The sequence below is a fragment of the Aythya ferina genome, assembly GCF_964211825.1.
Source record: "Aythya ferina genome assembly, contig: HAP1_SCAFFOLD_37, whole genome shotgun sequence".
Classification (NCBI taxonomy): Eukaryota; Metazoa; Chordata; class Aves; order Anseriformes; family Anatidae; genus Aythya; species Aythya ferina.
In genome coordinates, this window is record NW_028181461.1 from 1,159,110 (window position 1) to 1,301,987 (window position 142,878).

Consider the following 142,878-nt stretch of genomic DNA (forward strand, 5'->3'; position numbering starts at 1 on the left):
ACAACCTCGAGTGTCTCACCACGTCAATCCGTCTCCCGTCATCCTGATTAAGCGGTCACTCCAGTCCTGGCCCAAGCGTGTCACTGTCCTGCTTGCAGTTAGAGCCTGGTGGGTGTGGGTTGGGGCAATCTTGCCTGTTCTGAAGAGTGTTGGCAGCTCTTCCTTACAACTGACATCTCAAGGGGAGAGCAGCCAGGATTGTGCCGTGGTCTGGACCACACTCCATGTGATTTTGGCTGAAAGAGAAGAAGCACCAAACAGAGCAGCATCCCTCTGTCAACACGGGCAGCCCCTGCCTCTGTGCCCGAGGGTCTCCAGCAACTCACTGAGGCTGTCATTGTTCTGTCATCCTGATGCAGCGACCACTCCCGTCCTACCCCGCTCATGTCACCGTCCTCCTTGCAGTTAGAGCATGGTGGGTGTGGGTTGGGGCGAACTTACCTGTCTTAGAGAGCGTTGGCAGCTCTTCCTCAAAGATGACTTCTCAAGGGGAGAGCGGTCAAGATTGTGCCGTGGTCTGGTCCAATCGCTGTGTGATTCTGGCTGAAAGAGAAGCAGCACCAAACGGAGCAGCATCCCCCTGAGACCACAGGCCAACCCTACTTTAGTGCCCGAGGGTCTCCAGCGACTCACCGAGGCTGTCATTATCCCGTCGTCCTCATAGAGCGGCCATTCCCGTCCTACCCCGATAATGACACCGTCCTCCTTGCTGTTAGAACATGGTGGGTGTGGGTTGGGGGGATACTACCTGTTCTGCAGAGCATTGGCAGCTCTTATTCCAGCTCATTTCTCAAAGGGAGTGTGGCCTGGAGTGTGCTGTGTTTTGGTGCCAATGGCTGTGTGATTCTGCCTGCAAAAGAGAAGCACCAAAAGGAGCAGCATCCCTCTGTGTGCACGGGCAGTCCCTGCCTCTGTGATCAACGGTCTCTAGAGACTCACCGAGTCTGTCCATGTCCCGTCGTCCTCATGGAGCTCTCACTGCCATCTTAGCACGAGTGTGTCACCATCCTGCTTACTGTTACAGCCTGCTGGGCGTAGGTTGGGGAGATCTTACCGGTCCTGGAGCACGCTGGAAGATCCTTCCAGCTGACTTCTCAACGGCTGAGAGGCCAGGATTGTGCTGTGGTCTGGAGTCAATTCTGTGTGTGTCTGGCTTTAGTAAGAGAAGGAAAAAGAGGAGCAGCATCCCTCCATGACCATGGGCAGCCCCTGCCTCTCTGCCCGAGGCTCTACCACAACTCACCGAGACTGTCATTGCTCCATCATGCTGATCCCGTCCTACCCTGATCATGTCACCGTCCTGCTTGTGAATAGAACCTGGTGTGTGTGGCCTGGGACAATCTTGCCTGCCCTGGAGAGCATTGGCAGCTCTTATTCCAGCTGGCTTCTCAAGGGGAGAGCGGCCATGATTGTGCCGTGTTCTGGTCCACACTTTGTGTGATTTTGGCTGAAAGAGAAGAAGCACCAAACAGAGCAGAATCCCTCTGTGAGAACGGGCAGCCCCTGCCTCTGTGCCCGAGGGTCTCCAGCGAGTCACCGAGGCAGTCCGTGTCTCGTTGTCCTGACGGAGTGGTCACTCCCGTCCTAGCCTGATCGTGTCACCGTCCTGCTTGCTAATAGAACCCGGGGAGTGTGGGTTGGGGCAATCTTACCTGTCCTGGAGAGCGTTGGCAGCTCTTCCTTACAGCTGACTTCTCAAGGGGAGAGTGGCCAGGAGTGTGCTGTGGTTTGGTCCCATCGCTGTGTGAATCTGGCTGCAAAAGGAGAAGCAGCAAACGGAGCAGCATCCCTCTGTCAACACGGGCAGCCCCTGCCTCTCTGCCTGACGGTCTCCAGTGACTCACCGAGGCTGTCTGCGTCCCGTTTTCCTGATGCAGCATTCACTGCCATCCTGCCCCCATTCTGTCGGCTTCCTGCTTGCTGTGGACCACTGGGGGTGTAGTTTAGGGTAATCTTACCTGTCCTTGAGAGCGTTGGCAGGTCTTGGTAACAGCTGAATTCGCAAAGGGAGAGCAGCAAGTTGTGCCATGGTCTGGTTCCATTGCTGTATGTTTATGGCTGAAAGAGAAGCACCACGAGACAGAGCAGCATGGCTCTGTGAACATGAGCAGCCCATGCCTCTGTGCCGAGGGTCTCTAGCGACTCACCGAGGCTGTCCGTGTCCTGTAATCCTCATGCAGCGGTCACTCCTGTCCTGACCCGATCGTGTCACCGTCCTGCTTGGAGTTAGAGCCTGGTGGGTGTGGGCTGGGGTATTCTTACCTGTCCTGAAGAGCGTTGGCAGCTCTGATTCCAGCTGATTTCTCAAGGGGAGAGTGGCCAGGACTGTGCTGTGGTTTGGTCCCATCACTGTGTGAATCTGGCTGCAAAAAGAAGAAGCACCAAACGGAGCAGCACCTCCCTGTGACCACGGGCAGCCCCTGCCTCTCTGCTCAAGAGTATCTAGCGACTCACTGAGGCTGTCAGTGTCCTGTCGTCTTGATGGAGCTCTCACTCCCATCCTAGCCTGATCGTGTCACCGTCCTGCTTACTGTGGACAGTGGTGGGTGTGGATTTGTGCAATCTTACCTGTCCTGGAGTGCGCTGGCAGCTCTTATTCAAGCAGACTTCTCAAGGGGAGAGCGGCCAGGATTTTGACATGGTCTGGTCCAATCGCTGTGTGATTCTGGCTGAAAAAGAAGAACCAACAAATGGAGCAGCATCCCCCTGAGAGCACAGGCTACCCCTACTTCTGTGCCCGACGGTCTCCAGCGACTCACTGAGGCTGTCATTGTTCCATCGTCCTGATGCAGCGACCACTCCCGTCTTATCCTGATCATGTCACCGTCCTCCTTGCTGTTAGTACCTGGTGAGTGTGGGTTGGGGCAATCTTACCTGTCCTGGAGAGCGTTGGCAGCTCTTCCTTACAGCTGACTTCTCAAGGGGAGAGTGGCCAGGATTATACCGTTGTCTGGTTCCATCGCTGTGCATTTCAGGCTGAAAGAGAAGCACCACGACACAGAGCAGCATCCCTCTTAACATGGGCAGCCCCTGCCTCTGTGCCCGAGGGTCTCTAGCAACTCCCCAAAGCTGTCCCTGTCCCATCGTCCTCATGGAGCGGTCACTGCCCTCCTGGCCTGAGCGTGTCACCTTCCTGCTTGCTGTTAGTGTCTGGTGGGTGTGGGCTGGGGAGATCTTACCTGTCCTGGAGAGCACTGGAACTTCCTTTCACCTGACTTCTCAATGGGAGAGAGGACAGGATTGTGCCGTGGGCTCATCCAATTGTTGTGTGTGTCTGGCTTTAATAACAGACAGAAGAAACAGAGCAGCATCTCCCTGTGACCATAGGCAGTGACCTGCCTCTGTGCCCAAGGCTCTACCAGGACTCACCGAGGCTGTCCCTGTCCCATCGTCCTGATGGAGCAGTCACTGCTGTCCTACCCCGATCATGTCACCTTCCTGCTTGCAGTTAGAGCCTTGTGGGTGTGGGTTGGGGCGAACTTACCTGTCTTAGAGAGCATTGGCAGCTCTTCCTCCCAGCTGACTTCTCAAGGGGAGAGCAGCCAGGAGTGTGCCGTGGTCTGGTCTCATCGCTGTGTGATTCTGGCTGAAAGAGAAGAAGCACCAAACAGAGCAGCATCCCTCTGTCTACACGGGCAACCCTTGCCTCTGTAGCCGAGGGTCTCCAGCAACTTACCGAGGCTTTCCGTGTTTTGTCGTCTCCATGGAGTGGTCACTGCCGTCCTAGTCTGATCGTGTCACCTTCCTGATTTCTGTGGACAGTGGTGGATGAGGCTGGGAGCAATGTTACTTGTCCTGGAGAGTGCTGGAAGTTCCTTCCACATGTCTTCTCAAAGGGAGAGTCGCCACGATTGTGCCGTCGTCTGCTTCCCATCGCTGTGTGTCTGGCTTTAATAAGAGAAAGAACAAACGGAGCAGCATCCCTGTGTGACCAGGGGCTGACCCTGCCTCTGTGCCCAACAACCTCGAGTGTCTCACCATGTTAAGCCGTCTCCTGTCATCCTGACCGAGCGGTCCCTCCCATCCTGGCCCAAGTGTGTCACTGTCCTGCTTGCAAAGAGACCATGCTGGGGTTTGGGTTGAGGCGAAATTACCTGTCCTGGAGATCACTGACACCTTTTCCAGCTGACTTCTCAATGCGAGAGAGTCCAGGAGTCTGCCATGCCTTCTCAAGAGGAGAGCGGCCAGGTTGTGCCGTCGTTTTTTTCCATTGCTGTGTGACTCTGGCTGCAAAAGAGAAGCACCAACTGGAGAAGCATCCCTCTGTGAACACGGGCAGCCCCTGCCTCTCTGCTCAAGAGTATCTAGCGTCTCACCGAGGCTGTCCGTGTCCTCTCGTCCTCATGGAGCGCTCACTGCCATCCTGGTCCGAGTGTGTCACCGTCCTCCTTGCTCTTACAGCCTGCTGGGCGTAGGTTGGGGTGATCTTACCTGTCCTGGAGAGCGTTGGCATCTCTTCCTCCAGATGAGTGCTCAAGGTCAGAGAGGCCAGAAGTTTGCCATGGTCCGGTCTAATGGCTAGGTATGTTTCTGTCTGAAAGAGGAAAAGCACCAAACGGAGCAGCATCCCCCTGTAACCATGGGCAGCACTTGCCTGAGTGCCCAAGGGTCTCCAGCGACTCACCGAGGCTGTCCATGTCCCATCATGCTCATGCAGCAGTCACTCCCGTCCTAACCTGATCATTTCACTGTCCTGCTTGCAGTTAGTACCTGGTGGGTGTGCATTAGGGCTATCTTACCTGTCCTGGAGAGCATTGGCAGCTCTTTCGTCCAGCTGATTGCTCGAGGGCAGAGAGGCCAGGATTGTGCTGTTTCTAGCTGAAAGAGGAAAAACACCAAACAGAGCAGCAACCCCTGTGACCATGGGCAGCCCCTGCCTCTCTGCTCAAGAGTATCTAGCGTCTCACCGAGGCTGTCCGTGTCCTCTCGTCCTCATGGAGCGCTCACTGCCATCCTGGCGCGAGTGTGTCACCGTCCTCCTTGCTCTTACAGCCTGCTGGGCGTAGGTTGGGGCGATCTTACCTGTCCTGGAGAGCACTGGAAGTTCCTTCCAGATGACTTCTCAAGGGGAGAGAGGCCAGGACTGTGCCGTGCTCTCGTCCCATCGCTGTGTCTGGCTTTAATATCAGAAAGAACAAATGGAGCAGCACCCCCGTGTGACCACAGGATGACCCTGCCTCTGTGCCCGAGGTTCTCGAGCATCTTACCAAGTCTGACTGCCTCCCATCATCCTGTTGGAGTGCTCACTGCCGTCCTGGACCAATCGAATCACCTTCCTGTTTGCTGTGGACCTTGGTGAGTGTGGTTTGGGGTGATCTTACCTCTCCTGAAGAGCATGGCAAGTTCTTCCTTCCAGCTGACTTCTCAAGGGGAGAGAGGCCAGGAGTGTGCCATGGTCTGGAGTCAAGTCTGTGTGTGTCTGGCTTTAATAAGAGAAGGAAAAAGAGGAGCAGCATCCCTCCATGACCATGGGCAGCCCCTGCCTATCTGCCCAAGGCTCTACCACGACTCACGAAGACTGTCATTGCTCCATCATCCTGATCCAGTGGTCACTCCCGTCCTACCCCAAGCATGTCACCGTCCTGCTTGCTAATAGAACCTGGTGTGTGTGGCCTGGGAAAATCTTGCCTGTCCTGGAGAGCATTGGAAGCTCTTATTCCAGCTGATTTCTCAAGGGGAGAGTGGTCTGGATTGTGCTGTGGTTTGCTCCCATCGCTGTGTGAATCTGGCTGCAACAGAGAATCACCAAATGGAGCAGCATCCCCCTGAGAGCACAGACTGCCCCTACTTCTGTGCCCGAGGATCTCCAGTGACTCACGGAGGCTGTCATTGTTCTGTCGTCCTGCTGCAGCGACCACTCCTGTCCTAACTAGATCGTGTCACCGTCCTGCTTGCAAATAGAACCTGCTGGGTGTGGGTTGGGGCGATCTTACCTGTCCTGGAGAGTGTTGGCAGATCTTCCTTACAGCTGCCTTCTCAAGGGGAGAGCAGCCAGGATTGTGCCATGGTCTGGTTCCATCGCTGTGCGTTTCTGGCTGAAAGAGAAGCACCACGAGACAGAGCAGCATCCTCCTGAGAACACAGGCTGCCCTTGCCTCTGTGCCCGACAGTCTCCAGCGACTCACCAAGGCTGTCATTGTTCCGTCATCCTGATACAGCGGCCACTCCCGTCCTACCCCGATCATGTCACCATCCTCCTTGCTGTTAGACCCTGGTGGGTGTGGATTGGGGCAATCTTACCTGTCCTGGACAGCGTTGGCAGCTCTTCCTCAAAGATGACTTCTCAAGGGGAGAGCAGCCAGGATTGTGCCATGGTCTGGTCGAATCGCGGTGTGATTCTGGCTGAAAGAGAACAAGCACCAAACGGAGCAGCATCCCTCTGTCAAACAGGCAGCCCCTTCCTCCATGCCCTAGTCTGTCCAAAGCTGTCCCTGTCCCATCGTCCTCATGGAGTGGTCGCTGCCCTCCTAGCCCGAGCGTGTCACCTTCCTGCTTGCTGTTAGAGCCTGGTGGGTGCGGATTGGGGTGATCTTACCTGTCCTGGAGATTGTTGACACCTTTTCCAGCTGACTTCTCAATGCGAGACTGTCCAGGAGTGTGCCATGGCTTCATTCCAGCACTCTCAGTGTCTCCAGCTGTAATAGAGGAGGCGACGAACCGAGCAGCCACCCCCTCTCAGCACTGGAAGCCATTCCTTCCTCCTTGCATGAGGCTCTCCCAGCCTCACACCAAGGCTGTCCATCTCGCATCTTCCTCATGTCCAGGAGATGTTTCTTTGTTGTAGATTAAATGTGTCATATTCTCACTTAGCGTGGTGACACCGTGGTGGGGAATGGCTTGGGGCTGTCTTATCTGTCCTGGAGAGCGCTGGCATCTTTTCTGGCTGAGTTCCCAAAGCGAGAGAGACCAGCAGTGTGCCACGGTCCGGTCTCATTGCTAGGGATGTTTCTGTCAGAAAGAGGAAAAGCACCAAACAGAGCAGCATCCTCCTGTATCCATGGGCAGCGCTTGCCTCTGTGCCCGAGGGTCTCCAACGACTCACCGAGGCCGTCCCTGTCCCCTCATCCCCTCATGCAGTGGTCACTCCCTTCCTGACCCGATCGTGTCACCGTCCTGCTTGAAGAGAGAGGAAAAAGAAGCTGACTCCCTCTGGTTGAGGTTGTGTCTGGAGCGGACACTTGAGCGGGAGGAGCAGGCAGCCGAGCAGCCTCCCCGTCAGCACGGGCAGCCGGTACAGGCCTGCCCAACCGCCCAACCGCCCTTGGGGCCAGCATTCCGCAGCCATGGCCGTCCCCAACGCTTTGTGTTGTGCCAGCCTGGGCTTTGCTCTGCCCTTGCCCCTCAGGGTGCAGCAGCCTGGGGGTTGCCATGTTCTTCAGCTTGCTCTCTGGAAAAAGGCATGTGTGGCTAGAAACATGCCTGCTGTTGTAATCCAGTTACATTTAACTGCAGTTAAAGCCAGTTGGAGGCCGGTCACTAGTGGAGTCCCCCAGGGCTCAGGACTAGGGCCAGTCCTCTTTAATATCTTTATCGATGATCTGAATGAGGGGATCGAGTGCACCCTCAGTAAGTTCGCAGATGACACCAAGTTAGGTGCGTGTGTCGATCTGCTCGAGGGTAGGAAAGCTCTGCAGGAGGATCTGGATAGGCTGCACCGATGGGCTGAGGCCAACTGCATGAAGTTCAACAAGGCCAAGTGCCGGGTCCTGCACCTGGGGCACAACAACCCCAAGCAGAGCTACAAACTGGGAGAGGAGTGGTTGGAAAGCTGCCAGGCGGAGAAGGACCTGGAAGTATTGGTTGATAGTCGGCTGAATATGAGCCAGCAGTGTGCTCACATGGCCAAGAAGGCCAACAGCATCCTGGCTGGTATCAGAAGCAGTGTGGCCAGCAGGGCTAGGGAAGTGATTGTCCCCCTGTACTCGGCTCTCGAGATTCTTTTCTGAAGGGGAAGCCACAGTATCTCTTGTCAAGTGTTCAGAAATTGTACTGATACAGAACGGATCATTTCCATACCAACTCTTAGAAATTGGAAAAATCATGCAAATAAGCAATTGACATGATTATGCTTTTAGTGCTGCACAAGCTAACAGTAGTCAAGTAATCTTTGGCACTGATGCCATGGTAGTTTGCAAGTACTAAGTTAGGTAAATGCATGTTTTTAAACACAGTTTTCTTGGTGTAATCATGTTTTCACTCTCTATTACTTATCTTTTACGTCTATATTCTTAATCTATTTCTACAATCGTGTTGTGTAATTTTGTTTAGTTTCTTCTCCTACATGCATTCACTTGCATTCTGAATTACCTTTTTCCTCTCTTATGCTGTCATACACTTTTTCCTCTCTTGGACTGTTTCTTCATTGCTCTGCTGATCTAGACATAGTTCTTCCTATATCTCCATTTGTTCTTATTTCAGCCCACAAATAATTAGATTCCATTTACTTCTGAGCAAGATATATCTCACTGCAGAAAGAAAGGAGTTCTCCAAGTAGCAAACAGATTACACAAGAGCTAGCAAGGTCCACCCTATCTATCAGTCACTTCTGAACTAACTAGTGATGCACTCCTTCCCATGCTCGCTATCCCATGATAAAGCAAAATAGAACCACTTCCACTCATCAAAGGCTCATCTCCTACAAACAGGGATCAGTGTTAATTACTTTTCATGTGTTCATTCATGTGTCTAACACGAACATCTAGATTCCAAGATCTGTGTCCACGCTGATGGGTTCACACGGCACTCTTAGTCTTACCATCTGTTCCATAAATCCTTAGAGCTCTTTGAAATATGAGGCCCTCACCCTCAGACTTCGAAGTATATTCCAATCTGGATAAACACATATTGCCTAAATCAATCTCCCTGCACTGTGTAGTTTTACTGTAATATAATATGGTGGATTTATTTTATTATTATTTTTCTTAATGGAAGGCTTAGAAACAGGTGTTTTACTGACAGAAAGAATGAAAAGACGTCCCAGTTTTTCATTCCCTCTACAGCAGGTCAATCTTCATCAGCTGGCAGAATCATAAGAGCTCATGCAGCTCACAGAACTGCAGTGAAATATGTCTCAGGTTAGCTAGACAAGAGAAGGTTGGTGTGCAGATGTAGACATGGGTTATAGATAAATATATCAAAAGAAGTGGGAAGCAATAGCTGTAAAATAAGGCAGCTGGAGAGGAACAGCTGACAATAGGACATAGTGAAAGTGAGAAAGGAGGAAAGGAAGAGCGAAGCTATAAATCTGAGTTACGGAAGAATCACTTTTTCTTCAGGCTTTATTCAACTAAGAAACACATAGTTTTGAACTGCTCTTTTCACAGATTAGGAAAAGTGGTAAACCTATCATTTAATCAGCCATTTGGATAGTTAAGGTGCTGCCCTGTGTTTAGGCAGAAGCAGCTGGAGTGAAGATTAGACTGGTGCAAAACAGAACAGGGTGTAATTATTTCAGCCCTCTGAGCCCAGATTTCTGCTTTCCAAGGGCAGCTGCAAGATAGCTAGAGAGCAGCTCTCTGCCATTTACACGTAGATAAGTGATTGTTTTCCATTTCCAAAATTCGATTTATTTTTGATTAATAAGCATCCAAACTCTTCTGTATCACCCTATCTCTATCAGAAAAGGAGAACAATGAAGAAAATAAAAGGTGGGGGGGGGGAACGACGACACGTGGTATAAGCAACCCAGACAAGTAAATCAATATTCCAATTCTCAACTACACAAAAGTTCAAAATACTGAAGGGGCGTCAGAAAGCTTCCAGGAATTTTAGTCCACACTGAAGGTATTGGCACCCAGAGAGGACTGACAGCATGAGTGTCTGCTTGACAAAGAAAGAACTAGTCATGTGGGTCTACCATTTAAGTAACTTTCAAAGGGCAATCTGAATAAAGGAGGCAAAGGATTGATCTTATAGGCTAACTACTGGTATGCTGGTTCAAAATCCTCTGTGAATAGAAGTTTGAGGTCTCTTCCCTAAAGAGAAGGGTTAACGACCCTTCAAAATCAAAAGAGATTGACTTTACAGAACCACTTTCAGACTGAGATTAGAAAACTAATTTAAAGAGTCTTAATTTTCTTTTATTGCTCAGAAGCCAGAGTTCACATAGACAAAAAAGATAAGGACTTTAACGCTTAGAGAAAGGGGCACTGAATTTGTAAATTGAGTCAATGTGGAAACCCTTTCTTTCTACACATTCCAAAAAAAAAAAAAAGGAACATAAAGGGCGAAGAACAGGATGAATGTGTTTTACAAATGCTAGAAACATATGTAACAAGATTGCTGTGTTAGAAACATGTGTTGAGGGAAAATTATGATTACATTGGAATGACAGAGACTTGTTTAAATCAAGCTATCAACTGGGAGATAAAGTTACCAAGGTATGAAGTTTGTGGACGGGTGAAGTAAAACAAAAGTAATGAGGGAGGGAGTAATTTGCGTACAGGGAGAATACTGAATAAACAGAAATAAATGACACTAGGATTTTGGCTGATACAACAGGGACTGTTTGAAGTAAACAGAAGAATGAGATATGGAAAAAGTTAGTCCTTGGACCTTGCCAGAGATTTTCAGGAGAGGATGAGAAAGCATATCAGGAAACGTTTTTACAGATGAAGGAAGTCTGTATCGAATCCAGCGTAATGATCCAGTGGAGGAGTTCAATTACCTAGACATTTTCTAGGAAAATATTAGTGGGAAAAACTACCAAGCAAGCATGATAATAAGAGTAATACGGGACTGCTTCCTTACGGAATATGCTGAAAAGCCACTCAGGCCACAGGAGAAGGGTAATGTGGATATAGAGACTAGAAATAAACTAGACACGATGAATACAGTGAAAGCTGGGAGGAGTATTACAATAAATGTATAGTGCAGTGCATGTGGTTGCAATGCCATTAAGACTGGGGGGGGTAAGTTGCACTTGCATGTTAAATAAAATCAGACCCTTACTGAACATTAAATAAATTAAAGATAGCCCAAAAGAATCAAGCTTCACCAAAGGAAATGCAGGTATTTTCAAAATACAAGTAATTCATCGGGGATGAAGCCAGAAAAAAAAACTGCAATTTTATCAGGGAAGTGTAGTGTTTTATCTAGTCCCATTCACTGAACAATAGGAAAAGAAGCATCTTGCGGCCAGTAACACATGTTTGAAACAGCATAAATTCCCCATGACCTGTGAGCCCATCTGTTTTGTTACTGGTACTGGAAGAAAAATGTGAGTAGATGAGAAGGGACTGCAGATGAAAAGTAGAGACTAGGTGTGAAGAGAGAAACGATACATGTTTCAATAGTTTCTCTGACATTTCCCTGCTTCCAGTGAAAGAGGTTCACAAATGACCTTGCTGCCACGCACAAAGCCTAATAGCCAACCTCCACAGCACATTACAGGCAGACACTCACGCCAATGTGAGGAACCTAGATTCAAGACCATATTTTGACTAACAGAGATTGGACTCAGTTCTCTGAGGAAGCTATTTCTTAAAAAAATACAAATAAATAAATAAAATAAAATAACATAAAATAAAAAAATAAAAGTTCATTTTATAAAAAGTAATTGCATTTATTAATTGGAAGTTTAGCCACACAAAAATATTCACACATGCAGTAGTTGCAGTAGTCAAGTCAGGTTAAACATTTAAGTAGCAATCTTAGTCATCATTCTGGGAACTAAGACCATGTATCTCAAAACTCTTCATCATATATTGAATTAATTTACTCTTATTAACTTCCTTGTATGGCTCAGTTTTAGCTGCTCTCCAGTTTTCTACAATTGACAGTTGACAATTTGTACAATTGGCCATTGCATGGACTTTTAATAATAACAACAACAAAGTATCTGTGAGTTTTATTGATCTAAAAGTCAGTTTCCACACAGTTTTATCCCTGCATCTGCCTTTGGATCTGTAGATTTTGCATGTCCAACTTTTAAGTCAAAGTTTGATATAAAAGTTTGGTTCTCTAAGTAGCTTCTCAAGGTCTCAAGCTCATCACCAAATTGATGATTAAAGAGAAAAAGCAGTTTGCAATCCTTTCCCTGAAAGGAACAGTATTTTAGGGGAAAAATAGCAAGGAGTAGATACATGCATAAACATCACAGGTCACAGTATGGCCACCTGGATTGCTATGTCACCTGAAGTGTGGGTATGTGTACTCTGCCTTGCTTTTCTCCTTACACAGTGTGGTGGTTTTACTCGGGTGGTAGCCGAGCTCCACCACAACCGCTCTCTCACTCCCCCTCCTCAAAGAGGAACAGGGAGAAAATACAATCAAAAGGGCTCAAGGGTTGAGATAAGGACAGGGAGGACGCGCAGTAATTATTGTGACTGGCAAAACAGACTCAGCAGTAAGATTGATTGCCTATTCCTAAGCAGCCAGAAAAGCAAGAAGCAAAGGAAAGAAACCAAAAGCACCTATCCCCCCCATCCACCCTCTTCCACCTCCTCCCCCCGAGTAGCGCAGGGAAGTGGGGGAATGGGGGTTATGGTCAGTCTATAGCGCTTCTCCACCGCTCCTTCTCAATCCCTCTTGTCCCCTGTGCTGTGGGGTCCCTCCCACAGGATGCAGGCCTTGCTGAACTGACCTGGCGTGGGCTTCCCACAGGCAGCAGCTCTTCCAGAACTGCTCCCACATGGCTTCATACCATGGGCTCCATCCCTCAGGAGCAGACTGCTCCAGCACAGGTCCCCCACGGGCAGCAGCTCCTACCAGGTCACCTGCTCCTGCATGGTCTCCTCTCCACGGACTACAGGTCCGGCCTGGAATCTTCTCCAGCAGGGGTCTTCCACAGGCAGCAGCCTCCGTCGGTGCAGGGCCACCTGCTCCACCGTGGTCTCCTCCACAGGCTGCAGCGTGGAACCCTGCTCCACCGTGGTACTCCATGGGCTGCAGGGGGACAGCCTGCTTCACCATGGGCCTCACCACAGGCCACAGGGGACTTCTGCTCCATGCCTGGAGCACCTCTCCCGTTCCTTCCTCACTGACCTTGGCGCCTGCAAGGCTGTTCCTCACTCCTCTCACTCTCCCAGCTGCTGTGTTGTGTCTTTTTTTCTTAAATATGCTCTCACAGAGGCGCAAAACAACATCACTTACTGGCTCAGCTCTGGCCAGCAGTGGGGCCCTTGCCAAACATGGGGCAGCTTCTAGATCCTTCTCACAGAAGCCACGCCTGTGGCCCCCTAACACCAAAACCTTGCCACGTAAACCCATGACACAGCAAGAGGCTCAGACTTTAAATTCCTGGAACTACTCAAAAATGAGAGTATCAGTAGCTTTCTAGCACCAAGACAATTAGAAAAAATGTTGAGGTTTGAAAGCCTATGGCTCTAAGGATTGAAGCTATTTTTAACATTTTAGATGTTGCTTGGCATTCATAGAGCAGTGTTCAATGGTAGGCCTCACAGCTGGTTTCCTCTGGATTTCCGATAATCCAACAAATTTCTCCTTCCGTTGATAGTAGTCTCACCCTAGTATACAACAGCCTCATAGTAGCAAGTCCTGGTCCCTGCCAAATAATTATCAGTACAGGAAAGATCTGAGAAACGTTCTAAATGGATACTGTCCGTAGATGTTTGCAATGAGTTTAAAAAATCTGAACAGAAACATTGAAGATCATACCCATGCAGGGAATGTGATTAGACCCTGTTTCAAGTATCTTAGCACTGAGACAAAACATCAAGGAAAAAACAAAAACAAACAAGCAAAAAAAACCTTTCAGATTTGTTTTTGAGAGTCTGAATAACGCATTATCTCTTCTCATTTTATTGCTTATTAGACCGTATTGCCATTCACACATTCTTCTCCAACAACGAGTAAGTCAAATGGCAAAAAGGTTGGAAAATATTTCTGAAAAACACCAGTTTAATCAGGGATAGTTCGCCAGTCGTGAGCCTGAAAAATGCCACGTTTCTAAATCCAGTCTTTTTTTAAACTCTGCTCCTTATCCCCAAAAAATGATGAAATGGAGACAAAGGCAGTCCTAAACGTCTGAACACCAGTGCATTTGAAGGCCTTAGACATGAGCACTACAGTCTGCCTGGGCAGACCTATTCTCCCATGTGGAGCCTAGGGTTCAGTTAACAGGACTCCAACCATCTGCAAGAAAGTACATGAGAACATCAAGCCCTTAATTATTCTCCACTACCGCAGTATATTTATATTCTGAAATCAAACTTAGAACTTCATTTTCTGCTTACATTTAAGTGTGGAAATTAATCACTTGGCATTGTAATTCTACATATGATGCTAGGGGAAATTATAATAACATCCAAAGTACCACATCTTTAGTCTGCATTTTGGTTTAGACATGTTAGATAATGCTTAATGAAGCATTTTACATCCTATTAAAGCTTTACAGCACGCACTCTTCCTACTAAAAAATTCTTAGAGTGAGTGCCTAAGTGCCGCTTAAAATCAGATACACTTCTAAAATAGAAAATATAATATATAATTTTCCTGTATGATAGAGTTCATGCAACTCTTTTGTATTTTTGGTGCAGTATTCATGGCAATAACTGCTAGTGGTAAAATATAGTAGGTGGAGATCAAGTAGCATGTGTGCATTGTAACATTATAGGTTCCAGAATTTTGATATATGACTCAAATAAATACAATAAACACAATATTTATTTATTATAATGCACCTGGATGCTGTTTCCATTAATGAATGATAATGTGCTATCGAGCTTTCTAATATTCTAAAATAAAAACATTATTCAAGACACATAGGCTGAAGCATTCTGGAAGTCCTTAGACACAGTGGAGTACCATTTGTCAATAAATAAGTCTTTTCATAAACATCAACAACAGTATTTCAAAACAAGTGGGTATTGATCACAGAAAAATGGGACAGATAGAAAATTGGAATCAACTTTTAAGCAAATAATCAAATCTTGCTAATGCTAGTAGGGCAACGTAACTCACCCTGGTAAATATTCAGGCAACTATAAAAATAAAAACAGAGAAGGCAGGAAGAAAGCCGTAGAGAAGTCATAAAGATTGGACAAGATTCCATGGCATTAAAAACATTACTTTTTGGCGTAATTCTAGGGGTTGTAAAGCCTTCTCTTTAGGTAAGAGACCTCAAACTTCTATTCACAGAGGATTTTGACCCAGTATACCAGTAGTTAGCCTATAAGATCAATCCTTTGCCTCCTTTATTCAGATTGCCCTTTGAAAGTTACTTAAATGGTAGACCCACGTGATTAGTAATTTCTTTGTCCAGCAGACACTCATGCTGTCAGTCCTCTCTGGCTGCCAATACCTTCAGTGTGGACTAAGATTCCTGGAAGCTTTCTGACACCCTTTCAGTATTTTGAACTTTTGTCTGGTTGAGAATTGGAATATTGATTTACTTGTCTGGTTTGCTTATACCACGTGTTGTCCCCTCAACCCCCCCCTCCCCTTTTTTTTTCTTCATTGTTCTCCTTTTCTGATAGAGATAGGGTGATACAGAAGAGTTTGGATGCTTATTAATCAAAAATAAATCGAATTTTGGAAATGGAAAACAATCACTTATCTACCTGTAAATGGCAGAGAGCTGCTCTCTCGCTATGTTGCAGCTGCCCATGGAAAGTACAAATCTGGGCTCAGAGGGCTGAAATAACTCCACCCTGTTCTGTTTTGAACCAGTCTAATCTTCACTCCAGCTGCTTCTGCCTAAACACAGGGCAGCACCTTAACTATCCAAATGGCTGATTAAATTATAGATATACCACTTTTCCTAATCTGTGAAAAGCGCAGTACAAAACTATGTGTTTCTTAGTTGAATAAAGCCAGAGGAAAAAGTGATTCTTCCGTAACTCAAATTTATAGCTTCGCTCTTCCTTTCCTCCTTTCTCACTTTCACTATGTCCTATTGTCAGCTGTTCCTCTCCAGTTGCCCTATTTTACAGCTATTGCTTCCCACTTCTTTTGATATACATGTATTTACCTATAACCCATGTCTACATCTGCACACCAACCTTCTCTTGTCTAGCTAACCTGAGACATATTTCACTGCAGTTCTGTGAGCTGCATGAGCTCTTATGATTCTGCCAGCTGATGAAGATTGACCTGCTGTAGAGGGAATGAAAAACTGGGACGTCTTTTCATTCTTCCTGTCAGTAAAACACCTGTTTCTAAGCCTTCCATTAAGAAAAATAATAATAAAATAAATCCACCATATTATATTACAGTAAAACTACACAGTGCAGGGAGATTGATTTAGGCAATATGTGTTTATCCAGATGGGAATACTTCGAAGTCTGAGAGTGAGGGCCTCATACTTCAAAGAGCTCTAAGGATTTATGGAAAAGTCTGAGATTGCCGTGTGAATCCATCAGCGTGGACACAGATCTTGGAATCTAGATGTTCGTGTTTGACACATGACTGAACACATGAACCATAAATAACACTGATCCCTGTTTGTAGGAGATGAGCCTTTGATGAGTGGAAGTGGTTCTATTTTGCTGTATCATGTGATAGAGAGCATGGGAAGCAGTGCATCACTAGTTAGTTCAGAAGTGACTGATAGATAGGGTGGACCTTGCTAGCTCTTGTGCAATCTGTTTGCTAATTGGAGAACTCCTTTCTGCAGTGAGATATATCTTGCTCAGAAGTAAATGGAATCTAATTATTTGTGGGCTGAAATAAGAACAAATGGAGATATAGGAAGAACTATGTCTAGATCAGCAGAGCAATGAAGAAACAGTCCAAGAGAGGAAAAAGTGTATGACAGCATAAGAGAGGAAAAAGGTAATTCAGAATGCAAGTGAATGCATGTAGGAGAAGAAACTAAACAAAATTACACAACACGATTGTAGAAATAGATTAAGAATATAGACGTAAAAGATAAGTAATAGAGAGTGAAAACATGATTACACCAAGAAAACTGTGTTTAAAAACATGCATTTACCTAACTTAGTACTTGCAAACTACCATGGCATCAGTGCCAAAGATTACTTGACTACTGTTAGCTTGTGCAGCACTAAAAGCATAATCATGTCAATTGCTTATTTGCATGATTTTTCCAATTTCTAAGAGTTGGTATGGAAATGATCCGTTCTGTATCAGTACAATTTCTGAACACTTGACAAGAGATACTGTGGCTTCCCCTTCAGAAAAGAATCTCGAGAGCCGAGTACAGGGGGACAATCACTTCCCTAGCCCTGCTGGCCACACTGCTTCTGATACCAGCCAGGATGCTGTTGGCCTTCTTGGCCATGTGAGCACACTGCTGGCTCATATTCAGCCGACTATCAACCAATACTTCCAGGTCCTTCTCCGCCTGGCAGCTTTCCAACCACTCCTCTCCCAGTTTGTAGCTCTGCTTGGGGTTGTTGTGCCCCAGGTGCAGGACCCGGCACTTGGCCTTGTTGAACTTCATGCAGTTGGCCTCAGCCCATCGGTGCAGCCTATCCAGATCCTCCTGCAGAGCTTTCCTACCCTCGAGCAGATCGACACACGCACCTAACTTGGTGTCATCTGCGAACTTACTGAGGGTGCACTCGATCCCCTCATTCAGATCATCGATAAAGATATTAAAGAGGACTGGCCCTAGTCCTGAGCCCTGGGGGACTCCACTAGTGACCGGCCTCCAACTGGCTTTAACTGCAGTTAAATGTAACTGGATTACAACAGCAGGCATGTTTCTAGCCACACATGCCTTTTTCCAGAGAGCAAGCTGAAGAACATGGCAACCCCCAGGCTGCTGCACCCTGAGGGGCAAGGGCAGAGCAAAGCCCAGGCTGGCACAACACAAAGCGTTGGGGACGGCCATGGCTGCGGAATGCTGGCCCCAAGGGCGGTTGGGCGGTTGGGCAGGCCTGTACCGGCTGCCCGTGCTGACGGGGAGGCTGCTCGGCTGCCTGCTCCTCCCGCTCAAGTGTCCGCTCCAGACACAACCTCAACCAGAGGGAGTCAGCTTCTTTTTCCTCTCTCTTCAAGCAGGACGGTGACACGATCGGGTCAGGAAGGGAGTGACCACTGCATGAGGGGATGAGGGGACAGGGACGGCCTCGGTGAGTCGTTGGAGACCCTCGGGCACAGAGGCAAGCGCTGCCCATGGATACAGGAGGATGCTGCTCTGTTTGGTGCTTTTCCTCTTTCTGACAGAAACATCCCTAGCAATGAGACCGGACCGTGGCACACTGCTGGTCTCTCTCGCTTTGGGAACTCAGCCAGAAAAGATGCCAGCGCTCTCCAGGACAGATAAGACAGCCCCAAGCCATTCCCCACCACGGTGTCACCACGCTAAGTGAGAATATGACACATTTAATCTACAACAAAGAAACATCTCCTGGACATGAGGAAGATGCGAGATGGACAGCCTTGGTGTGAGGCTGGGAGAGCCTCATGCAAGGAGGAAGGAATGGCTTCCAGTGCTGAGAGGGGGTGGCTGCTCGGTTCGTCGCCTCCTCTATTACAGCTGGAGACACTGAGAGTGCTGGAATGAAGCCATGGCACACTCCTGGACAGTCTCGCATTGAGAAGTCAGCTGGAAAAGGTGTCAACAATCTCCAGGACAGGTAAGATCACCCCAATCCGCACCCACCAGGCTCTAACAGCAAGCAGGAAGGTGACACGCTCGGGCTAGGAGGGCAGCGACCACTCCATGAGGACGATGGGACAGGGACAGCTTTGGACAGACTAGGGCATGGAGGAAGGGGCTGCCTGTTTGACAGAGGGATGCTGCTCCGTTTGGTGCTTGTTCTCTTTCAGCCAGAATCACACCGCGATTCGACCAGACCATGGCACAATCCTGGCTGCTCTCCCCTTGAGAAGTCATCTTTGAGGAAGAGCTGCCAACGCTGTCCAGGACAGGTAAGATTGCCCCAATCCACACCCACCAGGGTCTAACAGCAAGGAGGATGGTGACATGATCGGGGTAGGACGGGAGTGGCCGCTGTATCAGGATGACGGAACAATGACAGCCTTGGTGAGTCGCTGGAGACTGTCGGGCACAGAGGCAAGGGCAGCCTGTGTTCTCAGGAGGATGCTGCTCTGTCTCGTGGTGCTTCTCTTTCAGCCAGAAACGCACAGCGATGGAACCAGACCATGGCACAATCCTGGCTGCTCTCCCCTTGAGAAGGCAGCTGTAAGGAAGATCTGCCAACACTCTCCAGGACAGGTAAGATCGCCCCAACCCACACCCAGCAGGTTCTATTTGCAAGCAGGACGGTGACACGATCTAGTTAGGACAGGAGTGGTCGCTGCAGCAGGACGACAGAACAATGACAGCCTCCGTGAGTCACTGGAGATCCTCGGGCACAGAAGTAGGGGCAGTCTGTGCTCTCAGGGGGATGCTGCTCCATTTGGTGATTCTCTGTTGCAGCCAGATTCACACAGCGATGGGAGCAAACCACAGCACAATCCAGACCACTCTCCCCTTGAGAAATCAGCTGGAATAAGAGCTTCCAATGCTCTCCAGGACAGGCAAGATTTTCCCAGGCCACACACACCAGGTTCTATTAGCAAGCAGGACGGTGACATGCTTGGGGTAGGACGGGAGTGACCACTGGATCAGGATGATGGAGCAATGACAGTCTTCGTGAGTCGTGGTAGAGCCTTGGGCAGATAGGCAGGGGCTGCCCATGGTCATGGAGGGATGCTGCTCCTCTTTTTCCTTCTCTTATTAAAGCCAGACACACACAGACTTGACTCCAGACCATGGCACACTCCTGGCCTCTCTCCCCTTGAGAAGTCAGCTGGAAGGAAGAACTTGCCATGCTCTTCAGGAGAGGTAAGATCACCCCAAACCACACTCACCAAGGTCCACAGCAAACAGGAAGGTGATTCGATTGGTCCAGGACGGCAGTGAGCACTCCAACAGGATGATGGGAGGCAGTCAGACTTGGTAAGATGCTCGAGAACCTCGGGCACAGAGGCAGGGTCATCCTGTGGTCACACGGGGGTGCTGCTCCATTTGTTCTTTCTGATATTAAAGCCAGACACAGCGATGGGACGAGAGCACGGCACAGTCCTGGCCTCTCTCCCCTTGAGAAGTCATCTGGAAGGAACTTCCAGTGCTCTCCAGGACAGGTAAGATCGCCCCAACCTACGCCCAGCAGGCTGTAAGAGCAAGGAGGACGGTGACACACTCGCGCCAGGATGGCAGTGAGCGCTCCATGAGGACGAGAGGACACGGACAGCCTCGGTGAGACGCTAGATACTCTTGAGCAGAGAGGCAGGGGCTGCCCATGGTCACAGGGGTTGCTGCTCTGTTTGGTGTTTTTCCTCTTTCAGCTAGAAACAGCACAATCCTGGCCTCTCTGCCCTCGAGCAATCAGCTGGACGAAAGAGCTGCCAATGCTCTCCAGGACAGGTAAGATAGCCCTAATGCACACCCACCAGGTACTAACTGCAAGCAGGACAGTGAAATGATCAGGTTAGGACGGGAGTGACTGCTGCATGAGCATGATGGGACATGGACAGCCTCGGTGAGTCGCTGGAGACCCTTGGGCACTCAGGCAAGTGCTGCCCATGGTTACAGGGGGATGCTGCTCCGTTTGGTGCTTTTCCTCTTTCAGACAGAAACATACCTAGCCATTAGACCGGACCATGGCAAACTTCTGGCCTCTCTGACCTTGAGCACTCATCTGGAGGAAGAGATGCCAACGCTCTCCAGGACAGGTAAGATCACCCCAACCTACGCCCAGCAGGCTGTAAGAGCAAGGAGGACGGTGACACACTCGGACCAGGATGGCAGTGAGCGCTCCATGAGGACGAGAGGACACGGACAGCCTCGGTGAGACGCTAGATACTCTTGAGCAGAGAGGCAGGGGCTGCCCGTGTTCACAGAGGGATGCTTCTCCAGTTGGTGCTTCTCTTTTGCAGCCAGAGTCACACAGCAATGGAAAAAAACGACGGCACAACCTGGCCGCTCTCCTCTTGAGAAGGCATGGCAGACTCCTGGACTCTCTCGCATTGAGAAGTCAGCTGGAAAAGGTGTCAGTGATCTCCAGGACAGGTAATTTCGCCTCAACCCAAACCCCAGCATGGTCTCTTTGCAAGCAGGACAGTGACACACTTGGGCCAGGATGGGAGGGACCGCTCGGTCAGGATGACAGGAGACGGCTTAACATGGTGAGACACTCGAGGTTGTTGGGCACAGAGGCAGGGTCAGCCCCTGGTCACACAGGGATGCTGCTCCGTTTGTTCTTTCTCTTATTAAAGCCAGACACACAGCGATGGGAAGCAGACGACGGCACAATCGTGGCGACTCTCCCTTTGAGAAGACATGTGGAAGGAACTTCCAGCACTCTCCAGGACAAGTAACATTGCTCCCAGCCTCATCCACCACTGTCCACAGAAATCAGGAAGGTGACACGATCAGACTAGGACGGCAGTGACCACTCCATGGAGACGACAAAACACGGAAAGCCTCGGTAAGTTGCTGGAGACCCTCGGCTACAGAGGCAAGGGTTGCCCGTGTAGACAGAGGGATGCTGCTCTGTTTGGTGCTTCTTCTCTTTCAGCCAGAATCACACAGCGATGAGACCAGACCACGGCACACTCCTGGCTGCTCTCCCCTTGAGAAGTCAGCTGGGAGGAAGAGCTGCCAATGCTCTCTAAGACAGGTAAGTTCGCCCCAACCCACACCCACAAGGCTCTAACTGCAAGCAGGAAGGTGACATGATCGGGGTAGGACAGCAGTGACTGCTCCATCAGGACGATGGGACAGGGACAGCCTCGGTGAGTCCTGGTAGAGCCTTGGGCACAGAGGCAGGTCACTGCCTATGGTCACAGGGAGATGCTGCTCTGTTTCTTCTGTCTGTTATTAAAGCCAGACACACACAACAATTGGATGAGCCCACGGCACAATCCTGTCCTCTCTCCCATTGAGAAGTCAGGTGAAAGGAAGTTCCAGTGCTCTCCAGGACAGGTAAGATCTCCCCAGCCCACACCCACCAGACACTAACAGCAAGCAGGAAGGTGACACGCTCAGGCCAGGAGGGCAGTGACCGCTCCATGAGGACGATGGGACAGGGACAGCTTTGGGGAGTTGCTAGAGACCCTCGGGCACAGAGGCAGGGGCTGCCCATGTTAAGAGGGATGCTGCTCTGTGTCGTGGTGCTTCTCTTTCAGCCTGAAATGCACAGCGATGGAACCAGACAACGGTATAATCCTGGCCACTCTCCCCTTGAGAAGTCAGCTGTAAGGAAGAGCTGCCAACGCTCTCCAGGACAGGTAAGATTGCCCCAACCCACACTCACCAGGTACTAACAGCAAGGAGGACGGTGACATGATCAGGATAAGACGGGAGTGGTCGCTGCATCAGGACGATGGAACAATGACAGCCTCAGTGAGTCGCTGGAGACCGTCGGGCACAGAAGTAGGGGTAGCCTGTGCTCTCAGGGGGATGCTGCTCCATTTGTTGGTTCTTCTTTTTCAGCCAGAATCACACAGCGATTGGACCAGACCATGTCAAAATCCTGGCCGCTCTCCCCTTGAGAAGTCTGCTTGAATAAGAGCTGCCAGCGCACTCCAGGACAGGTAAGATTGCACAAATCCACACCCACCACTGTCCACAGTAAGCAGGACGGTGACACGATCAGGCTAGGATGGGAGTGAGAGCTCCATCAAGACGACAGGACACTGACAGCCTCAGTGAGTCGCTAGATACTCTTGAGCAGAGAGGCAGGGGCTGCCCGTGGTCACAGGGAGGTGCTGCTCCGTTTGGTGCTTCTTCTTTTTGCAGCCAGATTCACACAGTGATGGGACCAAACCACAGCACAGTCCTGGCCACTCTCCCCTTGAGAAATCAGCTGGAATCAGAGCTGCCAACGCTCTTCAGGACAGGTAAGAATACCCCAGCCCACACCCACCAGGCTCTAACTCCAAGCAGGACGGTGACACGATCGGGTCAGGACAGGAGTGACCGCTGCATGAGGATTACAGGACACGGACAGCCTCGGTGAGTCGCTAGAGACCCTCGGCACAGAGGCATGGGCTGCTCATGTTCACAGAGCCATGCTGCTCTGTCTCGTGGTGCTTCTCTTTCAGCCATAAACATACAGCAATGGAACCAGACCATGGCACAACTTGCTGCTCTCCCTTTGCGAATTCAGCTGTTACCAAGACCTGCCAACGCTCTCAAGGACAGGTAAGATTACCCTAAACTACACCCCCAGTGGTCCACAGCAAGCAGGAAGCCGACAGAATGGGGGCAGGATGGCAGTGAATGCTGCATCAGGAAAACGGGACGCAGACAGCCTCGGTGAGTCACTGGAGACCGTCAGGCAGAGAGGCAGGGGCTGCCCGTGTTGACAGAGGGATGCTGCTCCGTTTGCTGCTTCTCCTTTTGCAGCCAGATTCACACAGCGATGGGACCAAACCACAGCACACTCCTGGCCACTCTCCCCTTGAGAAGTCAGCTGTAAGGAAGAGCTGCCAACGCTCTCCAGGACAGGTAAGATTGCCCCAACCCACACTCCCCGGGTTCTATTAGCAAGCAGGACGGTGACACGATCAGGCTAGGACGGGAGTGACCACTCCGTCAGGACAACGAGACACGGACTGCCTCGGTGACTCGCTGGAGACCCTCGGGCACAGAGGCAGGGGCTGCCCGTTCTCACAGAGGGATTCTGCTCTGTTTGGTGCTTCTTCTCTTTCAGCCAAAATCACACAAAGTGTGGACCAGAACACGGCACAATCATGGCCGCTCTCCCCTTGAGAAGCCAGCTGGAATAAGAGCTGCCAATGCTCTCCAGGGCAGGCAAGATTGTCCCAGGCCACACACACCAGGTTCTATTCACAAGCAGGACGGTGACATGATCAGGGTAGGACGGGATCAGCATGATGGAGCAATGACAGTCTCGGTGAGTTGTGGTAGAGCCTCGGGCAGAGAGGCAGGGGCTGCCCATGGTCATGGAGGGATGCTGCTCCTCTTTTTCCTTCTCTTACTAAAGCCAGACACACACAGAATTGACTCCAGACCACAGCACAATCCTGGCCTCTCAGCCGTTGAGAAGTCAGCTGGAAGGATCTTCCAGCGTGCTCCAGGACCGGTAAGATCTCCCCAACCTACGCCCAGCAGGCTGTAACAGTAAGCAGGATGGTGACACACTCGTGCTAAGATGGCAGTGAGAGCTCCATGAGGACGACGGGACATGGACAGACTCGGTGAGTCTCTAGAGACCGTTGATCACAGAGGCAGGGACTGCCCGTGCACACAGAGGGATGCTGCTCCTTTTGGTGCTTCTCTTTTGCAGGCAGAATCACACAGCCATTGGCACCAAAACACAGCACACTCCAGGCCACACTCCCTTTGAGAAATGAGCTGGAATAAGAGCTGCCAATGCTCTGCAGAACAGGTAGTATCCCCCCAACCCACACCCACCATGTTCTAACAGCAAGGAGGACGGTGTCATTATCGGGGTAGGACGGGAATGGCCGCTCTATGAGGACGACGGGATAATGACAGCCTCGGTGAGTCGCTGGAGACCCTCGGGCACTAAAGTAGGGTTGGCCTGTGGTCTCAGGGGGATGCTGCTCCGTTTGGTGCTGCTTCTCTTTCAGCCAGAATCACACAGCGATTGGACCAGACCACGGCACAATCTTGACCGCTCTCCCCTTGAGAAGTCATCTTTGAGGAAGAGCTGCCAACGCTCTCTAAGACAGGTAAGTTCGCCCCAACCCACACCCACCATGCTCTAACTGCAAGGAGGACGGTGACATGAGCGGGGTAGGACGGGAGTGGTCGCTGCATCAGGATGACAGAACAATGACAGCCTCGGTGAGTTGCTGGAGACCCTCGGGCACAGAGGCAGGGGCTGCCCGTGTTGACAGAGGGATGCTGCTCTGTTTGGTGCTTCTTCTCTTTCAGCCAAAATCACATGGAGTGTGGTCCAGACCACGGCACAATCCTGGCTGCTCTCCCGTTAAGAAGTCTGCTGGAATAAGAGCTGCCAACGCTCTCCAGGACAGGTAAGATTTCCCCAACCTACACCCCAGCATGGTCTCATAGCAAGCACGACAGTGACACGCTTGGGCCAGGACGGGAGTGACCGCTCCATCAGGATGACGTGAAACTGATTGACGTGGTGAGACGCTCGAGTCCGTTGGGCACAGAGGCAGGGTCAGCCCCTGGTCACACAGGGATGCTGCTGCATTTTTTCTTTCTCTTATTAAAGCCAGACACACACAGCAATGGGAGGCAGACGACTGCACAATCGTGGCGACTCTCCCCTTGAGAAGTCATCTGGAAGGAACATTCAGCGCTATCCAGGACAAGTAAGATGACCCCAACCCACATGCACCAGCCTCGAACAGCAACCAGGAAGGTGACATGATCGGGTGAGGATGGGAGTGACCGCTCCATGAGGATGATGGGACAGGGACGGCCTCAGTGGGTCACTGGAGACCCTTGGGCACAGAGGCAGGGGTGGCAGGGGTCACAGAGGGATGCTGCTCTGTTTGGTGCTTCTTCTCTTTCAGCCAGAATCCAGCAGCGATTGGACCAGACCAAGGCACAATCCTGGCTGCTCTCCTGTTGAGCAGTCAGCTGGAATAAGAGCTGACAATGCTCTCTATGACAGGTAAGATTGCCCCAACCTACACCCGCCGGGTTCTATTAGCAAGCAGGACAGTGACACAATCAGGCTAGTACGGGAGTGACCGCTCCATCAGGACAACGAGAAACAGATGGCCTTGGTGACTCGCTGGAGACCCTCGGGCAGAGAGACAGGGGCTGACCATGCTCACAGGGGGATGCTGCTCCTTTTGGTGCTTCTCTTTTGCAGCCAGAATCATACTGCGATGGCACCAAACCACAGCACACTCCTGGCCACTCTCCCCTTGAGAAATCACCTGGAATAAGAGCTGCCAACCCTCTCCAGGACAGGTAAGATCGCCCCAACCCACACCCTCGATGGTCCACAGCATGCAGGAAGCTGACAGAATGGGGGCAGGACGGCAGTGAATGCTGCATGAGGAAGATGGGCCACAGACAGGCTTGATGAGTCGCTAGATGCTCTTGAGCTGAGATGCAGGGGCTGCCTATGGTCACAGGGAGGTGCTGCTTTGTTTTGTGTTTCTTCTCTTTCAGCCAGAAACACACAGCGACAAGACCAGACCACGGCAAACTTCTGGCCTCTCTGCCCTCGACCGCTCAACTGGAAGGAAAATCTGCCAACGCTCTCCAGGACAGGTAAGATTTCCCCAACCCACACCCACTAGGCTCTAACAGCAAGCAGGACGGTGAAACGATCGGGGTAGGATGGGCAGTGACCCCTGGATCAGGATGATGGAACACGGACAGCCTTGGTGAGTCGTGGTAGACTCGGGCAGAGAGGCAGGGGCTGCCCAAGATCACATGGGGGTGCTCCTCCGTTTGTTTTGTCTTTTATTAAAGTCAGACACATACAGCGATGGGACGAGACCATGGCACAGTCCTGGCCTCTCTCCCCTTGAGAAGTCAGCTGGAAGGAACTTCCAGCACTCTCCAGGACAGGTAAGACCTCATCAACCTATGCCCAGCAGGCTGTAAAAGCAAGCAGTATGGTGACACGCTCAGGCCAGGAGGGCAGTGACCACTCCATGAGGACAACGGGACACGGATAGCCTCGGTGAGTCTCTAGATACTCTTGAGCACAGAGGCAGGGGCTGCCATGGGTGCAGGGGGCTGCTGCTCCGTTTGGTGCTTTCCCACTTTCAGCCAGAAACAGCACAATCCTGGCCACTCTGTCCTCGAGCACTCAGCTGGACGGAGGAGATGCCAACTCTCTCCAGGAAAGGTAAGATCACCCCAGCCCACACCCGCCAGGCTCTAACTGCAAGCAGGATGGTAACAGGATCAGGTCAGGATGGCAGTGACCACTGCATGAGGATGACGGGACACGGACAGCCTCGGTGAGAAGACCCTTGGGCACTCAGGGAAGCGCTGCCCATGGTTACAGGGGGATGCTGCTCCGTTTGGTGCTTTTCGTCTTTCAGACAGAAACATCCCTAGCGATGAGACCGGACCATGGCACACTGCTGGCCTCTCTCGCTTTGGGAACTCAGCCAGAAAAGATTCCAATGCTCTACAGGACAGATAAGACAGCCCCAAGCCATTCCCCACCATGATGTCACGCTTGGACCAGGAGGGCAGTGACCGCTCCACGAGGACAATGGGACAAGGACGGCCTCGGTGAGTCGCTGGAGACCCTCGGGCATAGAGGCAGGGGCTGCCCGTGTTGACAGGGATGCTGCTCCGTTTGGTGCTTCTTCTCTTTCAGCCAGAATCACACGGCGATTGGACCAGACCACGGCACAATCCTGGCCGATCTGTTGAGAAGTCAGCTGGAATAATAGCTTCCAATGCTCTCTAGGACAGGTAAGATTGCCCCAACCCACCCCCACCACTGTCCACAGTAAGCAGGAAGGTGACAGGATCAGGCTAGGACGGGAGTGACCGTTCCATGAAGATGACAGGACACGGACAGCCTAAGTGAGTCACTAGATACACTTGAGCAGAGAGGAAGAGGGTTTATGAACAAGCCATAAATGTTTGTTCACTGTCTTTTGTATTATAAAAAACAAGGAGTTCTGTTTGAGGAGCGGGAGTTGCGAAAGCTCCCTGCTGAAGTAAGGAGCTGTATAATGCTTGGCTAGAGACTATGAAAATTACTTTGCTTAATGAACAAAAGAAGAGAACCCCCTTTCCTTCTCTCTTTCTGCATCTCAGTTGCCTCTTTTGTTCAAAGACACTGTTGCAAAGCTCATGTAACCATCTCCTGATAAGTTGTTAAACTAGTGTATCAACATCCTGCCTTCCTGTCTCATGCTGGGCCAACATGACCAAATAAAAAAAAAAAAACAACAAGTTGAACCACAATGCTGAGGAAGACTACAGCCTTCATCTTCATGACCACCAGAGGGACAGAGGTGACCCCCTAGCAACAGTGCGTGCAGTCACAGAACATACCAGGATGTGCTGTGTAATCCCAGAATTACCAACATATAAAAAGGGACCCTGGCAGGGGTGATGTGCACACCATTGGTGGAGCAGAGACTCCCTGGCCGCACAGCGCTGTTTTGCTTTCTGCTTGCTTACTCAATAAATTCCTTTCTATGCTTAATACAATGCTCTCTGAAAATTAATTAAGGGGGCAACTTATAAGATTGGTGAAGAAGAATGCAGCCTAATGTCCGTCCATTTCCTGAGCCATGGCTGGCCCCAGCGTGGGGGCTGCTGAGGAAGCCCAGAGTTGCATTTGTCCCAGCAGCTGTGGTGCCAGCAAATAGTAGCTGTCCTTTTACTGGCCTGGGAGTGTCCCAAAGGTGCTGGGACTGATGGCAAATGTCATCCTGGAGGGGAATCTGGAGCTGCCCTGTGCCTGGGCCAGGCCTCTTGTGCTGGCCCTGGGACTGTGGCTGGCCCTGCGGGACACAGGCACTCTGTGCTGGGGATCTCCCAGGCAAGAGACCAGGACTCCTACAGCTTCATAGACCTCCATTTCCCGAGCCATGGCTGCCCCCAGCCCTGGGGTTGCTGGGGAGGCGCAGAGGCACCTTTGTCCCAGCAGCTGTGGTGCCTTGCGAGAGGCTGCAGCTGCGGTGGCCATGCCCAGAGCCCTGCAGCAGCCTGTGGTGGGCACTGCCCTGGGGCGAGCCCAGACTGGGCTGTTGGGCTGGGCTGGACTGGGCTGCACTGGGCTGTGCTGGACTGGGGAGAGGGGATCGAAGTGGGGAGAGGTGTGCAGGGGCTGGGCAGTGCCCGGTACAGGGCAACAGCAGCATCAGGGAGTGGTGGCAGCATTTAGGGGAGGGCTCCCAGCAGGGCTTGGTGCTGCAGAGCCAGGGCTGCACAAAGGGAACCCAGAGCTGCAGGGGCAGGGGAGAGGAGGCCGCTCTGGGCCCTTGCTGGCCTGGGCAGAGCAGGAAGAGGGCCCAGGACATATGTCCCCTCGCCACAGCCTGCCAGAACCTGCAAGGTGGTCATGTAGTGTCCAGGGCCAGGCTCTGCACTGTGGACACAAGCCCTGCGTGCCCTCCTCCTGCCATGCTCCATGTGGTGGCTGCAGCAGAGGGGACCCCGAGGCAGCCCCTGCATGGGACTCTGCCACCTGCCTCACCCCAGCCCTCTTCAGCACCTTCCTTGATGCTCTCTGATGCATGAAAGGACCTCCTTGTGCCTACCGGCCAGCACATCTCCTGAGGGCCAGTGCGGCTGCTGCAGGGGCAGGGAGCTCAGCATGGCCCTTGCAGCGCCCTGCCTTGGGCCTGCCTCTCCACTTGGCCTCAGCCCCGGCCTTGTCTCTGCTGGCAGGAGGGCTCTTGGCATGTGCTCCCTGGCCTCCCCTTGCCTCCACAGAGCTGCTGCCCACTCAGGCTGCTGCCACAAACGTGTCCTCACAAGCAGCACCACCCCTTGGGCTGCTTCTCCTGGCCTCCCCCACCCCACTGCCTGGACTCCTTGTCTCTGCTGGGCCCCTCTTTGTCACCCAAATGTGTCCCTTGGCTGTCAGCTCCCTCTCCCCTGCCCCACAGGATGACAAGATTTGGGTGGGACATATTGCCATGGAGTGTGGAAGTATTTTTGTAATCTGCATTGGTGATGGCACAAAAAGACACTTCCTTCAGCAGTGATCTACATCCTTCTTCAGGTGAATTTTCAGGATCTCTATTCATCAAAGGAGAAGAAATACTGATGGTCACGAGCACTTGCATTTCATTGCTTTCTCCATCATGGTGTTCTCCCTCATCTTCCAGGCACTTCCAGCCATCTTGAATAAACTATCCATATTGAATGTCCCCTTTCTAGCTGCCTGTCTGGACCTATAGATGTCCTGGTTTCAGTTAGAACAGAATTAATTTTCTTCCTAGTAGCTGGTGGAATGCTGTGTTTTGGCTTAGGATGAGAAGAGTGCTGATAACACCCCGATGTTTTAATTGTTGCAGAGCAGTGCTTATACCAAGCCAAGGACACCTCAGACTTTTGCTCTGTCCTGCCAACAGGCAGGCTGGGGGTGCAGTAAGAGCTGGGAGGGGACAGACCCAGGACAGGTGACCCAAACTAGCCAAAGGGGTATGCCATACCATCTGACGTCATGCTAAACAATATATAGGGGTGGCTAGCCGGGGGAGGGGGCCGGACTGCTCGGGGTTAAGCTGGGCATCGGTCAGCGGGTGGTGAGCAATTGCATTGTGCATCACTTGTTTGTACATATTATTAGTAGTAGTAGTATTATCATCATTGTATTATTATTATTATTATTATTATTTTCCTGTCTTATTAAACTGTCTTTATCTCAACTCACAGGCTTCACTTTCCATTTCTCTCCCCTGTCCCAGAGAGGGAGGGGGGAGGGTGAGCGAACGTCTGCGTGGTGTTTAGCTGCCAGCCGGGTTAAACCACGACAACTTCCCATGGTTCTCCTGCTTCGTCCTCCCCTTACTCTTTGATCAATCAGACCACTCTCACTGACCCAGTTGCTGCTTTGAGCTTCATTGAGTTCAAGCTTGACCATCAATTAGCAGTCTGCTTAATTGTTTCTGTAGCAAGCTCCTCATCATTTATCATTGAATTAAGATCATACGGAATAATAGTAATCTTAAAACCTAGAATTTCCTATCAGTCAGTAGAAAATACTAAATTTACAGTCATGCTTTTGGGAAGGTAAACCTGACTGAAGACAAGATGAAGAACTTGTTTTGCTGTTTGGGAAATTGCTGCGTGTTTATTCCTGCCTGTTTTATAATACGGAAAAACCCTTTAGTGTGCAGCCAGGTCTCTAAGGAAAGGAGGTGGGAGCTGGTGCAAAGGGGCTCTAACATCCAGCTGCAGACTTCAGTGCAGAAGTGTGGAGTAAGGAAAAAGTGATGCAAGCACCAGGTGGCCAATGAGAGAAGTGTCAGGGTTGGGGTGGTGAGGAGCAAGGTTGACCATGCACTGTCAGACTTCAAGAGTCTGCTTTTCCTCCCTATGGACGTCTCCATAGGAGAAGCCTTGGATTAATATCAATTGAAGAAAGATGCTCAAAACTGAAATGCAACAAAAATCATCCTTTAAAATGAGAAAAGACTTGTATTAGGTGCTTTTTGAAATCTTTCTCCTTAACTACACTATGAAAGCTCTCCAATTAGTTGTCCTAATCTTGAAGACTTGAATAAAACTATGGAAGACATGGTTCTTTAGTTGTTTCTGCATTTTAATGAGTTCCATGGTGGATTTTGGTGCTTAGTCTATGAACCTGAGGTAATGAGAGGAGAATGATGCAATTGCTTGAGCAAGTAAAGTCAGAAGGAAAAGTTGGAGTATTAATGGGCCTTGGAGTATTAATGGGCCCCACTGGGGGCCGTTACCAGGAGATTCTCCTCAGGGACTTGTTAGGGCAGATAATTGGAGGCCATGATTACAGATAGGCAAAGCACTGTGCTGAGAAAAGTCTGGGTTTGTTGTGCTGCAGTAAAAGGGCCAGGTCCTGACTCCAGCCACTGGAAGGGAATGTCCTGCACTCCCGTGTCTGGCTCTGGGCTCTTGTTTGGGGTCTGTGGGATATGGTGGGCAGTGTGATGCCTCAAGAAGAACAATGGTATGACACCTCCCTGCCTCTGTACAGGGTCTCAAGAAAGCAATGAGCCCCCTTGCAATGACTGTATCTCATCTCCTCAGAAGCTCTATCCAAGGGGACAAAAATGTCAGGGCTGCTGGGGCCTTCTCTTCTTGACAGCACCCACCTCCTTGTCACCTCCAGACTTCCCTGTGCTGCCACACACTTTGTCCTATTTCCCTGAAGGCTTCAGACCCATCTCTGTTCACCACCTTGCTCACATCCTGGCATTTCTCTGGTTTCACCAATGCCTCGTCAACCCTCACCAGCTGTTCCTTCAAACACAAAGCCATGGGCTGATCAAAGACACCCTTTGGGTGACCTCTAGCACCACAGCACAACCCTCTGAGGGACATTTCTTCCTCTTCATGGCCAGTGCTAACCTTCCTAGGTGCATTTTCTGGCAGGTTTTTCTCTCCTGCTCTTTCCTACTACCAAAGAAAGCTCCATCAGGGTGGAAACCACTCCTAAAGTAGGCATCCCAACCCATTGGCCTTCTTGTGGCCTGTCAACTAACCAGACAGCAGTCACCTCACCAGCATCTTCTAAGCTATGGTCCAGCTGCTGACCTTACAGCTTTTTCTGTAGACACAACCAAGACTTGTGCCTGCTGCTGTCCAGTCATGGACTCAAACAGAAGGGACAGGACAACCCATATGCAGGTCTTCTTTCTGTCTGGATCCTTCTGGGTATGTGGGCAGAGGGGATCCCATAATCAGCATGCCAAACAGGTGCCTTCTGTTGGCCTACCAGGACCACTGGCAGATGTCAGCTGAAAAGTACAGATCCCAGGTAGAAGTGTGACCTGTCAGCTGCTTCAGACAGAAGTGACCTCACAGTCCCTTTCCGTGACATGTTCCTGCTGCTGCCCTATCAACTGCAGAGACAGAAGTGACCTCACAGTCACTTCCACAGTCACATTCCTCCAACTGGACTCCCACAACAACCTTCCTTTATTTGTTCATCCCTTAATCCTTACTCAGAGTCTCTCAACTTTGCCATCACCAACTTGAAGTTCAACACAGTGCTAGTGTGGAACATGGTTTGTGTTAAGGGAAGGAATCAGGGTGAGCAAGAGAGGAAAGGTAATGGAAAGGGGTTATGGACTAATTTTGGCTTCAAGGGATATTGTGGTCACAATTAGAGCAGTGGATTCCTGTCAGCGTGTAGAGTGGTATTCAGATTTAGGTATTAATGTAACAGGTTAAAAAAGGGTAAGGGCCTCACATGACTGCTTTAACTCAGCTTTATGGTGGGATCAACATTACCTGAATATTCTTACCTGTCCAAAATCGTTACCTTCTGCTATCCAAGCTCTTCTTTCCTCTCCCAAATCTCACATCTCTCCTGGCCAGGCTCCTCCTGCCTTCCCCATATCAGTCATCTTCTTAGTGGCAGCTTTCTGATGGCTTTCATGAACTCGAGAGTATCTGTCTCACCTCTGTTGGCTACTCTATTCCTGAGAAAGAAGCAGCTCCTAAGCCATCATTGAGAAGGACACAAAGGCTGTCAGAGCACCCTGTGCAATGTGCCCAGCAGCTCTGCAACACCACAAAAGTGCACTTCCTGCCTACATGTTTTGGTTCCAGAATGGTTCCTATGGACCCAGGGTAACTTTTTCCCTGCCCTCATGAATGCTTTGTGTTCCCCCAGACATCTGAGAGGCAGTGGCCTCCTCTGTGTAGAAATTTGAAATCAGCCCTGAAGGATGAATTAGTCAAAAGCCAAAACCTCTGACATGACAACACCTCTTCAAGACCTCTTCCTCTATGGGGCCTATCAGGTACTTAGGAAGAAAGGATCTCACAGACTATTTGTAAAGCAGGTGCATCTGCTGGCCTATCATGGAGACCAGCAAATATGAGCCTAAAGGCACAGATCCCAGCCAGGAGTCAAGGGATGACCTGTCAGCTGCTTCAGAAAGAAGTCAACTCTGAGGCTGTTTAACAGCCATTTGCTTCCTACTGGACACTGTGAACTTACTGAAATTTCTGAGGCACCACTGCCTTCGTAATACCATACTTATAAAACACTCCCTTCTTGGGCCAGAATCTGCCCAGGTTGAAGTGAGCTCGTTGTGATCCTTCCAGCCCATGGCACTGCTGCTGGACTCCCAGCCTCTCTGACGCACAGCAGCTAGTTCCACCAGATCATCCCCCTTCCACCAGATCAGGGGGATGAGTACCCAGAGAACAACTGGTCTTGCTGCTAAAGTCTCAGGCAAAGAAGGCATTAAGCACCTCAGTCTTTTCCTCATCTCTTGTCACTAAGTTTCCCCCCACATCCAGTAAAGCATGGAGATTCTCCTTAGTCCTCTTTTTTCTGTTTCTGTATTTATAAAAACATTTTCTGTTATCTTTAACAGCAGTAGCCAGAGTGAGCTCCAGATGAGCTTTGGCCTTTCTCATTTTGTTTCTGCACATCCTCTTAAGATCCTTATAGTCCTCCTGAGTGGCCTGCCCTCTTTTCCAAAGGTCCTAAACCCCCTTTTTTCTTCCTAAGCTCTAGCCACAACTCTCTGTTCAGCTCTGTGTTCTTCCACACTGGCTGGACTTTGGGCACGTGGGGATGGACAGTCTGCTCCTGAGCCTTGAAGATTTCCTTCTTGAAGAGTGTCCAGCCTTTCTGGACTCCTCTGTCCTTCAGAACTGCCTCCCAAGGGACTCTGCCAACCAGTGTCCTGAACAGCTCAAAGTCTGCTTGTAGAATGCCTCATCTGTCTCCTCATCCTGGTTTGGCAGTCAATAAGATATCCCCACCAGGATGCCTGCCTTGTTGGCCTTCCTACTGACCCTGACCCATAGGGACTCAACAATATCATTCCCAGATTGAAGTTCTGCAACATCAAAACACTCCCTAATATAGAGAGCCACACCACCACCCCTTCTGTTCTGTCTGTCTCTTCTGAAGAGCCCATAACCATTCATTGAAGCACTCCAGTCATGGGAGTGGTCCCACCATGTTCCAGTGATGGCAACCAGGTCACAGCATGCCTTTTAATTCTTTTATTTCTTTTATTTCTTTGCTATTGAGCAATGGCTACAGTTATATTATATTGTACATGCAATAATAAAATCTCTGTTTATGGCCCAGAGGAATTAGGCACTTCAGATGTCACTCAGATGTCACTCTGCCATCTGCAATATCACCTGGCATCTGCCTCTGAACAGCTCCTTCCTGCCTCTGTCTGCATTCAGTGTGCTGGGAGCTGAGACAAGCAGCTTACATGCTGCCTGGTTTGTGCCCACCTGAACCAAGGCAAGAGGAATCCCAACTCCAGTGGGATTCTGTGAGGCATGGGAGAGGAAGATAAGCCGCCTTCTAGCCTCTGAACTGCTAAAAGAGATAAAAAAAAGTATGAGATGGTTGGTTTGACTCAGTTGAAACCCTTCCCTCAGCAGGGGGAGGGAGACCCTTGGGTGGGTGTTTTGCCCAAAACCAGGACATGGAAAGGTGATCCTTGGACGTCATACCTATTCTGAAATGAAAAAGGACAGTGCTCCCTCTATAATGGAAGGAAGGAACATAAATGATTACTTTAGTGTTTTTCAAAGTTGATTTCCCCGGAGGCCCAGGAACTTATCAAGCACTCCCTATGCTGATGAGCTGGGCCAGGCTCATGGGCCCAAGGGGAGTTCCTGGAAAGTGGGCAGCGCTTCAGAGAGACAGCTCTGCCCAGGAGCAGCTCCTCTGCACAGCGCAGCAGGGCTGGGGGCACTGCCTGCAGGGGAGAAGGGCGACTGAGAGAAGGGAGGGAGATGTTAAAGGCAGTGTGGAGGGGGGATGCTGAGAGCTCACTACGGGATAAATCTTCAGAGCCCTGAACAGGGTAAGTGTGTGGCTACAGGGCCATGCAGCTCTTGTTCCTGATTCCATGTCCAGATTTGCTGGCAAATCCCACAGTCTATGGATTTTTTCAGGAGCACTCTCAGAGTTTCTATACTGCAGAGGAGTATGACAAGCTCTAGAGCAGGGATTGCCTACCCAAACTGTCAGAGGGACAGGACATGAGGGTTCCTTTTTTAAGGGCCAGCTGCAGGCTGTGCAGCCAGGGTGCAGGCAGGGGTGCCCAGGGCTGTGGTGCAGAGCAGGGTCCCTCCCTGCTGTGCCCCAGGGGCTGTGTGCCAGGGCAGGGCCTCTGCCACCTGCCAGGCTCAGCACTCAGCCTGCTCAGGGAGCTGCCCAGGGTGTTATGGGGAGAAGCTGTGGGTGGAAGGAGCCCCCTTACAGGACAGGGTAGGGCAGGGTCCTGCTGGTGCCCAAAGGCTCTTGCCTAGGGAAGGCTCCTCAGAGCTCCACAGCACCCCCAGGGAATTTTGTGGGGAGATTCTTGTCAGGGAAGTCCAAGGCAGGAGCTACCTGCATAGAAGGCACTCTCTGGACTCTCTGCTTTCATGCCTGCCATGAGGGTGAATCATGGGGATGATAATGATGATAAGAGTTGTCAGGTTATTAGAAGGGGCAGAAGCTCAAAGAGCATGCCTCTGGACTGTGGGCATCTGAGATCCGTGTGCAATGCACTTTACCACATACCGTAGCACAGTACTGAATCATGCTGATCACACAGATGATCCACCTGATCCCTTAGGCACCCTTAGACAGAAAGAAACAGAGCTCATAGGGAATAGACAGTACGTCTTGTGGAGAGGGTTTCTGTGAAACACAAATGAGGTTTTGTGCAGAGAAGTTTTTCGAAGTTGACACAGTCTTTTCCTCCATGGACAGCCAACCATGTTCTGAGGCAGCAAATGTCCAACAGCAGCTTCCCCACTGAGTTCCTCCTCCTGCCATTCGCAGACACACGCGAGCTGCAGCTCCTGCACTTCGCGCTCTTCCTGGGCATCTACCTGGCTGCCCTCCTGGGCAACGGCCTCATCCTCACAGCCATAGCCTGCAACCACCGCCTCCACACCCCCATGTACTTCTTCCTCCTCAACCTCACCCTCCTAGACCTGGGATCCATCTCCACCACTGTTCCCAAAGCCATGGCCAATTCCCTGTGGGACACCAGGACCATCTCCTACTCGGAATGTGCTATACAAGTTTTATTCTTTTTCTTTTTCATCTCAGCAGAGTTTTCTCTTCTCATCATCATGGCCTATGACCGCTACATTGCCATCTGCAAACCCCTGCACTACGGGACCATAATGGCCAGCAAAACTTGTGTCAACATGGCAGCAGCTGCCTGGGGCAGTGGCTTTCTGTATGTTGTGCTGCACACTGCCAATACCTTTTCCCTCCCCCTCTGCCAAGGCAATGCCCTGGACCAGTTCTTCTGTGAAATTCCCCAGATCCTCAAGCTCTCCTGCTCAGATGCCTACCTCAGAGAAGTTGGGCTTATTGTGCCTAGTGTGTGTTTAGCCTTTGGGTGTTTTGTTTTCCTTGTGCTTTCTTACATGCAGATCTTCAGGGCCATGCTGAGGATCCCCTCACAGCAGGGCCGGCACAAAGCTTTTTCCACATGCCTCCCTCACCTGGCCGTGGTCTCCCTGTTCATCAGCACTGCCTTTTTTGCCTACCTGAAACCCCCCTCTATGTCCTTCTCCTCCCTTAATCTTTTGCTGGCAGTTCTGTACTCGGTGGTGCCTCCAGCAGTGAACCCCCTCATCTACAGCATGAGGAATCAGGAGCTGAAGGAAGCCATGTGGAAAGTGATGAATGGAGGTTTTTCAGAAGGAATAAACTGCCTGTGTTCTTAATGTTAACTGTATACAGACCCAGAAATCTTTTTATTTGTTTCTTTTTTTTTTTCTTTTTTACTTTGCTTTACTTCTTATAGTGTTCCCCACAAAGAAACATCGTTGGTCATACCTTCCTACACTGTATGTACCTGTCTCATGTGACTCCAAGTCTTTGTATAAATTGTGGGTCAGGCTTTCTGTGTATTTTAATAAAAGAAAGGACCATACATTGACTTACTTGCCTGATACCCTTCCTTGTAGACCTGTGGTGGAGCTTCAGGGACACATGGCGGAGGTGGAGGGGAGAAGAATCCTGACACAGCAGCACTGCCAGGGTGTACCTGTGATTGTTCCCTATTCTTGGATAGCACCACAGAGACAGTGAATTCACCTGCCTCTGTACACAATAGGCGAGAGGGATGATGGAAGGCAGGCATCTTTCTGGAGGAAAGTGGGAGCTGTCAGAAGAGCCCAAGCACTTGGCAGGGACAGTGTGTGCCAGGGAGTCAGTAGCACATGGAACCCATAGAGCACGGGCACGTCCCAGGTGGAGCCACCCTGAGGTGCTAAATCTGGGTGGGAGCAGGAAAAGCAGAGCTCTGCAACAACAGGGAACACAGCAGGCATAGGGAAAGCTCTCTGTTGAATTGGTTGTTATACCTCTGGTGAAATTTCATAGACTGAATACAGTGAATCACCCCAAAACATATCCTGACATTGGAGATGTGTTTGACTCAATGATCCTTGTGGGTCCCTTCCAGCTCAGGCTATTCCATAAGTCTCTGACTCTGAAGAAGGCCGGCTATCTGTGCCGGTTATCCATGGCCAAGGAACCACTTGTGTGGGAGGCAGTCAGTGGCAGTGCCCCACACCAGCTGGCTCTGCCTTCCCAGCTTGACCAGCATGGCCCTGAAGAGTGCCCCCACGGCCCTGTGCACCACAGCCCCCTTGCTCTGCAGAGCAACACCACCAGCTGGGGGCTGTGGGCAGCACGGGCAGGGGTTGCAGGAATGGCTGCTCAGGCCAGCCCAAATGTGCTGGGCTGGGGCAAGGCTGTGAGGGACATGGGGTGTCCTGGGAGCAGAGCAGGGCACTGTGGGTGCGCAATGGTGCTGCTTGAGGAGCCCCAGGGCCAGCAGTGTGGTGCTGTGCTGTGCTGGGGAGTGGGGCTGGCCTGGGGGGCTGCAGGATGCCTGTGGGAGGGGAATCTCCTGCAGATGGCAGCAGCAGGGACACTGCTACTGACCTCCACTTCTCCATTTGATGCTTTGGGGTCTGCCCAGCATGGGATGCTCTTCTGGGCTGGGTTGGGGAGAGGATAGGAGATGAAGGTGTGGAGAGCTTGGGAGGGTCTGGGCTGAGCTGGCCTCCTGGGTGAGACAGGGAGGACCAGCAGAGCAGGGGCTGGGATGGACCATTGTTCTCTGCACACTCTGGGAAATGCTGCCTCAGGGCAATGGTCCCAGAACAGCTCCTTGCAACCACCATTCCCAGACTGGGCTCTTGCCACAGCTTACACAAGTGGTTTATATTTCCTCCTCTGAGGGATATCGAATTAATGTATCAGGAGTCCATGTCTTTATTCTCCATATGAGAGTGCACAAGATGTGGGTGTGGAGAGATGACTACCAGTGAGCAGAAGTTCCATAAGATATTCCCTAGGAGTATACTGTAGCACAGACAGTGACTCAAGGTCACTTTCCTTTGATGGCAATGTGCCCTGGGAATGCACTTGAATGAAACAAATCTAGACATGAAGACTTTCTCACCTACCACAGAGAGTTTTGAACACTTCCCTAACATGTGCACTCAGTACTTGACAATTTTTTTGCATATTGAGGTGGTCATTTCCTTCAGGATGCCCTGAAGGAGCTGAAGAACTCCCAGGGAAATGTGAGTCCAGACATGTGGCAGGTGTTCTGAAGCATGAGCTGCTCAGCCCACAGGGTACCTGAGGGATTGTGCAGGGCATCCCCTGCACCGGGTATTCCTGGATGGGCTGGGAAGAGGCCTGCTGAGCACAACACCTCCTTGTAGCCCTGTGGATCCTGGCTGTGAGGTCACTTCTGTCCCAGCAGCTGGCTGGACAACAGCAGGGAGGCAGAGCCTCTGAGGTCACAAAGGCCTTCGGAAAGCTGCCCCCAACAGGGTGACACATTTGGGGAGACCAGGGGAAAGCTGAGAGAATAAAGGTGGGAGATTTGGGGGAGAGAAGAGGGACTTGGCTAACAGAAAGGAAAGATCTGGAAGAGGTGAGAGGGGTTCAGGCAAGGCTGTGCTGCTGCAACACTTCACTAGGAAAACATCCATGTCAAGCCCTGGCAATATTTTGAAGCAGTAACTGTAAGCCCTACTTACCCCTAAATCTAAATGCTATCCCTCTCTCTGCAAGGAATTCACTACTCTTACTCCTAACCCCAAATGTAACCTGGCATGGGTTTGCCAAATCCCAAATCCATAAGGCCTTACCATACACTCTTAGCTCAATTCTCACCCTATTCCTCAGCCTTTCATCCCTAGCATGGAATTCCAGCCTTAACATGATTCCTCAACAGAGCCCTGAAGAAAATGCCAACATAACATAATATAGTCTCTACACTAGACACAGACTAGAAGCCAACGCAGTAAACACAGGCCTCCCTCTAATACTCCGCCCAACTACTAACCCTGGAAGGCAAGATCTAATCCCTAAACCCTAACCTGAACACCTAATCCCCAAATCCTGCATTCTTTTGGTTTAGTCACTTAACTGAAGCAGTTTGGCCTCATGAAGCTGAGAGAAACAACCCTGCAGACACCAAGGTCAATGAAGAAATAGGGTGTGGAAGTGCTCCAGGTGATAGAGCAGAAGTTTCCCTGCAGCCCATGGTGCACCATGTTGGCGGATCTCCACATGGCAGCTGATGGAAGACCCCACGTGGGAGCAGGTGGATGTGGCCTAAAGGAGGATGCAGTCCAGGGAGAGGCCCTGCAGGAGAAGACTCCAGGTCAGAACTGTGGAGAGGAGCCCAGCTCTAGGCAGCCCCTTGTGATGGGGCCTTTCTTCTGAGGACAAATGTGTGTTGACCCTTTGATAGATGCTGCACAGGCAAGGACAGGACTCAGGATGGCATTGCCCTTCAGGAAGGAACTACCTTTGCAATTCCCTTGAAGTGTGGAACTCCTGGCTGTGTCACAGCTTGAGCCACTGAACTGTGCAGGCAGACCACAGTCCCACTGTGACAGAAGCAACCTCGTGCTTCCCCTGAAGCCACTCCCCTCCCAGTCTTCCTGAACTACCATTGACACCGCAGACTCAAGAAAACAGAGATACAAGGGAGTGCGAGAATGCCAGTGCTGTACAAACTCAACCACAATGATACATGATATAGCAAGTAACTGGAACACGACCTGAGCACCAGCTCATCACAAGCACCAGATTCATGCTTAGTTGATTTGAAAGGACTGAGAACAGGGCTTTAGAAAAAGCATAAAAGAAGGAGCTACATCTTAGTATGCACTCAGCCTCACCAGAAGTAGCCCTGCAGAATGACAACCCATCTGGCCACTCATGGCTTGGACAAGTGTACAGTTTGCTGGTTGAAGAACTTTCTAAATGGCCATGCTCAAAGAGTGAGGGAGTGAAGGGAGTTCAGTCCAGTTGGAGTCAGTTGTCCAGATGTCCAGTTTAGTCATCAGTGACATTCCCCAGGGCTTGGGATTGGGTCCAGTTTTATTTAATATTTAGATCTATGATCCGAATGAGAGGATCAAGTACACCCTCAGTATATCTGCAGATGACAAGAAGTTAGGTGGGACAGTTGATCTGCTTGAGGGTAGGAAAGCTTTGCAGAGGGATGTGGAAAGGCTAGATTGATGGACTGAGTCCAATCACATGACATTCAACAATGCTTCTGCACTTGGATCATAACAACCCCATGCAGTAACATAGGCTTAGGGAAGAGTGGCTGGAAAGCTGTCCAGAAGAAAAGCACCTGGGGATGTTGGTCAACAGCCAGCTGAACATGAGCAGCCACCACCCATCATGGACAGGGACTCTGACATCTTCCAATAGATCATCTGTGCTTATGAGGTCACTGTCAGCTGAAGATCTGATAGGCCACGAGCAGGCCCATGGCAGGTGAATATTCCTGTGATAACAGTGGTGCCTGAGTAGCTGACAGGCTGAGAGCAAGGGTGGCCTGTGCTAGGCGCTGTGAGGACCGTGATGCCTGAGAAGCCAGTAGGCCAGGAATAAGCACATGGCTTGTGTGGGTCTTTGGGAGCTTATGATGTCATGTCAGCGATGGCACACCATGCTTGATTATTCCTGAAATCCGACAGAAACCCCAGGCACCTGTCTACTGGTGCATCACACTACTTCATTGGGAACAGAAACCAAACAGGTGTCTATGTGGTGCTCAGGTCAGTGGTGCCTGTGGAGCTGACAGACCAGCAGCAGGCCCACAGCTCTCGTAAGAGCTTGTGAGGTCACCGGAGCCTGAGAAGATGACAGGCAGGAAGGAGACCCATGCCTGGGGAATGGACTTGTGATGCCACTCTTGGCTGAGTAGCCAATAGGGCAGGAGCAGGTGCATGGCCAGATAAGTTCTTGGGAGGTCACTGGAGCCTGACTACTTCCATGGCGAGTATGCATCAGCTGCAAGGATATCAGAGAATCACAGAGTCATAGAATGGTTTGGGTTGTAGGAATTCTAGTGACCATCTAGTCCACATCCCTCTGCTACAGGCAGGGACACCTTCCATTAGGCAGCATGTGCCTATGAGGTCATGGTCAGCTGAGGAGTTGATAGGCCAGGAGCAGGCCCCTGGCCTGTGGATGTCATTTGGATGCCAGTGGTGCCTGTGTAACTAACTGGCTGAGAGCAAACATAGCCTGTGCTAGATGCTGGGAGGACCCTGGTGCCTGAGAAGCCAGGAGGCCAGGAATAAGCACATGGCTTGTGTGGGTCTGTGGGGAGGTCACTGGTGATCAATTAGCTGATAGGTCAGGGCAAGGCCCACGGATTGTACAGGTACCTGTGAGGTCACTGGTGCCTGAGGAGGTGGCAGGCCTGCAACAGGCCAAGAACTTGTGTAGGTGTTTGTGAGGTCATTGCTGTCTGAATATAGGCCAGGAGCAGGCCCATGGCATGTGAAGATGCTATGGCATCACCTGGAGCTGTATTGGGCAGAATCATGAAATAGCCCGAGTTGGAAAGAATCAAGGATCAGTGAGTCAAACTCCAGCCACCAGACAATAAAATAAATTATATATGTATCTAAAAAACTATACAAACTGTAAATATATTTTAAAAATAGTAAAATATATAATGTATAGATTTATAAAAAATAAACCTTTTACATATGTATAATGCATGTAAAATTAATGTGATGAAAAATAAATTAAAATAAGATAAAATATATAATATAATTAATATAATATATTATACTGTATAATATAACATAATACTGTATAATATACTGGAATACTTTATGTAATATAAATATTTATCAAATAAAAATATAATGTAATCTATAATATAATATCAGTAATTATATATCATAATATGAACTATATAATAATACATGAAATATATAAGAATAATATTTAATCTAATAAAATATATAAAAATATAATAATGTATAAGTAATATATATATATTGTATATATTCATAAAAACATGTGTTCTATTAAAAATATAAAATGTATATATATGTGTGTGTATTTGTATTTATATATATATATAATAAACTGTACATCTGAGAGCATTGTCCAACACTTCTTGGACTGTGCCAGTCTTGGAGCTGTGCGGAGGCTGGGAGGCACCGCAGGGCCATGCCTGGGCACGGGGCCAGGAGGAAACCACCGTCTTCCTGCCCGGGCGCCATGTCACGTGGGCTGCGGTTTGTGCACCTGCAGTGGCAGGCAGGCTCCAGCTCCCGACCCGCCGCGGGGAATAACGGCCCCTGGGTGACACGCTGAGAGCCAGGGAGACGCCTGAGGCTCTGGGCTGCAGCTCTGCTGCCAGGGCAGACCCTGGACCAGCTCTGGCTGCTGCCGGGACCCCACAGGAGGCTCCCTGGGGAGGGACGGGACAGGCAGCACTCCCGGCATGGGGCTCTGGCCCTGCCCAAGGGCCTTTCCCAGCTGCTGCTGCCAGCACAGCGGGGGCTGTAGCAGGGGCAGGGGCTGGTCCCTTCCCAGCCTGACAGCCCTGCTGCAGGACCAGCCCCGTGGATCCCATGGCTCAGAGACGGCCGGACAATCGCACCTTGGGCTCTTGGATGCTACAGCTTAGGAGATGCTCCGTGCTCCCTCAGCAGGCTGCAAGGGGTGTCAGAGCCATCTGCCCCCACACCCAGCCCTACCCCACGATGATCTCCCACCGCAGTGACGTGAGACCCGCAGCAGAGCCGTCCCTCATATATGGTCATGAAGAGCGCTGGAGAAGTTCATTGGAGAGCTGGGCTGCGTCGAAGGGGAGATAAGTGCCGATAACGTCTAAAAAGGTGCCTGCTGCTTCGATTGGCTCCTCCTGCAGCTGGGACAGCATCTGCACAGATATATTGCCCTCCCATCATTGCCATTGCCCTGTGGGTCCCCAGGAACTCCAGCAGCAGGGCTGTGCTGTCAGGACAGGAGCCTCAGGATGGGGACAGAGGGACTCCTGTCCCCTTGGGTGCTGTGGCTGTTCCTCTGGGTGCAGCCTTGCAGAGGTAAGTGCCAGCTTCTCTGTTCCACAGCCTTGGGACAATGGGCAGCAGTGGGGTCATTGGGATCTCTCTGGGAGTGGGGTTGTTTTCAGGCACCACTGATATGAGTGGCAGAAGGTTCTCAGTCTCTCAGCTCTGTTCTTTAATCTGTGCCTGCCTGGGTGGGAGGGGGTAATCCATTTTCATATCTCCCATGTTTTTGGCAGCCCAAGCCTGACTTCATTTCTAGACCCCTTGTCCTTGGGGACCCTTTTGTGAGCCCTTCTTCCCCAGCACTGTGCCTTTTCATCTGGAAGAGTCCCAGACAGTGAGGGTGGCCCTCAGTGATCTCCAGGACACAGCCAATGTCTGGGATGCCCCAGGGGGGTTGTGTGCTTTTCCCTGCCCCTGGGATCTGGGGAAGCACTGACTCCAGGAGGGCAGGTTGTGTCCCATTAACAGAAGGGGACTAGGGTGTCTGCACCCAGAAGTGGTAGAGAGGTGTCCTTCCTGAGGCTCTGTCGAAGCACAGGGACTGATCTGACAGCAGGGAAGGAGAAGGGACATGGGTTGTTAGTATCCCTGTGATCAGCTCAGTGCCCTGTGGGTTGGACGGTGGATTTGGGAGGTGCCTGTGGCAGACAATGGGCAATGGAAGCTGCTGAGGGGCACGGGCTGTTTGGGGGAAACTGGGATGGGGAGGAGCAGGAGCCCCGTGCAGGCCTGAGGGCTGTGTGTGGGTGGGCATGGGCAGGACAGGGGGCCACTTGGGTGAGAGGATGTGATGAGGGCTGTGGGGCAGCAAATGGCCCAAGAGGGCTAGAGCTGGGTACCCCCAGCCCAGCATAGCCCATGGGGAGAGGAGAGACCCCCCACTGCTCCTGAGACAGCCTATGGGGACAGGGATCCCACCCTGGGAACTGGGAGTCTGCCTGGGGAGGGGGTCCTCACGGACATGCAATGTGGGGCTTAAAACTCTCCTGACCCTTCCTGTGTTGGTGTTTGAAGGGGCTGCGGAGGTGAGGCTGGTGGATGGCGGCAGTCGCTGTGCTGGGAGAGTGGAGGTGAAACATCAGGGCCAGTGGGGGACCGTGTGTGATTTCTTCTGGGACATGACCGATGCTGCAGTGGTTTGTAGGCAGCTGGGCTGTGGGGTTGCTCTCAAAGCTCATCGGAATGCACACTTTGGGCCGGGATCTGGACGCATTTGGATGGATGATGTTGGCTGTCGTGGCACCGAGTCTGCCCTGTCTGACTGCACACACACAGAATGGGCTGAAACATACTGCGATCACAGCTTTGATGCTGGAGTGACATGCTCAGGTAAGGACTGAACTTCTTCCCTACTTCTGGGATGGGGACACTTCTAAGGGACCCGGCTGTGACCTCAGGAAGCAACAAGTGGACACCAGAACATGGCTCCACCCTTCCCCACTGTGCTGGCTGGATCCCATCTTTCTCCTCCATTCACCCAGGCCCTGTCTGGCAGGCTGGTCCCTATGCCAGGGGAATCTAGAGCAGCTCCCCCAGCCACCAGCAACTTCAGGGAAGGGCGTGCAATGGCCCAGGACTTTTGGGTTGTACCCCCAGCAGACAAGAGAACCTCGGCCAAAGCAGAGGGGCTGCTCAGAGGGAAGGAGCACTGGATTTGTGCACAGGAGCAGGGTGGCAAGTGGCACCTTGTTCCTGTCCTGGGGTCACCACATGAGAGCCAGCCCCCAGGGACATGGCCCCTCCAGGCAATTCTGACACTCTGCTCAGCCTCTCCTGCCTGCCCTGTGCCCCAGGGGCTGTGCCACCACCTCCGGGCTCTCCTTGGTGCCTGCCCTCACACCGGGAGCTCGTGTCAGCCCAGGGCTGCTCTCTGCTTGCTTTCCTGACCCATGCATGGTAGGTGGCTGGAGATGTGCATGCCCAGCACCACACTGTCCCTGCCAGAGCACCCCCCTTTGCAGAGGATCCCCCGATGTGCCCCATCTAGCAGGAGCTCCCCAAGAGCCCCAGCATTCCCTGGGAACAGGGGGGCTTTTTGGCAGTTCCAAGGATTTCTTCTAACTGGCCTGAGCCTTGTGGGGCAGAGCAGGCTGAAGTAGCCACGAGTTCCTGGGTCTGTTTCCCTGGGCCCACGTGCTGCGGGTGTTGCTGTGCTGGGTCTGGGGCCAGGCAGCCCAGGGGCTCCGGGCAGCAGCAGTTTGTCTGAGCGGTGCCTGTGGCTGGGGGCTGGGAGAGAGGGCAGCCCATGGGTACTGGGCTGGATTCTGAGGATCAGAAGGGTAGTCCTGACCTGTTTGTGCCATCAGCACCCACTGAGAGCTGCTGGGCTGGCCGTGGGGCTCTGCATGTGGCCACCTCAGGGATGAGGTGGGAGGTGGGCACGGAAGTGCCAGAGGGCTCTGGGAACTCACAGGTCTCCTTGGTTGCTCCAGGATTTGTCCGGCTGGTCGGAGGGGACAGCCCCTGCTCAGGAAGTGTGGAGATCTACGACAGGGACCAGTGGAAAGCTGTCTGTCACTCCCACTTTGGTGCCAAAGCTGCCGAGGTGGTGTGCAGGGAGCTGCAGTGTGGCACAGCCCTGTCTGTCCATGGGGCAGCTCAGCTGGGAGAAGGGGCTGGTCCTGTCTGGGACAGAGAGCTGCAGTGTGTGGGGAATGAATCCGTCCTCTCCTTCTGCCCCACGGGGGCCCCCAAGGACAAGACCTGCACCCACAGCAATGGCACTCATGTCACCTGCACACGTAAGGACTTTGAGTGGGATGATGGCCATGGGGGCTGTGGTTGGAGCGGGAGAGCAGTGTGGGCACTGGGCTGTGCTGGGTGGGGGAGATGTGAGGAGAGGTGGTGGTCTGCAGCCCTAAAATGAGAGTGCTGCAGGAGGAGAAAGGCACGCTGTCCCTTTGGCCTCTCCTGCAGCTCCTGTGAGAGCAAGAGCACAAATGTGGCCTCTCTCACCCTCCTTTGTCCCCAGAGTACACAGGGTTCAGGCTGGTGAACGGCAGCACAGCGTGTGAGGGCAGGGTGGAGGTGGAGGTGCTGGGGATGTGGGGGACCCTCTGTGCCTCCCGCTGGGACCTCTCGGACGCCCACGTTCTCTGTCGGCACCTCGGCTGTGGCTTTGCTGAGTCCATTCCTGGAGGAGGGCATTTTGGGAGAGGAACCGGCCCCGTCTGGAGAGACTCGTTCCACTGTGACGGGACTGAAGCCCACTTGGGGCAGTGCGCGGTGACTGCCCTGGGGGCCTCGCCGTGCTCCCAGGAGAACGCTGCTGCTGTCATTTGCTCAGGTGAGTGCTGGGCAGTGCTGCAAAGTCCATTTGCCCCTGGTGTGTGACACGGCCACCCACAGCTGGGGACCCCACGGCAGTGCCAGGCTGAATTTCTCCTCTCACCAGGCCCCAAGTCCCTGCGGCTGGTGGGCGGAGGGAGCCGGTGCGATGGGCGCGTGGAGGTCTTCCAGCACGGGACGTGGGGCAGAGTCCTGGATGAGCAGTGGGACATGCAGGAGGCCAGCGTGGTGTGCCGGCAGCTGCAGTGCGGAGAGGCAGAGGCAGCCTACACCCCCGTGAGGGCCGAGCGAGGACCAGGACCTGTGGGGCTGCGTGGGGTGCGGTGTGCAGGGCACGAGGCTAACCTGAGCCTCTGCAACACCTCCCTGCCTGAGAGCACACCGGCAGAAGGGATCATGGAGGACGTGGGGGTCGTGTGCCGGGGTGAGTGGTGCTGCACGTCCCCCAGTTGATGGTCCAGGAGGGCAGCCAGCCCCTGACGGCCGGGGTTCTCCCTGCTGCAGGGAGCCAGCGGGTGCGGCTGGTGGACGGGGCCGGGCGCTGTGCCGGGAGAGTGGAGATCTACTACCAGGGGCGCTGGGGCACCGTCTGCGACGACGCCTGGGACCTGGCCGACGCCGCCGTCGTTTGCCGCCAGCTGGGCTGCGGAGGGGCCCTGGAGGCAGCCGGCTCTGCTCGGTTTGGGGAGGGCTCCGGGCAGATCTGGCTGGATGGCGTCAACTGCTCCGGGGCCGAAGCTGCTCTCTGGGACTGCCCTGCCGAGGCCTGGGGGCAGCACGACTGCAGGCACAAGGAGGACGCGGGAGTCATCTGTTCAGGTCTGTGCTGGGAGTGGGGCTGGGAGCTGGAGCCTCAGAGACTAGGGTGAGGGCAGAGCTGGGCAAGGCCGGTGATGTCCCTGGCTGCCTTGGGTCCCCTGCCCAAGCCCATCCTGGGGAAAACCTCACACAGACTCTTGGGAGCCCATCCACCCTGACAGTGAGTGGGGAGGGCAAAGGAGTATTTCAGAGACCTCTCTGCCCCCAGATGCAAAAGAGATTTGCTGGCTGTGCCTCCAAATTCCTGAGCACCTGGGGTGCAGAGGAGCCTCTGTACCACCAGCCCCAGACCAGCCTGTTCTGTCTGGGGCCTTTCCTCCTTCCAGAGTTCATGGCCCTGAGTCTGGAGAACAGCGACGGCTGCTCTGGGCGCCTGCAGATTTTCTACAATGGGAAGTGGGGAAGCGTTTGCTCCAACTCCATGACCACCGAGACGGTGTCACTGGTGTGCAAGGAGCTGGGCTGCGGGAATGAAGGGGAACTGGAAACGCGTTCTAATTATGCCAAGCTGTCTGGTACTGCATGGCTGGATCACGTGGAGTGTGGGAAGAGCAACAGCTCCTTCTGGCAGTGTCCCTCTGCTCCCTGGCATCCGCAGTCGTGTAATGACAGCCGAGAAGAGACCCACATCACCTGCAATGGTAAATCTGAGCCATCAAGGCACCAGGTCCTGTTCCCCACTGGACAAGGTGAAATGCAGAGAAGGAACCCAGAGAAGCTTTGACTTTCTGCATTAGACCTTGTAGCTGCTGGAGGAACAAAGGTGACTTCAGCTTTCAAAGCTACCCATGCCCACCAGCAGTACCTGGTCAGGCTGCCAGCAGCCCCTGGGGGATGCAGAGGCACCTCCAGGCGGGGTCTCAGAGAAGACCAGTCAGGAGGAGGGGGCTACATGCTGGGCTGTGAGACTCGAGGGAATATGTGGGAGCTGGTGGAAGTCTGTGGTGGACCCAGCAGGGTGGAATCTGCCCCATCACTCAGCCCTGTCATCCCCAGCCTCCACTGCCTTGTGTGGTCAGGAGTGGCATGTCCTGCCCCCAACCTCTGTCTGACGCTGCCATTGCCATGTTCCAGCCCATGCAGATCCCCCACGGGGCCGTCCGACCACCAGCAGCGAGACACTCTCAGTGCCTGTCATCCTCTGCATCATCCTGGGGGCCCTCCTCTGCCTGCTCCTGGCCCTCCTGGCTGGGCAGGTGCGATGCGCCAGGGCTCGGCGCAGAGGTGGGTCCTTCCCCAGTGGTCCTGGGGGGGAGATGCCTCCTGGCACAGCTGGGGGTGTTGGTGTCCTGGGGCACAGAAACAGAGCTGTGTGCTGCCTCCTGCCCCATGTGCTGCCCCACTGACTGACAGACCATGGGGCACCAACATCAAGGGGTGGAGAGAGCCCAGAGCCTGAGGCATCCGTTCTGGGGTGAGAAGAGAAATGTGAGATCTGGGCTGGGTGAGAAGGGGAGGATGCACTGCTGGCAGTGCTCTGGGCAGCTCTGGCAGGAGGAGCATGGGGCAGCAGGATCCATCACCGTGGTGTCAGCCACCCCCCAACAGGGCACAGGCTGTGCTATTGATGTGTGGGGCAGAGATGGAGCAGCAAAAGTGGGGAGGAGAAATGAGGGAACTGGTGCAGGGTCTGCACTGGGACATGACCCTGGGAACAAAGGGGCACAAGGGCTGTCTCCAAAGGGATGGTGCAAGGCTGACTGTGCCCCAGACCATCTCCATGGGGATGCTGCCCTCCCTGGGGATGTGGCTGCAGTGCCAACACAACACAGAGGGGCTGTGCTGTGGGGACAGCCCTGTGCTGGCCCCGATAATGGGGCTGGGGGAGCCCAGTGGGGTCCTGTGCCTCTCTGCCCATGCCCAGACCAGCCCTGCCTCTGTCCCCAGGCTCTGGGAGAGCTGGGGAGCCCTTCCCTGAGGCCGTGTACGAGGAGATCGCTTACAGCCTGGCGTGGGAGAAGCAGCCGAGGTTCAGTCTCTCAGGTGGGTGCAGGTAACCTGCGGGGGCACATCTGCTGTGTCCATTCTCCCTGCCCCAGACCAGGGATATCCCCTGCAGCTCCTGCCCATGGTCCCTGAAATGGTTGGACCATGGGTCTGTGGGAGAGCATCCAGGTGTTGGCCCCCACAGAGGAGCTTCCTCCCCACCAGCTCTGCCCATCCCAGAGGGGACAGCCCCTCTCTGCTTGTCCCTGCACCTTACTGAGAGCCAAGTGCTAAGTGAAGGGCTGTCCCATGGCTGCTCTGGGAACCTCTCTGGGAAGTGCCTTGTCCCATGGAAACTGGTCTCCTCCCCATGCACCCCCAGCTCTGTGGGTGCCCATCCCCAGCAGTGCTGACCACCAGTCAGGGCAGCAGGGCTCATCCCACAGCACCCACTGCAGCTCTCTGCAGCCTCCTTTTCAGAGGGGTCCCTGACCCAGATGCAGCCCTACCCCAGCCACATGAGGAGGAGGATGGTCTGGGGCCACACCCAGGGATAAGAGGTGGGGGGTAGGAAGGGCTCCATATCTCCTCTCTGAAGACAGACCAGACGGACAGCAGTGCCACCGAGTGTTATCATCAGAGCTGGAAGCATGAAGGCTCTGCTGTGACCCTCACACCAGCAGCATGTCAGCCCTGTGTCCCCACACACCCTCCCATCCTCTGCTCTGCAGAACATCTCTTCTCACTGCCACCACCTTCCCTCTCCTTTCAGATGTCCCTGTCCTGCCCGGAGGTTACCCAGCAGATGGCTATGATGATGCTGGGGAGGTTTCTGACCCTGGGGAGGATCCTGTCCCTGGGCAGGGGGACTGGGAAGTGCCCAGGACACCAGAGGAAGGAGCTGGGCGCAGGGATGCAGTCACAGGTGAGAGGGCAATGCAGCACTGCCACTTCCTAGGTGCCAACCCCAGGCCTAGGAGAATCCATGGCATATTGAAAGCCTGACCATCCATGGAGAACCTGTCCTGGGACATTTTGTGGGGGCTGGAGAATGGGCTGAATGTCTCAGGCTGGTAAAGACGAGGAAGCTGATAAACAACTCTGAGGGGCACCCCACAGGCCCAACCACAACAGCCTGCCTTGATGCTTACAGGGGGAAGCCTGCGCTCCCGGAGAAGTGCTGGGGTCCCTGGAGCTGAGGGAGACACCTCGTCACCTTTCCTGGGGAGCACGGGCTATGACGATGTTGAAGAGGTGTCTCTGGCATGTCCCCATGAGGACACCCAGGATGTGACACCAGAGCCCCGTGCACAAGAGTTCCAGAGCCCCAGGCCAGCAGAGCCCAGCCCTGCTGAGCAGCTGGGTGCAGCTGGGAGGGAGGAGAGCTCAGTGCCACTGGGAGAGCCGTGAGTGCCAGGGAATTGTCTGGTCTCCCTTTTCCAGCAGTCAGCAGACGCACATGGGTATTTGCCTTCTTGGTATTCCCCTGTTTTTATGCTGTGTGTTGGTATTTGTTCATATTAAAACCCTCTGGGGGCTTTGCCCCAGGTCCAGTGCTTCCCTGCCCAGGTGTCAGGCTGTCTCCCTGAGGCTGATGGAGTGGAGAGGAGCTCAAAGATGCAATGGCTGGGAAGGGACACATCTTAGAGCCAGCAGGATCGGGGTCTGGCTTTGGGGCTGACAGAGCCCCTGGTCCCTGGACACTATTCCTACTGACAGAGACATTTCTGTCCTGCCAGCCACAGGCAGTTTCCATGCAAAGTGGATCTCTGGGAAGCCCCATGAGACACTCCCTTGCAGTGCCCACCTTCTGCTGCCTTGGGCCCCCATGAAGCCCAAGGATGTCTTCCCAGCACCCACAGGCAGGGAAAGATCAGGTAAAAGAGCTGAACAGGGAGATGTCTTGGACCCTTGGGCAGGACTTGGCACCAGCTCCTGCTGGTGGGTCCCCACAGCCCTCCAGCTCTTCCCCAGCAGGCTCCTCTGCTGCAGGCTGGGAGGTGCTTTTGGTAGTGGGATGGTGGGCTGGAACACCTACTGGAGCATCTATTTAATCCCTTTGGGTCATCTCTCATGGCTGTGTATAGTCTTCTCTGGGTGAAGAACTGGCTGGAGGGCCATGCCCAGAGGGTTGTGGTTAATGGAGTTAAGTCCAGTTGGTGTCCCTTTACAAGTGGCATCTCCCAGAGGTTGGTACTGGGGCCTATCTTGTTTAATACCTTTATTAATGACCTAGATGAGGGTATTGAGTGTACCCTCAGTAAGTTTGCAGACGATGGCCTGAGCAGCCATTCCTGCAGCCTCTGCCCATGCTGCCCACAGCCCCCCAGCTGGTGGTGCTGCTCTGCAGAGCAAGGGGGCTGTGGTGTGTGGAGCCGTGGGGGCACTCTGTAGGGCCGTGCTGGTCAGGCTGGGAAGGCAGAGCCAGCTGGTGGGGGGCACTGCCACTGACTGCCTCCCACACAAGTGGTTCCTTGGCCATGGATAGCCGGCACAGATAGCCGGCCTTCTTCAGAGTCAGAGACTCATGGAATATTCTGAGCTGGAAGGGACCCACAAGGATCATTGAGTCCAGCTCACTTCCAATGTCAGGATATGTTTTGGGGTGATTCACTGTATTCAGTCCATGAAATTTCATCTGAGGTATAACAACCAATTCAACAGAGAGCTTTCCCTACGCCTGCAGTGTTCCCTGGAGTAGCAGAGCTCTGCTTTTCCTTTTCCCACCCAGATTTAGCACCTCAGGGTGGCTCCACCTGGGACATACCCGTGCTCTATGGGCTCCACGTGCTATTGACTCCCTGGCACACACTGTCCCTGCCAAGCGCTTGGGCTCTCCTGACAGCTCCCGCTTTCCTCCAGAAAGATGCCTGCCATCATCCCTCTCACCTACTGTGTACAGAGGCAGGTGAATTCACTGTCTCTGTGGGTGCTGTCCAAGAATAGGGAACAATCACAGGTACACCCTGGCAGTGCTGCTGTGGCAGGACCCTTCTCCCCTCCACCTCTGCCATGTGTCCCTGAAGCTCCACCACAGGTCTACAAGGAAGGGTATCAGGCAAGTAAGTCAATGCATGGTCCTTTCTTTTATTGAAATACAAAGAAAGCCTGACCCACAATTTATACAAAGACTTGGAGTCATGTGAGACAGGTACATACAGTGTAGGAAGGTATGAACAATGATATTTCTTTGTGGGAAACACTATGAGGAGTAAAGCAAAGTAAAAAAAGAAAAAAATAGAAAAAAAAAATAAAAAGATTTCTGGGTCTGTATACAGTTAACATTAAGACCATATGCAATTTATTCCTTCTGAAAAACATCCAGTCATCACTTTCCATACTACATCCTTGAGCTCCTGATTCCTCATGCTGTAGATGAGAGGGTTCACTGCTGGAGGCACCACCGAGTACAGAGCTGCCAGCAAAAGATTCAGGGAGGAGGAGGACATAGAGGGGGGTTTCAGGTAGGCAAAAAAGGCAGTGCTGAGAAACAGGGAGGCAACAGCAAGGTGAGGGAGGCATGTGGAAAAGGCTCTGTTTCATCTCTGCTGTGAGGGGATCCTCAGCATGGCCCTGAAGATCTGCAGGTAAGAAAGCACAAGGAAAACAAAACACCCAAACGCTCAACACACACTAGGCACAAGAAGCCCAACTTCTCTGAGGTAGGCAACTGAGCAGGAGAGCTTGAGGATCTGGGGAATTTCACAGAAGAAGTGATCCAAGGCATTGCCTTGGCAGAGGGGGAAGGAAAAGCTATTGGCAGTGTGCAACACAGCATAGAGAAAGCCACTGCCCCAGGCAGCTGCAGCCATGTACACACGATTTCTGCTGTCCATTATTGTCCCGTAGTTTCAGCTGAGTCAAACCAGGCATCTCATATTTTGTTTGCAGTTCAGAGGCTAGAAGGGGGCTTAGCTGCCTCCCCGTGCCTCACAGAATCCCACTGGAGTTGGGATTCCTCTTGCCTTGGTTCAGGTGGGCACAAACCAGGCAGCATGTAAGCTGCTTGTCTCAGCTCTCAGCACTTTGAATGGAGAAAGAGACCAAGAGGGAGCTGTTCAGAGGCAGACACGAGGTGATATTGGAGATGGCAGAGTGACATCTGAGTGACATTTGAAGTGCCTAATTCTTCTGGGCCATAAACAGAGATTTTATTATTGCATGTACAATATAATATAAATGTAGCCATTGCTCAATAGCAATGAATAAATAAAATAAAAATAAAAAAATAAATAAATAAATAAAATAAATAAAAAAGAAATAAAAGAAATAAAAGGCATGCTGTGACCTGGTTGCCATCACTGGAATGTGGTGGGACCACTCCCATGACTGGAGTGCTGCAATAACTGGTTATGGACTCTTCAGAAGAGACAGACAGGACAGAAGGGGTGGTGGTGTGGCTCTCTATATTAGGGAGTGTTTTAATGTTGCAGAACTTCAATCTTGGAATGATATTGTTGAGTCCCTGTGGGTCAGGGACAGAGGGAAGGCCAACAAGGCAGGCATCATGGTGGGGATATCTTATTGACTGCCAAACCAGGATGAGGAGACAGATGAGGCGTTCTACAAGCAGACTTTGAGCTGGTCAGGGCACTGGTTGGCAGAGTGCCTTGGGAGGCAGTTCTGAAGGGCAGAGGGGTCCAGAAAGGTTGAGCACTCTTCAAGAAGGAAATCTTCAAGGCTCAGGAGCAGACTTTCCATCCCCACGTGCCCAAAGATGAGCCAGCATGGAAGAAGACTGGCCTGGCTGAACAGAGAGTTGTGGCTAGAGCTTAGGAAGAAAAAGAGGGTTTAGGACCTTTGGAAAAGAGGGTAGGCCACTCAGGAAGACTATAAGGATGTCATGAGGCTGTGCAGGGACAAAATTAGAAAGGCCAAAGCTCATCTGGCGCTCACTCTCGCTACTGCTGTTAAAGATAACAAAATGTTTTTATAAATACAGAAACACAAAAAGGAGGACTAAAGAGAATCTTCATCCTTTACTGGATACAGGAGGAAACTTAGTGACAAGAGATGAAGAAAAGGCTGAGGTGCTTAATACCATCTTTGCCTCAGTCTTTAGCGGCAAGACCAGTTGTTCTCTGGGTACCCATCCCCCTGATTGGTGGAAGGGATGGGGAGCAGAATGTGGCCCTCATATTCCATGAGGACATGGAGACCTGCTACAGCACTTAGATGTACACAAGTCAGTAGGGCTGGATGGGATCCACCTGAGGGATCCCAACCCTCATCCTCCAGTAGAGAGGTGGGCAGTAGTCTATTCTCCCACGTGCCCTTTTATAGGACAAGGGGGAATAGGCTAAACTTGTTCCAGAGGAGGTTTAGGTTGGATTTTGGTAAACACTTCTTTACGACGAAGGCAGGAGGAGCCTGGCCAGGAGAGATGTAAGATTTGGGGGAGGAAAGAGGAGCTTGGACAGCAGAAGCTAGCTATTTTGAAGAGGTAAGAATATTCAGGAAATGTTGATCCCACCATAAAGCTGACTTGAAGCAGCCATGTGAGGCCCTTACCCTATTTTAACCTCTTACATTAATACCTAAATCTAAATGCCACTCCACACCCTGACAGGAATCCACCGCTCTAATTTTTGACCACAATATCCCCTGAAGCCAAAATTAGTCCATAACCCCTTTCCATTACCTTTCCTCTCTTGCTCACCCTCATCCCTGCCCTTAACAATACCACTAAAATGCTCTATTTATCCCTAGTCTTCTTGCAGACCTAAACAAAACCTTCAATCAAACAACTTGCCCATACCCTAACCACAGACCTGACACCACAAGCAGAACACCAAACCGTCCCACTAAACATCTGCTTAATCTCTCACCCAGAAAGGTTTGCCATAGTCCCTAATGCCATAACATGAACAACTAACTTCCAAAGCCTGTCTTCCTGTGCATTAACCTGCTCACCTTTAACCCTTTTCCTAACCCTTAACATAGGTTCTTGTTCTCTTGGGGCAGGTCAGGAACCATGAGATTGCTGTGCAGTCACATTGCATTCAAAGATGAACGTGAGGGGCCATGGATTTGATCAGCTTGTAGGCCACAAGGAGGAGATGGGTGGGAATGCTCTGATGAGCTCAGTTCTGCCTCAGGATCTCCCAAACCAGCAGGAGGAACTGGCCTGTGAAAGGGACTGTGAAGTCACTTCTGTCTCTGCAGTTGATAGGGCAGCAGCAGGAACGTGTCACAGAAAGGGACTGTGAGGTCACTTCTGTCTGAAGTATCTGAAAGGTTACACTTATACCTTGGATCTGTACTTTTTGGCTGACATCTGACAGTGGTCCTGGAAGGCCAGCAGAAGGCACCTGTTTGGCATGCTGACTGTGGGATCCCCTCTGCCTACATACCCAGGAGGACCCAGACAGAAAGAAGGCCTGAATGTGGGTTGTCCTGTCCCTTCTGTTTGAGTACACAACTGGACAGCAGGAGGCACAAGGCTTGGGTATGTCTAAACAAGAAGCTGCAAGGCCAGCAGCAGGACCATGGCTTGGAAGATGCTCGTGAGGTGACATCTGTCTGCTTGGCTGACAGGCCGCAAGAAGGCCAATGGGTTGGGATGCCTACTTTAGGACTGGTTTCCACCCAGGTGGAACTTTCTTTATTAGTAGGAAAGAGCAGGAGAGAAAAACCTGCCAGAAAATGCACCTTGGAAGGTTGGCATTGGCCATGAAGAAGACAAAATGTCCCAAAAAAAGAGTTGTACTGTGGTGCTAGAGGTCACCCAAAGAGTGTCTTTGATCAGACACTTTGATCAGCTTTGTGTTTCAAGGAACAGCTGGTGAGGGTTAATGAGACATTGGTGAAACCACGGAAATGCTAGGATGAGAGCAAGGTGGTGAACAGAGAAGGGTGTCTGCAGATTTGAAGGAAATAGGGCAAAGTGTGGGGCAGCATAGGAAAGTCTGGAGAGGACAAAGAGGTGGGCACTGGCAAGAACAGAAGGCCCCAGCAGCCCTGACATTTTTGTCCCCTTGGATAGAGCTTCTGAGGAGATGAAATATCATCATTGCAAGGGGGCTCATTGCTTTCTTGAGACCCTGTGCAGAGTAAGGAAGGTGTCATACCACTGTTCTTCTTATGGCATCACACTGCCCACCACACACCACAAACCCCCAGCAAGAGCCCAGAGCCAGACACGGGAGTGCAGGAAATTCCATTCTAGTGGCTGGAATCAGGACCTGGCCCTTTTACTTCAGCACAACAAACCCAGACTTTTCTCAGCACAGTGCTTTGCCTATCTGTAATCATGGCCTCCAATTATCTGTCCTAACAAGTCCCTGAGGAGAATCTCTTGGTAAAGGCCCTCAGTGGGGCCCATTAATACTCCAAGTCACTTCAACTTTTCCTTCTGACTTTATGTTCTCAAGTAGTTGCATCATTCTCCTCTCAGTACCTGATGTTCACAGACTAAGCACCAAAATCCACCATGGAACTCATTAAAAGGCAGAAACACCTAAGGAACCATATGTCTTCCATAGTTTTATTCAAGTCTTCAAGACTTGGACAACTAATTGGGGAGCTTTCATGCTGTAGTTCAGGAGGAAGATTTCAAAAAGCACATAATACAAATCTTTTCTCATTTGGAAGGATGAATATTGTTGCATTTCAGTATTGAGCATCTTCCTTCAATTGATATTAACCCAGGGCTTCCCCTATAGAGACGTCCATAGGGAGGAAAAGCAGAGTCTTGAGGCCTGACAGTGCATGGACAACCTTGCTCCTCACCACCCCAACCCTGACACTTCTCTCACTGGCCACCTGGTGCTTGTATCACTTTTCCTTACTCCACACTTCTGCACTGAAGTCTGCAGCTGGATGTTAGAGCCCCTTTGCACCAGCTCCCACCTCCTTTCCTTAGAGACCTGTCTACACACAGAAGGGTTTTTCCTTATTTTAAAACAAACAACAAGAAAACATGCAGCAATTTTCCAAACAGCAAAGCAAGCACCTCATCTTATATGTCTCCAGTCAGATTTATAGGTATTAAGATTGGTAATATTCCATATGATCTTAATTCCATGATAAATGATGAGGAGCTTGCTACAGAAACCATTAGGCAGACTGCTAATCGATGGGCAAGCTTGAGCTCAATGAAGCTTAAAGCAGCAACTGGGTCAGTGAGAGCAGTCTGAATGATCAAAGAGTAAGGGGAGGACAAAGCAGGAGAACCAGGGGAAGTGCATAGGTCCAGACAGGCATCTGGAAAGGGGACATTCAACAGGGATTGTTTATTCGAGATGGTTGGAAGTACCTGGAAGATGAGGGTGTACACCATGATGGAGAAAGCGATGACAATGCAAGTACAGGTGAACATCAGTATTTCTTCTCCTGTGATGAATATAGATCCTGAAAATTCACCTGAAGGATGTAGATCCTTTGGGGCCAGCCATGGCTCTGAAAATGGAAGTCCATGAAGCTGTAGGACTCCCGGTCTCTTGCCTGGGAGATCCCCAGCACAGAGTGCCTGTGTCCCACAGGTCCAGCCCCAGTCCCCAGGCCAGCACAAGAGACCTGGCCCAGGCACAGGGCAGCTCCAGATTCCCCTCCAGGATACCATTTGCCATCAGTCCTAGCACCTTTGGGACACTCCCAGGCCAGTGAAAGGCCAGCTACTATTTGCTAGGCTATGTGCAACCAAGAAGACATCTCACAATATTTCAGTGATCTCTAGGGGACTCTGATCCATGGTGAAGCCCAGAAAAGTAACAGGCCTGTCCAGGGAAGGTGTCCTGGGTTGTATTTCTGACACTATCTTTGGAAGACGAGTGCAGAGATGTGGCAGAGATGCCACTATGGAGACATCAGGACTGTCACCAAAGTACACGAGATCTGAGGGCTAAGAGAAATGCAAAGGAACAAGAGAACAAAGTGGAAGCCAAAAGAGAGCAGCAGGGAAACAGCCATTTCCTGCTGCTGGCCATGGCCATGGCTCCAGGGAAGCAGCAGCCCCGACCTGCAGGCCGCAGAGAGGCAGAGCCCAGTGGGCGGTGAGGGACAGCCCCAAAGGCCACTGGGGCTGCTCCTCCATGTGGCAGCTGGGCTCTCGGTCTGAGCTCCTCGTGCATGCTGGGGCTGCTCCCTCAGGTGCAGAAGAGATGGGAGGAGATGGGACATGAGACCAGTAAAATTCTGCTCTCTTCTTTATTGTCATTATCTGCACAAGAAGCCCAGTTCTATAAGTACATTAGAGGATTGGGTCAAAACTTAAAAACAAACAAACAAACAAACAAACAAAAAAACATAGCAGACATTAAGAATAAAAGTAAGTCAAATTCACCAGCTTTAGACGGTATTAATAAATAAATAAAATCAAAGACAATTGTCATAACAGTTTATTTCAGAAAACATCAGTGTCCTGAAATGATTGTAGGCACATGATTAATGTAGAAGAAGAATGTCTGCAAAGACTTGCTTGAAGCATGTATTCAAAGAGTTTCCTCACTGCATCCCTGAGCTCCTGGTTCCTTATGAAGTAGATGAGGGAGGTCACTGCTGGAGGCACCACTGAGTACTGAACCGCCAGCAAAAGATTCAGGGATGAGTACAGAACTGCCACCAGCAGGTCCGTGGATGGGGTGGAGAAAGAAAGGAACTTCAGGTAGGCAAACGAGCCAGTGCTCACAAATAGGGGGACCAGAGCCAGGTGAGAGAGGCACGTGGAAATGGACAGTGGCAGTGTCCACCCTGTTGGTCCTCCCAGTGTCTCCTAGGAGGCCAGCACATCCCAGACCCTCCCCAGCTCTCCACACCTGCCTCTAGTCTCCCCAGCTAAGCCCAGCCCAGCCTGGCCCAGCAGAGCAGCCTAGGCTGGGATGGCAACAAAGCAGCAAATGGAGAAGTGGGGGGTCAGTGCAGTGTCCCTGCTGCTGCCATCTGCAGGAGATACCCCAGGACACTACTCACCAGGGAAGCCTGCAACCACCCAGGCCAGCCTTATTCCCCAGAACAGCACCACACTGCTGGCCCTGGGGCTCCTCAGGCACCACCACTGCACACACACAGCACCCTGCTCTGCTCCCAGGACACCCCATGTCCCACACAGTCTTGTCCCAGGCCAGCACGTCTGGGCTGGCCTGAGCAGCCATTCCTGCAGCCCCTGCCCATGCTGCCCACAGCCCCCCAGCTGGCAGTGCTGCTCTGTAGAGCTAGGGGGCTGTGGTGCATGGGGCTGTGGGGGCACTCTTCAGGGCCGTGCTGGTCAGGCTGGGAAGGCAGAGCCAGCTGGTGGGGGGCACTGCCACTGACTGCCTCCCACACAAGTGGTTCTTTGGCCATGGAGGGTGCGCACAGATAGCTGGCCTCCTTCAGAGTCAGAGACTCACGGAATAGCCAAGATGGAAGAGACCCACAAGGATCATTGCATCCAACTTATTTCCAATGTCATTAGATGTTTTGGGGTGATTCACTGTATTCAGTCTACAAAATGTCAACTGAGGTATGACAATGCAGCAGACTGCTTTCCCTGTACCTGCTGTGTTCCCTGCAGTTGCAGAGCTCTCCTTTGCCTGTTCCCACCCAGATTTAGCACTATATCTATACTTCAAAAAGTTATCTTTACTTTGCAATATCCATGGGAGTAGCTTTGGGAGAATATCTGAACCTTCAGGCACTGCCCTCAGCAGATCCTTCTATGCTGCAGATGCTGGTACGGAGCCAGCTGTATTAGAGAAGTGCCCCTGGCCTGTCCCTGCCTGTGGACACAGAACTGCCCCAGAGCAGCACGGTGAGCAAGAGACAAGAGCAATGAGTCCTCGCAGCAACACAAGGGCTCTGTAGGAGAGTACTAGGTGAAAGGGAGAGCAGCTTGGGAAAGAAGAAGCTCTGGGGCTCCTTGGCAGTGCTGCTGTACCAGGACACTTCTTCCCTCCACCCCTGCACACAGCCAAGTGCCCCTGCAGCTTCACTGCAGGTCTCTGAGGGAGGATCGCGGGCAAGCATATCACTGCAGGGTCGTTTTTTTTTATTTAAATACACAGAGAGCCTGCCTCCTTGTTTACACCAAGTCCGGGAGTCACATGGGACATGTAGATACTTAAATGAAAGAATATGAACAAAGACATTTCTTTGTGGACAATAATTTCACAAGCAATATAAAGAAAAATATACACTCAAACAAAATAAAAAACAAACAAACCTGCATCTGGGCCTTTAATGAGTTACATTATGAATGATATGCAGAAAAAGAACTAGACAGTGGGTTCGAGAGCATCCTCTGCAAGTTTGCAGGTGACACTAAACTCAGTGGTGCAGTTGATGCAATAGAAGGGAGGGATGCCATCCAAAGGGATCTGAACTAGCTTGTGAAGTGGGTCCATGAGAAACTGAAGATGTTCAGCAAGTCCAAGTGCAAGGCGTTACACCTGTCTCAGGGCAATCGGACACGAGGACAGACTGGAAGAAGAACGCATTGAGAGCAGCCCTGCAGAGAAGATTCTTGTTCTCGTGGACATGAACTGTTCAACATGAGCCATCAGTGTGAGCTTGCATCCCAGAAGGCCAACTGCATCCCGGGATTCATCAAAGGATGAGTGGCTAGAAGGTCAAGGGAGGTGATTGTTCCCCTCTACTCTGCTATTGTGAGGCCCCACTTGGAGTACTGAATCCAGGTTTGGCGCCCCAGCACAAGAAGGATGTTGATCTGTTAAAACAGGTCCAGAGGAGGGCCACAAAGATGATCAAGGAGCTGGAGCACCCCTCCTATGAAGGAAGGCTGAGAGAGTTGGGTTGGTTTAGCCTGCAGAAGAGAAGGCTTTAGGGTGAATTCATTGCCTACAAACCACCTGTCTGAGCTGGAGCAAAAGCCCAGTGCAGGGAACGGTGGTTACGAGGGGCTGTCTGTGATGATTGCATCTTCTCAGTAATTAAAGGGGGCATAAGAAAAGATGGAGAACAACTCTTTGCTCAATCAAATAATGACAGGACAAGGGGGAATGGTTTTAAACTAAAAGAGCAGAGATTTTGATTAGAGGTTAGAAGGAAATTCTTCACTCAGAGGGCGGTGAGGCACTGTAAGAGGTTGTCCACAGAACTTCTGGATGCCCCATCCTTGGAGGTCTACAAGGCCTGGGTGGATGGGGCCCTGGCAAACTTGATCTAGTGCGTGACATAATTGCCCAGGGAGGGGGGGTTGGAACTAGATGATCTTTGAGGTCTCTTCTAAACCAGGCAGTTCTATGTTTCTATGATTCTAAGACAGGCAGTTTATTCCTTCTGAAAAACACTCATTCATCACTTTCCACACCGCATCTTTCAGCTCCTGGTTCCTCATGCTGTAGATGAGGGGGTTCACTGTTGGACTCACCACCGAATACAGAACTGCCAGCAAAAGATTCAGGGAAGAGGAGGACATGGAGGGAGGCTTCAGGTAGGCAAATATGGCAGTGCTGGTGAAAAGGGAGACTACGGCCAGGTGAGGGAGGCATGTGGAAAAGGCTTTATGTCGGCCCTGCTGTGAGGGGATCCTCAGCACAACCCTGAAGATCTGCACATAGGACAGCACAAGGAAAACAAAACAACCAAATAATAAAGAGGCACTAACCACAATAAGCCTAGCCTCTTTGATATAGGCATCAGTGCAGGAGAGCTTGAGGATCTGGGGAATTTCACAGAAGAACTGGTCCAGGACATTGCCTTGGCAGAATGAAAGGGAAAAGGTATTGGCAGTGTGCAGCACAGCATAGAGAAAAGTACTGCCCCAGGCAGCTGCTGCCATGTTGACACAAGCTCTGCTGTCCATTATTGTCCCATAGTGCAGGGGTTTGCAGATGGCAATGTAGCGGTCATAAGCCATGATGGTGAGAAGAGAAAACTCTGCTGTGACAAATGTGACAAACATAAAGACCTGGGTAGCACAACCGAAGAAGGAAATGGCCCTGGTGTCCCACAGGGAATTGGCCATAGCTTTGGGAACAGTGGTGGAGATGGAGCCCAGGTCGATGAGGGCGAGGTTGAGGAGGAAGAAGTACATGGGGGTGTGGAGGCGGTGGTCGCAGGCTATGGCAGTGAGGATGAGGCCGTTGCCCAGGAGGGCAGCCAGGTAGATGCCCAGGAAGAGCGCGAAGTGCAGGAGCTGCAGCTCGTGTGTGTCTGCAAGTGGCAGGAGGAGGAACTCTGTGGGGAAGCTGCTGTTGGACATTTGCTGCTTCTGGGCATAGCAGCCTATTTATGGAGGAATTTAAAGAGGCAAGTTAGATAGAGTTTTCTGAGCAAAACCTAAGCCATATCTCATTGAAACATCCTCAACAAGACACACTGCCTTTTCCAGGGAAGAATACATGCTTCTGCCTGGAGCTTTTGATTTGGTTGCCTAAGAATGCCTGAGAGATCAGGTTAGTCAACTTTGCTCTCTGGAAGGGCCAGTACTGCCCTGTAGGTACATGATAAAGACCACCAGGGACTGGTGGTAGTCTCTGAGACAGGTACCTGCCCCAGGTAGCAGGCTCTGGGAAGCAGACAGACTCCCCCCTACTCTTCTGGGTGGCCTCCTTCCTCCCACAGCTTCTCCCCGCAGTGTCCTGGGCAGATCCCCGGGCAGGCTGAGTGCTGAGCCTGGCAGGCAGCAGAGGCCCTGCCCCGGCACACAGCCCCTGGGGCACAGAAGGGACCCTGCTCTGCACCACAGCCCTGGCCACCCCGTCTAAACGCCCAGCTGCACAACTTGCAGCTGGCCCCACAAGAAGGAAACCTCGTGTTTTGTCCCTCTGACAGCTTTGGAAGGTAATCCCTGCTCTGGAATTTGTCATTTTCCTCTTATCCAAAAAAACTCGTCCTGAGTCCTGAGTCCTCCTGAAAGCTCCCATAGGCTGCGGGTTTTTCCAGCAAATCTGGAGATGGCACCAGGAAGAACAGCTGCATTGCCCTGTAGCCAGAGACTTACCCTGTTCAGGGTTGTGAAGATTTCCCCCGCAGTGAGCTCTCAGCATCCCCCCTCCACACTGCCTTTAACATCTCCCTCCCTTCTCTCACTGCCCTTGTCCCCTGCAGGCAGTGCCCCCAGCCTTGCTGCTGCACTGTGCAGAGGAGCTGCTCCTGGGCAGAGCTGTCTCTCTGCAGCACTGCCCACTTTCCAGGAGCTCCCCTTGGGCCCATGAGCCCGGCCCAGCTCATCAGCACAGGGAGCTCTTGCCAAGTCCCTGGGCCTCCACGGAAATCAACTTTGAATCACACTCAAGCAGTCTTTTGGGATACAACCACTGCTCTAAAGTTTTGATCGGGACTTATTTCCAGTGCTGTCTTTGCTCCTAATTCCATAGAAGATGTTGGCAGGAGAATCATCTGTTCTTGTCCCATTATGTGACCAGACACCCTCAACGTGAAAGGCAGGGTGAATACCACCTCTTCCAAGCACTTGGAGATATTGGTGGGATGCTGTGGAGTGTGTGGGGGGGAAGAGATGACACGACTTTTCCACAGAAACTCAAATCTCTCTGTCTACATATGCTACAAAACCACTTGTCAGCCCACAGAGTCATAGAAACATACAATGCTTTGGGTTAAAGGGACCCCAAAGACCATCAAGTTCCAGTCCCCCCTGCCATGGGCAGGAACAAATCCTACTAGTGTTGCTCAAGGTCCCATCCATCCTGGCCCTGGACACTATCAGGGAGAGGGCATCCAACACTTCTCTCGGCAACCTGTTCCAGTCCCTCACCAACCTCCCAGTGAAGATTTTCTTCTTTAGATTTAATGTAAATGTACTGTCTTGTAGTTTAAAGGGATTGCCCCTTTCCTAGAGCTACAATCCCTGATAAAGATTCTATCCCTATCTTTCTCCTATTTTTCTCCCCCGGTTCTGTTAAGGAGAGTCAGGAAGACAGTGGCTGCGTTGTGCTTCGCTAACAGCTGGGGATAAACCACAAAACATCTGAGGACACAAACCTGACTGACAATTGATAAAGGAGGCAGTGAGGGAAGCAGACATGGTCAATCACACTGACTGAAGATAGCACGGGAGAGAGAGAAAATATTTTTTCCAGTGAGATTATCTGATCAGGGACTTGTTGGTCTGGAAACCAATAGAAAAGGGGGAATGCTGGTTAAAGGGTATGAGAAGAGGCTGAAGACACTTGGGATGTCTAGTCTGGAGAAAAGAAGGCTGAGGGGTGACCTCATTGTCCTCAACATCTTCCTGAGTGGGGGAAGTGGTGAGAGAGGTGATGAGCTTTTCTCCTTGGTAACTGACCACAGAAGGTATGGGAATGGCACAAAGCTGCACAAGAGGACGTTCAGATGGGACATCAGGAAAAAATTTTGTACTGTGAGGGTGGTTAAATGTGGAACAGGCTCCCTAGAGACCTGGCTGATGCCCCATGCCTGTCAGTGTTCAAGAGGCATTTGGAAATTGCCAGAAATTAATCACGGATTTTTTTTTCCTATATATATGCCCATAGTTATGTATATTTATATTCATAACTATGAATATTACTATAGAATCATAGACTATCCGAAGTTAAAAGAGACACATAATGATCATTGAATCCAACTCCTAGCTCCACACAGGTCTACCCAAATGTTTTTATAAACAATGTGGATGTAGGACTAGAAGGTGTTTTGAGCTAATTTGCTGATGATACTAAACTTGGAGGAGTTGTTGACTCCATTGAAGGTGGAAAAGCCTTGCAGAGATAGATTGGAGAGCTGGGCAATCACCAACTGCATGAAGTTTTAAAAGAGAAAGTGCTGGGTCCTGTAGCTGGGATGGGGCAACCCTGGCTATGCTTACAGACTGGGGGACGAGACGCTGCAGAGCAGCCCCACAGAGAGTGATCTGGGGGTTGTGGTTGACAGCAAGCTGAATATGAGCCAGTAGTGTGCCCTGGCAGGCAGGAGAACCAACCGTATCCTGGGGTGCGTCAAGCATGGCTTTGCTAGTTGGTTGAGGGAAGTGACTGTCCTGCTCTACTCTGCGCTGATGTGGCCTCGCCTCGAGTACTGTGTGCAGTTCTGGGCACCACAGTACAAAAAGGACATGAAACTGTTGGAGAGTGTCCAGAGGAGGGCAACGAAGATGGTGAAGGGCCTAGAGGGGAAGATGTATGAGGAGCGGAAGAGGTCACTTGGACTGTTCAGCCTGGGAAAGAAGAGGCTGACGGGAGACCCCATCGTAGTCTACAGCTTCCTCACGAGGGGGAGTGGAGGGGCAGGTGCTGATCTATTCTTTTTAGTGACCAGCAGGACCCGGCACTTGGTCTTCTTAAACTTCATGCAGTTGGTGATCACCCATCTCTCTAATCTGTCCAGATCTCTCTGCAAGGCATTTTCACCCTCAACAGAGTCAACAACTCCTCCCAGTTTAGTATCATAATCAAATTAGCTATAAACACCTTCTAGTCCTACATCCAAATTGTTTATACCAACATTTAATTGAACTGGCCCTAAAACGAAGCCTTGAGGGACCCCACTGGTGACTGGCTGCCAACCTGATGTGGAGCCATTTACCACAACCCTTTGAGTGCTACCCGTCAGCCAGTTATTCACCCAAGGTATGACATTTTTGTCCAGCTATATGCTGGACATTTTGTCCAGTAGGATCATATGTGAAACTGTGACAAAAGCTTTACTGAAATCCAAAAAGATCACATCAGCTGGTTTCCCTTGATCAATTAGATGGGTGATCTTATCATAAAAGGAAATCAATTTTGTCAAACAGGACCTACCTCTCATGAACCCATGTTGACTGGGACCAATGACTGCATTGTCCCCCAAGCACACTTCAATAGCTACCAGAACAATCTTCTCCATACTTTTACCAGGCACTGACATGAGACTAACAGGCCTGTAGTTACCAGGGTCTTCTTTCTTGTCCTTCTTGAAACTGGCACGACATTTGCCAACTGGGACCTCTCCACATTCCCACGACTCTTATAATAATTGAGAGAGGCCCTGTGATAATGTCAGCCAGCTCTCTGAGCACTCTGGGATGAATCCCATCCGGACCCATTGTCGTGGTTTAACCCGGCCAGCAGTTAAACACCACACAGCCATTCGCTCACCCTCCCCCTTCCCTCTCTGGGACAGGGGAGAGAAACGGAAAGTGAAGCCCGTGAGTTGAGATAAAGACAGTTTAATAAGACAAGAAAAATAATAATAACAATAATAATAATAATAATAACAATGATGATAATAGTACTACTACTAATAAAGTGTACAAACAAGTGATGCACAATGCACCTGCTCACCACCTGCTGACCAATGCCCAGCCTAACCCCAAGCAGTCCAGCCCCCTCCCCCGGCTAGCCACCCCTATATATTGTTTAGCATGACGTCAGATAGTATGGCTGTGGTGGTTTTACCGTGCTGGGCAGCTAAACCCCACAACCGCTCTCTCACTCCCCCTCCTTTAGATAAGGAGGGGGAGAAGTAAAGCAAAGAACAACTCACGGGTTGAGATAAGGATAATTTAATTAAAGGGAAATAATTATAATAATTAAATAAAGACTACCATGAACTAAACAATTTAACTAAGGGGAAAATAAAAGGGAAAGGGGAAAAAGGGAGGAAAACAAACAAACAAAATAAATGAAAGCTATATGGAAGTGCAGAGGAAAGAAATTACTCTCTACTTCCCACAAATGAGCGATGATTGACCACGTCCTTGAAGCAAGGCCTCAACGCACGCAGCCGGTGTTCGAGAGGAGGACCGACGTCTTCTCAACGAGAGCCCACCCCTCCCCTCTTCTTCCTGTTTCCACCTTTTATTGCTGAGTGTGACACCACATGGTATGGAATATCCCTTTGATTGGTTTAGGTCAGCTGCTCTAGTGATGTTTCTCTCCTCACTTTTTGCCCACCCCCTAGGAGGGTTAGAGAAAGGCCCAATGCTGTGCCACTGCTGCTCAGCAGTAGACACAACACTGGTGTGATAACACTGCTGTTCCAGCTACAAGTACAGAGTACGGCACTGAATGGGCTGCTGCCGGGAAAGTTAACATTCCAGCCAGACCCAGTACAATGGCATACCCCTTTGGCTAATTTGGGTCACCTGTCCTGGGTCTGTCCCCTCCCAGCTCTTGCTGCACCCCCAGCCTGCCTGTTGTCAGGACAGAGCGAGAAGCTGAGATGTCCTTGGCTTAGTATAAGCACTGCTCTGCAACAATTAAAACATCGGGGTGTTATCAACACTCTTCTCATCCTAAGCCAAAACATAGCATTCTACCAGCTACTAGGAGGAAAATTAACTCTGTCCTAACTGAAACCAGGACACCCATGGACTTGAATGGATCCAGGTGTAGCAGCAAATCACACACACTTTGAGGGTCAGTTGGGCGTTTATCATTCCCACTGTCACGGTTCTCCAGCTCAGGGCACCCAGGGTCCTGAAGCCCATCCTCGGCATTGAAGATGGAGGCAAAGAAGGCATTAAACATCTTTGCTTTTCCTATGTCCTTGTCTGTGAGGTGACCTTCCCCATCAAGTAGAGGATCTATATTTTCTCTGGTCCTCCTTTTTCTATTCATATATTTAAAAGAAAACTTTTTATTGTCACCCACAGATGTGGCCAGCTTCAACTCTAAGTGGGCTTTGGCCACAGGAATCTTCTCCCTACAAACGTGAACAGCATCCCTGTAGTCCTTCCACTTTGCCTGACCTTGCTTCCAACAGCCATACACTTTCTTTTCATCCCTCTGCTCCAGAATAAGATCCCTGGTCAGCCAAGCTGGCCTTCTTCCCCACCTTCTTGACTACCTGTGTTTTTAGGATGCAGTGTTTAAAGACTGACCAGCACTGATGGATGCCGACACCTTCAAAAGCAGTTTCCCAGGGGACCTTGCTAACTAGTCCTCTGAGCAGCCTGAAGTCTGCTCTCCCCATATCCAGGGCTGAAGTTTTGGTAGCAGTTTTCCTCCTGTCACAAAAATTTTAAGCTCAACCACTTCATGGTCACTATGACCAAGACAGCCACCAATTTCCACAGCCCCCACAACACTCTCTGTGTACTCCAGCAACAGATCTAGGAGGGCATCTTTCCTAGTTGTCTCCCTTAACACTTGCACCAAGAAGTTATCATGGCAGTGCTTTAGGAACCTCCTGGACCTGCTTGTGTCAGCCTTGTGATATTTCCACTTGACATCTGACAAGGTTTTGCACTCCATCACTTAGCTTATCACCGGCGGGCCTTATTTTATCCCTTTCCCCCTTCAACTCTGGTTTAAAGCCCTGTCTATCAGCCCCGCTAACTCCTGGGCAAAAATCCTTCTCCCCCTCTGAGAGGGGCGCATCCCATCTGATGCCAGTAGGCCCAGTGTCACATAGACCTTCCCATGATCAACAAACACAAAGTTCTGCCAGTTGCACTGGTCCCGAAGCCACAAATTAATATGGTGAGTGTGTTTGTCAACACTGATCCCTCCTATCAGAAGGACAGAGGCAAACACAACCTGTGCCCCTGATTCTTTAACCAGTCACCCCAAAGTCCTAAAGTCCCTTTTGATTGCTCTTGGACTTCTCCTTGCTACTTATTACCAGCCTGAAAAAAAAGTAAAGGCTGGTAGTCAGAAAGCTGTACCAGACGAGTGACTTTCCTGGCAATGCCTTTTACCCAAGCCACAGGGAGGCAGCAGACTTCCCTGTGGGCTGGGTCCAGTCAGCATATCAGACCCTCTGTCTCTTTCAGAAGGAAGTCATAGAATCATAGAATCATAGAATATCCCGAGTTGGAAGGGACCCATAAGGATCATCAAGTCCCACTCCTTGCACCGCACAGGTCTGCCCAGAAGTGTAGACCATGTGACTAAGTGCACAGTCCAATCGCTTTTTAAATTCAGACAGGCTTGGTGCAGTGACTACGACCCTGGGGAGCCTGTTCCAGTGTGCAACCACCCTCTTGGTGAAGAACCTCTTCCTGCTGTCCTTTCTGGCTCCTGGTTGCTCCCGAGTGGCCTCAGTGCAGGAAAGAGCCTTGCCTGCCTCAATGCCCTCTCCGCTACAGAACACATCTGCCCTGGAACCGATCTCCTTATTTGTGATCACAAGTTTGTGATTTCTTTATTCTGGAATGCCTGGTAGAGTTTCTGGGAAGTTTTCAGTAGTATTCTTGTACCAGCTGTACTCCAGGCTCCCTTGGGGAAGAACATTGTTTTGAGAATTACCCCACTCACTGGGTAACCTTGAGAAGCAGGGATTACAAACACCAGAAAGGCCTCAAAACACAGGATTGTCATACACTCTGACTGCACAGTCCAGCCCCTTCTCCCCTGAGTCAGAAGGGACCTCTAGAGGTGTCCACTACCATCATCTTCTCTGAGCAGTGATAGCTTTACAGGTAGACGACATTAGCTCTCAGCATCCCCCCCTCCACGCTGCCTTTAACATCTCCCTCCCTTCTCTCAGCCACCCTTGTCCCCTGCAAGCAGTGCCCCCAGCCCTGCTGCGCTGTGCAGAGGAGCTGCTCCTGGGCAGAGCTGTCTCTCTGCAGTGCTGCCCGCTTGCCAGGAGCTCCCCTTGGGCCCAGGAGCCTGGCCCAGCTTAGCAGCATAGGGAGCTCTTGACACGAGGGAACTCCAGGGAAATGATTTTGAATCAGGCTGAAGCAATCCCTGATGTTCCCTCTCTGAGCTGGGGAGAGACACTTACTTCCAGCAGTGTCATTTCTCCTACTGGGAGAAGATTCATCAAAGAATCACCTTGTCTTCTTCCACTTTTAGGCAGGACACCCAGAATGTGACTGGCAGGGATCACATTTTCCCATGCTGAAGGAAGTGATCACAGGGAGTCAATTGATGCATCTCATTCTGAGTTTGATGTCCTAGGCCTGTAATGGGGCCCAGAACCTTCCTTATCAGACACAAACCCACACAATTTGGGATTTCTTTCACCTCTGCTCAGATATGTAAAAAATAATATAGGCTAAATTCCCACAGTAATTACAGGAGACAGAGAAGAGCAGTGAGTTGTTCAAATGTAAACACCATTTGACATTTGAGGTGCACAAAGGTGTCTGTCTTAGCGGTAATGCTTTATGTTAGGACTTCAGAGACTGGGAATGTAGGTATTAGAGTTTTGTCAGTGCAGACTGCCTAAAAATGTGGCCTCCATTTGTGCCTTGTCACTCACCTGGGAGCTGTCCCTTGTCATTTAGCTAAATAATATAAACCTCCCCTTTAACATGTCTCTCTCCTCCCCAAAATTGGGAGTAGATTAATGGAGAAGTGGTAATTTAGAGACAGTACTTTCTAAAAGGTGTTTGAGAGCTTAGGCACATGAGTGGACTGCCCTACATCTAGTAAATTAGGAAGCTCTATCAATTGCCTTGAGGGTAGAGGGGCCTTACAGAAACATCTTGATAGATCAGAACATTGGTCAGTTGCTACAATATAAAATTCAATAAGAACTAATGCCAGATTCTGTACATCAGACCATGTATTCCTGAATGTACATATAGACTGAGGGACAAGTGGATGGAGCATACCTCTGAAAAAAAGGGATCTGGGGGCTGTGGTTCATGGTAAGCTCAGGATAAGTTAACAATGTTCCCTGCATGGACCATGGTGGAGTTGATCCTGTGGGAGGGCAGCATAGCTCTTCAGGAGAGCCATCTTTGGCCCCTTCAATATCTGCTTGGAAGAGTCCTTTGGAGTAAGGCCCTGTATTGAAGAGCAGTCCAAGAAAGGTGGTTAATATTCCAGGACCACCCCCTCCAACATCAAGGGCAGTCCAACCCAAGAAAAACAAACTCAGGTAAAAACAGCAAGAGGCCTGCATGGATGAACCAGAAGCTTCTCACCAAACTCCAGCGCAGAAAAGAAGCATAGACAAGGTGGAAACAAGAACAGATACCCTGAGAGGAATACAAAGGCCTTGTCTGAGCATGTAAGGAAGCATGTAAGCATATCAGAAAACTAAAGCACAACTCCAGTGGAATTAGGACAAGGATGTCTAAGGCAGTAAAAAGAGCTTCTAGAAGTACACAGGTGACAAAAGAAAGGTCCTAGAATATGTGGACCCACTGCTGAATGAGGCCCAGGATCTGTTGATACAGGACAGGGAAAAGACAAGAGGTGTTGAATTCCTTTTTCACGTCAGTCAGTACTGGCAAGACTGCCCTTCAGGAATCCCTAGTCACGAAGAATGGAGAGAGTCTGGAAGGAAGATGTACACTTGGTGGGAGTGGATCAGGTCAGGGCATACTTGACGAAATGGGATACACATATCTATGGGACCTGACGGGATTCACCCATGACAGCAGAGAGAGCTCCCTGATGTCCTTGCGAGGCCACTCCTGGTCATCTTGGATCATTCCTGGTGAGTAGCAGAATGTCCATCCTAGCTCCAAGAAGTATTACTTGAAAAGGCAAATGCCATGTTTCCTAACATTCTCCACACCATCAGTAAAACAAACAAACAAAAAGTTTAGTGTTGTTTAAATAGCTCAATAAATGCATATCTTTTTATTTATGTCTCAGACTTTTTTTTTTTTTTCCAGACTCATTTAGCCTCAACTTTGCCTTCCAAACAAAGACTTTTGTAGCCTCTTCCGTCTTCTAAGACTCGGTCACATGTTAAAGGAAAGATGAAAACAAAACACTCTTCCAGACAGCTGTTGCACTGGGGTTCTCCACGGATAAGGTGTGTGAGTGCAGAGGGTAAATGTTTATGAGAGTGTTTAGAAACAGTCATGGAGAGTGTCTACAAAGCATCAAGGGTTTCTGTTTCTCATACTGTACCCCATGCCATGTAGGTTGGAATTGTGCAGGACATGGTGATGGGACACAGCCAGGAGAGCTAACCCAAAGTGTTCAAACTGATGTTCTTCACCATCCAGAAACCCCCTGCAGCCTACCACCTGACTACCAAAAGCACACCAAATACACCTGTGAAGAGCAGCTGAGAGAGATGGGATTACCTTGAAGAAAAGAAGACTCCAGGAGATATTATTGTGGTCTTCCAATACATAAATGGGGCCTACCCACATGTGTAGTGACTAGACTAGACTAGACTAGACTAGAACAGAGTAGTTTAGTTGGAAGAGACCTTCAAAGATCATCTAGTCCAACTACCTGACCTCTTCAGAACTAAACAAAAGTTACAGCATGTCAATGAGGGCAATGTCCAAATGCTTCTTGAACATTGACAGGCCTAGAACTGCAAGCAGGTCTCAAGGAAGCCTATTCCAGTGTTTCACCACCCTCACAGTACAGAAATTTTTCCTACTCTCCAGTCTGGACCTCCCCTGGTGCATCTATGTGCCATTCCCACACTTCCTCTGATCAGTTACCAGTGAGAAGAGGTCATCAGCTCCCTCTCCACTTGCCCTCCTAAGACAGTGGCTGAAAGCAATGAGGTCGCTCCTCAGCCTTCTTTTCTCCAGACTAGACAAGCCAAGTTTCTTCAGCCTCTCATCATAGGACATCCCCTTTTACTAGTATTCCCTGTTTTCCCTTGGTTTCCCAACTGACAAGATTCCTGGTCAGATAACCTCGCTGGAAGAAGCATTTTCTCTCTCTCCCATGCTCTCACCAGTCAGTGTGACTGACCAGGTCTGGCTCCCTTCACTGCCTCCTTTATCACTTGTTGGTTAGGTTTGTGCCCCAGATGTGTTGTGCTTTATCCCCAGGAGGTAGCCAAGCACCACACAGCCACTCTCTCCCTCCTCTCTCTTAACAGAACAGGGAGAGAAAGATTGGAGAAATAGCTGGAGAAACTCTATCAGGGAGTGTAATGATAGGACAAGGGGCAGTGCTTTTAAGCTAGAAAAGAGTAGATTTAGATCAGATATAAAGAAGAAACTCTTCACGCAGTGGGTGGTGAGACACTGGAAGAGGTTGCCCAGAGAAGTGGTGGATGCCTCTCTTCTGGTAGAGTCCAATGTCAGGTTGGATGAAACCTGGAGCAAACTGGTCTAGAGGGAAGTGACTCTGCCCATTTAAGAGTGACTGGAACTAGACCTTAAGGTCCCTTCCAACCCCAAACATTCTATGATTCCATGAGCTTGCTGGCCAACAATTGGTTGTGTAGTCTGTGTAGACAGAGGGATTTCATTTGCTGTGAAAAAGATTCCTTCTCCTCAATGTTAACAAGTGCTTGGAAGAAACAGAATACAGCTCTCAGTCAATTTGTGGGTGTCCTAACTAATAAAAGGACAGGAAAAATGATTCCCATAATGAACTCTTATTTTGATTTAGGAGAAAAAATATAACTGGAAGTAGGTGTCTCTCTCTAGCTGACAGAAGGAAGAGCAGTGATTACATCAGTTTGATTCAAAGTTTTTTTCCCCTGGAGGCCCAGGGACTTGTCAAGAGCTCCCTGTGCTGCTGAGCTGGGCCAGGCTCCTGGGCCCAAGGGGAGCTCCTGGCAAGCGGGCAGTGCTGCAGAGAGACAGCTCTGCCCAGGAGCAGCTCCTCTGCACAGCGCAGCAGCAGGGCTGAGGGCACTGCCTGCAGGGGACAAGGGCAGCTGAGAGAAGGGAGGGAGATGTTAAAGGCAGTGTGGAGGGGGGATGCTGAGAGCTCAGTGCGGGAGAAATCTTCACAACCCTGAACAGGGTAAGTCTGTGGCTGCAGGGCAACGCAGCTGTTGTTCCTGGTGCCATCTGCAGATTTGCTGGCACACCCCACAGCACATGGGATCTTTCTGGAGGACACTTAAGAGTTCCTAAGATAGGAGAAGAACAAGTTCCAGAGCAGGGACTACCTGCCAAAGCTGTCAGAGGGACAGGAGACGAGGATTCCTTCTCACAGGGCTGGCTGCAGGCTGTGCAGCCGGGGTACAGGCAGGGGTGGCCAGGGCTGTGGTGCAGAGCAGGGTCCCTGCTGTGCCCCAGGGGCTGTGTGCCAGGGCAGGGTCTCTGCCGCCTTCCAGGCTCAGCATTCAGCCTGCCTGGGGAACTGCCCAGGGCACTGCGGGGAGAAGCTGCAGTTGGAAGGAGCCCCCTGAAACAGGCAGGACAGGCAGGGTCCTGCTGGTGCCCAGAGGCTGCTGCCTGGGGCAGGCTGCTAAGAGGTCCACAGCACCCCCAGGCCATCTTTGGGGGAGATTCTTGATGGGGAGCACCAGCGCCTGCACTATCTAAATGAAAGGCACTCTCAGGAGTCTATGCTTCTGTTTTGCTGCCATGAAGGACAGTAAGGAGAATTGTAATGGATCTGATATTCTTTACTATATACAGCAGGGTAGTACTGACACTTCCGAAGCCCACAGAGGACACAGAGGATTAACCTGATAATTATTGTATACCTAGGGAAAAAAATAAAATAAAAATAAAAACTAAATATTTTACAAGCCGTAGCATGTATTCTTCACAGGGAAAAGACTGTGATTCTTGCTGAGAAGGTTTCAGGGAAATTTGGTTTAGGTTTTGCTCAGAAAACACTATCTAAAATTCCTCTTTAAATTTCTCAATGGACAGACTAATACACCCAAAGCCAGCAAATGTCCAACAGCAGCTTCCCCACTGAGTTCCTCCTCCTGCCATTCGCAGACACACGCAAGCTGCAGCTCCTGCACTTCGGGCTATTCCTGGGAATTTACCTGGCTGCCCTCCTGGGAAACGGCCTCATCCTCACAGCCATAGCCTGCGACCACCGCCTCCACACCCCCATGTACTTCTTCCTCCTCAACCTCGCCCTCCTCGACCTGGGGTCCATCTCCACCACTGTTCCCAAAGCCGTGGCCAATTCCCTGTGGGACACCAGGACCATCTCCTATTCAGGATGCGTTGCCCAAGTCTTTTTTCTCTTCTTCTTGCTTGGAGCAGAATATTCCCTTCTCACCGTCATGGCCTATGACCGCTACGTTGCCATCTGCAAGCCCCTGCACTACGGGACCTTTATGAGCAGTAGAGCTTGTATGAAAACAGCAGCAGCTGCCTGGGGTGGAAGTTTTTTCTATTCTGTGCTGCACACGGCCAATACATTTTCCATACCACTCTGCCAAGGCAATGCCCTGGACCAGTTCTTCTGTGAAGTCCCCCAGATCCTCAGGCTCTCTTGCTCGGATGCCTACCTCAGGGAACTTTGGGTCATTGCAGTTAGTCTTTGTTTAGCTTTGGGGTGTTTTGTTCTCATTGTGCTGTCCTATGTGCAAATCTTCAGGGCTGTGCTGAGGATGCCCTCTGAGCAGGGCCAGCACAAAGCCTTTTCCACGTGCCTCCCTCACCTGGCCGTGGTCTCCCTGTTCATCAGCACTGGCACAGTTGCCTACCTGAGACCCCACTCCATCTCCTCCTCATCCCTGGATCAGGTGGTGGCAGTCCTGTACTCGGTGGTGCCTCCAACGCTGAATCCCTTCATCTACAGCATGAGGAACCAGGAGCTGAAGGATTCCCTGAAAAAACTGATTCTGTTGGCAGTACTTCAGCAGGACTAAGCCACCCATATTTATGCACATTTTTTGTTGTTGTTGCAGTTTGTTTGTTTGTCTTCTTGTGCTTTGGACATTTTTCTCTGACTACCCTGTTTGGGCATGAATGTCTGGATTTGTCTCACTCCTCCAGAGGCACAAGCCCAGTCCCTCTGTCCCAGAAGCCATCTTTAAATGTATTTATGTCAGAGCTGTACTCCTTTTCCACCTCTCTGTAATAAAAGGGGATGTCTTCAGTGCTGTGTCTGAAGTTTGAGACTTTTTTCCATTTGATGGAGTCAAGAATACGCTCAAGAAATTGCACCCTAATAGGGCCTGCTGTTAACCTTGTGTTCTCCATGTGCGGATGAGATCATCGGGTGATTTTATAGGGAATTTTGGGATGGATTCAGCTCTCATCTGTGGGTGCCCAGAGCCACTGGAGATGGGACTGGTCAGGACATATCTGCTCAGGGGTGTCCAGCATGTGACGGGACTCGTGTCAGATGCTGATGTCTGAACCCAGGAGAGCACAGGGATTATTCACAGACAGCCCGTTTCTAGGGGTGGGCAGCAAATGCAGCTTCAGATCGTCACCCAAAGGGCTAAGTGGAAAACTACCTGGGCTAATTAGGGCTCTGTAGTCCAATGACAGGCAGCAGAGACACAGAGGTTGCAGGGAAGGGAGCCTGAGGAATGACTCACGTCCCCTTCAATGAAGAGCCATAGCTGGGATCTAAGGACATGGTCTGAGCCACTTGAAAGTCCCTGTGGTTGCCCTGAACTCCTACAACAGCCACAGATCGCACGGATGTCCCTGGAGAAGGGGCTGCAGGTGGTCAGGTTGTGTTGCTTCCCACAACCGTGCTGTTCGTCTGGGTGGTGGCAAGTTTTCCAACGGGATCAAAGAAGGTAAAGCAAAGTGACAGCAAGCAGGCTCAGCAGGTCCTCGGCACCCCAGCACAGAGCCACAGTCCCATAACCTCCGGCAGGAAAAAAATTTGTTCCCCTCCTCCAGAGGGAAACAAAACCTGTCTGGGCTTTCCTTGCTTCTTAGACAATTTCCAGCAGCTTGCGCAAGAAGTCAGTGCTGATGAGAGGTCTGCGACTCAAAGGTGCTTTAGCCTGGCCCAGGAAAGAAGCTCCTGTGAGGAGGTGACATGCTTTGACCCGCTGAAAATGCCTTCATGAGCTGGTACCCAGGAGGAAATGGGCCAGAAAGGGCAGGAGCGGGAGGGAATGGGATCACACAGGCACAACCCCATCCTGCTGGCTGCAGTGCTGGGCGTAGACTCAGCAACAGAGGCAGGCTACTTGGCTCTGCCCCCTAAAAACCCTAAAGCCCTAACCCTAAAATCCCTTACAACCCTAACCCTAAAAACCCTAAAGCCCTAACCCTAAAAACCCTTCCAACCCTAACCCTAAAATCCCTTCCAACCCTAACCCTAAAAACCCTAAAGCCCTAACCCTAAAAACCCTTCCAACCCTAACCCTAAAATCCCTTACAATCCTAACCCTAAAAATCCTAAAGCCCTAACCCTAAAAACCCTTACAACCCGAGGCTCTGCTCCATGGGCTCCAGGACCCAAACCAGCATGGTGTCCCACAGAAAAATTCTCAGTAAAGCTGTTGGTCATTACAGAATCACCCAATAATTAGGACTGGAAGAGTCCAGTCCAAGCCCTTCAAGCATCATTAGCAGGAGCAGGATTTCCAGGACTGCATCTATACATGCTTTGAGTATCTCCGAGGAAAGAGACTCCGAAACCTCTGTGGGTGGCCAGTTTCCGTGGTCTGTACTGGTGCTTGGGGTTATTCCTCTGCAGGGCAGGACCCTGCACGTGCCCTTGTTGACCTTCATGAAAGGAGGGCCAGGAGCTGGCAGGGCTCATTGAGAGGGCTTTAAACTAGGTAGGAAGGGGGATGGGGCTGAAGCTAGGATTGTTGGGGCTGTGCCAGGGGGAACAATGGCAAGGCCAGAGGATAAGGCAATGGCCCAGCTGAAGTGCATCTACAGCAATGCATGCAGCATGGGTAACAAACAGGCGGAGCTGGAAGCCATCGTGCAGCAGGCAGGCTATGACTTGGTTGCCATCACGGAGACGTGGTGGGATCAGTCTCATGACTGGAGTACTGCAATGCCTGGCTATAAGCTCTTTAGAAGGGACAGGCAGCACAGAAGGGGTGGTGGTGTGGCTCTCTGTATTAGAGAGTCTTTTGAGGTTGTAGAACTCGAGGCTGGGAATGACAAGGTCGAGTCCCTTTGGGTTAGGATCGGCAGGGACAACAAGGCTAGTGTCCTGGTCGGGGTCTGTTATAGACCGCCGAACCAGGATGAGGAGACGGATGAAGAATTCTACAGGCAGCTGACAGAAGTTGCAAAATCTTCAGCTCTTGTACTCGTGGGGGACTTGAACTTCCCTGACATATCCTGGAAGCACAACACAGCCTTGAGAAAGCAGTCTAGGAGGTTTCTGGAGAGCGTGGAAGATACTTTCCTGACGCAGCTGGTTAGTGAACCTACCAGGGGTGGTGCCCTGCTAGAACTTCTCTTCACAAACAGAGAAGGACTGGTGGAGGATGTGATTGTCGGGAGCTGTCTTGGGCAGAGTGACCACGAAATGGTGGAGTTCACTATTCTTGGCGAGGCCAGGAAGGGGACCAGTAAAACTTGGACTTTCGGAGGGCTGACTTTGAGCTGCTCAGGACACTAGTTGGTGGAGTCCCTTGGGAGGCGGTTCTGAAGGGCAGAGGGGTCCAGGAAGGCTGGGCGCTCTTCAAGAGGGAAATCTTAATGGCACAGAACGGTCTGTCCCCACGTGCCCAAAGACGAGCTGGCAGGGAAGAAGACCAGCCTGGCTCAACAGAGAATTGTGGCTTGATCTTAGGAGAAAAAAGAGGGTTTATAAGCTTTGGAAAAGTGGGCAGGCCACTAGGGAGGACTAAGGCTGTGCAGGGACAAAATTAGGAAGGCCAAAGCTCATCTGGAGTTCAATCTGGCTACTGCCATTAAAGAAAACAAAAAACATTTCTATAAATACATCAACACAAAAAGGAGTACTAAGGAGAATCTCCATCCTTTACTGGATGTGGGGGGAAACGTAGTTACAAGAGATGAGGAAAAGGCGGAGGTGCTTTATGCCTTCTTTGCCTCAGTCTTTAGTGGCAATACCGGTTGTTCTCTGGATACTCAGTACCCTGAGCTGGTGGAAGGGGATGGGGAGCAGGATGTGGCCCTCATTATCCATGAAGAACTGGTTGGTGACCTGCTACGGCACTTGGATGTGCACAAGTCGATGGTGCCGGATGGGATCCACCCAAGGGTACTGAGAGAACTGGCAGAGGAGCTGGCCAAGACACTGTCCATTATTTATCAGCAGTCCTGGCTATCGGGGGAGGTCCCAGTTGACTGGCGGCTAGCAAATGTGACGCCCATCTACAAGAAGGGCCAGAGTGCAGACCCAGGAAACTACAGGCCTGTCAGTTTGACCTCAGTACCAGGGAAGCTCATGGAGCAGATCCTCCTGAGAGTCATCACGCAGCACTTGCAGGGCAAGCAGGCAATCAGGCCCAGTCAGCATGGGTTTATGAAAGGCAGATCCTGCTTGACGAACCTGATCTCCTTCTATGACAAAGTGACACGCTGGGTGGACGAGGGAAAGGCTGTGGATGTGGTCTACCTTGACTTCAGCAAGGCTTTTGACACCGTCTCCCACAGCATTCTCCTCAAGAAACTGGCTGCTCTTGGCTTGGACTGGCGCACGCTTCGTTGGGTTAGAAACTGGCTGGATAGCTGGGCCCAAAGAGTCGTGGTGAATGGAGTCAAGTCCAGTTGGAGGCCAGTCACTAGTGGCGTCCCCCAGGGCTCGGTGCTGGGGCCGGTCCTCTTTAATATCTTCATCAATGATCTGGACGAGGGCATTGAGTGCACCCTCAGTAAGTTCGCAGATGACACCAAGTTAGGTGAGTGTGTCGATCTGTTCGAGGGTAGGAAGGCTCTGCAGGAGGATCTGGATAGGCTGCACCGATGGGCTGAGGTCAACTGCATGAAGTTCAACAAGGCCAAGTGCCGGGTCCTGCACCTGGGGCGCAATAACCCCAAGCAGAGCTACAGGCTGGGAGATGAGTGGTTGGAGAGCTGCCAGGCAGAGAAGGACGTGGGAGTATTGGTGGATAGTCGGCTGAATATGAGCCAGCAGTGTGCTCAGGTGGCCAAGAAGGCCAACGGCATCCTGGCTTGTATCAGGAACAGTGTGACCAGCAGGGCTAGGGAGGTGATCGTCCCCCTGTACTCAGCTCTGGTGAGGCCGCACCTCGAGTACTGTGTTCAGTCTTGGGCCCCTCGCTACAAGAAGGACATCGAGGTGCTTGAGCGGGTCCAGAGAAGGGCGACGAAGCTGGTGAGGGGCCTGGAGAACAAGTCCTACGAGGAGCGGCTGAGGGAGCTGGGCTTGTTCAGCCTGGAGAAGAGGAGGCTCAGGGGTGACCTTATCACTCTCTATAGGTACCTCAAGGGAGCCTGTAGCGAGGTGGGGGTTGGTCTGTTCTCCCATGTGCCTGGTGACAGGACAAGGGGGAATGGGCTTAAGTTGAGCCAGGGGAGTTTTAGGTTAGATGTTAGGAAGAACTTCTTTACTGAAAGGGTTGTTAGGCATTGGAACTGGCTGCCCAGGGAAGTGGTGGAGTCACCGTCCCTGGAAGTCTTTAAAAGACGTTTAGATGTAGAGCTTAGGGATATGGTTTAGTTGGGACTGCTAGCGTTAGGTCAGAGGTTGGACTCGATGATCTTGAGGTCTCTTCCAACCTAGAAATTCTGTGATTCTGTGATTTTGTGTGATTTTTACAGCTTGGAAAACAACTGATTAAGAAAGTGCATTACAAGGAAGACCTACGGCCTTCCTCCCAAAGACCACTGCCCACATCCTGGAGACCCTGGCCCACAACACTTGGAAGGCTTTGCGCAAGCGCAAGGACTGATAAGCTAATTAGCATACGAAGCGACGGTAGGTGGGGTTAGGTAATGAATATGTATAGGTGCTAATTGAATATTCATTGTTTCGCTGTATAAATACGAGATAGTTTGTCACTTCGAACATGCACGATAGGTGGAAGGATCCTCCGTGCATCCAGCGCTGCAATAAAGAATATACCACTTAAGGAAATTTTGGCTTTGATCTTTAAATCAAGAGAACTTTATCAAGAGAACTTTTTGATGCTTAGATGATGATTTTTACCATTTATTATTACAGCTGTGGCAAAGATAGTAGTAAACTTTTACAGTTTATTTCTCCCAGTAGAATAGACACATATGGTCACAATTACATCTATGGTTATCACCATACCGTAAGAACCTTGTTTTAGTATCTTAAAATATCAATAATTTAGGCTGAAACATACTAGGTTGGTATACCTATATATACCTATAGCTGAAGTGTCCGGAAAGTTTCAATGCATCTTTTTACAAGAACGGAGGTAGAAAAACTGTTCTAAGGTTGGAACTGTTCTCCAACAAAATTAGTGTTTGGATCAAGCACTTGGAATTCGTCAGTAAGTTTATCTAGTGTTAAGGATGGGGCTTTCAACACTTCCAATAGTTAGTTCAAATTTGATCAAATCACAGTTGCTGAAGATATTTCTGGAATGAACTGTTTGGGTCAGGTGACTCAACGCTTTTTTTTCCTCATGGTAAATTCTAATAGAGAAATTAAAATTACTGAAAAAAAAAAAGATTTTAAAGCCATGGAATCTTGTGCAATCTTTATGACATGTCTATGGCTTTCTTCCTGCCTTCTCTGTTTTTATTTTTATAGTTGCCTGAATATTTACCTGGGTGAGTTACGTTGCCCTACTAGCATTAGCAAGATTTGATTATGTGCTTAAAAGTTGATTCAGATTTTGTGATCAATACCCACTTGTTTTGAAATACTGTTGTTGATGTTTATGAAAAGACTTATTTATTGACAAATGGTACTCCACTGTGTCTAAGGACTTCCAGAATGCTTCAGCCTATGTGTCTTGAATAATGTTTTTATTTTACACTATTAGAAAGCTCTATAGCACATTATCATTCATTAATGGAAATAGCATCCAGGTGCATTATAATAAATAAATATTGTGTTTATTGTATTTATTTGAATCATATATCAAAATTCTGGAACCTGTAATGTTACAATGCACACATGCTACTTGATCTCCGCCTACTATATTTTACAACCAGCAGTTATTGCTATGAATACTGCACCAAACATATAAAAAAGTTGCATGAACTCTATCATACAGGAAAATTATATATTATATTTTCTTTTTTAGAAGTGTATCTGATTTTAAGCGGCACTTAGGTACTCACTCAGAATTTTTTAGTAGGAAGAGTGTGTGCTGTAAAGCTTTAATAGGATGTAAAATGCTTCACTAAGCATTATCTAACATGTCTAAACCAAAATGCAGACTAAAGATGTGGTACTTTGGATGTTATTATAATTTCCCCTAGCATCATATGTAGAATTACAATCCCAAGTGATTAATTTCCACACTTAAATGTAAGCAGAAAATGAAGTTCTAAGGTTGATTTCAGAATGTAAGTATACTGCGGTAGTGGAGAATAATTAAGGGCTTGATGTTCTCGTGTACTTTCTTGCAGATGGTTGGAGTCCTGTTAACTGAACCCTAGGCTCCACATGGGAGAATAGGTCTGCCCAGGCAGACTGTAGTGCTCATGTCTCAGGCTTTCAAATGCACTGGTGTTCAGACCTTTCGGACTGCCTTTGTCACTATTTCATAATTCTTTGGGGAAAAGGCACAGAGTTTAAAAAAAGACTGGATTTGGGGACATGGCATTTTTCAGGCTCAAGACTGGCAAACTACCCCTGATTAAACTGGTGTTTTTCAGAAATATTTTCCAACCTTTTTGCCATTTGACTTTCTCATTGTTGGAGCAAAATGTGTGAATGGCAATACTGTCTAATAGGCAATAAAATGAGAAGAGATAATGTGTTATTCAGACTCTCAAAAACAAATCTGAAAGGTTGTTTTTTTTTTTTTTTCGTTTTTTTTTTTTTTTTTTTTTTCCTTGATGTTTGGTCTCAGTGGTGCTAAGATGCTTGAAACAGGGTCTAATCACATTCCCTGCATGGGTATGATCTTCAATGTTTCTGTTCAGATTTTTTAAAATCATTGCAAACATCTACTGACAGTATCCATTTAGAACATTTCTCAGATCTTTCCTGTACTGATAATTATTTGGCAGGGACCAGGACTTGCTACTACAAGACTGTTGTATGCTAGGGTGAGACTACTATCAATGGAAGGAGAAATTTGTTGGATTATCGGAAATCCAGAGGAAACCAGCTGTGAGGCCTACCATTGAACACTGCTCTATGAATGCCAAGCAACATCTAAAATGTTAAAAATAGGCTTCAATCCTTAGAGCAACAGGCTTTCAAACCTCAACGTTTGTTCTAATTGTCTTGGTGTGAGAAAGCTACTGATACTCTCTTTCTTGAGTAGTTCCAGGAAGAGAAAGTCTGAGCCACTTGCTGTGTCATGGGTTTACATGGCAAGGTTTTGGTGTTAGGGGGCCACAGGCATGGCTTCTGTGAGAAGGATCTAGAAGCTGCCCCATGTTTGGCAAGGGCCCCACTGCTGGCCAGAGCTGAGCCAGTAAGTGATGTTGTTTTGCGCCTCTGTGAGAGCAGATTTAAGAAAAAAAAGACACAACACAGCAGCTGGGAGAGTGAGAGGAGTGAGGAACAGCCTTGCGGGTGCCAAGGTCAGTGAGGAAGGAGGGGGAGAGGTGCTCCATGTGCCGGAGCAGAAGTCCCCTGCGGCCTGTGGTGAGGCCCATGGTGAAGCAGGCTGTCCCCCTGCAGCCCATGGAGTACCACGGTGGAGCAGGGTTCCACGCTGCAGCCCGTGGAGGAGCCCACGCAGGAGCAGGTGACCTGGTAGGAGCTGCTGCCCGTGGGGGAGCTGTGCTGGAGCAGTGTGCTCCTGAGGGATGGAGCCCATGGTATCAAGCCATGTGGGAGCAGTTCTGGAAGAGCTGCTGCCTGTGGGAAGCCCACGCCAGGTCAGTTCAGCAAGGCCTGCATCCTGTGGGAGGGACCCCACAGCACAGGGGACAAGAGGGATTGAGAAGGAGCGGTGGAGAAGCGCTATAGACTGACCATAACCCCCATTCCCCCACTCCCCTGCGCTACTCGGGGGGAGGAGGTGGAAGAGGGTGGCTGGGGGGGATAGGTGCTTTTGGTTTCTTTCCTTTGTTTCTCGCTTTTCTAGCTGCTTAGGAATAGGCAATCAATCTTACTGCTGAGTCTGCTTTGCCAGTCACAATAATTACTGCGCGTTCTCCCTGTCCTTATCTCAACCCTTGAGCCCTTTTGATTGTATTTTCTCTTTATTCCTCTTTGAGGAGGGGAAGTGAGAGAGCGGTTGTGGCGGAGCTCGGCTGCCCACCCGAGTAAAACCACCACACTGTGTAAGGAGAAAAGCAAGGCAGAGTACACATACCCACACTTCAGGTGACATAGCAATCCAGGTGGCCACACTGTGACCTGTGATGTTTATGCATGTATCTACTCCTTAGTGTTTTTCCCCTAAAATACTGTTCCTTTTAGGGAAAGGATTACATAACTGCTTTTTCTCTTTAATCATCAACTTGGTGATGAGCTTGAGACCTTGAGAAGCTACTTAGAGAACCAAAATTTTATATCAAACTATGACTTAAAAGTTGGACATGCAAAATCTACAGATCCAAAGGTAGATGCAGGGATAAAACTGTATGGAAACTGACGTTTAGATCAATAAAACTCACACATACTTTGTTGTTGTTATTATTACAAGTCCATGCAATGGCCAGTTGTACAAACAGTCAACTGTCAATTATAGAAAACTGGAGAGCAGCTAAAACTGAGCCATACAAGGAAGTAAACGTCTGAATAGTAAATGCAATTACTTTTTATAAAATGAAGTTTTTTATTTTATTTTATTTATTTATTTATTAAGAAATAGCTTCCTGAGTCCAATCTCTGTTAGCCAAAATATGGTCTCGAATCTAGGTTCCTCACATCGGTGTGAGTGTCTGCCTGTAAAGTGCTGTGGAGTTTGGCTATTAGGCTTTGTGCATGGCAGCAAGGTCATTTGTGAACCTCGTTCACTGGAAACAGGGAAATGTCAGAGAAACTATTTAAACATGTATCATTTCTCTCTTCACAGCTAGTCTCTACTTTTCATCTGCAGTCCCTTCTCATCTACTCACATTTTTCTTCCAGCACCAGTAGCAAAACAGATGGGCTCACAGGTCATGGGGAATTTATGGGGAATGCTGTTTCAGACGTGTTACTGGCCACAAGATGCTTCTTTTCCTATTGTTCAGTGAATGGGACTAGATAAAGCACTACACTTCCCTGATAAAATTGCAGTTTTTTTTTTCTGGCTTCATCCCCGATGAATTACTTGTATTTTGAAAATGTGTTCTTAAATATATCTCATATTTTTCCCTGCATTTCCTTTGGTGAAGCTTGATTCTTTTGGGCTACTTTTAATTTATTTAATGTTCAGTGAGGGTCTGATTTTATTTAACATGCAAGTGTAACTTACCCCCCCAGTCTTAATGGCATTGCAACCACATGCACTGCACTATATATTTATTGTAATACTCCTCCCAGCTTTCATTGTATTCATCGTGTCTAGTTTATTTTTAGTCACTATATCCACATTACCCTTTTCCTGTGGCCTGAGTGGCTTTTGAGCATGTTCTGTAAGGAAGCAATCCTATATTAGTCTTATAATCAAGCTTGCTTGGTAGTTTTTCCCACTAACATTTTCCTAGGAAATGTCTAGGTAATTGAACTCCTCCACTGGATCATTACGCTGGATTTGATACAGACTTCCTTCATCTGTAAAAACGTTTCCTGATACGCTTTCTCATCCTCTCCTGAAAGTCTGTGGCAAGGTCCAAGGACTAACTTTTTCCATATCTCATTCTTCTGTTTACTTCCAATAGTCCCTGTTGTGTCAGCCAAAATCCTAGTGTCATTTATTTCTGTTTATTCAGTATTCTCCCTGTACGCAAATTACTCCCTCCCTCATTACTTTTGTTTTACCTCACCCATCCGCAAACTTTATCCCTTGGTAATTTTAGCTCCCAGTTGATAGCTTGATTTAACCAAGTCTCTGTCATTCCAATGTAATCATAATTTTCCCTCAACACATGTTTCTAATACAGCAATCTTGTTTCATACATGTATGTTTCTAGCATTTGTAAAACACATTCATCCTGTTCTTTGTCCTTTATGTTCCTTTTTTTTTTTTTTTGAATGTGTAGAAAGAAAGGGTTTCCACATTGACTTAATTTACAAATTCAGTGCCCCTTTCTCTAACCATTAAAGTCCTTATCTTTTTTGTCTACGTGAACTCTGGCTTCTGAGCAATACAAGAAAATTAAGACTCTTTAAATTACTTTTCTCATCTCAGTCTGAAAGTGTTTCTGCAAAGTAAATCTCTTTTGATTTTGAAGGGTTGTTAACCCTGCTTTTTAGGTAAGCGACCTCAAACTTCTCTCCACAGAGGATTTTGAACCAGTATACCAGTAGTTAGCCTATAAGATCAATCCTTTGCCTCCTTTATTCAGATTGCCCTTTGAAAGTTACTTAAATGGTAGACCCACATGATTAGTTCTTTCTTTGTCCAGCAGATACTCATGCTGTCAGTCCTCTCTGGGTGCCAATACCTTCAGTGTGCACTAAACTTCCTGGAAGCTTTCTGACACCCTTTCAGTATTTTGAACTTTTGTCTGGTTGAGAATTGGAATATTGATTTACTTGTCTGGGTTGCTTATACCACGTGTCGTCGTTCCCCCCTTTTATTTTCTTCATTGTTCTCCTTTTCTGACAGAGATAGGGTGATACAGAAGAGTTTGGATGCTTATTAATCAAAAATAAATCGAATTTTGGAAATGGAAAACAATCACTTATCTACCTGTAAATGGCAGAGAGCTGCTCTCTAGCTATCTTGCAGCTGCCCAGGGAAAGTAAAAATCTGGGCTGAGAGGGCTGAAATAATTACACCCTGTCCTGTTTTGAACCAGTCTAATCTTCACTCCAGCTGCTTCTGCCTAAACACAGGGCAGCACCTTAACTACCCAAATGGCTGATTAAATTATAGATTTACCACTTTTCCTAATCTGTGAAAAGCGCAGTTCAAAACTATGTGTTTCTTAGTTGAATAAAGCCTGAAGAAAAAGTGATTCTTCCGTAACTCAGATTTATAGCTTCGCTCTTCCTTTCCTCCTTTCTCACTTTCACTGTGTCCTATTGTCAGCTGTTCCTCTCCAGTTGCCTTATTTTACAGCTATTGCTTCCCACTTCTTCTGATGTATTTACCTATAACCCATGTCTACATCTGCACACCAACCTTGTCTTGTCTAGCTAACCGGAGACATATTTCACTGCAGTTCTGTGAGCTGCATGAGCTCTTATGATTCTGCCAGCTGATGAAGATTGACCTGCTGTAGAGGGAATGAAAAACTGGGACGTCTTTTCATTCTTCCTGTCAGTAAAACACCTGCTTCTAAGCCTTCCATTAAGAGAAATAATAATAAAAAAAAAATCCACCATATTATATTACAGTAAAACTACACGGTGCAGGGAGATTGATTTAGGCAATACGTGTTTATCCAGATTGGAATATACTTTGAAGTCTGAGGGTGAGGGCCTCATACTTCAAAGAGCTCTAAGGATTTATGGAACAGATGGTAAGACTGAGAGTGCCGTGGGAACCCATCAGCGTGGACACAGATCTTGGAATCTAGATGTTCGTGTTTGACACATGACTGAACACATGAACCATAAATAACACTGATCCCTGTTTGTAGGAGATGAGCCTCTGATGAGTGGAAGTGGTTCTATTTTGCTGTATCATGGGATAGCGAGCATGGGAAGCAGTGCATCACTAGTTAGTTCAGGAGTGACTGATAGATAGGGTGGACCTTGCTAGCTCTTGTGTAATCTGTTTGCTACTTGGAGAACTCCTTTCTTTCTGCAGTGAGATATATCTTGCTCAGAACTAAATGGAATCTAATTATTTGTGGGCTGAAATAAGAACAAATGGAGATATAGAAAGAACTATGTCTAGATCAGCAGAGCAATGAAGAAAAAGTCCAAGAGAGGAAAAAGTGTATGACAGCATAAGAGAGGAAAAAGGTAATTCAGAATGCAAGTGAATGCATGTAGGAGAAGAAACTAAACAAAATTACACAAAACGATTGTAGAAATAGATTAAGAATATAGACGTAAAAGCTAAGTAATAGAGAGTGAAAACATGATTACACCAAGAAAACTGTGTTTAAAAACATGCATTTACCTAACTTAGGACTTTAACTTGCAAAATACCATGGCATCAGTGCCAAAGATTACTTGACTACTGTTAGCTTGTGCAGCACTGAAAGCATAATCATGTCAATTGCTTATTTGCACGATTTTTCGTATTTCTAAGAGTTGATATGGAAATGATCCGTTCTGTATCAGTACAATTTCTGAACACTTGACAAGAGATACTGTGGCTTCCCCTTCAGAAAAGAATCTCGAGAGCCGAGTACAGGGGGACAATCACTTCCCTAGCCCTGCTGGCCACACTGCTTCTGATACCAGCCAGGATGCTGTTGGCCTTCTTGGCCATCTGAGCACACTGCTGGCTCATATTCAGCCGACTATCCACCAATACTCCCAGGTCCTTCTCCGCCTGGCAGCTTTCCAACCACTCATCTCCCAGCCTGTAGCTCTGCTTGGGGTTGTTGTGCCCCAGGTGCAGGACCCGGCACTTGGCCTTGTTGAACTTCATGCAGTTGGCCTCAGCGCATTGGTGCAGCCTGTCCAGATCCTCCTGCAGAGCCTTCCTACCCTTGAGCAGATCAACACACGCACCTAACTTGGTGTCATCTGCAAACTTACTGAGGGTGCACTCGATCCCCTCATTCAGATCATCGATAAAGATATTAAAGAGGACTGGCCCTAGTCCTGAGCCCTGGGGGACTCGTTTAGTGACCGGCCTCCAAGTGGCTTTAACTGCAGTTAAATGTAACTGGATTACAACAGCAGGCATGCTTCTAGCCACACATGCCTTTTTCCAGAGAGAAAGCTGAAGCACGTGGCAACCCCCAGGCTGCTGCACCCTGAGGGGCAAGGGCAGAGCAAAGCCCAGGCTGGCACAACACAAAGCGTTGGGGACGGCCATGGCTGCGGAATGCTGGCCCCAAGGGCGGTTGGGCGGTTGGGCAGGCCTGTACCGGCTGCCCGTGCTGACGGGGAGGCTGCTCGGCTGCCTGCTCCTCCCGCTCAAGTGTCCGCTCCAGACACAACCTCAACCAGAGGGAGTCAGCTTCTTTTTCCTCTCTAACTGCAAGCAGGACAGTGATACGCTTGGGCCAGGACGAGAGTGACCGCTCCATCAGGATGACGGGAGACAGATTGACGTGGTGAGACACTTGAAATTGTTGGGCACAGAGGCAGGGTCAGCCCCTGGTCACACGGGGATGCTGCTCTGTTAGTTCTTTCTCTTATTATAGCCAGACACACACAGCGATGGGAAGCAGACGATGGCACAATCGTTGCGACTCTCCCTTTGAGAAGTCAGCTGAGAGGAAGAGCTGCCAACGCTCTCCAGGACAGGTAGGATTGACCCAACCCACACCCACAAGGCTCTAACTGCAAGCAGGAAGGTGACACGCTCCGGCCAGGAGGGCAGTGACTGCTCCATGAGGACGATGGGACAGGGACAGCTTTGGGGAGTTGCTAGAGACCCTCGGGCACAGAGGCAGGGGCTGCCCGTGTTAAGAGGGATGCTGCTCTGTCTCGTGGTGCTTCTCTTTCAGCCAGAAACGCACAGGAATGGAACTAGACCATGGCACAATCCTTGCCGCTCTCCCCTTGAGAAGTCAGCTGTAAGGAAGAGCTGCCAACGCTCTCCTGGACAGGTAAGACTGCCCAAATCCATACCCACCAGATACTAACAGCAAGCAGGATGGTGACATGATCGGGGTAGGACGGGAGTGGCCGCTGTATCAGGATGATGGAACAATGACAGCCTCGGTGAGTCACTGGAGACTGTCGGGCACAGAAGTAGAGGCATCCTGTGGTCTAAGAGGGATGCTTGTCTGTTTGTTGATTCTTCTTTTTCAGCCCGAATCACACGGCGATTTGACCAGACCATGTCAAAATCCTGGCCACTCTCCCCTTTAGAAGTCTGCTTGAATAAGTGCTGCCAATGCACTCCAGGACAGGTAAGATTGCCCAAATCCACACCCACCACTGTCCACAGTAAACAGGACGGTGACACGATCAGGCTAGGACGGGAGTGAGAGCTCCATCAGGACAACGGGACACGGACAGCCTCGGTGAGTCACTAGATACTCTTGAGCAGAGAGGAAGGGGCTGCCCTTGATCACATGGGGGTGCTCCTCCATTTGTTTTGTCTTTTATTAAAGTCAGACACATACAGTGATGGGACGAGACCACTGCACAATCCTTGCCTCTCTCCCCTTGAGAAGTCATCTGGAAGGAACTTCCAGCGCTCTCTAGGACAGTTAAGATCTCCCCAACCTACGCCCAGCAGGCTGGGCATTGCTGCTCCGTTTGGTGCTTTTCCTCTTTCAGCCAGAAACGGCACAATCCTGCCGTCTCTGCCCTTGACCACTCATCTAGGAGGAAGAGCTGCCAACGCTCCCTAGGACAGGTAAGATCGCCCCAACCCACATCCACCAGCCTCTAACAGCAAGCAGGAAGGTGACATGATCGGGGTAGGACGGTAGCGTCCTCTGTTTCAGGATGACGGAACAATGACAGCCTTGGTGAGTAGGCGGAGATCCTCGGGCACTGAAGTAGGGGCAGCCTGTGGTCTCAGGGGGATGCTGCTCCGTTTGGTGCTTCTCTTTTGCAGCCAGATTCACACAGAGATGGCACCAAACCACAGCACACTTTTGGCCACTCTCCCCTTGAGAAATCACCTGGAATAAGAGCTTCCAACCCTCTCCAGGACAGGTAAGATCACCCTAACCCACACCCACCACCCATAACAGTAAGCAGGAAGGTGACATGCTCGAGCCAGGAGTGCAGTGACCGCTCGATGAGGACAATGGGACAGGGACAGCTTTGGTGGGTCGCTAGAGACCCTCGGGCACAGAGGCAGGGGCTGCCCTGTTCACAGAGGGATGCTGCTCTGTTTGGTGCTTCTTCTCTATCAGCCAGAATCACACGGCGATTGGACCAGACCATGGCACAATCCTGGCTGCTCTCCCCTTTCGAAGTCATCTGGGAGGAAGAGCTGCCGATGCTCTCCAGGAAAGGTAAGATTGTCCCAGCCCACACCCACCATGTTCTAACAGCAAGGAGGATGGTTACATGATCGGGGTAGGATGGGAGTGGTCTCTGTATCAGGATGACGGAACAATGACAGCCTCGGTGACTCGCTTGAGACCCTCGGGCACAGAGGCAGGGGCTTCCCGTGCTTAGAGAGGGATGCTGCTCTGTTTGGGGCTTCTTCTCTTTCAGCCAGAATCACACAGCGATGGCACAAAACCACAGCACACTCCAGGCCACTCTCCCCTTGAGAAATCAGCTGGAATAAGAGCTGCCAACCCTCTCCAGGACAGGTATGATCGCCCCAACCTACGCCCAGCAGGCTGTTACAGCAAGCAGGATGGTGACACGCTTGGGCCAGGATGGCAATGACCGCTCCATGAGGACAACGGGTCATGGACAGTCTCGGTGAGTCGCTAGATACTCTTGAACAGAGAGGCAGGAGCTGCCATGGTCGCAGGGGGTTGCTGTTCCATTTGGTACTTTCCCACGTTCAGCCAGAAACAGCACAATCCTGGTCTCTCTGCCCTCGAGTAGTAGCTGGAAGAGCTGCCAACGCTCTCCAGGAAAGGTAAGATTGCCCCAACCCACACCCACCAGCCTCGAATAGCAAGCAGGAAGGTGACATGATCGCAATAGGATGGGAGTGAGCCCTGGATCAGTATGATGGAACACAGACTGCCTCGGTGAGTCGCGGTAGAGCCTCGGGCAGAGAGGCAGGGGCTGCCCATGTTCACAGAGGGATGCTGCTCTATTTGGAGCTTCTTCTCTTTCAGCCAGAATCACACAGCGAGTGGACCAAACCACGGCACAATCCTGGCTGCTCTACCCTTGAGATGTCAGCTGTAAGGAAGAGCTGCCAATGCTCTCCAGGACAGGTAAGATTGCCCCAACCCACACCCACCATGTTCTAACAGCAAGGAGGATGTTGACATCATCGGGGTAGGACGGGAGTGGTCTCTGTATCAGGATGACAGAACAATGACAGCCTTGGTGAGTCGCTGGAGACCCTCGGGCACAGAGGCAGGGGCTGCCTGTGTTCACAGAGGGATGCTGCTCTGTTTGGTGCTTCTTCTCTTTCAGCCAAAATCACACGGAGTGTGGACCAGACCAAGGCACAATCCTGGCTGCTCTCCCGTTAAGAAGTCTGCTGGAATAAGAGCTGCCAACGCTCTCCAGGACAGGTAAGATTGCCCCAACCTACACCCCAGCATGGTCTCATAGCAAGCAAGACAGTCACACGCTTGGGCCAGGACGAGAGTGACCGCTCCATCAGGATGACGTGAGACTGATTGACGTGGTGAGACGCTCGAGTCCATTGGGCACAGAGGCAGGGTCAGCCCCTGGTCACACAGGGATGCTGCTGCATTTTTTCTCTCACTTATTAAAGCCAGACACACACAGAGATGGGAGGCAGACGACGGCACAATCGTGGCGACTCTCCACTTGAGAAGTCATCTGGAAGGAACATTCAGCGCTATCCAGGACAAGTAAGATGACCCCAACGCACATCCACCAGCCTTGAACAGCAAGCAGGAAGGTGACATGATCGGGTGAGGATGGGAGTGACCGCTCCATGAGGATGATGGGACAGGGACGGCCTCAGTGGGTCACTGGAGACCCTCGGGCACAGAGGCAGGGGTGGCAGGGGTCACAGAGGGATGCTGCTCTGTTTGGTGCTTCTTCTCTTTCAGCCAGAATCCAACAGCGATTGGACCAGACCAAGGCACAATCCTGGCCACTCTCCCATTGAGCAGTCAGCTGGAATAAGAGCTGCCAATGCTCTCTATGACAGGTAAGATTGCCCCAACCCACACCCGCCGGGTTCTATTAGCAAGCAGGACAGTGACACAATCAGGCTAGTACGGGAGTGACATCTCCATCAGGACAACGAGAAACAGATGGCCTTGGTGACTCGCTGGAGACCCTCGGGCAGAGAGACAGGGGCTGACCATGCTCACAGGGGGATGCTGCTCCTTTTGGTGCTTCTCCTTTGCAGCCAGAATCACACTGCGATGGCACCAAACCACAGCACATGCCTGGCCACTCTCCCCTTGAGAAATCAGCTGGAATAAGAGCTGCCAACCCTCTCCAGGACAGGTAAGATCGCCCCAACCCACACCCCCGATGGTCCACAGCATGCAGGAAGCTGACAGAATGGGGGCAGGACGGCAGTGAATGCTGCATGAGGAAGACGGTCCACAGACAGGCTTGATGAGTCGCTAGATGCTCTTGAGCTGAGAGGCAGGGGCTGCCCATGGTCACAGGGAGGTGCTCCTCCGTTTTTTTTGTCTTTTATTAAAGTCAGACACATACAGCGATGGGACGAGACCATGGCACAGTCCTGGCCTCTCTCCCCTTGAGAAGTCAGCAGGAAGGAACTTCCAGCACTCTCCAGGACAGGTAAGACCTCATCAACTTATGCCCAGCAGGCTGTAAAAGCAAGCAGTATGGTGACACGCTCAGGCCAGGAGGGCAGTGACCGCTCCATGAGGACAACGGGACACGGATAGCCTCGGTGAGTCTCTAGATACTCTTGAGCACAGAGGCAGGGGCTGCCATGGGTGCAGGGGGCTGCTGCTCCGTTTGGTGCTTTCCCACTTTCAGCCAGAAACAGCACAATCCTGGCCACTCTGTTCTCGAGCACTCAGCTGGACGGAGGAGATGCCAACTCTCTCCAGGAAAGGTAAGATCACCCCAGCCCACACCCGCCAGGCTCTAACTGCAAGCAGGATGGTAACAAGATCAGGTCAGGATGGCAGTGACCACTGCATGAGGATGACGGGACACGGACAGCCTCGGTGAGAAGACCCTTGGGCACTCAGGGAAGCTCTGCCCATGGTTACAGGGGGATGCTGCTCCGTTTGGTGCTTTTCGTCTTTCAGACAGAAACATCCCTAGCGATGAGACCAGACCATGGCACACTGCTGGCCTCTCTCGCTTTGGGAACTTAGCCAGAAAAGATGCCAATGCTCTACAGGACAGATAAGAGAGCCCCAAGCCATTCCCCACCATGGTGTCACGCTTGGACCAGGAGGGCAGTGACCGCTCCATGTGGACGATGGGACAGGGACGGCCTTGGTGAGTCACTAGAGACACTCAGGCCCAGAGGCAGGGGATGCTCGTGTTCAGAGAGGAATGCTGCTCTGTCTTGTGGTGATTCTCTTTTAGCAAGAAATGCACAGCGATGGATCCAGACAATGGCACATCCTGGCTGCTCTCCCTTGAGAAGTTAGCTGTAAGGAAGAGCTGCCAACGCTCTCCAGGACAGGCAAGATCGCCCCAACCCACACCCACCAGGTTCTAAGAGCAAGAAGGATGGTGACTTGATTGGGGTAGGACGGGAGTGACCACTGGATCAGGATGATGGAGCAATGACAGTCTCGGTGAGACGTGGTAGAGCCTTGGGCAGAAAGGCAGGGGCTGCCCATGGTCATGGAGGGATGCTGCTCCTCTTTTTCCTTCTCTTATTAAAGCCAGACACACACAGAATTGACTCCAGAATACATCACAGTCCTGGCCTCTCTTCTCTTGAGAAGTCAGCTGGAAGGAAGAGTTCCCAACGCAGTCCAGCACAGGCAAGATCGCCCCAACCCACACCCTTGATGGTCCACAGCAAGCAGGAAGCTGACAGTGAATGCTTGAGCTGAGAGGCAGGGACTGCCCGTGGTCCCAGGGAGGTGCTGCTCCATTTGGTGCCTCTTCTCTTTCAGCCAGACACACACAGTGACGAGAGAAGGCCACAGCAAACTTCTGGCCTCTCTGCCCTCGACCGCTCATCTGGGAGGAAGAGCTGCCAACGCTCTCCAGGACAGGTAAGATTGCCCCAACCCACACCCACCAGGCTCTAATTGCAAGCAGGATGGTGACAAGTTCAAGTCAGGACAGGAGGGATGGCTGGATCAGGATGATGGGACACGGACAGCCTCGGTGAGTCGCTGGAGAACCTTGGGCACTCAGGCAAGTGCTGCCCATGGTTACAGGGGGATGCTGCTCTGTTTGGTGCTTTTCCTCTTTCAGACAAAAACATAGCTAGCAATGAGATTGGACCATGGCACACTGCTGGCCTCTCTTGCTTTGAGAACTCAGCCAGAAAAGATGCCAACGCTCTCCAGGACAGATAAGACAGCGCCAAGCCATTCCCCACCACGGTGTCACCACGCAAATTGGGAATATGACACATTTAAGCTACAAGGAACATCTCCTGGACATCAGGAAAATGCGAGATGGACAGCCTTGGTGTGAGGCTGGGAGAACCTCAGTGATTCGCTAGAGACCCTCAGGCACAGAAGTAGGGGCAGCCTGTGGTCTCAGGGGGATGTTGCTCTGTTTCGTGCTTTTCCGTTTGCAGCCAGATTTACACAGCGATGGGACCAAATTACAGCACACTCCTGGTCACTCTCCCCTTGAGAAATCATCTGGAAGGAAGAGCTCCCAACGCAGTCCAGGACAGGTAAGATCCCTCCAACCTACACCGCCGATGGTCCACAGCAAGCAGGAAGCTGACAGAATGGGGGCAGGAAGGCAGTGAATGCTGCATCAAGAAAACGGGACACGGACAGCCTCGGTGAGTCGCTAGATACTCTTGAGCAGAGAGGCAGGGGCTGCCCATGGTCGCAGGGAGGTGCTGCTCCATTTGTTGTTTTCCTCTTTTAGCCAGAAACAGCACAATCCTGGCCTCACTGCCCTCTTGCACTTAGCTCAACAGTAGAGCTGCCAATGCTCTCCAGGGCATGTTCATGTAAGATCGCCCCAACCCACACCCACCAGCCTCTAACAGCAAGCAGGATGGTGACTAGATCGGGCCAGGAGGGCAGTGACCGCTCCATGAGGACAATGGGACAAGGACGGCCTCGGTGAGTCGCTGGAGACCCTCGGGCATAGAGGCAGGGGCTGCCCGTGTTGACAGGGATGCTGCTCCGTTTGGTGCTTCTTCTCTTTCAGCCAGAATCACACGGCGATTGGACCAGACCACGGCACAATCCTGGCCGATCTGTTGAGAAGTCAGCTGGAATAATAGCTTCCAATGCTCTCTAGGACAGGTAAGATTGCCCCAACCCACCCCCACCACTGTCCACAGTAAGCAGGAAGGTGACAGGATCAGGCTAGGACGGGAGTGACCGTTCCATGAAGATGACAGGACACGGACAGCCTAAGTGAGTCACTAGATACACTTGAGCAGAGAGGAAGAGGGTTTATGAACAAGCCATAAATGTTTGTTCACTGCCTTTTGTATTATAAAAAACAAGGAGTTCTGTTTGAGGAGCGGGAGTTGCGAAAGCTCCCTGCTGAAGTAAGGAGCTGTATAATGCTTGGCTAGAGACTATGAAAATTACTTTGCTTAATGTAACAAAAGAAGAGAACCCCCTTTCCTTCTCTCTTTCTGCATCTCAGTTGCCTCTTTTGTTCAAAGACACTGTTGCAAAGCTCATGTAACCATCTCCTGATAAGTTGTTAAACTAGTGTATCAACATCCTGCCTTCCTGTCTCATGCTGGGCCAACATGACCAAATAAAAAAAAAAAAACAACAAGTTGAACCACAATGCTGAGGAAGACTACGGCCTTCATCTTCATGACCACCAGAGGGACAGAGGTGACCCCCTAGCAACAGTGCGTGCAGTCACAGAACATACCAGGATGTGCTGTGTAATCCCAGAATTACCAACATATAAAAAGGGACCCTGGCGGGGGTGATGTGCACACCATTGGTGGAGCAGAGACTCCCTGGCCGCCCAGCGCTGTTTTGCTTTCTGCTTGCTTACTCAATAAATTCCTTTCTATGCTTAATACAATGCTCTCTGAAAATTAATTAAGGGGGCAATTTATAACATTGGTGAAGAAGAATGCAGCCTAATGTCCGTCCATTTCCTGAGCCATGGCTGGCCCCAGCGTGGGGGCTGCTGAGGAAGCCCAGAGTCACCTTTGTCCCAGCAGCTGTGGTGCCTTGCGAGAGGCTGCAGCTGTGGTGGCCATGCCCAGAGCCCTGCAGCAGCCTGCGGTGGGCACTGCCCTGGGGCCAGCCCAGACTGGGCTGTGGGGCTGGGATGGGCTGGACTGGGCTGTGCTGGACTGGGGAGAGGGGATCGAAGTGGGGAGAGGTGTGCAGGGGCTGGGCAGTGCCCGGTACAGGGCAACAGCAGCATCAGGGAGTGGTGGCAGCATTTAGGGGAGGGCTCCCAGCAGGGCTTGGTGCTGCAGAGCCAGGGCTGCACAAAGGGAGCCCGGAGCTGCAGGGGTAGGGGAGAGGAGGCCGCTCTGGGCCCTTGGCTGGCCTGGGCAGAGCAGGAAGGCGGCCCGGGGCATTCATCGCCTCCCCGCAGCCTGCCAGGACCTGCAAGGCGGCCATGGAGTATCCAGGGTCAGGCTCTGCTCTGTGGCCACAAGCCCTGCGTGCCCTCCTGCCATGCTCCATGCGGTGGCTGCAGCAGAGGGGACCCCAAGACAGCCCCTGCATGGGACTCTGCCACCTGCCTCACCCCAGCCCTCTTCAGCACCTTCCTTGCTGCTCTCTGATGCATGCCAGGACCTCCTTGTGCCTACCGGCCAGCACATCTGCTGAAGGCCAGTGCGGCTGCTGCAGGGGCAGGGAACTCAGCATGGCCCCTGCAGCCCCCTGCCCTGGGCCTGCCTCTCCCCTTGGCCTCAGCCCCGGCCTTGTCTCTGCTGGCAGGAGGGCTCTTGGCATGTGCTCCCTGGACTCCCCTCGCCTCCACAGAGCTGCTGCCCGCTCAGGCTGCTGCCACAAACGTGTCCTCACAAGCAGCAGCACCCCTTGGGCTGCTTCTGCTGGCCTCCCCCACCCCACTGCCTTGACTCCTTGTCTCTGCTGGGTTCCCTCTTTGTCACCCAAATGTGTCCCTTGGCTGTCAGCTCCCTCTCCCCTGCCCCACAGGATGACAAGATTTGGGTGGGACATATTGCCATGGAGTGTGGAAGTATTCTGTAATCTGCATTGGTGATGGCACAAAAAGACACTTCCTTCACCAGTGATCTATATCCTTCTTCAGGTGAGTTTTCAGGATCTCTATTCATCACAGGAGAAGAAATACTGATGGTCACAAGCACTTGCATTTCATTGCTTTCTCCATCATGGTGTACTCCCTCATCTTCCAGGCACTTCCACCCCTCTTCAATAAACTATCCATACTGACTGTCTCCTTTCTAGCTGTCTGTCTGGACCTATGCACTTCCCATGGTTCTCCTGCTTCGTCCTCCCCTTACTCTTTGATCATTCAGACCACTCTTACTGACCCAGTTGCTGCTTTGAGCTTCATTGAGTTCAAGCTTGCCCATCGATTAGCAGTCTGCTTAATTGTTTCTGTAGCAAGCTCCTCATCATTTATCATTGAATTAAGATCATACGGAATAATAGTAATCTTAAAACCTAGAATTTCCTATCAGTCAGTAGAAAATACTTAATTTATAGTCATGCTTTTGGGAAGGTAAACCTGACTGAAGACAAGATGAGGAACTTGTTTTGCTGTTTGGGAAATTGCTGCGTGTTTATTCCTGCCTGTTTTATAATACGGAAAAACCCTTCTGTGTGTAGACAGGTCTCTAAGGAAAGCAGGTGGGAGCTGGTGCAAAGGGGCTGTAACAGCCAGCTGCAGACTTCAGTGCAGAAGTGTGGAGTAAGGAAAAGTGATGCAAGCACCAGGTGGCCAATGAGAGAAGTGTCAGGGTTGGGGTGGTGAGGAGCAAGGTTGCCCATGCACTGTCAGACCTCAAGAGTCTGCTTTTCCCCCCTATGGACGTCTCCATAGGAGAAGCCTTGGATTAATATCAATTGAAGAAAGATGCTCAATACTGAAATGCAACAAAAATCATCCTTTAAAATGAGAAAAGACTTGTATTAGGTGCTTTTTGAAATCTTCCTCCTCAACTACACTATGAAAGCTCTCCAATTAGTTGTCCTAATCTTGAAGACTTGAATAAAACAATGGAAGACATGGTTCTTTAGTTGTTTCTGCATTTTAATGAGTTCCATGGTGGATTTTGGTGCTTAGTCTATGAACCTGAGGTAATGAGAGGAGAATGATGCAATTGCTTGAGCAAGTAACGTCAGAAGGAAAAGTTGAAGTGACTTGGAGTATTAATGGGCCCCACTGAGGGCTGTTACCAAGAGATTCTCCTCAGGGACTTGTTAGGGCAGATAATTGGAGGCCATGATTACAGATAGGCAAAGCACTGTGCTGAGAAAGATCTGGGTTTATTGTGCTGCAGTAAAAGGGCCAGGTCCTGACTCCAGCCACTAGAAGGGAATGTCCTGCACTCCCATGTCTGGCTCTGGGCTCTTGTTTGGGGTCTGTGGGATATGGTGGGCAGTGTGATGCCTCAAGAAGAACAATGGTATGACACCTCCCTGCCTCTGCACAGGGTCTCAAGAAAGCAATGAGCCCCCTTGCAATGACTGTGTCTCATCTCCTCAGAAGCTCTATCCAAGGGGACAAAAAAGTCAGGGCTGCTGTGGCCTTCTCTTCTTGCCAGCACCCACCTCCTTGTCACCTCCAGACTTCCCTGTGCTGCCCCACACTTTGTCCTATTTCCCTGAAGGCTGCAGACCCATCTCTGTTCACCACCTTGCTCACATCCTGGCATTTCTCTGGTTTCACCAATGTCTCGTCAACCCTCACCAGCTGTTCCTTCAAACACAAAGCCATGGGCTGATCAAAGACACCCTTTGGGTGACCTCTAGCACCACAGCACAACTCTTTGAGGGACATTTCTTCCTCTTCATGGCCAGTGCTAACCTTCCAAGGTGCATTTTCTGGCAGGTTTTTCTCTCCTGCTCTTTCCTACTACCAAAGAAAGCTCCATCAGGGTGGAAACCACTCCTAAAGTAGGCATCCCAACCCATCGGCCTTCTTGTGGCCTGTCAACTAACCAGACAGCAGTCATCTCACCAGCATCTTCTAAGCCATGGTCCAGCTGCTGACCTTACAGCTTTTTCTGTAGACACAACCAAGCCTTGTGCCTGCTGCTGTCCAGTCATGGACTCAAGTAGAAGGGACAGGACAACCCATATGTGGGTCTTCTTTGTCTGGATCCTTCTGGGTATGTGGGCACAGGGGATCCCACAGTCAGCATGCCAAACAGGTGCCTTCTGCTGGCCTTCCAGGACCACTGGCAGATGTCAGCTGAAAAGTACAGATCCCAGGTAGAAGTGTGACCTGTCAGCTGCTTCAGACAGAAGTGACCTCACAGTCCCTTTCCGTGACATGTTCCTGCTGCTGCCCTATCAACTGCAGAGACAGAAGTGACCTCACAGTCACTTCCACAGTCACATTCCTCCAACTGGACTCCTACAAAGACATCCCTTTATTTGTTCATCCCTTAATCCTTACTCAAAGGCTCTCAACTTTGCCATCACCAACTTGAAGTTCAACACAGTGCCAGTGTGGAACATGGTTTGTGTTAAGGGAAGGAATCAGGGTGAGCAAGAGAGGAAAGGTAATGGAAAGGGGTTATGGACTAATTTTGGCTTCAAGGGATATTGTGGTCACAATTAGAGCAGTGGATTCCTGTCAGCGTGTAGAGTGGCATTTAAATTTAGGTATTAATGTAACAGGTTAAAAAAGGGTAAGGGCCTCACATGACTGCTTTAAGTCAGCTTTATGGTGGGATCAACATTACCTGAATATACTTACCTGTCCAAAATCATTACCTTCTGCTATCCAAGCTCTTCTTTCCTCTCCCAAATCTCACATCTCTCCTGGCCAGGCTCCTCCTGCCTTCCCCATATCAGTCATCTTCTTAGGGGCAGCTTTCTGATGGCTTTCATGAACTCGAGAGTATCTGTCTCACCTCTGTTGGCTACTCTGTTCCTGAGAAAGAAGCAGCTCCTAAGCCATCATTGAGAAGGACACAAAGGCTGTCGGAGCACCCCGTGCAATGTGCCCAGCAGCTCTGCAACACCACAAAAGTGCACTTCCTGCCCACATGTTTTGGTTCCAGAATGGTTCCTATGGACCCAGGGTAACTTTTTCCCTGCCCTCATGAAGGCTTTGTGATCCCCCAGACATCTCAGAGGCAGTGGCCCCCTCTGTGTCAAAAACTGAAAGCAGCCCTGAAGGATGAATTAGGCAAAAGCTGAAACCTCTGACACGACAACACCTCTTCAAGACTTCTTCCTCTACGAGGCCTATCAGGTACTTAGGAAGAGAGGATCTCACAGACTATTTGTAAAGCAGGTGCATCTGCTGGCCTATCATGGAGACCAGCAGATGTGAGTACAGATCCCAGCCAGAAGTCAAGGGATGACCTGTCAGCTGCTTCAGAAAGAAGTCAACTCTGAGGCTGTTTAACAGCCATTTGCTTCCTACTGGACACTGTGAACTTACTGAAATTTCTGAGGCACCACTGCCCTCGTAATACCATACTTATAAAACACTCCCTTCTTGGGACAGAATCTGCCCAGGTTGAAGTGAGCTCGTTGTGATCCTTCCAGCCCATGGAACTGCTGCTGGACTCCCAGCCTCTCTGACGCACAGCAGCTAGTTCCACCAGATCATCCCCCTTCCACCAGATCAGGGGGATGAGTACCCAGAGAACAACTGGTCTTGCTGCTAAAGTCTCAGGCAAAGAAGGCATTAAGCACCTCAGTCTTTTCCTCATCTCTTGTCACTAAGTTTCCCCCCACATCCAGTAAAGGATCGAGATTCTCCTTAGTCCTCTTTTTTCTGTTTATGTATTTATAAAAACATTTTCTGTTATCTTTAACCGCAGTAGCCAGAGTGAGCTCCAGATGAGCTTTGGCCTTTCTCATTTTGTTTCTGCACATCCTCTTAAGATCCTTATAGTCCTCCTGAGTGGCCTGCCCTCTTTTCCAAAGGTCATAAACCCTCTTTTTCTTCCTAAGCTCTAGCCACAACTCTCTGTTCTGCTCTCTGTTCTTCCATACTGGCTCATCTTTGGGCACGTGGGGATGGACAGTCTGCTCCTGAGCCTTGAAGATTTCCTTCTTGAAGAGAGTCCAGCCTTTCTGGACTCCTCTGCCCTTCAGACCTACCTCCCAAGAGACTCTGCCAACCAGTGTCCTGACCAGCTCAAAGTCTGCTTGTAGAATGCCTCATCTGTCCCCTCATCCTGGTTTGGCGGTCAATAAGATATCCCCACCACGATGCCTGCCTTGTTGGCCTTCCCTCTGACCCTAACCCATAGGGACTCAACAATATCATTCCCAGATTGAATTTCTGCAACATCAAAACACTCCCTAATATAGAGAGCCACACCACCCCCCCCTTCTGTCCTGTCTGTCTCTTCTGAAGAGCCCATAACCATTCATTGCAGCACTCCAGTCATAGGATTGGTCCCACCATGTTCCAGTGATGGCAACCAGGTCACAGCATGCCTTTTAATTCTTTTATTTCTTTTTTTTCTTTGCTTTTGAGCAATGGCTACATTTATATTATATTGTACATGCAATAATAAAATCTCTGTTTATGGCCCAGAGGAATTTGGCACTTCAAATGTCACTCAGATGTCACTCTGCCATCTCCAATATCACCTGGCGTCTGCCTCTGAACAGCTCCCTCTTGGTCTCTTTCTCTATTCAAAGCACTGGGAGCTGAGACAAGCAGCTTACATGCTGCCTGGTTTGTGCCCACCTGAACCAAGGCAAGAGGAATCCCAACTACAGTGGGATTCTGTGAGGCATGGGAGAGGAAGATAAGCCCCCTTCTAGCCTCTGAACTGCAAACAAAGTATGAGATGCCTGGTTTGACTCAGTTGAAACCCTTCCCTCAGCAGGGGGAGGGAGATCCTTGAGTGGGTGTTCTGCCCAAAACCAGGACATGGAAAGGTGATCCTTGGACGTCATACCTATTCTGAAATGAAAAAGGACAGTGCTCCCTCTACAATGGAGGGAAGGAACATAAATGATTACTTTAGTGTTTTTCAAAGTTGATTCCCCTGGAGGCCCAGGGACTTTTCAAGCACTCCCTATGCTGATGAGCTGGGCTGGGCTCATGGGCCCAAGGGGAGCTCCTGGAAAGCGGGCAGTGCTGCAGAGAGACAGCTCTGCCCAGGAGCAGCTCCTCTGCACAGCGCAGCAGCAGGGCTGGGGGTACTGCCTGCAGGGGACAAGAGCAGCTGAGAGAAGGGAGGGAGATGTTAAAGGCAGTGTGGAGGGGGGATGCTGAGAGCTCACTGCAGGAGAAATCTTCACAGCCCTGAACAGGGTAAGTGTGTGGCTACAGGGCCATGCAGCTCTTGTTCCTGATTCCATGTCCAGATTTGCTGGCAAATCCTGCAGCCTATGGAATTTTTCAGGAGCACTCTCAGAGTTTCTCTACTGCAGAGGAGTATGACAAGCTCTAGAGCAGGGATTGCCTGCCCAAACTGTCAGAGGGACAGGACATGAGGGTTCCTTCTTTAAGGGCCAGCTGCAGGCTGTGCAGCCAGGGTGCAGGCAGGGGTGGCCAGGGCTGTGGTACAGAGCAGGGTTTCTGCCGTGCCCCAGGGGCTGTGTGCCGGGGCAGAGCCTCTGCTACCTGCCAGGCTCAGCACTCAGCCTGCTCAGGGAGCTGCCCAGGGTGTTATGGGGAGAAGCTGTGGGTGGAAGGAGCCCCCTTACAGAACAGGGTAGGGCAGGGTCCTGCTGGTGCCCAAAGGCTCTTGCCTGGAGAAGGCTCCTCAGAGCTCCACAGCACCCCCAGGGAATTTTGTGGGGAGATTCTTGTCAGGGAAGTCCAAGGCAGGAGCTACCTGAAGGGAAGGCACTCTCTGGACTCTCTGCTTTCATGCCTGCCATGAGGGTGAATCATGGGGATGATAATGATGATAAGAGTTGTCAGGTTATTAGAAGGGGCAGAAGCTCAAAGAGCATGCCTCTGGACTGTGGGCATCTGAGATCCGTGTGCAATGCACTTTACCACATACCGTAGCACAGTACTGAATCATGCTGATCACACAGATGATCCACCTGATCCCTTAGGCACCCTTAGACAGAAAGAAACAGAGCTCATAGGGAATAGACAGTACGTCTTGTGGAGAGGGTTTCTGTGAAACACAAATGAGGTTTTGTGCAGAGAAGTTTTTCGAAGTTGACACAGTCTTTTCCTCCATGGACAGCCAACCATGTTCTGAGGCAGCAAATGTCCAACAGCAGCTTCCCCACTGAGTTCCTCCTCCTGCCATTCGCAGACACACGCGAGCTGCAGCTCCTGCACTTCGCGCTCTTCCTGGGCATCTACCTGGCTGCCCTCCTGGGCAACGGCCTCATCCTCACAGCCATAGCCTGCAACCACCGCCTCCACACCCCCATGTACTTCTTCCTCCTCAACCTCACCCTCCTAGACCTGGGATCCATCTCCACCACTGTTCCCAAAGCCATGGCCAATTCCCTGTGGGACACCAGGACCATCTCCTACTCGGAATGTGCTATACAAGTTTTATTCTTTTTCTTTTTCATCTCAGCAGAGTTTTCTCATCATCATGGCCTATGACCGCTACATTGCCATCTGCAAACCCCTGCACTACGGGACCATAATGGCCAGCAAAACTTGTGTCAACATGGCAGCAGCTGCCTGGGGCAGTGGCTTTCTCTATGCTGTGCTGCACACTGCCAATACCTTTTCCCTCCCCCTCTGCCAGGAAAATGCCCTGGACCAGTTCTTCTGTGAAATTCCCCAGATCCTCAAGCTCTCCTGCTCAGATGCCTACCTCAGAGAAGTTGGGCTTATTGTGCCTAGTGTGTGTTTAGCCTTTGGGTGTTTTGTTTTCCTTGTGCTTTCTTACATGCAGATCTTCAGGGCAGTGCTGAGGATCCCCTCACAGCAGGGCCGGCACAAAGCTTTTTCCACATGCCTCCCTCACCTGGCCGTGGTCTCCCTGTTCATCAGCACTGCCTTTTTTGCCTACCTGAAACCCCCCTCTATGTCCTTCTCCTCCCTTAATCTTTTGCTGGCAGTTCTGGACTCGGTGGTGCCTCCAGCAGTGAACCCCTCATCTACAGCATGAGGAATCAGGAGCTGAAGGAAGCCATGTGGAAAGTGATGAATGGAGGTTTTTCAGAAGGAATAAACTGCCTGTGTTCTTAATGTTAACTGTATACAGACCCAGAAATCTTTTTATTTGTTTCTATTTTTTTTTCTTTTTTACTTTGCTTTACTTCTTATAGTGTTCCCCACAAAGAAACATCGTTGGTCATACCTTCCTACACTGTATGTACCTGTCTCATGTGACTCCAAGTCTTTGTATAAATGGTGGGTCAGGCTTTCTGTGTATTTTAATAAAAGAAAGGATCATACATTGACTTACTTGCCTGATACCCTTCCTTGTAGACCTGTGGTGGAGCTTCAGGGACACATGGCAGAGGTGGAGGGGAGAAGAATCCTGCCACAGCAGCACTGCCAGGGTGTACCTGTGATTGTTCCCTATTCTTGGATAGCACCACAGAGACAGTGAATTCACCTGCCTCTGTACACAATAGGCGAGAGGGATGATGGAAGGCAGGCATCTTTCTGGAGGAAAGTGGGAGCTGTCAGAAGAGCCCAAGCACTTGGCAGGGACAGTGTGTGCCCAGGAGTCAGTAGCACATGGAACCCATAGAGCACGGGCACGTCCCAGGTGGAGCCACCCTGAGGTGCTAAATCTGAGTGGGAAAAGGAAAAGCAGAGCTCTGCAACAACAGGGAGCACAGCAGGCATAGGGAAAGCTCTCTGTTGAATTGGTTGTTATACCTCTGGTGAAATTTCATAGATTGAATACAGTGAATCACCCCAAAACATCTAATGACATTGGAGATGTGTTTGACTCAATGATCCTTGTGGGTCCCTTCCAGCTCGGGCTATTCCATAAGTCTCTGACTCTCAAGAAGTCCGGCTATCTGTGCCAGCTATCCATGGCCAAGGAACCACCTGTGTGGGAGGCAGTCAGTGGCAGTGCCCCACAACAGCTGGTTCTGCCTTCCCAGCTTGACCAGCACGGCCCTGCAGAGTGCCCCTATGGCCCTGTGCACCACAGCCCCCTTGCTCTGCAGAGCAGCGCCACCAGCTGGGGGCTGTGGGCAGCACGGGCAGGGGCTGCAGGAATGGCTGCTCAGGCCAGCCCAAAGGTGCTGGGCTGGGGCAAGGCTGTGTGGGACATGGGGTGTCCTGGGAGCAGAGCAGGGCACTGTGGGTGCGCAATGGTGCTGCTTGAGGAGTCCCAGGGCCAGCAGTGTGGTGCTGTGCTGTGCTGGGGAGTGGGGCTGGCCTGGGGGGCTGCAGGATGTCTGTGGGAGGGGAATCTCCTGCAGATGGCAGCAGCAGGGACACTGCGACTGACCTCCACTTCTCCATTTGATGCTTTGGGGTCTGCCCAGCATGGGATGCTCTTCTGGGCTGGGTTGGGGAGAGGATAGGAGATGAAGGTGTGGAGAGCTTGGGAGGGTCTGGGCTGAGCTGGCCTCCTGGGTGAGACAGGGAGGACCAGCAGAGCAGGGGCTGGGATGGACCATTGTTCTCTGCACACTCTGGGAAATGCTGCCTCAGGGCAATGGTCCCAGAACAGCTCCTTGCAACCACCATTCCCAGACTGGGCTCTTGCCACAGCTTACACAAGTGGTTTATATTTCCTCCTCTGAGGGATATCAAATTAATGTGTCAGGAGTCCATGTCTTTATTCTCCATATTACAGTGCACAAGATGTGGGCGTGGAGAGATGACTACCAGTGAGCAGTAGTTCCATAAGATATTCCCTAGGAGTATACTGTAGCACAGACAGTGACTCAAGGTCACTTTCCTTTGATGGCAATGTGCCCTGGGAATGCAATTGAATGAAACAAATCTAGACATGAAGACTTTCTCACCCACCACAGAGAGTTTTGAACACTTCCCTAACATGTGCACTCAGTACTTGATAATTTTTTTGCATATTGAGGTGGTCATTTCCTTCAGGATGCCCTGAAGGAGCTGAAGAACTCCCAGGGAAATGTGAGTCCAGACATGTGGCAGGTGTTCTGAAGCATGAGCTGCTCAGCCCACAGGGTACCTGAGGAATTGTGCAGGGCATCCCCTACACCGGGTATTCCTGGATGGGCTGGGAAGAGGCCTGCTGAGCACAACACCTCTTTGTAGCCTTGTGGATGCTGGCTGTGAGGTAACTTCTGTCTCAGCAGCTGGCTGGCCAACAGCAGGGAGGCAGAGCCTCTGAGGTCATAAAGGTCTTCAGAAAGCTGCCCCCAACAGGGTGACACATTTGGGGAGACCAGGGGAAAGCTGAGAGAATAAAGGTGGGAGATTTGGGGGAGAGAAGAGGGACTTGGCTGACAGAAAGGAAAGATCTGGAAGAGGTGAGAGGGGTTCAGGCAAGGCTGTGCTGCTGCAACACTTACTAGGAAAACATCCATGTCAAGCCCTGGCAATATTTTGAAGCAGTAACCATCAGCCCTACTTACCCCTACATCTAAATGCTATCCCTCTCTCTGCAAGGAATTCACTACTCTTACTCCTAACCCCAAATCTCACCTGGCGTGGGTTTGCCAAGTCCCAAATCCATAAGGCCTTACCATACACTCTTAGTTCAATTCTCACCTTATTCCTCAGCCTTTCATCCCTAGCATGGAATTCCAGCCTTAACATGATTCCTCAACAGAGCCCTGAAGAAAATCCCAACGTAACATAACATAGTCTCTACACTAGACACAGACTAGAAGCCAACGCAGTAAACACAGACCTCCCTCTAATACTCTGCCCAACTACTAACCCTGGAAGGCAAGATCTAATCCCTAAAGCCTAACCTGAACACCTAATCCCCAAATCCTGTATTCTTTTGGTTTAGTCACTTAACTGAAGCAGTTTGGCCTCATGAAGCTGAGAGAAACAACCCTGCAGACACCAAGGTCAATGAAGAAACAGGGTGTGGAAGTGCTCCAGGTGATAGAGCAGAAGTTTCCCTGCAGCCCATGGTGCACCATGTTGGAGGATCTCCACATGGCAACTGATGGAAGACCCCACGTGGGAGCAGGTGGATGTGGCCTGAAGGAGGATGCAGTCCAGGGAGAGGCCCTGCAGGAGAAGACTCCAGGTCAGAACTGTGGAGAGGAGCCCAGCTCTAGGCAGCCCCTTGTGATGGGGCCTTTCTTCTGAGGACAAACTTGTATCGACACTTTGATAGATGTTGCACAGGCAAGGACAGGACTCAGGATGGCATTGCCCTTCAGGAAGGAACTACCTTTGGGATTCCCTTGAAGTGTGGAACTCCTGGCTGTGTCAGAGCTTGAGCCACTGAACTGTGCAGGCAGACCAAAGTCCCACTGTGACAGAAGCAACCTCGTGCTTCCCCTGAAGCCACTCCCCTCCCAGTCTTCCTGAACTACCATTGACACCGCAGACTCAAGCAAACAGAGATACAAGGTAGTGCGAGAATGCTAGTTCTGTACAAACTCAACCACAATGATACATGATATAGCAAGTAACTGGAACACGACCTGAGCACCAGCTCATCACGAGCACCAGATTCATGCTTAGTTGGTTTGAAAGGACTGAGAACAGGGCATTAGAAAAAGCATAAAAGAAGGAGCTACATCTTAGTATTCACTCAGCCTCACCAGAAGTAGCCCTGCAGAATGACAACCCATCTGGACGCTCATGGCTTGGACAAGTGTACAGTTTGCTGGTTGAAGAACTTTCTAAATGGCCATGCTCAAAGAGTGAGGGAGTGAAGGGAGTTCAGTCCAGTTGGAGTCAGTTGTCCAGATGTCCAGTTTAGTCATCATTGACATTCCCCAGGGCTTGGGATTGGGTCCAGTTTTATTTAATATTTAGATCTACGATCCGAATGAGAGGATCAAGTACACTCTCAGTATATTTGCAGATGACAAGAAGTTAGGTGGGACAGTTGATCTGCTTGAGAGTAGGAAAGCTTTGCAGAAGGATCTGGAAAGGCTAGATTGATGGACTGAGTCCAATCACATGACATTCAACAATGCTTCTGCACTTGGGTCATAACAACCCCATGCAGTAGCATAGGCTTGGGGAAGAGTGGCTGGAAAGCTGTCCAGAAGAAAAGCACCTGGGGATGTTGGTCAACAGCCAGCTGAACATCAGCAGCCACCGCCCATCATGGACAGGGACACTAACATCTTTCAATAGATCATCTGTGCTTATGAGGTCACTGTCAGCTGAAGATCTGATAGGCCACGAGCAGGCCCATGGCAGGTGAATATTCCTGTGATAACAGTGGTGCCTGAGTCGCTGACAGGCTGAGAGCAAGGGTGGCCTGTGCTAAGTGCTGTGAGGACCCTGGTGCCTGAGAAGCCAGTAGGCCAGGAATAAGCATATGGCTTGTGTGGGTCTTTGGGAGCTTATGATGTCATGTCAGCGATGGCACCCCATGCTTGATTATTCCTGAAATACAACAGAAACCCCAGGCACCTGTCTACTGGTGCATCACACTACTTCATTGGGAACAGAAACCAAACAGGTGTCTATGTGATGCTCAGGTCAGTGGTGTCTGTGGAGCTGACAGACCAGCAGCAAGCCCACAGCTCTCGTAAGAGCTTGTGAGGTCACCAGAGCCTGAGAAGATGACAGGCAGGAAGGAGACCCATGCCTGGGAAATGGACTTGTGATACCACTCTTGGCTGAGTAGCCAATAGGGCAGGAGCAGGTGCATGGCCATATAAGTTCTTGGGAGGTCACTGGAGCCTGACTACTTCCATGGCGAGTATGCATCAGCTGCAAGGATATCAGAGAATCACAGAGTCATAGAATGGTTTGGGTTGTAGGAATTCTAGTGACCATCTAGTCCACATCCCTCTGCTACAGGCAGGGACACCTTCCATTAGGCAGCATGTGCCTATGAGGTCATGGTCAGCTGAGGAGTTGATAGGCCAGGAGCAGGCCCCTGGCCTGTGGATGTCATTTGGATGCCAGTGGTGCCTGTGTAACTAACTGGCTGAGAGCAAACATGGCCTGTGCTAGATGCTGGGAGGACCCTGGTGCCTGAGAAGCCAGGAGGCCAGGAATAAGCACATGGCTTGTGTGGGTCTGTGGGGAGGTCACTGGTGATCAAGTAGCTGATAGGTCAGGGCAAGGCCCAAGGATTGTACAGGTACCTGTGAGGTCACTGGTGCCTGAGGAGGTGACAGGCCTGGAACAGGCCAAGAACTTTTGTAGGTGTTTGTGAGGTCATTGCTGCCTGACTACAGGCCAGGAGCAGGCGCATGGCAGGTGAAGATGCTATGGCATCACCTGGAGCTGAGTTGGGCAGAATCATGAAATAGCCCAAGTTGGAAAAATCAAGGATCAGTGAGTCCAACTCCAGCCACCAGACAATAAAATAAATTATATATGTATCTAAAAAACTATACAAATTGTAAATATATTTTAAAAATAGTAAAATATGTAATGTATATATTTATAAAAAATAAACCTTTTACGTATGTATAATATATGTAAAATTAATGTAATGAAAAATAAAATAAAATAATATAAAATATATAATATAATTAATATAATATATTATACTGTATAATATAACATAATACTGTATAATATACTGGAATACTTTATGTAATATAAATATTTATCAAATAAAAATATAATATAATCTATAATATAATATCGGTAATTATATATTATATAATATGAACTATATAATAATACATAAAATATATAAGAATAATATTTAATCTAATAAAATATATAAAAATATAATAATGTATAAGTAATATATATATATTGTATATATTCATAAAAATGTGTGTTCTATTAAAAATATAAAATGTATATATATGTGTGTATTTATATTTGTATATATATATAATAAACTGTACATCTGAGAGCATTGTCCCAACACTTCTTGGACTGTGCCAGGCTTGGAGCTGTGAGGAGGCTGGGAGGCACCGCAGGGCCATGCCTGGGCACGGGGCCAGGAGGAAACCACCGTCTTCCTGCCCGGGCGCCATGTCACGTGGGCTGCGGTTTGTGCACCTGCAGTGGCAGGCAGGCTCCAGCTCCCGACCCGCCGCGGGGAATAACGGCCCCCGGGTGACACGCTGAGAGCCAGGGAGACGCCTGAGGCTCTGGGCTGCAGCTCTGCTGCCAGGGCAGGCCCTGGACCAGCTCTGGCTGCTGCCGGGACCCCCCTGGGGAGGGACGGGACAGGCAGCACCCCCATAATGGGGCTCTGGCCCTGCCCAAGGGCCTTTCCCAGCCGCTGCTGCATGCACAGCGGGGGCTGTAGCAGGGGCAGGGGCTGGTCTCTTCCCAGCCTGACAGCCCTGCTGCAGGACCAGTCCCCTGGATCCCATGGCGCAAGGATGGCCGGACAATCGCACCTTGGGCTCTTGGATGCTACAGTTTAGGAGATGCTCCGTGCTCCCTCAGCAGGCTGCAAGGGGTGTCAGAGCCATCTGCCCCCACACCCAGCCCTACCCCACGATGATCTCCCACCGCAGTGACGTGAGAGCCGCAGCGGAGCCGTCCCTCATATATGGTCATGAAGAGCGCTGGAGAAGTTCATTGGAGAGCTGGGCTGCGTCGGAGGGGAGATAAGTGCCGATAACTTCTAAAAAGGTGCCTGCTGCTTCGATTGGCTCCTCCTGCAGCTGGGACAGCATCTGCACAGATATATTGCCCTCCCAACATCGCCATTGCCCTGTGGGTCCCCAGGAACTCCAGCAGCAGGGCTGTGCTGTCAGGACAGGAGCCTCAGGATGGGGACAGAGGGACTCCTGTCCCCTTGGGTGCTGTGGCTGTTCCTCTGGGTGAAGCCTTGCAGAGGTAAGTGCCAGCTTCTCTGTTCCACAGCCTTGAGACAATGGGCAGCAGTGGGGTCATTGGGATCTCTCTGGGAGTGGGGTTGTTTTCAGGCACCACTGATATGAGTGGCAGAAGGTTCTCAGTCTCTCAGCTCTGTTCTTTAATCTGTGCCTGCCTGGGTGGGAGGGGGTAATCCATTTTCATATCTCCCATGTTTTTGGCAGCCCAAGCCTGACTTCATTTCTAGACCCCTTGTCCTTGGGTAACCTTTTGCGACCCCTTGTTCCCCAGCACTGTGCCTCTGGATCTGGAGGAGTCCCAGACAGTGAGGGTGGCCCTCAGTGATCTCCAGGGCACAGCCAATGTCTGGGATGCCCCAGGGGGGTTGTGTGCTTTTCCCTGCCCCTGGGATCTGGGGAAGCACTGACTCCAGGAGGGCAGGTTTTGTCCCATTAACAGAAGGGGACTAGGGTGTCTGCACCCAGAAGTGGTAGAGAGGTGTCCTTCCTGAGGCTCTGTCGAAGCACAGGGACTGATCTGACAGCAGGGACGGAGAAGGGACATGGGTTGTTAGTATCCCTGTGATCAGCTCAGTGCCCTGTGGGTTGGACGGTGGATTTGGGAGGTGCCTGTGGCAGACAATGGGCAATGGAAGCTGCTGAGGGGCACGGGCTGTTTGGGGGAAACTGCGATGGGGAGGAGCAGGAGCCCCGTGCAGGCCTGAGGGCTGTGTGTGGGTGGGCATGGGCAGGACAGGGGGCCACTTGGGTGAGAGGATGTGATGAGGGCTGTGGGGCAGCAAATGGCCCAAGAGGGCTAGAGCTGGGTACCCCCAGCCCAGCATAGCCCATGGGGAGAGGAGAGACCCCCCACTGCTCCTGAGACAGCCTATGGGGACAGGGATCCCACCCTGGGAACTGGGAGTCTGCCTGGGGAGGGGGTCCTCACGGACATGCAATGTGGGGCTTAAAACTCTCCTGACCCTTCCTGTGTTGGTGTTTGAAGGGGCTGCGGAGGTGAGGCTGGCGGATGGCGGCAGTCGCTGTGCTGGGAGAGTGGAGGTGAAACATCAGGGCCAGTGGGGGACCGTGTGTGATTTCTCCTGGGACATGACTGATGCTGCAGTGGTTTGTAGGCAGCTGGGCTGTGGGGTTGCTCTCAAAGCTCATCGGAATGCACACTTTGGGCCGGGATCTGGACGCATTTGGATGGATGATGTTGGCTGTCGTGGCACCGAGTCTGCCCTGTCTGACTGCACACACACAGAATGGGCTGAAACATACTGCGATCACAGCTTTGATGCTGGAGTGACATGCTCAGGTAAGGACTGAACTTCTTCCCTACTTCTGGGATGGGGACACTTCTAAGGGACCCGGCTGTGACCTCAGGAAGCAACAAGTGGACACCAGAACATGGCTCCACCCTTCCCCACTGTGCTGGCTGGATCCCATCTTTCTCCTCCATTCACCCAAGCCCTGTCTGGCAGGCTGGTCCCTATGCCAGGGGAATCTAGAGCAGCTCCCCCAGCCACCAGCAACTTCAGGGAAGGGCGTGCAATGGCCCAGGACTTTTGGGTTGTACCCCCAGCAGACAAGAGAACCTCGGCCAAAGCAGAGGGGCTGCTCAGAGGGAAGGAGCACTGGATTTGTGCACAGGAGCAGGGTGGCAAGTGGCACCTTGTTCCTGTCCTGGGGTCACCACATGAGAGCCAGCCCCCAGGGACATGGCCCCTCCAGGCAATTCTGACACTCTGCTCAGCCTCTCCTGCCTGCCCTGTGCCCCAGGGGCTGTGCCACCACCTCCTGGCTCTCCTCTCTGCCTGCCCTCACACCGGGAGCTCGTGTCAGCCCAGGGCTGCTCTCTGCTTGCTTTCCTGACCCATGCATGGTAGGTGGCTGGAGATGTGCATGCCCAGCACCACACTGTCCCTGCCAGAGGACCCCCCTTTGCGGAGGATCCCCCGATGTGCCCCATCTAGCAGGAGCTCCCCAAGAGCCCCAGCATTCCCTGGGAACAGGGGGGCTTTTTGGCAGTTCCAAGGATTTCTTCTAACTGGCCTGAGCCTTGTGGGGCACAGCAGGCTGAAGTAGCCACGAGTTCCTGGGCCTGTTTCCCTGGGCCCACGTGCTGCGGGTGTTGCTGTGCTGGGTCTGGGGCCAGGCAGCCCAGGGGCTCCGGGCAGCAGCAGTTTGAGCAGTGCCTGTGGCTGGGGGCTGGGAGAGAGGGCAGCCCATGGGTGCTGGGCTGGTTTCTGAGGATCAGCAGGGGCGCCCGTACGTCTTTGTGCCATCAGCACCCACTGAGAGCTGCTGGGCTGGCCGTGGGGCTCTGCATGTGGCCACATCAGGGATGAGGTGGGAGGTGGGCATGGAAGTGCCAGAGGGCTCTGGGAACTCACAGGTCTCCTTGGTTGCTCCAGGATTTGTGCGGCTGGTCGGAGGGGACAGCCCCTGCTCAGGAAGTGTGGAGGTCCACGACAGGGACCAGTGGAAAGCTGTCTGTCACTCCCACTTTGGTGCCAAAGCTGCCAAGGTGGTGTGCAGGGAGCTGCAGTGTGGCACAGCCCTGTCTGTCCATGGGGCAGCTCAGCTGGGAGAAGGGGCCGGTCCTGTCTGGGACAGAGAGCTGCAGTGTGTGGGGAATGAATCTGTCCTCTCCTTCTGCCCCACGGCGGCCACCAGGGACCAGCCCTGCACCCACAGCAATGGCACTCATGTCACCTGCACACGTAAGGACTTGGGGTGGGAGAGTGGGATGATGGACACTGGGGTTGTGGTGGGGGCAGGGTGGGCACTGGACTGTGGTGGGTGGGGGACAGCTGGGGTGAGGTGGTGGTCTGCAGCCCTAAAATGAGAGTGCTGCAGGAGGAGAAAGGCACGTTGTCTCTTTGGCCACTCCTGCAGCTCCTGTGGGAGCAAGAGCACAAATGTGGCCTCTCTCACCATCCTTTGTCCTTGTGTACACAGGGTTCAGGCTGGTGAACGGCAGCAAAGCATGTGAGGGCAGGGTGGAGGTCGACGTGCTGGGGACATGGGGCACCCTCTGTGCCTCCCGCTGGGACCTCTCGGACGCCCACGTTCTCTGTCGGCACCTCGGCTGTGGCTTTGCTGAGTCCATTCCTGGAGGAGGGCATTTTGGGAGAGGAACCGGCCCCGTCTGGAGAGACTCGTTCCACTGTGACGGGACTGAAGCCCACCTGGGGCAGTGCCCGGTGACTGCCCTGGGGGCCTCGCCATGCTCCCAGGAGAACGCTGCTGCTGTCATTTGCTCAGGTGAGTGCTGGGCAGTGCTGCAAAGTCCATTTGCCCCTGGTGTGTGACACGGCCACCCACAGCTGGGGACCCCACGGCAGTGCCAGGCTGAATTTCTCCTCTCGCCAGGCCCCAAGTCCCTGCGGCTGGTGGGCGGAGGGAGCCGGTGCGATGGGCGCGTGGAGGTCTTCCAGCACGGGACGTGGGGCAGAGTCCTGGATGAGCAGTGGGACATGCAGGAGGCCAGCGTGGTGTGCCGGCAGCTGCAGTGCGGAGAGGCAGAGGCAGCCTACACCCCCGTGAGGGCCGAGCGAGGACCAGGACCTGTGGGGCTGCGTGGGGTGCGGTGTGCAGGGCACGAGGCTGACCTGAGCCTCTGCAACACCTCCCTGCCTCAGAGCACACCGGCAGAAGGGATCATGGAGGACGTGGGGGTCGTGTGCCGGGGTGAGTGGTGCTGCACGTCCCCCAGGTGTGGGGCTGGGAAGGCAGCCAGCCCCTGACGGCCGGGGTTCTCCCTGCTGCAGGGAGCCAGCGGGTGCGGCTGGTGGACAGGGCCGGGCGCTGTGCAGGGAGAGTGGAGATCTACTACCAGGGGCGCTGGGGCACCGTCTGCGACGACGCCTGGGACCTGGCCGACGCCGCCGTCGTTTGCCGCCAGCTGGGCTGCGGAGGGGCCCTGGAGGCAGCCGGCTCTGCTCGGTTTGGGGAGGGCTCCGGGCAGATCTGGCTGGATGGCGTCAACTGCTCCGGGGCTGAAGCTGCTCTCTGGGACTGCCCTGCCGAGGCCTGGGGGCAGCACGACTGCGGGCACAAGGAGGACGCGGGAGTCATCTGCTCAGGTCTGTGCTGGGAGTGGGGCTGGGAGCTGGAGCCTCAGAGACTAGGGTGAGGGCAGAGCTGGGCAAGGCCGGTGATGTCCCTGGCTGCCTTGGGTCCCCTGCCCAAGCCCATCCTGGGGAAACCCTCACACAGACCCTTGGGAGCCCATCCACCCTGACAGTGAGTGGGGAGGGCAAAGGAGTATTTCAGAGACCTCTCTGCCCCCAGATGCAAAAGAGATTTGCTGGCTGTGCCTCCAAATTCCTGAGCACCTGGGGTGCAGAGGAGCCTCTGTACCACCAGCCCCAGACCAGCCTGTTCTGTCTGGGGCCTTTCCTCCTTCCAGAGTTCATGGCCCTGAGTCTGGAGAACAGCAACGGCTGCTCTGGGCGCCTGCAGATTTTCTACAATGGGAAGTGGGGAAGCGTTTGCTCCAACTCCATGACCACCGAGACGGTGTCACTGGTGTGCAAGGAGCTGGGCTGCGGGAATGAAGGGGAACTGGAAACACGTTCTAATTATGCCAAGCTGTCTGGTACTGCATGGCTGGATCACGTGGAGTGTGGGAAGAGCAACAGCTCCTTCTGGCAGTGTCCCTCTGCTCCCTGGCATCCGCAGTCGTGTAATGACAGCCGAGAAGAGACCCACATCACCTGCAATGGTAAATCTGAGCCATCAAGGCACCAGGTCCTGTTCCCCACTGGACAAGGTGAAATGCAGAGAAGGAACCCAGAGAAGCTTTGACTTTCTGCATTAGACCTTGTAGCTGCTGGAGGAACAAAGGTGACTTCAGCTTTCAAAGCTACCCATGCCCACCAGCAGTACCTGGTCAGGCTGCCAGCAGCCCCTGGGGGATGCAGAGGCACCTCCAGGCGGGGTCTCAGAGAAGACCAGTCAGGAGGAGGGGGCTACATGCTGGGCTGTGAGACTCGAGGGAATATGTGGGAGCTGGTGGAAGTCTGTGGTGGACCCAGCAGGGTGGAATCTGCCCCATCACTCAGCCCTGTCATCCCCAGCCTCCACTGCCTTGTGTGGTCAGGAGTGGCATGTCCTGCCCCCAGCCTCTGTCTGACGCTGCCATTGCCATGTTCCAGCCCATGCAGATCCCCCACGGGGCCGTCCGACCACCAGCAGCGAGACACTCTCAGTGCCTGTCATCCTCTGCATCATCCTGGGGGCCCTCCTCTGCCTGCTCCTGGCCCTCCTGGCTGGGCAGGTGCGATGCGCCAGGGCTCAGCGCAGAGGTGGGTCCTTCCCCAGTGGTCCTGGGGGGGAGATGCCTCCTGGCACAGCTGGGGGTGTTGGTGTTCTGGGGCACAGAAACAGAGCTGTGTGCTGCCTCCTGCCCCATGTGCTGCCCCACTGACTGACAGACCATGGGGCACCAACATCAAGGGGTGGAGAGAGCCCAGAGCCTGAGGCATCCGTTCTGGGGTGAGAAGAGAAATGTGAGATCTGGGCAGGGTGAGAAGGGGAGGATGCACTGCTGGCAGTGCTCTGGGCAGCTCTGGCAGGAGGAGCATGGGGCAGCAGGATCCATCACCGTGGTGTCAGCCACCCCCCAACAGGGCACAGGCTGTGCTATTGCTGTGTGGGGCAGAGATGGAGCAGCAAAAGTGGGGAGGAGAAATGAGGGAACTGGTGCAGGGTCTGCACTGGGACATGACCCTGGGAACAAAGGGGCACAAGGGCTGTCTCCAAAGGGATGGTGCAAGGCTGACTGTGCCCCAGACCATCTCCATGGGGATGCTGCCCTCCCTGGGGATGTGGCTGCAGTGCCAACACAACACAGTGGGGCTGTGCTGTGGGGACAGCCCTGTGCTGGCCCCGATAATGGGGCTGGGGGAGCCCAGTGGGGTCCTGTGCCTCTCTGCCCATGCCCAGACCAGCCCTGCCTCTGTCCCCAGGCTCTGGGAGAGCTGGGGAGCCCTTCCCTGAGGCCGTGTACGAGGAGATCGCTTACAGCCTGGCGTGGGAGAAGCAGGCGAGGTTCAGTCTCTCAGGTGGGTGCAGGTAACCTGCGGGGGCACATCTGCTGTGTCCATTCTCCCTGCCCCAGACCAGGGATATCCCCTGCAGCTCCTGCCCATGGTCCCTGAAATGGTTGGACCATGGGTCTGTGGGAGAGCATCCAGGTGTTGGCCCCCACAGAGGAGCTTCCTCCCCACCAGCTCTGCCCATCCCAGAGGGGACAGCCCCTCTCTGCTTGTCCCTGCACCTTACTGAGAGCCAAGTGCTAAGTGAAGGGCTGTCCCATGGCTGCTCTGGGAACCTCTCTGGGAAGTGCCTTGTCCCATGGAAACTGGTCTCCTCCCCATGCACCCCCAGCTCTGTGGGTGCCCATCCCCAGCAGTGCTGACCACCAGTCAGGGCAGCAGGGCTCATCCCACAGCACCCACTGCAGCTCTCTGCAGCCTCCTTTTCAGAGGGGTCCCTGACCCAACTGCAGCCCTACCCCAGGCACATGAGGAGGAGGATGGTCTGGGGCCACACCCAGGGATAAGAGGTGGGGGGTAGGAAGGGCTCCATATCTCCTCTCATAAGACAGACCAGACAGACAGCAGTGCCACCGAGTGTTATCATCAGAGCTGGAAGCATGAAGGCTCTGCTGTGACCCTCACACCAGCAGCATGTCAGCCCTGTGTCCCCACACACCCTCCCATCCTCTGCTCTGCAGAACATCTCTTCTCACTGCCACCACCTTCCCTCTCCTTTCAGATGTCCCTGTCCTGCCCGGAGGTTACCCAGCAGATGGCTATGATGATGCTGGGGAGGTTTCTGACCCTGGGGAGGATCCTGTCCCTGGGCAGGGGGACTGGGAAGTGCCCAGGACACCAGAGGAAGGAGATGGGCTGAGGCATGCAGTCACAGGTGAGAGGGCAATGCAGCACTGCCACTTCCTAGGTGCCAACCCCAGGCCTAGGAGAATCCATGCCATATTGAAAGCCTGACCATCCATGGAGAACCTGTCCTGGGACATTTTGTGGGGGCTGGAGAATGGGCTGAATGTCTCAGTCTGGTAAAGACGAGGAAGCTGATAAACAACTCTGAGGGGCACCCCACAGGCCCAACCACAACAGCCTGCCTTGATGCTTACAGGGGGAAGCCTGCGCTCCCGGAGAAGTGCTGGGGTCCCTGGAGCTGAGGGAGACACCTCGTCACCTTTCCTGGGGAGCACGGGCTATGACGATGTTGAAGAGGTGTCTCTGGCATGTCCCCATGAGGACACCCAGGATGTGACACCAGAGCCCCGTGCACAAGAGTTCCAGAGCCCCAGGCCAGCAGAGCCCAGCCCTGCTGAGCAGCTGGGTGCAGCTGGGAGGGAGGAGAGCTCAGTGCCACTGGGAGAGCCGTGAGTGCCAGGGAATTGTCTGGTCTCCCTTTTCCAGCAGTCAGCAGACGCACATGGGTATTTGCCTTCTTGGTATTCCCCTGTTTTTATGCTGTGTGTTGGTATTTGTTCATATTAAAACCCTCTGGGGGCTTTGCCCCAGGTCCAGTGCTTCCCTGCCCAGGTGTCAGGCTGTCTCCCTGAGGCTGATGGAGTGGAGAGGAGCTCAAAGATGCAATGGCTGGGAAGGGACACATCTTAGAGCCAGCAGGATCGGGGTCTGGCTTTGGGGCTGACAGAGCCTCTGGTCCCTGGACACTATTCCTACTGACAGAGACATTTCTGTCCTGCCAGCCACAGGCAGTTTCCATGCAAAGTGGATCTCTGGGAAGCCCCATGAGACAGTCCCTTGCAGTGCCCACCTTCTGCTGCCTTGGGCCCCCATGAAGCCCAAGGATGTCTTCCCAGCACCCACAGGCAGGGAAAGATCAGGTAAAAGAGCTGAACAGGGAGATGTCTTGGACCCTTGGGCAGGACTTGGCACCAGCTCCTGCTGGTGGGTCCCCACAGCCCTCCAGCTCTTCCCCAGCAGGCTCCTCTGCTGCAGGCTGGGAGGTGCTTTTGGTAGTGGGATGGTGGGCTGGAACACCTACTGGAGCATCTATTTAATCCCTTTGGGTCATCTCTCATGGCTGTGTATAGTCTTCTCTGGGTGAAGAACTGGCTGGAGGGCCATGCCCAGAGGGTTGTGGTTAATGGAGTTAAGTCCAGTTGGTGTCCCTTTACAAGTGGCATCGCCCAGGGGTTGGTACTGGGGCCTATCTTGTTTAATACCTTTATTAATGACCTAGATGAGGGGATTGAGTGTACCCTCAGTAAGTTTGCAGACGATGGCCTGAGCAGCCATTCCTGCAGCCTCTGCCCGTGCTGCCCACAGCCCCCCAGCTGGTGGTGCTGCTCTGCAGAGCAAGGGGGCTGTGGTGTGTGGAGCCGTGGGGGCACTCTGTAGGGCCGTGCTGGTCAGGCTGGGAAGGCAGAGCCAGCTGGTGGGGGGCACTGACACTGACTGCCTCCCACACAAGTGGTTCCTTGGCCATGGATAGCCGGCACAGATAGCCGGCCTTCTTCAGAGTCAGAGACTCATGGAATATTCTGAGCTGGAAGGGACCCACAAGGATCATTGAGTCCAGCTCACTTCCAATGTCAGGATATGTTTTGGGGTGATTCACTGTATTCAGTCCATGAAATTTCATCTGAGGTATAACAACCAATTCAACAGAGAGCTTTCCCTACGCCTGCAGTGTTCCCTGGAGTAGCAGAGCTCTGCTTTTCCTTTTCCCACCCAGATTTAGCACCTCAGGGTGGCTCCACCTGGGACATACCCGTGCTCTATGGGCTCCACGTGCTATTGACTCCCTGGCACACGCTGTCCCTGCCAAGCGCTTGGGCTCTCCTGACAGCTCCCCCTTTCCTCCAGAAAGATGCCTTCCATCATCCCTCTCACCTACTGTGTACAGAGGCAGGTGAATTCACTGTCTCTGTGGGTGCTGTCCAAGAATAGGGAACAATCACAGGTACACCCTGGCAATGCTGCTGTGGCAGGACCCTTCTCCCCTCCACCTCTGCCATGTGTCCCTGAAGCTCCACCACAGGTCTACAAGGAAGGGTATCAGGCAAGTAAGTCAATGCATGGTCCTTTCTTTTATTGAAATACAAAGAAAGCCTGACCCACAATTTATACAAAGACTTGGAGTCATGTGAGACAGGTACATACAGTGTAGGAAGGTATGAACAATGATATTTCTTTGTGGGAAACACTATGAGGAGTAAAGCAAAGTAAAAAAAGAAAAAAATAGAAAAAAAAAATAAAAAGATTTCTGGGTCTGTATACAGTTAACATTAAGACCATATGCAATTTATTCCTTCTGAAAAACATCCAGTCATCACTTTCCATACTACATCCTTGAGCTCCTGATTCCTCATGCTGTAGATGAGAGGGTTCACTGCTGGAGGCACCACCGAGTACAGAACTGCCAGCAAAAGATTAAGGGAGGAGGAGGACATAGAGGGGGGTTTCAGGTAGGCAAAAAAGGCAGTGCTGAGAAACAGGGAGGCAACAGCAAGGTGAGGGAGGCATGTGGAAAAGGCTCTGTTTCATCTCTGCTGTGAGGGGATCCTCAGCATGGCCCTGAAGATCTGCAGGTAAGAAAGCACAAGGAAAACAAAACACCCAAACGCTCAACACACACTAGGCACAAGAAGCCCAACTTCTCTGAGGTAGGCAACTGAGCAGGAGAGCTTGAGGATCTGGGGAATTTCACAGAAGAACTGGTCCAAGGCATTGCCTTGGCAGAGGGGGAAGGAAAAGCTATTGGCAGTGTGCAACACAGCATAGAGAAAGCCACTGCCCCAGGCAGCTGCAGCCATGTACACACGATTTCTGCTGTCCATTATTGTCCCGTAGTTTCAGCTGAGTCAAACCAGGCATCTCATATTTTGTTTGCAGTTCAGAGGCTAGAAGGGGGCTTAGCTGCCTCCCCGTGCCTCACAGAATCCCACTGGAGTTGGGATTCCTCTTGCCTTGGTTCAGGTGGGCACAAACCAGGCAGCATGTAAACTGCTTGTCTCAGCTCTCAGCACTTTGAATGGAGAAAGAGACCAAGAGGGAGCTGTTCAGAGGCAGACACGAGGTGATATTGGAGATGGCAGAGTGACATCTGAGTGACATTTGAAGTGCCTAATTCTTCTGGGCCATAAACAGAGATTTTATTATTGCATGTACAATATAATATAAATGTAGCCATTGCTCAATAGCAATGAATAAATAAAATAAAAATAAAATAATAAATAAATAAATAAAATAAATAAAAAAGAAATAAAAGAAATAAAAGGCATGCTGTGACCTGGTTGCCATCACTGGAACGTGGTGGGACCACTCCCATGACCGGAGTGCTGCAATGACTGGTTATGGGCTCTTCAGAAGGGACAGACAGAACAGAAGGGGTGGTGGTGTGGGTCTCTATATTAGGGAGTGTTTTGATGTTGCAGAACTTCAATCTGGGAATGATATTGTTGGGTACCTATAGGTTAGGGTCAGCGGGAAGGCCAACGAGGCAGGCATCGTGGTGGGGATATCTTATTGACCGCCAATCCAGGATGAGGAGACAGATGAGGCGTTCTACAAGCAGACTTTGAGCTGGTCAGGACACTGGTTGGCAGAGTGCCTTGGGAGGCAGTTCTGAAAGGCAGAGGGGTCCAGAAAGTTTGAGCACTCTTCAAGAAGGAAATCTTCAAGGCTCAGGAGCAGACTTCCCATCCCCACGTGCCCAAAGATGAGCCAGCATGGAAGAAGACTGGCCTGGCTGAACAGAGAGTTGTGGCTAGAGCTTAGGAAGAAAAAGAGGGTTTAGGACCTTTGGAAAAGAGGGTAGGCCACTCAGGAAGACTATAAGGATGTCATGAGGCTGTGCAGGGACAAAATTAGAAAGGCCAAAGCTCATCTGGCGCTCACTCTCGCTACTGCTGTTAAAGATAACAAAATGTTTTTATACATACAGAAACACAAAAAGGAGGACTAAAGAGAATCTTCATCCTTTACTGGATACAGGAGGAAACTTAGTGACAAGAGATGAAGAAAAGGCTGAGGTGCTTAATACCATCTTTGCCTCAGTCTTTAGCGGCAAGACCAGTTGTTCTCTGGGTACCCATCCCCCTGATTGGTGGAAGGGATGGGGAGCAGAATGTGGCCCTCATATTCCATGACGCCATGGTTGGAGACCTGCTACAGCACTTAGATGTACTCAAGTCAGTAGGGCTGGATGGGATCCACCTGAGGGATCCCAACCCTCATCCTCCAGTAGAGAGGTGGGCAGTAGTTTATTCTCCCACGTGCACTTTTATAGGACAAGGGGTAATAGGCTAAACTTGTTCCAGAGGAGGTTTAGGTTGGATTTTGGTAAACACTTCTTTACGACGAAGGCAGGAGGAGCCTGGCCAGGAGAGATGTAAGATTTGGGGGAGAAAAGAGGAGCTTGGACAGCAGAAGCTAGCTGTTTTGAAGAGGTAAGAATATTCAGGTAATGTTGATCCCACCATAAAGCTGACTTGAAGCAGCCATGTGAGGCCCTTACCCTATTTTAACCTCTTACATTAATACCTAAATCTAAATGCCACTCCACACCCTGACAGGAATCCACCGCTCTAATTTTTGACCACAATATCCCCTGAAGCCAAAATTAGTCCATAACACCTTTCCATTACCTTTCCTCTCTTGCTCACCCTCATCCCTGCCCTTAACAATACCACTAAAATGCTCTATTTATCCCTAGTCTTCTTGCAGACCTAAACAAAACCCTCAACCAAACAACTTGCCCATACCCTAACCACAGACCTGACACCACAAGCAGAACACCAAACCCTCCCACTAAATGTCTGCTTAATCTCTCACCCAGAAAGGATTGCCATAGTCCCTAATGCCATACATGAACAACTATCATCCAAAGCCTGTCTTCCTGTGCATTAACCTTCTCAACTTTAACCCTTTTCCTAACCCTTAACATAGGTTCTTGTTCTCTTGGGGCAGGTCAGGAACCATGAGATTCCTGTGTAGTCACATGGCATTCAAAGATGAATGTGAAGGGCCATGGATTTGATCAGCTTGTAGGCCACAAGGAGGAGATGGGTGGGAATGCTCTGATGAGCTCAGCTCTACCTCAGGATCTCCCAAAATAGCAGGAGGAACTGGCCTGTGGCAGTGACTGTGAAGTCACTTCTGTCTCTGCAGTTGATAGGGCAGCAACAAGAACATGTCACGGAAAGGGACTGTGAGGTCACTTCTGTTTGAAGTAGCTGACAGGTCACACTTCTACCTGGGATCTGTACTTTTCAGCTGACATCTGCCAATGGTCCTGGTAGGTCAGCAGAAGGCACTGGGTTGGCATGCTGACTGTGGGATCCCCTCTGCCCACATACCCAGGAGGACCCAGACAGAAAGAAGGCCTGAATGTGGGTTGTCCTGTAACTTCTGCTTGAGTCCATGACTGGACAGCAGCAGGCACAAGGCTTGGGTGTGTCTGCAAAAAAGTCTGTAAGGTCAGCAGCCGGACCATGGCTTGGAAGATCCTGGTGAGGTGACTGCTGTCTGGTTAGTTGACAGACTGCAAGAAGGATGACAGGTTGCGATGCCTACTTCAGGAGTGGTTTCCACACTGATGGAGCTTTCTTTGGTAGTAGGAAAGAGCAGGAGAGAAAAACCTGCCAGAAAGTGCACCTTGGAAGGTTGGCACTGGCCATGAAGAAGACAAAATGTCTGTCAAAGAGTTGTGCTGTGGTGCTAGAGGTCACCCAAAGGGTGTCTTTGATCAGCCCATGGCTTTGTGTTTGAAGAAACAGCTGGTGAGGGTTGATGAGACATTGGTGAAACCAGAGAAATGCCAGAATGAGAGCAAGGTGGTGAACAGAGATGGGTGTCTGCAGCCTTCAGGGAAATAGGGCAAAGTGTGGGGCAGCACAGGGAAGTCTGGAGAGGACAAAGAGTTGGGCACTGGCAAGAAGAGAAGGCACCAGCAGCCCTGACATTTTTGTCCCCTTAGATAGAGCTTATGAGGAGATGAGATACAGTCATTGCAAGGGGCTCATTGCTTTCTTAAGACCCTGTGCAGAGGCAGGGAGGTGTCATACCATTGCTCTTCTCATGGCATCACACTGCCCACCACATCCCACAAACCCCCAGAAAGAGCCCAGAGCCAGATACGGGAGTGCAGGACATTCCCTTCTAGTGGCTGGAATCACAACCTGGCCCTTTTACTTCAGCACAACAAACCCAGACTTTTCTCAGCACAGTGCTTTGCCTATCTGTAATCATGGCCCCCAGTTATCTGCCCTAACAAGTCCCTGAGGAGAATCTCTTGGTAACAGCCCTCAGAGGGGCCCATTAATACTCCAAGTCACTTCAACTTTTCCTTCTGACTTTATGTTCTCAAGTAGTTGCATCATTCTCCTCTCAGTACCTGATGTTCACAGACTGAGCACCAAAATCCACCATGGAACTCATTAAAAGGCAGAAACACCTAAGGAACCATATGTCTTCCATAGTGTTACTCATATCCTCAAGACTTGAACAGCTAATTGGAGAGCTTTCATGGTATAGTTAAGGAGGAAGATTTCAAAAAGCACTTAATACAAATCCTTTATCATTTTAAAGGGTGAATTTTGTTGCATTTCAGTTTTGAGCATCTTTCTTCAATTGATCTTAATCCTGGACTTCTCCTGTGGAGACATCCATACAGAGGAAAAGTAGACTCTTGAGGTCTGACAGTGCATGGACAACCTTGCTCCTCACAACCCCAACCCTGACACTTCTTTCATTGGCCACCTGGTGCTTGCATCACTTTTTTTTACTCCACACTTCTGCACTGAAGTCTGCAGCTGGATGTTACAGCCCCTTTGCACCAGCTCCCACCTGCTTTCCTTAGAAACCTGGCTGCACACAGAAGGGTTTCTCCTTATTTTAAGACAGTCAACAGGGAAACATGCAGCAATTTTCCAAACAGCAAAGCAAGCTCCTCATCTTGTATGTCTCCAGTCAGGCTTACCTCACTGGTTTATCCTCACAAAAGCATGACTGTAAATTAAGTATTTTATACTGATTGATAAGAAATTATAGGTATTAAGATTAGTATTATTCCATATGATTTTAATTCAATGATAAATGATCACAGAATCACAGAATTTCTAGGTTGGAAGAGACCTCAAGATCATCGAGTCCAACCTCTGACCTAACACTAACAAGTCCTCCACTAAACCATATCCCTAAGCTCTATATCTAAACGTCTTTTAAAGACTTCCAGGGATGGTGACTCCACCACTTCCCTGGGCAGCCTGTTCCAGTGTCTAACAACCCTTTCAGTGAAGAAGTTCTTCCTAACATCTAACCTAAAACTCCCCTGGCTCAACTTTAGCCCATTCCCCCTCATCCTGTCACCAGGCACGTGGGAGAACAGGCCAACTCCTACCTCCCTACAGCCTCCTTTAAGGTATCTGTAGAGAGCAATAAGGTCACCCCTGAGCCTCCTCTTCTCCAGGCTGAACAAGCCCAGCTCCCTCAGCTGCTCCTCGTAGGACTTGATCTCCAGGCCCCTCACCAGCTTCGTTGCCCTTCTCTGGACTCCTTCGAGCACCTCCATGTCCTTCTTGTAGCGAGGGGCCCAAAACTGAACACAGTACTCGAGGTGCGGCCTCAACAGAGCTGAGTACAGGGGGACAATCACTTCCCTAGACCTGATGGCCACACTGCTTCTTATGTAAGCCAGGATGCTGTTGGGCTTTTTGGCCACCTGAGCACACTGATGGCTCATATTCAGCCGACTATCAACCAATACTCACAGGTCCTTCTGTGCCTGGCAGCTTTCCAACCACTTATCTCCCAGCCTGTAGCTCTGCTTGGGGTTATTGTGCCCCAGGTGCAGGACCCGGCACTTGGCCTTGTTGAACTTCATGCAGTTGACCACAGCCCATCGGTGCAGCCTATCCAGATCCTCCTGCAGAGCCTTCCTGCACTCAAGCAGATCAACACAGGCACCAAACTTGGTGTCGTCTGCAAACTTACTGAAAGTGTACTCAATGCCCTCGTCCAGATCATCGATGAAGATATTAAAGAGGACTGGCCCCAGCACCGAGCCCTGGGGGACGCCACTAGTGACTGGCCTCCAACTGGACTTGACTTCATTTATCACAACTCTTTGGGCCCGGCTATCCAGCCAGTTTCTAACCCAACGAAGCATGCGCCAGTCCAAGCCAAGAGCAGCCAGTTTCTTGAGGAGAATGCTGTGGGAGACGGTGTCAAAAGCCTTGCTGAAGTCAAGGTAGACCACATCCACAGCCTTTCCCTCGTCCACCCAGCGCGTCACTCTGTCATAGAAGGAGATCAGGTTCGTCAAGCAGGACCTGCCTTTCATAAAGCCATGCTGACTGGTCCTGATCGCCTGCTTCCCCTGCAAGTGCTGCATGATGACTCTCAAGAGAATCTGCTCCATGAGCTTCCCTGGCACTGAGGTCACACTGACAGGCCTGTAGTTTCCCGGGTCTGCCCTCCGGCCCTTCTGGTAGCCAGGATTGCTGATAAATGATGGATAGGGGCTTGGCCAGCTCCTCTGCCAGTTCTCTCAGTACCCTTGGGTGGATCCCTTCCGGCCCCATCGACTTGTGCACATCCAAGTGCCGTAGCAGGTCACCAACCAGTTCTTCGTGGATAGTGAAGGCCACATTCTGCTCCCCATCCCCTTCCACCAGATCAGGGTACTGGGTATCCAGAGAACAACCGGTATTGCTGCTAAAGACTGAGGCAAAGAAGGCATTGAGCACCTCCGCCTTTTCCTCATCTCTTGTAACTAAGTTTCCCCCCACATCCAGTAAAGGATGGAGATTCTCCTTAGTCCTCCTTTTTGTGTTGATGTATTTATAAAAACATTTTTTGTTATCTTTAACGGCAGTAGCCAGATTGAGCTCCAGATGAGCTTTGGCTTTCCTAATTTTGTCCCTGCACAGCCTCGCAACATCCTTATAGTCCTCCCTAGTGGCCTGCCCACTTTTCCAAAGATTATAAACCCTCTTTTTTCTCCTATGATCAAGCCACAATTCTCTGTTGAGCCAGGCTGGTCTTCTTCCCCGCCAGCTCGTCTTTGGGCATGTGGGGACAGACCGTTCCTGCACCATTAAGATTTCCTTCTTGAAGAGTGCCCAGCCTTCCTGGACCCCCCTGCCCTTCAGATCCGCCTCCCAAGGGACTCCACCAACTAGTGTCCTGAGCAGCTCAAAGTCAGCCCTCGGAAAGTCCAATACAGCAGTTTTACTGGTCCCCTTCCTGGCCTCACCAAGAATAGTGAACTCCACCATTTCGTGGTCACTCTGCCCAAGACAGCTCCCGACAATCACATCCTCCACAAGTCCTTCTCTGTTTGTGAAGAGAAGGTCTAGCGGGGCACCACCCCTGGTAGGTTCACTAACCAGCTGCATCAGGAAACTATCTTCCATGCTCTCCAGAAACCTCCTAGACTGCTTTCTCAGGGCTGTGTTGTGCTTCCAGGATATGTCAGGGAAGTTGAAGTCCCCCACGAGTACAAGCGCTGAAGATTTTGCAACTTCTGTCAGCTACCTGTAGAACTCCTCATCTGTCTCTAAATGAATGGTTATGGGCTCTTCAGAAAAGACAGACAGAACAGAAGGGGTGGTGGTGTGGGTCTCTATATTAGGGAGTGTTTTGATGTTGCAGAACTTCAATCTCGGAATGATATTGTTGAGTCCCTATGGGTCAGGGTCAGAGGGAAGGCCAACAAGGCAGGCATCGTGGTGGGGATATCTTATTGACCGCCAAATCAGGATGAGGAGACAGATGAGGCGTTCTACAAGCAGACTTTGAGCTGGTCAGGACACTGGTTGGCAGAGTCCCTTGGGTGGCAGGTCTGAAGGGCAGAGGGGTCCAGAAAGGCAGAGCACTCTTCAAGAAGGAAATCTTCAAGGCTCAGGACCAGACTGTCCATCCCCACATGCCCAAAGTCCAGTCAGTATGGAAGAACAGAGAGCTGAACAGAGAGTTGTGGCTAGAGCTTAGGAAGAAAAAAAGGGCTTATGACCTTTGGAAAAGAGGGCAGGCCACTCAGGAGGACTATAAGGATCTTATGAGGATGTGCAGGAAAAAAATTAGAAAGGCCAAAGCTCATCTGGAGCTCAATCTGGCTACTGCCGTTAAAGATAACAGAAAATGTTTTTATAAATACATCAACACAAAAAGGAGGACTAAGGAGAATCTCCATCCTTTACTGGATGTGGGGGGAAACTTAGTTACAAGAGATGAGGAAAAGGCGGAGGTGCTTAATGCCTTCTTTGCCTCAGACTTTAGTGGCAAGACCAGTTGTTCTCCAGGTACCCATCCCCCTGATCTGGTGGAAGGGGATGGGGAGCAGAATGTGGCCTTCATAATCCATGAAGACATGGTTGGAGACCTGCTACAGCACTTAGATGTACACAATTCAGTGGGGTTAGATGGGATCCACATGAGGATGCTCAGAGAACTGGTGGAAGAGCTGACCAAGACACTTTCCATCATTTATCAACAGTCCTGGCTACCCGGGAAGGTCCCTGTCAACTGGTGGCTAGCAAATGTGACACCCATCTACAATGAGGGTTGGAGGGTGGACCCAGGAAACGATGGGCCTGTTAGTTTGACTTCAGTACCAGGGAAACTCATGGAACAGGTTATCTTGAGTGTCATCATGCAGCACTTGGAAGGCTCTGCAGGAGTATCTGGATAGGCTGGACGCATGGGCTAAGGCCAACTGTATGATGTTCAACAAGGCCATGTGCCGGGTCCTGCACCTGGGGCACAATAACCCCAAGCAGAGCTACAGGCTGGGAGATGAGTGGTTAGAAAGCTGCCTGGCAGAGAAGGACCTGGGAGTATTGGTGGATAGTCGGTTGAATATGAGCCATCAGTGTGCTCAGGTGGCCAAGAAGGCCAACGGCATCCTGGCTTGTACTCAGCTCTGTTGAGGCCGCACCTCAAGTACTGTGTTCAGTTTTGGGCCCCTCACTACAAGAAGGACATGGAGGTGCTCGAAGGAGTCCAGAGAAGGTCGACGAAGCTGGTGAGGGGTCTGGAGAACAAGTCCTACGAGGATCTACTGAGGGAGCTGGGCTTGTTCAGTCTGCAGAAGAGGAGGCTCAGGGGCGACCATATCTCCCTCTATACGTACTTTAAAGGAGGCTGTAGCAAGGTGAGCATTGGTCTATTCTCCCATGTGCCCTTTTATAGGACAAGGGGGAATAGGCTAAAGTTGTGCCAGAGGTATAGGTTGGATATTGGCAAAAACTTCTTTACAGGGAAGGCAGGAGGAGCCTGGCCAGGAGAGATGTGAGATTTGGGGGAGGAAAGAAGAGCTTGGATAGCAGAAGCTAACAATTTTGGAGAGGTAAGTATATTCACGTAAAGTCGAATCCACCTTAAAGCTGACAAAATAGTCATGTGAGGCCCTTACCCTATTTTAACCTCTTACATTAATATTTAAATCTAAATGCCACTGCACACCCTGACAGGAATCCACCGCTCTAATTTTTGACCACAATATCCCCTGAAGCCAAAATTAGTCCATAACCCCTTTCCTCTCTTGCTCACCCTCATCCCTGCCCTTAACAATACCATTAAAATGCTCTATTTAACCCTGGTATTCTTGCAGACCTAAATAAAACCTTCAAACAAAGAGCTTGCCCATACCCTAACCACAGACCTGACACCACAAGCAAAACACCAAACCCTCCCACTAAACATCTGCTTGATCTCTCACCCAGAAAGGTTCGCCATAGTCTCTAATGCCATAACATGAACAACTATCATCCAAAGCCTGTCTTCCTGTGCATTAACCTTCTCAACTTTAACCCTTTTCCTAACCCTTAAGTTTAGGTTCTTGTTCTCTTGGGGCAGGTCAGGAACCATGAGATTGCTGTGCAGTCACATGGCATTCAAAATGAATGTGAGGGGCCATGGATTTGATCAGCTTGTAGGCCACAAGGAGGAGATGGGTGGGAATGCTCTGATGAGCTCAGTTCTGCCTCAGGATCTCCTGAACCAGCAGGAGGAACTGGCCTGTGGCAGTGACTGTGAAGTCACTTCTGTCTCTGCAGTTGATAGGGCAGCAACAAGAACATGTCACGGAAAGGGACTGTGAGGTCACTTCTGTCTGAAGTAGCTGACAGGTCACACTTCTACCTGGGATCTGTACTTTTCAGCTGACATCTGCCAATGGTCCTGGTAGGTCAGCAGAAGGCACCTGGTTTGCGTATTACTATGGGATCCACTCTGCCCACATACCCAGGAGGACCCAGACAGAAAGAAGGCCTGAATGTGGGTTGTCCTGTACCTTCTGTTTGAGTACACAACTGGACAGCGGCAGGCACAAGGCTTGGGTGTGTCTAAACAAGAAGCTGCAAGGCCAGCAGCTGGACCATAGCTTAGAAGATGCTGGTGAGGTAACTTCTGTCTGGTTGGCTGACAGGCCACAAGAAGGCCAATGGGTTGGGATGCCTACTTTAGGAGTGGTTTCCACCCTGATGGAATTTTCTTTATTAGTAGGAAAGAGCAGGAGAGAAAAACCTGCCAGAAAATGCACCTTGGAAGGTTGGTATTGGCTATGAAGAAGACAAAATGTCCCTCAAAGAGTTGTGCTGTGGTGCTAGAGGTCACCCAAAGAGTGTCTTTGATCAGACACTTTGAACAGCTTTGTTTTTCAAGGAACAGCTGGTGAGGGTTAATGAGACACTGGTGAAACCACGGAAATGCTAGGATGAGAGCAAGGTGGTTAACAGAGATGGGTGTCTGCAGATTTGAAGGAAATAGGGCAAAGTGTGGGGCAACATAGGAAAGTCTGGAGAGGACAAAGTGGTGGGCACTGGCAAGAAGAGAAGGCACCAGCAGCCCTGACATTTTTGTCCCTTTGGATAGAGCTTATGAGGAGATGAAATACAGTCATTGCAAGGGGGCTCATTGCTTTCTTGAGACCCTGTGCAGAGGCAGGGAGGTGTCATACCACTGTTCTTCTTATGGCATCACACTGCCCACCACATCCCACAAACCCCCAGAAAGAGCCCAGAGCCAGACACGGGAGTGCAGGACATTCCCTTCTAGTGGCTGGAATCACAACCTGGCCCTTTTACTTCAGCACAACAAACCCAGACTTTTCTCAGCACAGTGCTTTGCCTATCTGTAATCATGGCCTCCAATTATCTGTCCTAACAAGTCCCTGAGGAGAATCTCCTGGTAACAGCCCTCAGTGGGGCCCATTAATACTCCAAGTCATTTCAACTTTTCCTTCTGACTTTATGTTCTCAAGTAGTTGCATCATTCTCCTCTCAGTACCTGATGTTCACAGACTGAGCACCAAAATCCACCATGGAACTCATTAAAAGGCAGAAACACCTAAGGAACCATATGTCTTCCATAGTTTTATTCAAGTCTTCAAGACTTGGACAACTAATTGGGGAGCTTTCATAGTGTAGTTGAGGAGGAAGATTTCAAAAAGCACTTAATACAAATCTTTTCTCATTTGGAAGGATGAATATTGTTGCATTTCAGTATTGAGCATCTTTTTTCAATTGATATTAACCCAGGGCTTTCCCTATGGAGACGTCCATAGGGAGGAAAAGCAGAGTCTTGAGGCCTGACAGTGCATGGACAACCTTGCTCCTCACCACCCCAACCCTGACACTTCTTTCATTGGCCACCTGGTGCTTGTATCACTTTTTCTTACACCACACTTCTGCACTGAAGTCTGCAGCTGGATGTTAGAGCCCCTTTGCACCAGCTCCCACCTGCTTTCCTTAGAGACCTGTCTACACACAGAAGGGTTTTTCCTTATTTTAAAACAAACAACAAGAAAACATGCAGCAATTTTCCAAACAGCAAAGCAAGCACCTCATCTTATATGTCTCCAGTCAGATTTATAGGTATTCAGATTAGTATGATTCCATATGATCTTAATTCAATGATAAATGATGAGGAGCTTGCTACAGAAACCATTAGGCAGACTGCTAATTGATGGTCAAGCTTGAACTCAGTGAAGCTCAAAGCAGCAACTGGGTCAGTGAGAGCAGTCTGAATGATCAAAGAGTAAGGGGAGGACAAAGCAGGAGAACCATGGGAAGTGCATAGGTCTAGACAGGCATCTGGAAAGGGGACATTCAACAGGGATTGTTTATTCAAGATGGGTGGAAGTACCTGGAAGATGAGGGTGTACACCATGATGGAGAAAGCGATGACAATGCTAGTACAGGTGAACATCAATATTTCTTCTCCTATGATGAATATAGATCCTGAAAATTCACCTGAAGGATGTAGATCCTTTGGGGCCAGCCATGGCTCTGGAAATGGAGGTCCATGAAGCTGTAGGACTCCTGGTCTCTTGCCTGGGAGATCCCCAGCACAGAGTGCCTGTGTCCCACAGGTCCAGCCCCAGTCCCCAGGCCAGCACAAGAGACCTGGCCCAGGCACAGGGCAGCTCCAGATTCCCCTCCAGGATACCATTTGCCATCAGTCCCAGCACCTTTGGGACACTCCCAGGCTAGTAAAAGGCCAGCTACTATTTGCTAGGCTATGTGCAACCAAGAAGACATCTCACAGTCTTTCAGTGATCTCTAGGGGACTCTGATCCACGGTGAAGCCCAGAAAAGTAACAGGCCTGTCCAGGGAAAGTGTCCTGGCTTGTATTTCTGACACTATCTTTGGAAGATGAGTGCAGAGATGTGGCAGAGATGCCACTGTGGAGGCATCAGGACTGTCACCAAAGTACACGAGATCTGAGGGCTAAGAGAAATGCAAAGAAACAAGAGAACAAAGTGGAAGCCAAAAGAGAGCAGCAGGGAAACAGCCATTTCCTGCTGCTGGCCATGGCCATGACTCCAGGGAAGCAGAAGCCCCGACCTGCAGGCAGCAGAGAGGCAGAGCCCAGTGGGCAGTGAGGGACAGCCCCAAAGGCCACTGGGACTGCTCCTCCATGTGGCAGCTGGGCTCTCGGTCTGAGCTCTTCGTGCATGCTGGGGCTGCTCCCCCAGGTGCAGAAGAGATGGGAGGAGATGGGACATGAGACCAGTAAAATTCTGCTCTCTTCTTTATTGTCATTATCTGCACAAGAAGCCCAGTTCTATAAGTACATTAGAGCATTGGGTCAAAACTTAAAAAATAAAAAACATAGGAGACACTAAGAATAAAAGTCAAATTCACCAGCTTTAGACAGTATTAATAAATAAATAAAATTAAAGACAATTGTCCTAACAGTTTATTTCAGAAAACATCAGTGTCCTGAAACGATTGTAGGCACATGATTAATGTAGAAGAAGAATGTCTGCAAAGACTTGCTTGAAGCATGTATTCAAAGAGTTTCCTCACTGCATCCCTGAGCTCCTGGTTCCTTATGAAGTAGATGAGGGAGGTCACTGCTGGAGGCACCACTGAGTACTGAACCACCAGCAAAAGATTCAGGGATGAGTATAGAACTGCCACCAGCAGGTCCGTGGATGGGGTGGAGAAAGAAGGGAACTTCAGGTAGGCAAACGAGCCAGTGCTCACAAACAGGGGGACCAGAGCCAGGTGAGGGAGGCACGTGGAAATGGACAGTGGCAGTGTCCACCCTGTTGGTCCTCCCAGTGTCTCCTAGGAGGCCAGCACATCGCAGACCCTCCCCAGCTCTCCACACCTGCCTCTAGTCTCCCCAGCTAAACCCAGCCCAGCCTGGCCCAGCAGAGCAGCCTAGGCTGGGATGGCAACAAAGCAGCAAATGGAGAAGTGGGGGGTCAGTGCAGTGCCCCTGCTGCTGCCATCTGCAGGAGATACCCCCATACACTACTCACCAGGGAAGCCTGCAACCACCCAGGCCAGCCTTATTCCCCAGAACAGCACCACACTGCTGGCCCTGGGGCTCCTCAGGCACCACCACTGCACACACACAGAGCCCTGCTCTGCTCCCAGGACATCCCATGCCCCACACAGTCTTGTCCCAGGCCAGCACGTCTGGGCTGGCCTGAGCAGCCATTCCTGCAGCCCCTGCCCATGCTGCCCATAGCCCCCCAGCTGATGGTGCTGCTCTGTAGAGCGAGGGGGCTGTGGTGCATGGGGCTGTGGGGGCACTCTGCAGGGCCGTGCTGGTCAAGCTGGGAAGACAGAACCAGCTGGTGGGGGGCACTGGTACTGACTGCCTCCCACACAAGTGGTTCTTTGGCCATGGAGGGTGCGCACAGACAGCTGGCCTCCTTCAGAGTCAGAGACTCACGGAATAGCCAAGATGGAAGAGACCCACAAGGATCATTGCATCCAACTTATTTCCAATGTCATTAGATGTTTTGGGGTGATTCACTGTATTCAGTCTACAAAATGTCAGCTGAGGTATGACAATGCAGCAGACTGCTTTCCCTGTACCTGCTGTGTTCCCTGCAGTTGCAGAGCTCTCCTTTGCCTGTTCCCACCCAGATTTAGCACTATATCTATACTTCAAAAAGTTATCTTTACTTTGCAATATCCGCGGGAGTAGCTTTGGGAGAATATCTGAGCCTTCAGGCACTGCCCTCAGCAGATCCTTCTATGCTGCAGATGCTGGTACAGAGCCAGCTGTGTTAGAGAAGTGCCCCTGGCCTGTCCCTGCCTGTGCACGCAGAACTGCCCCGGAGCAGCACGGTGAGCAAGAGACAAGAGCAATGAGTCCTCGCAGCAACACAAGGGCTCTGTAGGAGAGTACGAGGTGAAAGGGAGAGCAGCTTGGGAAAGAAGAAGCTCTGGGGCTCCTTGGCAGTGCTGCTGTACCAGGACACTTCTTCCCTCCACCCCTGCACACAGCCAAGTGCCCCTGCAGCTTCACTGCAGGTCTCTGAGGGAGGATCGTGGGCAAGCATATCACTGCAGGGTCGTTTTTTTTATTTAAATACACAGAGAGCCTGCCTCCTTGTTTACACCAAGTCCAGGAGTCACATGGGACATGTAGATACTTAAATGAAAGAATATGAACAAAGACATTTCTTTGTGGACAATAATTTCACAAGCAATATAAAGAAAAATATACACTCAAACAAAATAAAAAAACAAACAAACCTGCATCTGGGCCTTTAATGAGTTACATTATGAATGATATGCAGAAAAAGAACTAGACAGTGGGTTCGAGTGCATCCTCTGCAAGTTTGCAGGTGACACTAAACTCAGTGGTGCAGTTGATGCAATAGAAGGGAGGGATGCCATCCAAAGGGATCTGAACTAGCTTGTGAAGTGGGTCCATGAGAAACTGAAGATGTTCAGCAAGTCCAAGTGCAAGGTGTTACACCTGTCTCAGGGCAATTGGAAATGAGGACAGACTGGAAGAAGAACGCATTGAGAGCAGCCCTGCAGAGAAGATTCTTGTTCTCGTGGACATGAACTGTTCAACATGAGCCATCAGTGCGAGCTTGCATCCCAGAAGGCCAACTGCATCCCGGGATTCGTCAAAGGATGAGTGGCTAGAAGGTCGAGGGAGGTGATTGTTCCCCTCTACTCTGCTATTGTGAGGCCCCACTTGGAGTACTGAATCCAGGTTTGGTGCCCCAGCACAAGAAGGATGTTGATCTGTTAAAACAGGTCCAGAGGAGGGCCACAAAGATGATCAAGGAGCTGGAGCACCCCTCCTATGAAGGAAGGCTGAGAGAGTTGGGTTGGTTTAGCCTGCAGAAGAGAAGGCTTTAGGGTGAATTCATTGCCTACAAACCACCTGTCTGAGCTGGAGCAAAAGCCCAGTGCAGGGAACGGTGGTTACGAGGGGCTGTCTGTGATGATTGCGTCTTCTCAGTAATTAAAGGGGGCATAAGAAAAGATGGAGAACAACTCTTTGCTCAATCAAATAATGACAGGACAAGGGGGAATGGTTTTAAACTAAAAGAGCAGAGATTTTGATTAGAGGTTAGAAGGAAATTCTTCACTCAGAGGGCGGTGAGGCACTGTAATAGGTTGCCCACAGAACTTCTGGATGCCCCATCCTTGGAGGTCTACAAGGCCTGGGTGGATGGGGCCCTGGCAAACTTGATCTAGTGGGTGACATACTATCCCAGGGTGGGGGGGTTGGAACTAGATGATCTTTGAGGTCTCTTCTAAACCAGGCAGTTCTATGTTTCTATGATTCTAAGACAGGCAGTTTATTCCTTCTGAAAAACACTCATTCATCACTTTCCACACCGCATCTTTCAGCTCCTGGTTCCTCATGCTGTAGATGAGGGGGTTCACTGTTGCACTCACCACCGAATACAGAACTGCCAGCAAAAGATTCAGGGAGGAGGAGGACATAGAGGGAGGCTTCAGGTAGGCAAATATGGCAGTGCTGGTGAAAAGGGAGACTACGGCCAGGTGAGGGAGGCACATGGAAAAAGCTTTATGTCGGCCCTGCTGTGAGGGGATCCTCAGCACAACCCTGAAGATCTGCACATAGGACAGCACAAGGAAAACAAAACACACAAATAATAAAGAGGCACTAACCACAATAAGCCTAGCCTCTTTGATATAGGCATCAGTGCAGGAGAGCTTGAGGATCTGGGGAATTTCACAGAAGAACTGGTCCACAGCATTGCCTTGGCAGAGGGGAAGGGAAAAGATATTGGCAGTGTGCAGCACAGCATAGAGAAAAGTACAGCCCCAGGCAACTGCTGCCATGTTGACACAAGCTCTGCTGTCCATTATTGTCCCGTAATGCAGAGGTTTGCAGATGGCAATGTAGCGGTCATAGGCCATGATTTTGAGAACAGAAAACTCTGCTGTGACAAATGTGACAAACATAAACACCTGGGTAGCACAACCGAAGAAGGAAATGGCCCTGATGTCCCACAGGGAATTGGCCATAGCTTTGGGAACAGTGGTAGAGATGGATCCCAGGTCGATGAGGGCGAGGTTGAGGAGGAAGAAGTACATGGGGGTGTGGAGGTGGTGGTCGCAGGCTATGGATGTGAGGATGAGGCCGTTGCCCAGGAGGGCAGCCAGGTAGATGCCCAGGAAGAGCCCAAAGTGCAGGAGCTGCAGCTCACGTGTGTCTGCAAATGGCAGGAGGAGGAACTCAGTGGGGAAGTTGCTGTTGGACATTTGCTGCTTCTGGGCATAGCAGCCTATTTAAGGAGGAATTTAAAGAGGCAAGTTAGATAGAGTTTTCTGAGCAAAACCTAAGCCATATCTCATTGAAACATCCTCAACAAGACACACTGCCTTTTCCAGGGAAGAATACATGCTTCTGCCTGGAGCTTTTGATTTGGTTGCCTAAGAATGCCTAAGAGATCAGGCTAGTCAACTTTGCTCTCTGGAAGGGTCAGTACTGCCCTGTAGGTACATGATAAAGACCACCAGGGACTGGTGGTGGTCTCTGAGACAGGTACCTGCCCCAGGTAGCAGGCTCTGGGAAGCAGACAGACTCCCCCCTACTCTTCTGGGTGGCCTCCTTCCTCCCACAGCTTCTCACAGCTCCCTGGGCAGCTCCTCTGCAGGCTGAGTGCTGAGCCTGGCAGGCAGCAGAGGCCCTGCCCCGGCACACAGCCCCTGGGGCACAGCAGGGACCCTGCTCTGCACCACAGCCCTGGACACCCCGTCTAAACGCCCGGCTGCACAACTTGCAGCTGGCCCCACAAGAAGGAAACCTCATGTTTTGTCCCTCTGACAGCTTTGGAAGGTAATCCCTGCTCTGGAATTTGTCATTTTCCTCTTATCCAAAAAAACTCCTCCTGAGTCCTGAGTCCTCCTGAAAGCTCCCATAGCCTGTGGGATTTGCCAGCAAATCTGGAGATGGCACCAGGAACAACAGCTGCATTGCCCTGTAGCCAGAGACTTACCCTGTTCAGGGTTGTGAAGATTTCTCCCGCAGTGAGCTCTCAGCATCCCCCCTCCACACTGCCTTTAACATCTCCCTCCCTTCTCTCACTGCCCTTGTCCCCTGCAGGCAGTGCCCCCAGCCCTGCTGCGCTGTGCAGAGGAGCTGCTCCTGGGCAGAGCTGTCTCTCTGTAGTGCTGCCTGCTTGCCAGGAGCTGCCCTTGGTCCCTGGAGCCTGTTCCAGCTCATCAGCACAGGGAGCTCTTGACAAGTCCCTGGGCCTCCACGGAAATCAACTTTGAATCACACTCAAGCAGTCTTTTGGGATACAATCACTTCTCTAAAGTTTTGATCGGGACTTATTTCCAGTGCTGTCTTTGCTCCTAATTCCATAGAAGATGTTGGCAGGAGAATCATCTATTCTTGTCCCATTATGTGGCCAGACACCCTCAACGTGAAAGGCAGGGTGAATACCACCTCTTCCAAGCACTTGGAGATATTGGTGGGATGCTGTGGAGTGTGTGTGGGGGAAGAGATGACACGACTTTTCCACAGAAACTCAAATCTCTCTGTCTACATATGCTACAAAACCACTTGTCAGCCCACAGAGTCATAGAAACATACAATGCTTTGGGTTAAAGGGACCCCAAAGACCATCAAGTTCCAGTCCCCCCTGCCATGGGCAGGAACAAATCCTACTAGTGTTGCTCAAGGTCCCATCCATCCTGGCCCTGGACACTGTCAGGGAGGGGGCATCCAACACGTCTCTCGGCAACCTGTTCCAGTCCCTCACCAACCTCCCAGTGAAGATTTTCTTCTTTAGATTTAATGTAAATGGACTGTCTTGTAGTTTAAAGATGTTGCCCCTTTCCTAGAGCTACAATCCCTGATAAAGATTCTATCCCTATCTTTCTCCTATTTTTCTCCCCCGGTTCTGTTAAGGAGAGTCAGGAAGACAGTGGCTGCGTTGTGCTTCGCTAACAGCTGGGGATAAACCACAAAACATCTGAGGACACAAACCTGACTGACAATTGATAAAGGAGGCAGTGAGGGAACAAGACATGGTCAATCACACTGACTGAAGATAGCACGGGAGAGAGAGAAAATATTTTTTCCAGTGAGATTATCTGATCAGGGATTTGTTGGTCTGGAAACCAATAGAAAAGGGGGAATGCTGGTTAAAGGGTATGAGAAGAGGCTGAAGACACTTGGGTTGTCTAGTCTGGAGAAAAGAAGGCTGAGGGGTGACCTCATTGTCCTCAACACCTTCCTGAGTGGGGGAAGTGGTGAGAGAGGTGATGATCTTTTCTCCTTGGTAACTGACCACAGAAGGTATGGGAATGGCACAAAGCTGCACAAGAGGACGTTCAGATGGGACATCAGGAAAAAATTTTGTACTGTGAGGGTGGTTAAATGTGGAACTGGCTCCCTAGAGACCTGACTGATGCCCCATGCCTGTCAGTGTTCAAGAGGCATTTGGAAATTGCCAGAAATTAATCAGGGATTATTTTTTTTTCCTATATATATGCCCATAGCTATGTATATTTATATTCATAACTCTGAATATTACTATAGAATCATAGAATATCCCAAGTTAAAAGGGACACATAACGATCATTGAGTCCAACTGCTAGCTCCACATGGGTCTACCCAAATATTTTTATAAACAATGTGGATGTAGGACTAGAAGGTGTTTTGAGCTAATTTGCTGATGATACTAAACTTGGAGGAGTTGTTGACTCCATTGAAGGTGGAAAAGCCTTGCAGAGATAGATTGGAGAGCTGGGCAATCACCAACTGCATGAAGTTTTAAAAGAGAAAGTGCTGAGTCCTGTAGCTGGGATGGGGCAACCCTGGCTATGCTTACAGACTGGGGGACGAGACGCTGGAGAGCAGCCCCACAGAGAGAGATCTGGGGGTTGTGGTTGACAGCAAGCTGAATATGAGCCAGTAGTGTGCCCTGGCAGGCAGGAGAACCAACCGTATCCTGGGGTGCATCAAGCATGGCTTTGCTAGTTGGTTGAGGGAAGTGACTGTCCTGCTCTACTCTGCGCTGATGTGGCCTCTCCTCGAGTACTGTGTGCAGTTCTGGGCACCACAGTACAAAAAGGACATGAAACTATAGAAGAGTGTCCAGAGGAGGGCAACAAAGATGGTGAAGGGCCTAGAGGGGAAGATGTATGAGGAGCGGAAGAGGTCACTTGGACTGTTCAGCCTGGGAAAGAAGAGGCTGACGGGAGACCCCATCGTAGTCTACAGCTTCCTCACGAGGGGGAGTGGAGGGGCAGGTGCTGATCTATTCTTTTTAGTGACCAGCAGGACCCGGCACTTGGTCTTCTTAAACTTCATGCAGTTGGAGATCACCCATCTCCCTAATCTGTCCAGATCTCTCTGCAAGGCATTTTCACCCTCAACAGAGTCAACAGCTCCTCCCAGTTTAGTATCATAATCAAATTAGCTATAAACACCTTCTAGTCCTACATCCAAATTGTTTATACAAACATTTAATTGAACTGGCCCTAAAACGAAGCCTTGAGGGACCCCACTGGTGACTGGCTGCCAACCTGATGTGGAGCCATTTACCACAACCCTTTGAGTGCTACCCGTCAGCCAGTTATTCACCCAAGGTATGATATTTTTGTCCAGCTATATGCTGGACATTTTGTCCAGTAGGATCATATGTGAAACTGTGACAAAAGCTTTACTGAAATCCAAAAAGATCACATCAGCTGGTTTCCCTTGATCAATTAGATGGGTGATCTTATTATAAAAGGAAATCAATTTTGTCAAACAGGACCTACCTCTCATGAACCCATGTTGACTGGGACCAATGACTGCATTGTCCCCCAAGCACACTTCAATAGCTACCAGAACAATCTTCTCCATACTTTTACCAGGCACTGACATGAGACTAACAGGCCTGTAGTTACCAGGGTCTTCTTTCTTGTCCTTCTTGAAACTGGCACGACATTTGCCAACTGGGACCTCTCCACATTCCCACGACTCTTATAATAATTGAGAGAGGCCCTGTGATAATGTCAGCCAGCTCTCTGAGCACTCTGGGATGAATCCCATCCGGACCCATTGTCGTGGTTTAACCCGGCCAGCAGCTAAACACCACACAGCCATTCGCTCACCCTCCCCCTTCCCTCTCTGGGATGGGGGAGAGAAACGGAAAGTGAAGCCCGTGAGTTGAGATAAAGACAGTTTAATAAGACAAGAAAAATAATAATAACAATAATAATAATAATAACAATGATGATAATAGCACTACTAATAATAATGTGTACAAACAAGTGATGCACAATGCACCTGCTCACCACCTACTGACCAATGCCCAGCCTAACCCCGAGCAGTCCCACCCCTTCCCCCAGCTAGCCACCCCTATATGTTGTTTAGCATGACGTCAGATAGTATGGCATACCCCTTTGGCTAGTTTGGGTCACCTGTCCTGGGTCTGTCCCCTCCCAGCTCTTGCTGCACCCCCAGCCTGCCCGCTGGCAGGACAGAGCAAGAAACTGAGATGTCCTTGGCTTAGTATAAGCACTGCTCTGCAACAATTAAAACATCAGGGTGTTATCAGCACTCTTCTCATCCTAAGCCAAGACATAGCATTCTACCAGCTACTAGGAGGAAAATTAACTCTGTCCTAACTGAAACCAGGACACCCATGGACTTGAATGGATCCACGTGTAGCAGCAAATCACACACACTTTGAGGGTCAGTTGGGCGTTTATCATTCCCACTGTCACGGTTCTCCAGCTCAGGGCACCCAGGGTCCTGAAGCCCATCCTCGGCATTGAAGATGGAGGCAAAGAAGGCATTAAACATCTTTGCTTTTCCTATGTCCTTGTCTGTGAAGTGACCTTCCCCATCAAGTAGAGGATCTATATTTTCTCTGGTCCTCCTTTTTCTATTCATATAT

The 142,878-nt window shown here is 50.8% G+C and overlaps 4 protein-coding genes, 1 long non-coding RNA gene and 1 pseudogene across 6 annotated transcripts; 5 read left to right on the top strand and 1 right to left on the bottom strand.

The window, feature by feature from the left end:
* Positions 1-36,262: 36,262 nt before the first annotated feature.
* On the top strand, positions 36,263-37,213 carry LOC311428293 (olfactory receptor 14C36-like; the record flags this gene model as incomplete). Its single annotated transcript, XM_084539817.1, has 1 exon — positions 36,263-37,213. One exon carries the CDS (start codon positions 36,263-36,265, stop codon positions 37,211-37,213), a length of 951 nt encoding a protein of 316 aa, XP_084395943.1.
* Positions 37,214-43,521: 6,308 nt separating this feature from the next.
* On the top strand, positions 43,522-116,355 carry LOC311428294 (antigen WC1.1-like; the record flags this gene model as incomplete). Its single annotated transcript, XM_084539818.1, has 12 exons — positions 43,522-43,894; positions 44,879-45,193; positions 46,297-46,605; positions 46,836-47,150; positions 47,259-47,576; positions 47,657-47,971; positions 48,298-48,612; positions 113,218-113,532; positions 114,632-114,940; positions 115,179-115,484; positions 115,593-115,910; positions 115,991-116,355. The coding sequence occupies exons 1-12, from the start codon at positions 43,828-43,830 to the stop codon at positions 116,353-116,355; spliced, it is 3,567 nt and encodes a 1,188-aa protein (XP_084395944.1). The 5' UTR covers positions 43,522-43,827.
* On the bottom strand, positions 62,091-63,038 carry LOC311428271 (olfactory receptor 14A16-like; the record flags this gene model as incomplete). The annotated part of the gene is made up of 1 exon (XM_084539800.1): positions 62,091-63,038. The coding sequence occupies one exon, from the start codon at positions 63,036-63,038 to the stop codon at positions 62,091-62,093; it is 948 nt and encodes a 315-aa protein (XP_084395926.1).
* On the top strand, positions 75,269-77,335 carry LOC311428224 (olfactory receptor 14A16-like; the record flags this gene model as incomplete). The annotated part of the gene is made up of 1 exon (XM_084539764.1): positions 75,269-77,335. One exon carries the CDS (start codon positions 75,269-75,271, stop codon positions 76,202-76,204), a length of 936 nt encoding a protein of 311 aa, XP_084395890.1. The 3' UTR covers positions 76,205-77,335.
* On the top strand, positions 104,620-105,564 carry LOC311428272 (olfactory receptor 14C36-like; annotated as a pseudogene). Its single transcript has one exon. The product of its transcript is annotated as an olfactory receptor 14C36-like (transcript).
* A 1,835-nt stretch (positions 116,356-118,190) lies between the features above and the next one.
* Positions 118,191-119,794, top strand: LOC311428297. Its single transcript, XR_014687634.1, has 3 exons — positions 118,191-118,288; positions 119,004-119,156; positions 119,385-119,794. It is a non-coding gene; the product is annotated as an uncharacterized lncRNA (long non-coding RNA).
* Positions 119,795-142,878: the final 23,084 nt, after the last annotated feature.